Source organism: Cornus florida, unplaced genomic scaffold, assembly GCF_030987335.1.
Source record: "Cornus florida cultivar Cherokee Brave unplaced genomic scaffold, ASM3098733v1 CherokeeBrave_3.0.0_Hap2_Chr03, whole genome shotgun sequence".
NCBI lineage: Eukaryota > Viridiplantae > Streptophyta > Magnoliopsida > Cornales > Cornaceae > Cornus > Cornus florida.
The window spans coordinates 53,389,872-53,517,678 of record NW_026775573.1 but is presented as its reverse complement, the minus strand read 5'-3'; the positions used below and the strand labels follow the sequence as shown (position 1 = coordinate 53,517,678).

At 35.5% G+C, this 127,807-nt stretch overlaps 3 protein-coding genes and 2 long non-coding RNA genes across 12 annotated transcripts; 2 read left to right on the top strand and 3 right to left on the bottom strand.

Moving 5' to 3' along the window:
- Positions 1-4,607: 4,607 nt before the first annotated feature.
- LOC132298799 (uncharacterized) lies at positions 4,608-5,710 on the top strand. Of its 2 annotated transcripts, none has more exons than XR_009479960.1 (2): positions 4,608-4,791; positions 5,456-5,710. It is a non-coding gene; the product is annotated as an uncharacterized LOC132298799 (long non-coding RNA). The 2 variants fall into 2 exon arrangements; XR_009479961.1 differs by having other exon boundaries at positions 5,407-5,710.
- An 11,483-nt stretch (positions 5,711-17,193) lies between these two features.
- Positions 17,194-35,421, bottom strand: LOC132301617 (cuscuta receptor 1-like). Its single transcript, XM_059798856.1, has 7 exons — positions 35,284-35,421; positions 30,680-30,884; positions 30,322-30,477; positions 30,123-30,197; positions 21,381-21,443; positions 21,125-21,271; positions 17,194-20,955 (listed from the first exon to the last, which is right to left on the bottom strand). Exons 1-7 carry the CDS (start codon positions 35,419-35,421, stop codon positions 18,719-18,721), a joined length of 3,021 nt encoding a protein of 1,006 aa, XP_059654839.1. The 3' UTR covers positions 17,194-18,718.
- Positions 21,630-26,856, top strand: LOC132300549 (uncharacterized). The gene is made up of 5 exons (XR_009480489.1): positions 21,630-22,047; positions 22,196-22,458; positions 22,663-22,837; positions 23,991-24,069; positions 26,143-26,856. It is a non-coding gene; the product is annotated as an uncharacterized LOC132300549 (long non-coding RNA).
- A 10,121-nt stretch (positions 35,422-45,542) lies between the features above and the next one.
- On the bottom strand, positions 45,543-48,663 carry LOC132301615 (receptor-like protein 56). The gene is made up of 2 exons (XM_059798855.1): positions 48,477-48,663; positions 45,543-46,126 (listed from the first exon to the last, which is right to left on the bottom strand). The coding sequence occupies exons 1-2, from the start codon at positions 48,661-48,663 to the stop codon at positions 45,543-45,545; spliced, it is 771 nt and encodes a 256-aa protein (XP_059654838.1).
- A 14,699-nt stretch (positions 48,664-63,362) lies between these two features.
- On the bottom strand, positions 63,363-71,260 carry LOC132300548 (putative disease resistance protein RGA1). Of its 7 annotated transcripts, none has more exons than XM_059797676.1 (8): positions 71,125-71,260; positions 65,934-69,935; positions 65,741-65,822; positions 65,513-65,608; positions 64,960-65,391; positions 64,214-64,305; positions 64,048-64,130; positions 63,363-63,769 (listed from the first exon to the last, which is right to left on the bottom strand). In XM_059797676.1, exon 2 carries the CDS (start codon positions 69,893-69,895, stop codon positions 67,694-67,696), a length of 2,202 nt encoding a protein of 733 aa, XP_059653659.1. In that variant the 5' UTR covers positions 69,896-69,935; positions 71,125-71,260; the 3' UTR covers positions 63,363-63,769; positions 64,048-64,130; positions 64,214-64,305; positions 64,960-65,391; positions 65,513-65,608; positions 65,741-65,822; positions 65,934-67,693. The 7 variants fall into 7 exon arrangements, 6 of the variants coding, with proteins under 6 accessions (XP_059653659.1, XP_059653661.1, XP_059653656.1 ...); XM_059797678.1 differs by having other exon boundaries at positions 64,048-64,121; XM_059797673.1 differs by lacking the exon at positions 63,363-63,769 and having other exon boundaries at positions 63,915-64,130; positions 64,960-65,103; positions 65,342-65,391.
- Positions 71,261-127,807: the final 56,547 nt, after the last annotated feature.

Here is a 127,807-nt window from a genome sequence, read left to right as displayed (position 1 = left end):
TTCAGCAACTTATGAAAATTTATAAAGTAACATTCAAACCAATTATTTGGAAATTTAGCCTTCATTAGTAGCTGAGATCATATGAGATGTTTAGAAATATAAATTGTCTGATTCAATTAAATTAATAAATTAGAAATAAGCATGAGATTAAAAATAAAATACCTAACTTTATGTCATACAATCCCTATCCGGCCTTCTTATATTGTAATTAGATGTGAGATTTTTGTATCCTCGTATTTTATGCAATTACCAGGCACAATAAAATGTGAGATTATAAGTTGCATTACCTTGAATAAGTTGCATTACCTTGAATCTGATACGTTGAGAGAGTTTTAAGATTTGAAATCATATACTTTGACAGATATGGGCCTTCGAGATCACTGCTCTTCTCAACCTTTAGGAGAACATCAACTAGAGAAATGGAAACTTATCCAATTTGAATCACCTAGCTTATATAGAAATTGCCTTTGAAATTGAGTAAGGAGACTGATTTTTAAGAAAATCATGTGGTTGATTTAATTGATTTTGACAAATAGAATTTGAACTGAAGAAAATGAAGAAAATGGTGAGAATTTGAACTGAAGAAAATGGAAGGAGACTAATTTTTATCACATTTTTACATTCATTTTTTCTTCTTTTTTGCCCCTTATTGAAGTGTTTTATAGACAGTATCTTTTTTACTTATCATTGACGTATTGAATTATGAGTCAAAACACAATTCAATGTACTAAACTGTTCAATTACTTAATAATAATCAGATGGACATGAACAATGACAATGTTGAGCAATACCCATCAAGAGACATTCATTCTCTTGATGGTGACAATGGTGAGGATGTTGTAGTTGTTGAACAGGCCGATGCCGCTGTTTGGTGTGATGCCCATCAAGAGAAATTCATGCTCTTGATGGAGGAAGAGGTTGGAAAAGGAAATCGTACAGGTACGACTTTTAATCCAAATGGGTGGACACATATTATGGACGCAATGTTATTGGAAACTGGAAAGAAGTACACGAAGGACCAATGTAGACAAAAATTCAATAATATAAGAGCATTGTACAAAGATTGCAAACAAATATTTTCTGAGACTAGTGTAGGGTACAACAGTGAAACTGGAATGATTGAGTTGGAAGCTGAAAGATGGGTTCGATTGTGCAAGGTTAGTATTTTAATACGTGTCTATTTACCATACATATAGTAAGTAATTAGTGATTTAGTATTAAAAGGGTTTAATGAACAATAATTGTAAGCTGATAACGTGTAGGTTCTCAAGCATAGAAAAAAAATAAAAAAACAGGGGTGTAAGAATTATGAGCAGATGGTAAGGATTTTTGGGAATACACATGCTACTGGCAAGCATGTTTATCCTTCTACAAAGCCACCCAGACCTCACCAAGTGCTAACAATGCCTCAAGTGGCAACACATGAAGCTCAAATTCATAACACTGAGGGCAATGTGGGCATGACTGATGTAGAACGACCTAATGTAGAAGGACCTATTGACCTCAGTCTTACTCCCAAACCTGTAGCTAAGAAACAGAAGAAATAAACTTTTTTCCGAAACAATGTCTTTAGTGATGGAATGTTTGACTAATATTGGGAACGCGAAAGCTGATAAAATTGCAAAAGCCATAGCAGAATCATCTTCTAATTGTCAACCATCTCGATTTACCGAAATGTCTAAAGTGACATCTCCTAGTAAAAAAGAAAAATAAATGGATCCCCAGCTTGAAGAGTGCGTTAAGATCGTCAACACATTAGTGAGGATTGATGATACCCATTATGCTAAGATCATAAGGATGTTTGGTGAGGACAAGGTGTGGAGGGACATATTTCTTCGCATTCCTGATGAAAGGAAGGTTGGGTGGGTGATGAATCAGCCTTTATGATTTCTTCGGTATCTTACTTTTATTTGCTTTTGGATGACTGTTTTATAATTGTTTTTACATTACTGTTGGATGACTGTAATGAATTTTTCTTATCTACTGCTTTTACATTATTGTTGGAAGACTGTATTTAATTCCTCTATCTACTGCTTTTAAATTAATGCTGGAAAACTATTTATGTTCTACATTTATTGCTTTTACATTGTTGCTGGATAATTGTATGATTTGGTATGTCTTTTCCATTTTGCTTAATTTTTGTTACAATAACTGCTTCTGTTTATTCTTAAATAGGATAGTAGCTATGGATATAAGGACAATATTAACCATTTATGATGATAATGATGAGGAGGAAATTATTGTATTGATCGCAGCCGTATATGAGTACTATTATAAACATTTTGATAAACAACGTTATAGGGATTCTATGTTACAAGGGGAAGATTACATATTCGAGGTCTTAAATGGACATGAAGATAGGTGTTATGAAAATTTTCGGATGTACCCCAACACCTTTAGGGCATTGTGTCGTGAGTTGAAATTGTTAGGATTGAAAGATTCAAAATTTCTAACGGTAGAAGAACAAGTTGCAATTTTCCTACTTACTGTGTCTCACAATGAAAGGAATCGTGTCGTTGCTGAAATATTCCAACACTCTACATCCACAATTTCGTATCACTTTCATACTGTATTAAAGTTAATTTGTGAGTTAGGGACTAAGATTATTGTTCCCTCGGATTTGAATGAAATTCCTAAAGAAATAAAGAACAATCAAAAGTTTTACCCATACTTTAAGAATTGTGTAGGAGCCATAGATGGTACTCATATCCATGCTGTAGTGCCAGCTGACCAACAAATACCCTTTCATGGTAGAAAGGGTGATACGACCCAAAATGTCATGGCCGTGTGTTCATTTGATATGAAATTCACATACATTCTAGCTGGGTGGGAAGGGTCTGCTAATGATTCGAAGATTTTAAATGAGTGCATTCAGAATGAGGATTTCAATTTTCCATCACCACCCGAAGGCATATTTGTGCATTTAACATTACAAATACGTTAATTTTAATACTTAACATACTTAACATGACAAGTAAGTTTTATTTAGTCGACTCTGGGTACGCCAATCAACCGGGGTTTTTGGGCCCTTACCGAGGTCAACGTTACCATATGCAGGAATATCGTAGACATACTAGAGGACCACGTGGTAGAGAAGAGGTGTACAATTTTAGGCACTCGTCATTGAGGAATATCATAGAGCGATGTTCTGGGTTGGTAAAGATGAGATTTGCTATATTGAAGCAAATGCCCCCTTATCACTTTGACACTCAAGTTCTTATTGTCATTGCCTGTTGTACATTGCATAATTTCATAAGATCCCAAGGTGAATCTGATGAAATTTTTTATTCTGAAACCCCTCAATCTTCACAAAATGAACCTGATGTGGATGACGATGTTCAGGTGGTCAGTACTACTAATACACAGATACGACAGATGGATATTTATCGTGATGGTATTGCCAACCTAATTTGGGAGCACTGTAATCACTAATTATAAAACTGTCTAATAGTGTGTAAAATTAAAATATGGATGACTGTAATAACTAATTATATTACGTAAATTAAACTCGGATGCTCCTTATTTATGGATAACTGTAATAACTAATTATATTAGGATATCAAATATTAAATGCTTTAGTACTTGTAGGCGCACTTATGTATAGGCTTGAAGGTGAGTGACCACAATGTGCATGTGGTAGAGGTCCTGTGCATCTGTATAGGGCTCGAACTCCAAAAAATGATGGTCGACAATTCTATAGGTGTCCAGCTCTGGAGGTATGGTCAATTACTTTTAGGTGCTATTTCTGTTACTGTTTCCTAATTGTATAATTTATATTTCTTGTAGTCACATATGAATGCATTTATGTGGGTGGATGAGTTGCACCAAGGTGCACAAGTTGAAGAACAGGTTCAATCTGACTTGGACAGAGTCATTGCAATGATTCAAAATGAACAATGTAGACAGAAGTACATGCTCTTCCTAGGTTGTGGATGTCTTGCTATCACAATCATGTTTATTGTGATTGTCCTCTTATTGCTCATTATTGTTGTTATTGAAAGATGAAGTTAGATAAACTTCCATCTTTTGTAATATATGACATGTAATACGTATTTAGTTAATTTTCTGTGTTTCATTTGGTATGTAATATATACTTAAATGGTATATTTTGAACTGCGTATTAGTTGCTGTTGTGTTATCTTCTCTGTCATTTTGGGAGTGAGCTTTAGGGTATTTATAAAATTTGCTACTGAGGTCATTTACACTCTATTTGCAACATTAGAGAAAAAAAAAAAAAAGGTTAGATATATCTTGTTTACTACTTCTAATTATTTCATTCCTACCGTGTGTTATTTTGTTTTTCTCTAATGTTGTTCATGTCTTTTGTTTTGCATGAGGTCATTTACACTTTAAATTTACAACTAAGCTTGAAAAAATATTAGATATATCTTATTTACTACTTCTAATTATTTCATTCCTACCGTTTGTTATTTTGTTTTTCTCTAATGTTGTTCATGTCTTTTGTTTTGCATGAGGTCATTTACACTTTAAATTTACAACTAAGCCTGAAAAAATGTTAGATATATCTTATTTACTACTTCTAATTATTTCATTCCTACCGCGTGTTATTTTGTTTTTATCTAATGTTGTTCATGTGTTTTGTTTTGCATTAGGTCATTTACACTCCAAATTTGCAACTTAGCCTGAAAAAAGGTTAGATATATCTTGTTTACTATTTCTAATTATTTCATTCCTACCGTGTGTTATTTTGTTTTTCTCTAATGTTCTTCATGTGTTTTGTTTTGCATGAGGTCATTTACACTCCAAATTTGCAGCTTAGCCTGAAAGAAGGTTAGATATATCTTGCTTGAATTAAATTTGTGGACGGTGTCCCTTATTAATTGAATTTTGTGGGCGGTGTCCCTTGTTGAAATAATTTTGTGGGCGGTGTCCCTTGTAAAATGAATTTTGTGAGCGGTGTCCCTTGTTGAAATAATTTTGTGGGCGGTGTCCCTTGTTAAATGAATTTTGTGGGCGGTGTCCCTTGTTGAAATAATTTTTTGGGCGGTGTCCTTTGTTAAATGAATTTTGTGGGCGGTGTCCCTTGTTGAAATAATTTTGTGGGCGGTGTCCCTTGTTGAAATAATTTTGTGGGCGGTGTCCCTTGTTAAATGAATTTTGTGGGTGGTGTCCCTTGTTGAAATAATTTTGTGGGCGGTGTCCCTTGTTAAATGAATTTTGTGGGTGGTGTCCCTTGTTGAAATAATTTTGTGGGCGGTGTCCCTTGTTAAATGAATTTTGTGGGCGGTGTCCCTTATTGAATTAATTTTGTGGGCAGTGTCCCTTGGGTTTATTGTGTTTTGAAATTTTGGAAATGTCCATTTTTAAGGGGAAGTCATGCCGGATTTTTTTTAAAAAAAATAATAAAAATTGAATTTAACTCTGCTTTATATTTTGCTACTATAGGTAATGTCTTGTTTTACATTCAAATTCATTTTTTGCTACTACATTGAAGGACATGGCAGTAAGTTGTAGGCAGTGGCACCAGTGGGATTGATAGGAAGCATTCTCCAGTTGCTGCAACTCCAGAAAGCTAGTGATCTCTAAGTTAATCAAATGGAGGCCTATGCAAGTATAAAAAAGTGGGTGTACATTTTATGGAATGAATATTAGTGATCTCCAGTTATGTGTACATTTTATGTAAGTGTAATGAAGTGTGTGTGTACACACATACTATTTTAAAGGAATGTCTAGCTCCTTATATATGGAAGTATATACGTGAATGGTGCAACACTCAAGTTCTTAAGATTGTGATGTATAAAGCAAAACTATACAATTATTATATATGTGAATGTTGTTCAGTCTTGTAAGAGGGATCTTCCTTGATTGCTTGCTTTTAATCTTTATTCATATTTATCAATTCTGCTTATGGTTGGATATTGTATGAATTATTCACAAGTCCGTTATCAAAATTAATACTCAACAAAAGGGGAAATGGTCTTATGACTAAACAAAAAAAAAAATATTACCAATTTGAAGGACCTCCACTACAAAATTTCAAACTAATCTAAGTGAAGTAAAACTATTCACAAGCTTCAATATTCACCAAATTTCAACTATGACCAATTCAAGACGATTAACGTTTTGGCTTTGTTTCTTGTTTGTTTCAACTACAAGGATCTCTCTCTCTCTCACATTCATCATGAATATATATATATATATATATATATATATATATATGAAACAAAACAAAGTTAAATGGAACGCAAGCCAAAAGAAAAAGATAAATGGAGTGTAAAGATCTACTCTCATTGAAAGATTATTACAAAGTTAGATTTGTAATTTGGTTGCCATTAATCATGTTTATGCAGATTTATTCATTATTACAAAGTAGTTTGGTTGCCATTATACATGTAAATTTAACAAAAAAAAAAAATTCCCAACTCTAATGCAGAATTTTATTTTATTTTCCACAAATTATCTCAAATCATAAAGAAAAATGAACTATTTTACATATAAACTAATAATTGTATTCATATATATAATTTTTCAAAACAAAACAAAACAGTCTTTACCAAACAGGTATTCTGTTATTGATTCAGAATTTTTAATAACAAAACATTATTCCCAAACGTGTTTTGTTTTCGGATTCCTTAAAACGCATGATAATATCAAACGCGTTAGCATGTTTCTGATATACAATTATCAAAAACAAAACAATCGTTACCAAATATGGATCCGATTTCTACTAAAAACATACCAATACCAAAACGGTTGTTTTCATATCATACCAAACCATAACATATAACGTTATCGCCATCCAAATGGACCCTTACTATCTAAATTTCAAGTATACTCCAATGTTGTCTTTTTGCTTTCCAAAATTTGAAATATTTAAAAAAATTTCATAAATTATTTTTTTTAATATTTTATTCCTGACTGCTATAAGGGGGACAATACTTGCCTACTCACCGATGAGTAGAAAATTTATATTGACTAGGTAGGTGGTACAATAAAATTATGACAAGTGTCCTAAAATTTATAAAATATAAATATAACAAAAAATAGAATTAGAACTGGGTTGATCCATTTTTTATTGGATTAACATTATCTTTTGTCTCATATGTGATATGATACAACACAATTTTTCTGTAGCACATTGTGTACATCCTAGAATCATTAAATGACTCCGGTTTGTGCTTTAAAAAAAGAAAAAAAAAATTTCTTACCTTTCTCTTGTCCAACTTAGGATTGTTGCAGTGAGAATGATGATTAGTTTGGAAGTGGAGGTAAATGGGTATTTTAATAACATGATTTTTGTTTATATATGTGTGTGTGCGTATTTATATTTGTATAACTATGGTGAAACCCAAATTTTATTCTTTTGATTTCGATGAACAAAAATAATATATTGTTTTAGGAATATCTTGTTTTTAGTAAGTATTGTTTTAGGAAACTTGAATCCTAATTTCTCTCTACTTTAAAAGCCAATTTTGTACATATGTATGTACAAGTGTGTGTATAGATATATATGGAGAGAAAGATGCGGTTAAGTCGATTAAAATAGATTAAATGCGTTATGGTTCTATTTTTGTTATATTTTATATTTTATAAATTTTGAAACACTTGTTATAATTTTATTATGCCACCTATTGAGTACATAAAAACTCCCTACTTATCGGTGAGTAGGCAAGTATTATCCCTATAAGAGCTATATCATACAAAAACTATTAAACAATATAATATTTATTATGAATAAAAAAATTTAAAACAATACAATACTATATGATTTTTTTTTTTCTTTTCAAATAAACAATACAGTACCATTATTAAAATGAATTAGAAAAAATAACAATCATATGACACTTTTTTTTTTTTTTTTTTCCTTTTTTAAAATAAAAATCATATGGCACTAGGTTTGTCAATGGATCGGATCATCCATATCCGATTTGTTAAGCAAACGGATTATCAGATTCGGATCACTAACAGGTTCCCGGACTGAATGTCCCAATCCATATTCTATTTAGCTTTGACTCAGATGGAATCGGATTCGAATCCGGATTAAAATCATATTTACTAACATATATAATTATAAAGTTAGATGAAGTGGAGAATTGCTAATATAAAGAATACTACATCTATGTAACCAAATGAATATAATGATAAATAATTAATATATATAAATTTAATAATATATAACTAATATATATAACATTGACGAGAGAACATTACACTATTAGTATTTATATTAAGAGATTTATTAACATGTGGATGAAAATACCATACTATTGTATATATAACAATATGATTTTTTTTTTTTGGATTTTTCAATTACCTATACCATTCTAATAGGAGTATTGATATAAATATGTAAAATTATTGATAAATGATTATATATATATATATATATATATATATATATATATATATATATAATTTTAATTGGATCGGATCAGCATAATCCATATTCGATTTGTTAAGCTAACGGATTATCAGATTTGGATAGTAATAGAGTTATCGAATTTTTTTGTTTAATCCATATCTTACTAATCGGATCGGATTCAGAACAAGATCTGCTCTATTGACAAGTTTATACAGAACAATCATATACAATAATTTTTTTTCTTATTTAAAAAGCATTTATTTTTTCTTTTCTTTTGTTACTTTTTTTTTGTCCAAAAAAAGCGTTTAAGTCATTATTTATGTCAATCAAACAGTTATCCAAAAAAACCCAAAACACAGGTTTTTGAAATATTTTTTCCAACCAAACATGCTCTTAACCCAATTATAGGCTAAGGGCTACAGTGATTTTGGGCTTAAAACAATTTTTAAAAATTTAGGCGGGTTGGGCTTACCCAAGGAGGTCACCTAGGGCCTCAAATTTAGCAAGCCCATGGATGATGGGCCCAAGAAAAGGACAAATTTGTGCAGACGACACTGCTTGTGCTATCCTCGCCTCCATTATCGTTCTCAAGCTTGCTTGGTGCAACTCTGAACTCTCATTATCTCTCTTCAAGAATCAAAACCCATATCAGACCGACTGTAGTAGTAGTAGCAGCAGAAGACGGTATGTGTTATTTGTTTCTCTCTCTAATTGCTATTTCACTTCTGATTTTCTCTCTCTAGCTCCTGCAAAGCATCATTAGAACATTAAGCATGATTGATTATGAATTTATGATCTTGATTGTGATAATAAATGCAAAATACATACTATTTCTTGTTCCATTTTACTTGTCCCTTAAAGAATCTAGGGTCGGCTCTGGTCAGTTTACTTACAATAGTTCCCGAAAACTCATAAACCTATTTTTAGGAGATTAAAAAGGTGGGCTTTTTGAAAAAAGAACCTTTTTTTAATTGAGTTTTCAAAAACCGTGAAGTAACTCAGAAATTAGTTTTCAGAAATCGTCTACTAAGCACATAAAACAAAATTCCGTTTTATAAAAACTGAAACAAATTATATTATATGTGTTGTATACTTTATGTCTTTATGTTTAGCAAATTAGCAGTTAGTATTTGATTTTTGATTTAATATATACTTTTTTTTCCCTCTTTTGTTTGGCAATGCATTTTTTATTCAAATGGTAATTTAAATCATATTCTTTCTTGTTTGGCAATGCATATTTAGGATCTCGTGAGGTTATATGCCTTGAACCCGAATCAAATCATTGCATATTGAGGTATCTATATTTTCTTTTAGTAAAACAATTTATTTATTTATTTTTGAAGTTTAGTTTTATGTTGATTGTGGTTCCTATTATTTAGATTTCATTATATCTACAAGAAAATTTGAATCTGGTCAAAAAAATAAAATAAAAATAAATAAATAAGAGAAAAAGAATTGATTTAATCTCAAAAAGAAGCTATTCATAAGTTTTTTTAGGAGCAATACACAAAACAGATAGTTTAGTTGAAGATTTGGTGAATAAAAAACATAGGAATGAGAATGCAAATGAAGAAAATCTGAATGAACATGGAGATTTAATGAATAAAGATCATAAAAATGAGAATCAAAATGAAGAAAATGTGAATGAACATGAAGATTTGGTAAATGAAGAACATATGAATGAGAATGTTCCTTTGAACATTAATGATCCAGAAAATTGGAAAAAGATTGATAAAAAATTGAGAGATATATTAGTTGAAAGAGGTCCTACAAGAGATGCTAAACTTGAAGATTTTCTTAAGGATTCAAAAAAATAGACATTTATGTTCTACATATTACATTTGACACTTGTCAAACGGTAAAAAACACGATAGGAGATGGCTAATCTATTCAAGTTCTTTGGATAAGTCTTTTGCTTTTATTGTAAGTTGTTTAAATATGGCGAAAAACTCATTTGGCAAATGAACGAGTCAAAGACTGTAAAAATCTTAGTGACAAGCTTAGAAGTCATGAGACTAGCCATGAACACATTGTTTACATCAGCAGTTGGATTAAATTTTTTTTTTTTTGATAAGTAAAAATATATTAGAAAAGCGTTCAAATGGGGAACGCGTCTTTAATACACAAAAGCGAGAGACCTAAGGACCAACAGAGTCCAATAGATCAAATAAATCATCAATCGAGGAGCAAGCGCTGCCTCTTACATAACAGAAGAGAGAACGAAGAATATGAGATTTTAAGTTTGCAAGAGACGTTCATTTCCTTTAAAATTTCTGTTATTTCTCTCTCCAAATGCACCACCAAACACAATGTGGGACAATCCTCCAAAAATCACGAGCATGACCAGTAACAAGGCATCTTCTCCAAGCGTTGATTAATTGAAGAGAGTGCTTAGGCATTACCCACTGAATGCCAAAAATATTGAATATGAGATTCCAACAATCAGACGCCACAGGACAATGCAAAAGAATGTGATCCACGGACTCTCCGTCTGTTTTACATAAACAACACCAATTAACAATGGTATTGCCTCTCTTACGCAGATTGTCCAATGTCAGAATCTTTCCTCAGGTAGCAGTCCAAACAAAGAATGCGACTTTAAGAGGAGCTTTAGAGCGCCAAATAGACTTTCATGGGAAATCTTGACCATCGAAATTAGACAAACACAAGAACATGGATCGTACTCCATATCTACCATAGGTGGAGGGGATCCACAAGATGTCATCGCAACCTCTGCCAACATCCTTCTGCCTATACAACAAATCCAAAAAAGCGCATGCTTCTGCCATCTCCCATTCCTGAAAAGAACGCCTAAAACGCACATCCCACGTAACTCCACCGTTATCAATTTGATAACAGTCAACTACGTAAGCATGCTTATTCTCGGCAGTGCTGAAGCGACGAGGAAAGGAAAGGGACAATAACTGATCACCACACCATAAGTCTTCCCAAAATCAAACATACGTACCATCACGAACCTTGAATCTAGTATGGGTGGAAAACACATCCCATCCCTTCCGAATGAATTTCCTAGGGGTGGCAAAATGGGTCAGGAACCATTAACCCGCCCAAATCCGCTTGCCTTTTAATGGTTATGGGTGAACCATATTTAGCTTGAGGGTCAAGATGGGTTGGGTAATTTTTAACCACTTTTTTTTTTTTTTGGATGGAAAATTTTAACCACTTAATTTGAGGGTCAAGATGGGTTAAATGTGGTTAACCATATTCAACCCATATTTCACCAATTACATAATAAACACACAACACACATCTATTTTATATTGCACCCAATTCATTTCTCTCTCTAAAATTCTTTCTCTCACAATCCTCACTCTCTAAATTTGTCTCTTATCAATCCCTTCTCTCAAAGTTTCTCTCTCTAGAAAATTCTTCTAAAAAAAATAAATAATTAAAAAATAAATTTTAAAAAATAAAAAATAAAAAATAAAAATTTTTAAAACCTTCCGAAAAAATAATTTAAAAATAAAAAATAATTAAATTTTTTTAAAAAATAATAAAATATAAAAAATCATTAAAAAAATAAAAAAATCATTAAATTTTTTTAAAAATAATAAAAAAATAAATTTTTTTTAAAAAAAAAAATAAAAATTACTATTATAGTGTTGGGTGGCCCCATTCCCACCTTCCTCCTACTCCTCTGCCCTTTCACGTTATTCCTTACCCCAACCTTTCTTTTGGTGTCACCAAAAACATAAATAATTGAATATGATACTACAATTTTACACATTTCATAGGTTTTTTAATCTTGTACACTCTACCAAACACATTGGGGAATGTCTGACATTTCAAGAGTTTAGATGGGAGGAAATTAAGTTTTTAATAATAATTTTTATAACTAATTAAATTTTCATTATTTTTTTTTTTTTTTAAAACATAAGATAATTTAGATTTTTTGAATTTTTTTACAATAATAATACTGTCTTCTTTTTTCTTATAAGTTTCGTACATTTCAATCCATGGAATAATAATTTCACCACACGTGCTATTGGTGTGACACCACATGAACTCCAATCCACCAATTTGCTATAAGTCCATCAAATTTCAATTGTCAGTTTTCAAATTGAGAAACTATTTTTATTTGCTCAATTTTAAAAATGGTGGAATTATTATTATTATTATTTTTCTTTCACTTTACCCCTTATGTAATTGGTATACTGCATTACATACAATTTCTTGTACTATATATTAATTACCTAACTACTTGAAGAGCACTGAATTCACAATGTTACGTTTCTAATGGAAGAGGAATGTTCACTCTAGGAGTATAAATGTTGGTACTGACAATTAATTGAACAAAACAAAGGATGAAGACATCAAGTCAACATGATTGGGCTGAAAAAAGAAGAAGGTATAAATGCATATTACCTCCACAGTTAAGTTTTATTTTATTTTTGAAATAATTAAGTTGCATTTTCTTAAGACACACATGATGAATAATCAAACATATAATATATGTTAAATCATGTTAACATTTAATAAAAAAAATTTTAAAAAATAATAATTAATGGGTCCACGGGTTGACCCTGGCCATTTTCAACCCGTTTTGAACGGGTTGAATATGAGTCTTGACCCATGTTGACCCGCTCATTTTCAACCCAACCCAAACCCGGTCCAGCCCGCCCGTTTGCCACCCCTAGAATTTCCAAACGCCAACACCTTCGGTAACAGAGACAGGACGAGAGGATCAACCCCCACTCTCCTCTTTAAAGTGACACGAGATAACTCTCTTCCACTGTCTATGATGCTCTTTACTGAACCGCCATAACCACTTCCCCAATAAGGCCCTATTGAATGGGACTAACTCCCGAATGCCTAATCCGCCAAATTTCAAATGTTTGCAGACTTGCTCCCAATTGACAAGATGATACTTGAACTCCTCCCTTCTTCCACCCCAAAGAAAGTCTCTCTGAAATTTTTCGATCCATTCATCAATAGAGCATGGGATTAGAAACAGAGATAAGAAATAGGTGGGAAGAGACGAAAGGGTGCTCTTAATGAGAGTGATCTTTCCCCCCTTCGAAAGATGCTGTTTCTTCCATCCTACCAATCTTTTTTCATACCTATTAATCACCGGATCCCAACTCCCCACTTTCCTAGAGGAAACTCCCAAAGGTAATCCCAAATAAGGAAGTGGAAAATCACTCACTCCACACCCAAGAACTGCAGCTAAGGAGGAAATATCAGGAACATCCCCCACTGGGACAAGCACACTCTTTCCAACATTGATTTTAAGTCTGGATATTGCTTGGAAGCAAGCAAGAAAACACCTCAAGTATCTGAGTTGGGAAACATAAGCATTACAAAAAACCAAGGTATCATTCGCAAACAACAAATGGGATATCTCAATCTGATGAGCAACATCTCTACCGACTGTGAACCCCTTTATGAAACCCAGATCCTCCTCTCTCTTCATTAATCTGCTCAATCCCTCCATAACAATAAGGAATAAAAAAGACGATAAGGGATCTCCTTGTCTCAAACCACGCGAACTCAGAAAAAAACCAGTAGGAGATCCGTTCACAAGCACAGAGAATATGACTGACGAGATGCAAGATTCAATCCATTTTATCCATCTTTCCCCAAACCCCATCCTACGAAGCAAGTAAAGAAGAAACTTCCAATTAACATGATCATAGGCTTTCTCGATGTCAAGTTTGCATAAGACACCAGGAACTCCACTCTTCAATCTAGAATCAACGCATTCCCCTACCATGAGAACGAAATCCAAGATTTGCCTTCCACCAACAAAAGCATTCTGTGACTCTGAAATAATTCCATCCAAAACAGTTCGCATCTTAAAAACAAGGACCTTGGCAATGAGCTTATACATACATCCCACTAAGCTGATTGGCCGAAAGTCCTTCATGTCAGAGGCGTCGCCCTTCTTAGGTATAAGAGTAATGAAAGATGCATTCAAGGAATTCTCAAATGTGCCATGAGAATGAAAATCCTAAAAAGTGCCCATCACCTTATTGCGCACCACCTCCTAACTCTCCTTAAGAAACTGCATAGTAAATCCGTCCGCCCTGGAGCTTTATCCCCATTATAACTGGATAACGCCTTTAGAACTTCCTCTTCAGAGAAAAGAACTTCAAGCCTATCACTATCCAGTGTAGAAATAGCATCGAATTGCAAACCATTAAGTTTAGGTCTCCATCCCAAAGTCTCGGTATAGAGCTGCTGGTAAAAGGAAACAATTCCACCACGCACCTCATCTTCTCTCCACAGCTTTGAACCATTCACACGGATACGCCCGATGTGATTGTATCTTCTATGAGCGTTAGCAAGCCTGTAAAATTTTTTTGTATTGCGGTCGCCTTCTTTTAGCCACAAAGGCCGAGATTTCTAACGCCATGAAATCTCCTCCATAACAGCTAACTCGGCAAAAATTGTCTGACAAGATGCTCTTCTAGAGCGTAAAGACTCCGTATCCTGCCCCAGCTCATCAAGACGATCAGGTTCAGCAATATCAGCCAAAACTCTATTCTTCTTCCATTCAAGATTCTCAAACACCTCTTTATTCCACTTCTTAAGCTTAGATTTGAGAATCTGAAACTTCTTAGCAAGCACATAGCTAGCAGAGCCTGTAAACGTTGCCTTCCCCCACCAAGACTGGACTTTCCCTTGGAAATCCTCGGATCTCAACCGCATATTTTTGAAGCGAAATTGTGTGCGTCTAGATCTCATACCTCCACAATCAAGAACTAAAGGCACATGATCAGACGTGACCCTAACCAAAGCTGGCTGAGTAACATCTTGGAACTTCTTTTACCAATCCCTATAAATCAGGAATCTATCTAGCCCTGAAAGAGTGACTGGATCTCTGCCACTAGACCAAGTAAAAACTGCCCCTTCCAATGGAAGATCAATAAGGAAGTGACCATCAATGAAGTCAAAGAACTGGGTCATCTCCAAGGACCACCTACCCCCTGTGGATCTCTCGAATGGAGACCTAACAGAATTAAAGTCCCCGCCTAAGCACCAAGGCAACGACCCCAATTCCTTGACGCAATTGAGCTCTTCCCAAAAGATAGGTCTATCACAATCAATAACAGGTCCATAAACTTCAGAAAAGACCCAACTGAAATTATCATCATCCATCTGAAACACACATGACAAGGAAAAAAGCCCTTTCCAGAGGTTCGTTCTAGACAACCATTTACGATCCCACTTAATTAGAATTCCACCCGATGTGCCAGAGGCGTTTAACGCTTCCCATTCCACAAACCTTCCTCCCCAAAGACTTCTAACCACTTCATCAATAATAGAAGCCAACTTAGTTTCTTGCAAACATATAACATGGGCATTCCACTTCTTCAGAGCAGCCTTAACCACCCTTCTTTTGTCCGGATCATTCAAACCATGGACGTTCCAAGTAATAATTTGTATCTTCATTGAGAACCAAAAATGATCAATTCTCCTCCTCCCCGCTTCCCACTTCTGGTCTTTCCCCTTTCTTTATTTACCCCATCCTTCCCCTCGTAGTTGACATAGGAAATAACGTTCTTAACCTCATGTTTTGTTTTCCGATGTGATAAATGTTTTCTATTTTTAACAACTTTTGTACTTTTGTGGGTCTCTGTAATTTCGTTTCCTGCCACAATAGCATGAAGAATGGATTGAGTTCGATTGACATCACCCTCTGAAGAGACACCCAGAGCTTCACTAACCTCGCCAATATTATCAAACACCGAGTCCATACCGAAATCAGAAGCTGTCTCTAAACAGTCAGGGTGCACAGTTGCCAAGGGTTCCATTATGTTCACATCAGATTGATCAATATCCCTGGAAATAAGATCATGAGGACAGACCAGTTGAGAAGAAAACTGATCTTCATACTCCTTCCCCTCACTTTCTAGATCATTCTGGTACATATTTAACTGCATATCCATCTCAGTTCCAGGATCATCCGTAGCATCATGAGGATGATTCGCCTCAGTCTCGGAGGGTAGACCATTTAATCCTTTTAGAGCAACAAAGAGTTTAAGTTCGTTGAGCAAAGTCACAGTTAAGTCATTTGTCAACTTGAAATGAAGGTCCTGTCCTACACATACTGTCACCCCATTAGAGCAACCTACACTTCCGGACATGTTCTTTGAAGACAGTGACCCTTCATTCCGCGAGACAATGGCCCCCGAAAAACTCCTCTGTTGAGCCATGCAATCTTCCACACCACCACCGCCATTTCCTAACACTTCACACGAAGAAGGGGAAGAAATGGATCTCTGAGAATGAGAATCAGAACTCAAACCTGGAAAAGGAGAGCGTGCTACCCACTTCTGTTTATCATTGCGAGTCCATTGAGGACCCTGACGACCAACTGATGCACTCGGCTTTCTCCACTTTGCTTTCTCAGTTAAGGACCAGCGAGGTGTAGCTCGCTGTGACGAGGAAGAGGAGAGAGTTTGGGATTGGGCTTGACCCTGTGTTTGTCCTTTAACTGGTCCCAAAGATGGATCTAGGTCATTAAAAAAAGAAATGGACAAGGAGTTGGGTCCTTTACGAACCTGTCTTTTAGTGTGGACTATCCGAGGCCCATGATTAACCAAAGTCAAAACAGGCTTGGGCTTGTTCTTGAGCCCATTCTTAGACCCATAATGACTTAAAGCTTTAGCCGACCTTCCTTCAACACTCGTTGAGCCTCTGCTTGAGAAGGAAACCTAAAGAGAAGCAGCGAATCGGATAAGGGAGTGACCCCCACTCCACAAGACGTGTTCCATGCTCGTGCCGCCCATTCCTCCACTCGATCACATCCCCCAACTTCTTTATCGAAACGACCGGCCAAGCAAGATGAAAGAACCGTTTTCCTCCTTTCGACGGACTTCCCGTCGATGTACAGTGACGGCCCTCGATGAGGAACTGCCGACTTCACATCCCCACAAAGTGAAATTCTTAGAATCTTTGCAATTTCTAAAAAGGATTTCATCTCAGACTAATGAAATCACGATCACCTTGAGATCGCCCCTAGTGACGTCATAATAAATTGTATTTCTATCTAAGCATTTGGATTAAATTGGAAATCAAATTATGAAAAAATGCAACAATCGATAAAAGTGTGGAAGAACAAATCAACAAAGACAGATAATATTGGAGGCAAGTATTACTAAGAATAATAAATGTTGTGAAAACTCTTACTAACTAAAAATTGTTTAGCATTCTGTGGAGACAATGAGAAGCTTTATGAAGAAAATAATGGAAACTTTTTAAACATAATGAAATAGCACATTCGTCGAATTCAAGATAAAGAAATTCATTATCATTGCCCTAGTGGGCCTAGTCACAAAATTCAAAATGAATTTATTCTTCGGATATCAGATGAAATCAAATGTGTAAATCATTAAAAGGGTTTTAGAAGCAAAATAATTTTCAGTTATTCTTGATTGTACTCCGGATGCAAGTCATGAAGAGAAAATGTCACTTATATTAAGATGTGCAAATGATTTAGCAAGTCCAATAAATGTAGAAGGGTTATTTTTAGGATTTTTAAAGGTGGATGATACATTAGGGTAAGGGTTTTTTGATGAACTCGTAGATGCTTAATTTGAAAGATCTTGAACTTGATATTGGTGATATAAGAGAACAAGGGTATGAATTTTCTATGGGCAGAACAATCATCTGTCCCTTTAAGTGCAGGAATTATCAAGAACTAATAAGAAAAAATTCGGAAGGAAGGAAAATTAATTTTTTTGGAAATTTTTTTAAATTTTTTTTTTTTTTTCTAAGAAGGAAAGAAAAGTTAAGGGTGTATTCTATGGATTGCGAGTGTTTGGTTTGTGATTTATTATATCCGATTTTGGGGTTGTTTGGTTTAGCTTATCCCATTCTTGGACAAAACGGGGTTTATTTTTTTTTTGTCCCAAACAAACAAAATTGTACCCAAATTGGACAGAATGGTCATTTTACATGGCTTGTATTTATACTTATTAATTTATTCTACTATATGAGGGTATTATTGTTATTTTAAGTCTTCAGGGACTATTTGCACCAAATCAATTGTATAAGGGTGTTATACACTAGACAGAACTATTTTGCACTATATCGATAATGGAGGAGTTTTTTTGCACTACACATTTTTAAATATTGGCATTTTTCATTGTTACATATTCCGTGTTATTGGAGCAAAATCATTATTAACCGGTTGATACAAAACTTAACCAATAGAATCAAATGCAGTGTACGTAAAATTAAAGTACTAACAATATAGTCTATGGAAGAACATAGAAATTTTGAATTACTAAATTATTATTCAATCAACCAAATAGGTTTGGTAATAACTACAAGATGTTATTTATTTTGAGCTTGAAAGCAGCACTGAAAAGGAAGGAAAAAAAAAACAGAAAGGGTTTACATATAACCACCATAAGACACATATATCTAATTATTTCCCTGACAAAATACCTTTCCAAAATTGTCCCGAACAAAGTAGAAGCAAGAAGTGACACACACCTCAATTAGATGAATCCATGCCCGCCTCCAGTAGGGATTGATGTAAAAAACAACAACAATCCCTAAGAACATAGTGATGTAGGACACTGTGAAGCACACATAGAAAGATTCCATGTCCATGAAGCCATAATTCACTTCACTGCTATTCATGATGACTCTCGGTGGTTCAATGGCGGTGCAAGTTCTTGAAACTGGTGGTCCACAAAGAAGTGGATTTCCGATGTAGCTACTGTTATCAAATGTATCGAACTGGGGAGAATTTGGACTCCGTGGTATGTTGCCCGATAGGTTATTGTATGACACATTGAACGAGGCTAGAAAGTTTAGCTCAGTAAGCTGTGGAGGGATTTTCCCACTCAAGTTGTTGAAGGAGAGGTCTAAGCTCTCTATGCTATCCAGGTCTGAAAACGTTGTTGGGATGGTTCCGCATAGGCCATTGTGAGACAAGTTAAGCGATTGGATTCCGCCTAGGCTCCCAAATTTATGTGGTATGTGGCCAGTCAATTTGTTGCAGGAGAGATCAATTGCTGAAAAGAGTTGAAGATTGATTCCCTTGTAAAAACGGATCGTTCCTTTTATTGTGAACGTTATGTGTGTATTTGGACCATCATATTTACTTAAATCTTCAAATGGGTTGATTTTTGATGTCATTTTCAGATCGCCCAAGGGTAATGTTGTGAACTGTAAATATGGAAGTACTGTGGCAGTATACCACGGTATAGCATTCCGAGGTGATCCATGAAAACTGATGTCACTCAAACAAGGAGGAATACGACCAGAAAAGTTATTATCAGAAAGATCAATCAAACTCAAATTCGACAAGCGGCATAAATTGATAGGGATCTTGCCCTCAAAGCGATTATTTTTTAAGAGAAGACGGCTCAAACTAGAAAGGGTTCCAATCCAGTTCGGAATGTGACCAGTTAAGTTGTTATAGGAAAGATCTAAGGTCACTAATGAGCTCATGTTGTCAAATGCACATGGCAATGGTCCTTGCAGCCTATTTTTAGATAGAAGAACATGCATCATATCTGATTGGTTGAAGCACGAAGGTACAGTCCCAGTAATATTGTTCTCAGAGAGGTCAAGAATCCAAAGATCACCAATCTGACAAAATTCAGTTGGAATAGGACCTTGGAGATGATTATTGAACATAACAATCCCCAACAGTAGTGACATACTTCCCATCCACCCAGGTAGCTTGCCTGACAAATGATTATGGCTTATGTTGAACACCCACAAATTAGAACTGTTGGACAAGCTATTTGAGATCTCTGTAAAGTTATTGTGGTCCAGGTATAAAAACTCCAACATAGTCAAGTTACTTTTTCTTGGTAATATTGGGCCTTGCAAATTGTTATGTGAAAGTTTCAAGTATATCAAGGAGAAGCAACCCATGGCCAACTGGCCTGGTATTACATCGGAAAGTTGATTATAGGAAAAGTCCAGATACTCCAGAGCGGACAAATCACCTAATGAAGAAGGAATAGGACCTCCAAAGCCATTTTGAGACATATTTAAGAATTCTAAACTTGGAAAAGCCTTAACAATGTCCTTTGAAATATGGCCATGGAAGTAATTGTTGGAGATGTCCAGTGCTAGAAGCTGTGTCTTTGGAAGGAGTGGCAACTGAAAATGTCCAGTGAAAGAATTATCTGGTAAAAGAAGTGTAACCAACCTTGTATTGTTATCAAACAACCAATTTGGAAACTTCCCCTTGAAGTTTATCCGAGAGAGCTCAACTTTTTGGAGGTCGTTTTGGTAGTAGAGGAAGTTGGGAAAGGCTCCAGTAGTATTTTGGACATTGCCAAATTCACGATCAGATAAACGGATGCCAACTAGTTGAAAACTTGGGACTGCCAAGGTCTGATCAAACTCTGTGTCGACCACTAATTCATTGTTCAGGCTGTCAATGACCTTCAGTTTTGAGTGGTTGAAAAATGATCGAAAGGAGATTGGGATTTTGAAGTAATTGTGTGAAAGGGCAAGGTATTCAAGAGAGGTAAGATGAATAAGTGGAGATGATGCAATATTCCCAGTAAAATGATTGAAAGAGAGATCCAACAACCGAAGTGATGTCAAGTTTTCCATGCATCGAGGTAAGTCACCCTCTATTTTATTATCTTGCAGGTCAAGCTCCTGAAGATTCTTCAGTTCACAGAGCCCTAAACAATATTAAAATTAATTGATTGGAATTAACTTGGCTGAACTAACATGTTCATATACATGGCAACATAAAAGAACTTTTGTGTGTGTGTGTGTGTGTGTGTGTGTGTGTGTGTGTTTGAGATAGAGAGAGGAGGGCAGTTGTCTAATGTTTTATTCTATCTTTACCTGGAAAAGGTAAGGTGCCGGTCAGTCCACAACCTCGTAGTGACAGCACTTTAAGAGAAGTCATCACTTGAATGCTTGGTAGGAAGTCATTACTGAGAGTAGCATAATCCAAGTACAAGTTTTCCATATTCCTAAGCTTTTGCAACTCTGTAAACACGGAACATAAGGAGACGCTCCGGAGTGACAGAAATTCAAATCTATAAGATTTTAAAATAAGGAACATGCTGTAATGAGAGAATCGTGACTTTAAATTTACCTTTGCTATGAATTGTTATATTCCTCACTCGTATCATAGACAGTGTCTTCAGTGATGGAAGTCCTAGCAGAAATGACAGATCATTGTTTAACTGATTATAACTCAAATCAAGGATCTCTTTGAACCCTTCATAGGAAACAAAAACAAAATTATCTAGATTACTCAAACGATATATACGACAATAAATTAGGTATTTACCAGCGTTTTTTTTAAGACCGCTGGCAATTATCTACTTTAACCAGCGTTTGGTTAGAAAATGCTGGTAATTGCAAAATTTAGTGAAATTTTTTATTGCGGGAAAATTTGGCGCTCCAATATTATTTCGCTCTAATATTATTTCGCTCTATATTTGCTAACTTTACCATTTGTTTCTAACTTTACCATTTTGCTAACTATTGAAGCCTTCGACCATGAATCTGTTCTGGCCGTCTCTCATCTGCTCTATCTCCATTTCTCAGCTGCAAGAGCCGTTCTCCTTTACTCTGTCTGTTTCAGCCCTAATCGGGCCCCCTTTCTTATATCGAAGCCTTCACAACGTTTTTCTCTCCTCTACTCTCTCTCTTTCTTCCAACAGTCTTCGACCATGAATCTGTTCGTCGAATAAAGAGACAGGGAGAGAAAGGCATATCACAAACTCTCTCTTCGCTGATCTCCATATATCTGCAGGGTTAGTATTTTAATCGTTTTTTTTTTCTTTCTAAATCTATACATATATGTGTGTGTGTTTTTGTGTATTGATCTGTTGTTTAATCGATTCCTGATTTTTTTTTTTCATTTGATGAATACATGACTTATCTATGCGATTTTGATGTTAGAGTTGGGCCAGAGGAGTTCAATTTTTGAAGAGGATGCCTACGAACAGGCTAGGGATTTCAATTTTGTTGATGTATTTATGAAATTAGAGTTGGGGCTTTGATGTGTAGTAAAAAATTGGGGTTAGGGTGGGGTGGCGACGCCGGTGAACCAGGTGTGGCAAGGCATGAGTTTCAGTGAAGCTCTAGTCTTCCGGCAAGGTATGAGTTTCAGACAGAGCAACGGTGGCACCGGAGGAGGAGACTCGAGGATTAAGAAGAGAAATGTAAGATTCTTCTACCTATTTCTATTTTTGTTGGTCTAAGTTACGATTTTTAGATCTTTTTCATTTTCTGTGCGGTTTCAGTCTAGCATATTTTATTTTATTTTAGTATTTATTAATTTATTTTTTTATCGATAACATTTATACAAATTTCGCTAAAATATATATATGTGTATGTATATATGTATCATTTTCTGTGCATATCAGCCTTGCTGATGTCGGAGGAGAAGTCCAGAATTGCCACCGCCATACATCCCAGCCCTACACACCTCAAAAGGCCTAGGGTGCGCGCTCTCTCTCTCAACACAACACTAACATCACCTAACTGTAGGAAAATATCACATGTTCACTGATTGATAAGTGAAACAGAATCGCAAATCAGGTAAGATTTTCTATCTTCTGAATTTTGGGTCTCATTCCAATTAATATTTATATGCAAAAGTGGGTCCAGAATTGGTTTGTTATCAACCCCAGAATTTTCTATTTTGTTATATTATTGCGAAATTCGTCACGGAGAAAATTAACATGCAGAATTTTTTTGTTTGATGGACTTGTTTTTTAAGATTCTTACGGAATTGCAGAGAGAGAGGAAAGAGATTCATTTGGTCTGGGATATTTGTGGGTTGCTGCATTAGAGTCTAGGTTTGTGTATATTGTTTTTTGAGGTACATGGTGGCGCTGGAACATGCAACTACAATTTGATACATCCCTCTTTGATATATATATATATATATATATATATATATATATATATATATTAGGGGTTTTAGGTTTATAATTCTATCAATTAATCCTTTGATTTAATTGGTTCCTTTTTCGGAATTTCTGTCTGCTTATCCATCAATTAATGTGTTTGCTTTTTTGGATATATATATGTGTGTATGTGTGGGTGTGTGTGATTCCCTTTTTCTCAGTTAAGTTGATCTTGCAATGACAAGGTTAATTTCTGGATTAATTTTGATGTGCTCTATCTTGATTTGATATTTAATTACTTTTGCTTTCATTTTGTTGCAACTGTGCTATTGTATATACATACAGACATCCATATTTCATATTTAATTACTTGTGTTTTATTTTTTGATTTTCTTTTCCCATCTGTTAAAAGGGATATATTTATCTTGAATGGATGAATGTTTTTAGTGAGTGATTAAAGCCTTCTTCTCAGTCTAAACTGATCTTGCAATGAAAAGGTCAATTTGTGGTTAAATTTTGATGTGCTCTATATTGATTTCATATTTAATTACTTTTGCTTTTATTTCAGAAATTAAAATTTTAACTGATTAATTGTGTGTGTTGTTGTATATTTCTTCCTTTGTGCCTTTCGACCAAAAAAAAAATATATATATATATATATCTTCCTACGTTCTTTACATATTCAGCCAGTATTTTGCTCAAATCCAACTTGAAGCTAAGTTGGATTTCTGTCAGGGTCCATATGCTTGGAGTTCCATTGCAATTGCTATTAGTAGCTTGTGTATGAACTTTTAGTGGCTTATGTTAATCTGCCTAAAATAGAACTTCTGGTTTAATTTCAGGGAAGAGTTCTGATTTCAATTCTTGATGGAGGAGAAGGCTACTGCAATTCAACAAAGTAACAGGCTTTGTCAGGAACTGGTGAGGGATTCATATATGACTTCATTCTATACTATTTTATATTCTTCTTTATTATTTTTCTTATAATTACATCTTGCATTCATGAGTTTTTAAGCTGGAATACTTCTAATGTCCTTTCAACATGATATCTTTGTCTTCCCTGCCTCATGTCCAACTTATCTTTTTCAGTCTTTGGACAATGGTGAATATAACAATTGTTATCCTAGCCATGTTCAATATCACTTATATTACATAGGTATGGTTCTTGCAAATGCAATTATGTACAAAAAAAATTGTCATAATGTTGTATAAAATTAAACTGTTGATGCAAGATCATTTCAGAGCATAAAAATGCATTGTTCTGTTACAAACATTTTCAAATGGAACATATTTCAAAATGATGCACATGTTCTGTTGGTAAAATCATGGATTTTCAAGGATTACTTCTGACTCAAAACTTCTTAAGGCCACCTAGTGTAGCAAAGATGATAACAAATAAAAGAATCCATTTTAAAGTTTGCAAGATCTAAGAGTGAATTCACTCTGTTCAAATAATGTCTCTTGTGAAGAGTTGGCTGTGTAGTTAGTTTTCTTTATCACCTGTACTAAAAGAACTTGTGCTCACTTATAGTTTTAGGCTTTTGTGCTAAGTGAATACCAGATCTGCTCGGCAATCATATGACATTCATCCAAGTTGATAACTTGATATGATTTGAGGGGGTTGGTGTTACTCTCTTTTTTATTTTTATATATATATATTTTTTTTGAAAGTGATAAAAGTTGACCCAATATCACCTAATTATTTTCATTGTATTTATATCGATTAAGAATAAAGAATGAACAATTGTGTTCCAAGGTTATTCAGTGGAATGTGCTTTCCAAGTTGGGATAGTTTTCTAATACATCTCTCTTTGACATTGAGCACTAGTTATGTTCTTTTGAAATTAGTTCATTTCTTATTAGAAAATGGTCTTAAGATTTGTGGGTATGAGGTTCCAAACTATGTAGATAATTTCGGATGTTTGACCTCTTTCCTTGAATTTCCCTCAATTTCGGATTGGTAATGAATCAAAAAAAAAAGAAGAGGAGGAATACAACAAGGTTTAAGGATAGGATAAAATGTTATTCTTGCTTCAAAGCTTTGCTTCTGGTATATAATTTAATTGTTTGTTATACATTACTGTTTCGTTTGAACCATGATTTGAGGGGGTTGACGTTCTTCTGGATTCCTTCTATATATATATTTTTCTTTAATTTAGTTTTGGTAGTGAAAGAAGTTGACCCGATATCAACTATTTATTTTCATTGTATTAGTAGAGAATAAGAATAAAGAATGAACGTTGTGTACTAAGGTTACTCAGTGGAATGTGCTCTTCAAGTTAGGATAGATTTCTAATAACTCTGACATTGTTTGACCATAGGTTATGTTGTTTATATCTTTAAAATTCACTTTAAGCTACCTCCCCCATAGTGTATGTTTCTTCCTTTTAAATTAGTTCATTTCCTATTAGAAAATGGTCTTAGATTTGTTGGTATTAGTTTACAAACAAGGGGAATTTTATGTGTGTTTCTTTTGAGAGGTTTGTATGACCACACTCCACAAGTTCCAATTTTAGCAGACAAGTATTATGGACTTCTTCTGCTCTTTTAGCTTAAAACACTATGAACAGGTTCAGGAACTTCAGCTTTTGTGTATGTGTGTGTGTGTGTGTTTATATATATATATAGAAAAAGGCAGTGGCCGAATGCCCCGTGTCAACAGTTCAAGGAGATGAATGACTGTCATCGTGTAGGGACTGGGTAAGATAAGCCTTTCACCTCTTCCAGTGGTGGTGTTCAAAGAATTCTACCGTTGTTACCATTGTTGAAGAGAGGTCATACCACATTGGCCTAGTTTATTTTGTGATTGTGAAACAAATCCTTATGAAATGCTTGTACATTACTAGAATTAAATTCTGAGACACTATTAATTTCTTTTTCAAAATATTGTTTAAACCAAGTTTCTGTAATTATTACAAGTTACTGTCTTATTGATTATAATTTATATTATTTTATTATTATTTTTATTTTTATTTTTATTATTAACAAATGCAGGTGTTCACTACAGCATTATCTGTTACTAGCAATTTGGATGGTCTTTCCATATTGGTAGGTTAACTTGTGGTTGCCTAAATGTATTACACATTTGGATGGTAATTGTTTTTATATATAAACATGTTTTATAAATGGGTTTCTTTAGGGGAAAGGAAAAAACTAAAAGGAAAAAAAAAAAAAAAAAAAAAAAATGGGTAATCACCAGCGTTCATTAAATGAGCGGTGGTAAAAACTAAATTCCAGCGCTTATTAAAAGAGTGCTGGTAAAGGGTTAATACGAGCGCTCTTTAAAGAGCGCTGGTAAAGGCTTATCACTAGTGGTCATTGATGAACGCTAGGGAAACGCCTTTTTTTAGACTTTCACCAGCGTTTCTGAGCGCTGATGAAAGGCATAACTGGTGTAGTGATAGTTTGGCTTATCTTCCTCTCTAGTTAGTAACCCTGAGATATTTGTGATATTTGTCTGCTTGAACTGTTCGGGATGTAAACTTCTTTCTACTGAATGTTATTGTTGTTAGAAGCAGTGAAGAGGTTGCTTATTGGGATTCGGAGCATGTTACTTCTCTTTTCTAAAAAGGTCAGCCAACTCTGTTGCTCCTTCTCTAGTCCAAGTTCCTTTTCAGTTGAGGATTTATGGTACTGTAAATCTATAAGTACTCCCATTTTATCCTTAATAAATACAGCTTATTTATCAATATATATATATATATATATATATATATATATATATATATAAATTTTTTTTTAGATTCCTTTATTTATTTATTTATTTTGAGTAAATTACACAGATCTTCTTTATGGTTTGTCATAATTACAGGGACCTCTCTTGTGGTTTGGAAAATTACTTGAATCTCTCTTAAAAATGAAACTAATCTACACACCTCCCTTCCGTGAGGGTCAACGCGGGTCAATGACGATTTTTACTGATATAATGTATTTAATACAGTAAAATTCCTATATTATGGGTGGCAATTCGTGTTCATGGGTCGTGTTCGTTTCATATTGATGTAAGGGTATTATACTAAAGAGATAAATTCAAACCCAACCAATTTAATAATCGTATCAAGAATTTTTAATACAAACCCAATCCATTTATTAAACAGGTAAACGTGTTAACCCGTTTAATGACCTGTTTATTAAAATGAGACATTTAATATTTAATCAAATACTAAATAATAAAAAAATTGTTATAATTAACCCAAATATTCAAAATAAAAAGAAAAATCATCAGGCATAGACAATGTTTATGTTGAAATAACTTAACTATTCATAGTAATTGGGTTTAAACAATCAACATATTATATAGGTCATATTCACGATTGTAACATGTTGAGTTAAATGGGTCATAAATGGATTACACAAGTTGAACCCCTCAACCTTAACTCGACACGGTTAAGTAAATGGGTTAATCATGTCAACCCTTTTATGACCCAAACCCGTTTATGCTAAACTCAAACCCTTTTAACTCGTGTTGTGCTCTTGTCGTATTGTCATATCGCGTCGTAATTTGTCACCCCTTGTTACCCTTGGTTAAAGTATACATACATACATACATACACACACACACACACACACGCATGTATGACTGTATAAAATTAGATTATGTGTGTTGACTAAAATTATGGAAATTATGGGATTTTGGAAAGGATTGACAATGTATGGATACCAATCACCTCTAATTTTTGTACATAAATCAAGCATTTTTGGTAAGAACCTAATTTCCCATCAAGGATTATTCATGGAACAATGTTAGATCATAGTTTCTCTTCGGCGAGAACATATCAAACCAGTGAAAACCATAGCCGCCTCAATTGCGGTATTGAACATCCCAACCAAACCCTAGAACTTCTCTGGTTCGAGTCTTGAATATCTGCCGCGAATTCCCCCATAGTAGTCGCCAAACTCCCTTGGAATGCCTCTTCTACCCGCTATAAATTCTTTTCCTAAGCTCGATAACGGAGTTAAAGACATTTACTTCGAATGCCTCCCTCCCAAGGAATGAAGTCATATACCTTAAGATTTATAGGGAATCTAACACTTTTCTGTCATTCATTGCTATAGGCATCACTAGCGGCCGATTATTTCCCCAAATCCTAATAACTCAACCTTCATCAACGGCGACGGAATTGATATGCTCAACGACCGCCGCCGATCACTAAAACTAGTTGGTTTATACGTCTTCGTATTCTCAATTTGTGGTTTGGCATTTATTATAACGACCTACTCCACTACTTGGTATGATATTGTCCGCTTTGGGCCTGAGCCTGCACGGTTTTGCTCTCGAGCTTTTATCCCAAAAGGCCTCGTACCAATTGGAGTGACACACCTACATATAAGCACTTCACCTTTCCCTTACCCAGGCGATGTGGGATTGTGCACCCGTAACTCGCCAGTGTGGTCGCCTGTCAGTGTCTCGCACCCGCCCACGGCACACTCGCCCACAGGGTTATCACAATCCATCCCCGTTGGAGACCCGACGTCCCCGCCAGCACACTTCCGGCTGGGTCAGGCTTTGATACCATTTGTAATAACTCATTCCATCACATGGTATGATATTGTCCACTTGGGCCTGAGCCTACATGGTATGATATTGTTCGCTTGGGCCTGAGCCTACATGATATGATATTGTCCGCTTAGGCCCGAGCCTACACGGTTTTACTCTTAGGGTTATACCTTAAAATGCCTTGTACTAATTGGAGTGACACACCTACATATAAGCATTTCACCTTTCCCTTACCCGAGCGATGTGGGATTGTGCACTCTTAGCTCGCCAGTGTGGTAGCCTGTTGGTGTCTCGCATCCGCCCATGGCACACCCGCCCACAGGGTTAGCACATCTATGGTTAAAGGGGGTGATGGTGGTGGTTGGCGGGGGTGATCAGTGGTGATTTGGAGAGGAGAGAGAAAGGAGTAAAGAAAGGAATTTTAGGCATCTTCTTATCGGATTTGCACCACTGACGCAAATGAAAAAAAAAAAAAAAACTGACCAACAGAGAGCACTCATCGGAACCAATCAACCCAAACAACTTCTCTGGCGATCTCGACATCATCGCTGAATGATAATTGATCCTCCTGTCGGATTCGCATGCCATCTTACTGTCATCGGCTCGTCACCAACCGCATTCACCGATTACTTTTCTCTAAGCCAGTAATCAAGCACCTTTGACATTACAACAGTCTCAAGAGAGAGTTAAGAAGTCATCATTGAGTGTAAGGTTAGTTATTTGAGGGTATTTTAGTAATTTAGATAGGTCCGTTAGTCTATTTAACGGTTCTTCATTAAGAGGGGAGGTCCGTGTACGATAGTTTTATTTTTAGGGGAGGTCCGAGTAATTTCTCAAACCACAGAAAAAGTCTCTGTAATTATGACAAATCATAGGAGAGGTCCGGGTAATTAAGAGTCTGCTTGGTTTGTAACTACGAAAACAATTTTCTATTCTCAGAAAATTGAAAATAGAAAACAATACAAAAATCTCTGATTTGGTTCAGTTTTCAGAAAACTCAGTTATAAAAATAATTATTTTCAGAGAACTATAAAAAATTATTCTCCGAGAACAATTTTCTATTATCTGAATGATATGCAGAAATAGTATTGTGACTGATCATCATATGAAGTAGCTTTTGTCTTGATATTTCAATTTACAACTACTTTTCATCGAAGACCCTTCATGCAATATATTGATGATAGCAGTTGTGACAAGTACCATATTTTATTTTTTTTTCTCCTTTTTCTTAGTTGGTATTCACACACACATGTCTTCACCGAGACTGAAACCCTTAACCTCCCTTTGAGAAGTAGGAGCCTAGTACAGCTAGGTTGCTGACCTGTTAATCTCTGTTATTATTTTTTGTACCTAAAATAATGTTCTATGATATCAAAGACCCAAAAATTTAATTATGGTGGATAACGGGTTTCTTTATTCAATTGGTTAATTAATGTATAATGGTGACTTGAGTTATCCTTTGTTTTCTTGGTCATACCTTCTTTGGCCACAATACTATCAAAACCATTAAAACTTATGTCCAGCTCCTTCAAGTTTTTCAGACCATCAAAATCTACACAAGGAATGAAAGTCACGGAATTAAAGTGCAGTAATCACAATAAACTGATCACCAAGGAAACGTGAAGTGTAATGTCCCTTTCAATTAAGATTGGAAAGAAATTTTACATCAAATTCACGTTGAATGTAAACTTGCCCAATCAAGTAGTTTCCTCTTAGTTTTAGGGCCTTGAGAGATGAAAGTCCATTTAGAGAAGACAGGATGCTGTTATTGAAGTGATTGAAACTCAAATCAAGGATCTGTAGATTGCTCAACCTTGATAGTTTTTCAAAACCTGCAAGAGAAGAAAAAAACAGAAAAAACAAGTAATTTGGCATATATGCATCTTAACTTAACTTTGTTCTGAAAAATCAATTGACAGAAAAAAGGAAAACAAAAAGAAAATGAAAGAAGTAAAGGAAACAATCCTTAAATGTAATCCTTCAATGGAATATCTTATCTTGTATACTATATATGAAGAGAGAAGTTAGGCAGACCTTCATTCTCAATACAGCCGTGTAAAACATTGTGATTTAAATCCAGGCTTATGAGTGATTCGAAGGGAAGAAACACTGAGGTGTTTAAATACCAAGCTCCTAACTCATAATTCCTTTCAGAATTAAGTGAAAGTTTGATGATGCGATGTGTGGTGGCATTGCATTCAACATCTTCCCATTCACAGCAATCTGTGATTTCTTCACCCTATAAATCATCCCATGATGACAAGGAAGAGCCATTTGGGTGGTTGATGGAAGCTTTGAGCTGCAAAAGAGCGATTCTTTCTTGATCCCAACACCCATAACACCCATTCACCAAAACCAACATCAACAATATTAGTAACCTCAATATTCGCTCCATATACTCCATTACTGAATGATTTGGAACACGATCTACTTCTACTATGCCTCGACTTCTTTCCAATGCTTAGAAATTGAATGGATTTGCGTTCAAGTAAGCGGCTCAATTATTGGGGTCCACCCATAAATGTAAAAGACCAAAAAAAAAAAAGTCTTTCTTAATTTTGTTCACAAAAATATAGCATTATTATTTACAAAATGTAAAGAATATGAAAGAAAATAAATTATTTTAATTAATTCACTATTATAACTTATTATTAAGGTGGAATTCAAATGTTTTATAATTTTTTTAATTAAAATATTAGGGTTATTTTTTATATTATAAAAGTGTCAATTTTTTTTTTTTTTTTTAATAGAATTTCGGACAACTATTTAATAATTAAAGTCAACCAAAAGGAAGGTTTGTTGGAAAAGAAAAGGTAAACTTGTGGTGGGAGAGAGAGCAAGACTAAAGGCAGCCATGGCGGTGGACGTCAAAATCTATCAGGAAGTGTTGACTAGAAAGTTTTCTTTTATTGTATTTATTTATTTTGAGAATGTACTTTCTTAATTTTGTTAAAAGAAAAAGATAGCATTCTTATTTAGAAAATGTAAAGCAAATGAACAAAAAAAAAATATATTTTTTAACTAATTTACTATTATACCGTAATGTTAAGGTGAGATTCAAATAATTTACAATTTTTTTCATTAATATGTTAAGGTTATTTTTGATATTATAAAAGTGTGACTTTTTTTTTTTAACTAGAATTTCATGTCAAGGGTAGTCAACTATAAAATAATTGAAGTCAGTTAAGAGGAAGGTTCGTACGAAAAGAAAAGACAAATGTGTGGAGGGAGAGAGAGCGAAACTAAAGGTAACTATGGGTATTGGATGTCAAAATCTATTACGAATTCTCCACTACGAGGATTTTTTTTCTTTTATTTATTATTATTATTATTTTTTGAAATTACCTGCTTTTCTTAATTTTATTCACAAAAAGATAGCATTCTTATTTAGAAAATGTAAAGAATACAAAAGAAAAGGCAAACCTGTGGAGGGAGAGAGAGAGTGAGACTAAAGGATCAATCATGTGCGGTGGAGGTTGGAGGTCATAATCTCTTACTAGAAGTCTTGACTATGTTCCAATATTTTATAATTTTTTTTATTAAAATATTAAGATTGTTTTTGATATTATAAAAGTGTTACTTAAGTCGTTATTATTTGCTTTCAGATTTTTTCTACCATCATCATCAAACCAAACATATTCATTGTCGAGAAGAAAAATAATAATAATACTATCTCTTCCTTTCTCTCCTATTCATTTCTTTTTTTTTTCAATTCCATCAATCCAACAAAGTGAAACTGTTTTTGATGAATAATACTTTATTTTTTATAAACTGCAGATTTTAATGAAATCTATGCTCATCGCCGATATGCTATATGTCCCACTACTAACAAATTTTTTATCATGAAATAGATATATGAGGGGTAAATTTTTTATCTTTGAAGGCAAAGCAAATGAGTTTTATAAGGAGAAAATAATATACAGAAAACTAGGCCGAAAACAAAAGAACCCGGCTATAACAAAACCCAATCACAAGGCCCAACTCCCAAACCATAACTACCCCATCGAATTAAACCTCTCTCTCTATAGACTTAGTCATTGCACTCGATTTATTCATTTGATTGCAGAAAGTTGTAGGAAAAAAAGGCTGAATTAAGTTCTGTTCTCAGCAAAAAAGACAACCTTTTGTCAAGCTAGAAAGCACATACACTCCGCCTAGGAATGTTGTGGCGGTGTTGGACACTCACGTGTCTGGATATAGCTAGAAGTATTCAAAATTTTTTTTTTTTTTTTCGGACACGGCTGAACATTGACACAGCTATGACAAGTTTTGGACACTTTCAAGATACGGCGGCGGGTGATGATGTGATTTAATTTTTTTACTTCAAGATACGGCGGCGGGTGATGATGTAATTATTATTTTTTTAAAAAAAATAGGATTTAATGCAAATTAAATTATATTATGGGTTAATTAGAAAAACAATATAAAATTTAAGAAAGCAAAGATAATAAATATCTAATTTTAAACTCCAAATTAGTGACTTTATTCATGATTGTATGGATAAAATAACTAAAGATTAATTTTTTTATTATATATAATAATATATTATATTCTTATTTTTTATAAAGATGAGAGGCTCACACTAGCCAAGGTAGACTGTTCATAATGGAAAAAACTTATCAAAGCAGGATGTCCAATTAGACTGTTCAAAACAGCTGATTTACTCGCACCCTGACCAATTTGTGCACAACTAGAGAATATTTACCACGGACAGTAAAATAAGTATACAACTGATGTTTCAAGTAAAGAGAAACCAAAACAAAAATATAAATAAATAAATTGTGTTAAAAAACTTGTCCCCACATTGTCCATGTAAGTTTTTGGATAAATAATTTTGTGCACAATTAGAGATTAATTTTTTGGATTTAGCTTCCTTATACAGTATGTGAAGCATAACAAATTAATGAGCCACGAAGCAAGGGTTTGTATTATAGTATTATCAATATTTACACCATTAATAGCCTCTTAAATCAGTGGTAAAATGCTACGGCAATCAAGCATGAGAATGTAGGTCCGAATCCTAAGAACAACCATTTTGTGTATACCCCTCCAGCACCCTCGATTAACGGGGACTACATTAGGTAATGACCCTATAACCCTAGTAACCATCTTCAAATCTGGCTGCATGCCAAGACAAGTCATTGTTTACATCAACAAGAAGACACGGTGACAAATAAGTAATTTATCCATTTGACCCTCCAACCCTTCAGGGTGTTCTTCCACAAGCTTACACCAAGATTGTTAGAATCGAGATTCTACGTAGGATCGATGAGGGGTTCATAGGATTAAAATCATAGGATTGGATCGAGAATCGTAAGATTCTATTAAACTATTAGAAAAATAACTTAAACTAATTTTCTAAATCAAACATTTTCAATATAAATAGAGAATAAGGCTAAATAACCAATTCAGACCCACCAACAAAATTAATTAACATTAAAAGTATTAAGACACGTGACAAATATTAAATATTAGTTTCTTGATTTCAACAAAAAATCATCATAACAATCATGCAAAAACGTAAAGAAGAAATTAAAGTAAAGCCTAGTATAGAGAGAAAAATACAATTTATTTGCCTAATTTTTTGAGCAATTTAATTGAAAATTTTAGTTTTTGGTTAAAAAAAAGAACAAAATGAGATAGAAAGAACAATGGAAAAAAAATTGAAGTCTTTCTTTATTTTTGTTTCAGAATTGACAAAGAATAGGTGAAAAAATAGAATTCTTTATGTTCATTGTACAGAAAAAGAAAGAAGAAAAGAGAAATTAAGAAGAACAGAAAAAAATAGAGGAAATTTTGGAAATTTTAAACGATACCTTTGAAATTCAGAAGAAAAGAGAAATTAAGAAGAACAAAAAAAATAGAGGAAATTTTGGAAATTTTAAATGATATCTTTGAAATTCAGAGTCTACATTTGATGTTTGTTTCTTTGTTTTTATTTTATTTTTTTAATGTAATTAGGCTAAATAATTGGATTTTATTTTTAAAATTATAAAATCCATTAGAATAATAAAATATGTGCTATCCAGAAAACATGTACTACATTTGACGGAGTACATTTTTTTTTTTTATGTCCAGAAAACAACACAAAAATAAACTGAACTTTGTTTTTAATGGATTTTATATTTATTATTCTAATGGATTTTATATTTAGACATGCTCGCTTTTGGCTAACTTCATTACGTGTCCTATGTCATATGTTATTTTGGTACAAATATATTTGATGGAAGGTTCAATTGTCCGAAATGAATTTCCCAATTTTTCAACATCAAAATTCTAGTTGGCCATTATATATGACAAAAAAAAAAATTAAATTATGAAAACATTTTGACAGGGGCTTAACTATAACTCGAAATGAGACAAATAAAACCTTTGATATCTCGTTTAACTTTATATATCAAATTTGGTGCGATGAACAATAAATATATATATTAAAAAAATTCTTAAATGATATTTTTAAATTCACCATTTTTATATTTTTAAAACTTAAAAAAATTATTTCAAATTCACGATGCAAATACAACTAGATCAAAAGATCCATTCACCAAATCAAGAAATTCAACTACACAAGCATAACAATCAACAAATTCAATCAATTCAAATTTCAAACAAATAGCATTGGTTCATATCAAGCTCACCGTATTGCCGAGAGCAACAATGTTAAGGAACGTGGAAGGTCGCCTCGAAGAATGCTCGTCCATGTCTTCATCGGCAAGCAAAGCAGTTGCTTGTCGCATCGAATCGGAAAGTTTGGCCAATTCTTCGATCGCTTCCATTGATTCGCTTAATCAACGAATCAAACGGAGAGAGAGAATTCTGATCGAAACCAAAAACAGATCGAAGAAGAGAGAAATAGAAGGAGAGCACAAGTTGAACTCCAGATTAAAGAGAGATTTGGAAATGAAATAACTGTTGGGTTTATTTCCTTCTATATGGAGGAAAGCCCAAGTGGGTTTTATTAAAAGCCCAAAGCTCAGCCTTTAGGGAAAAGAAAACCCTAAGGAAGTTAGTATAAAAAGAGAGAGAGGTTAGCCGCAAGTGAAAGAACAAAGAGAAGAAAAACGCAGGTTTTTCCATTCTGCCCAGGTTTGATCAAACGTCCGATCCTGCTTCGTCCGTGGTCCGATCAAGCTGAAATTTAGAGGAGAGGTTCATGACTCAGTGACGCACAATCTGAACGGTGGAGATTAGATTTTGAGCTCGGGAACAGTGATTCGTGCCCGTAAACAGTAACTGGGTTTTGGTAGAAAAACGCAAGTTTTTCTATTATGCCCAGATTTCATCAAACGTTCGATCCTGCTTCGTCCGTGGTCCAATTGAGCTGAAATTTGGAGGAGAGGTTCACGACTCAATGAGTAAAAATCTGAACGGTGAAGATCGGATTTTGAGCTCGAGAACAGTGATTCGTCCCCGTGAATAGTAACCGGGTTTTGGTATTTTTCTCTCCAATTCTCTTTTTTTTTGCCAAGATTGTTGCTATCTTGATGAGATGTTTTGTAGTCTCTAATTGCGATTAGAGAAGACTTTGTGTACCCATTATTTGGTTGATAGTGGAGATTTTAACTGGACTAGGTCCCGTGATTTTTCTTCCTCACACTGGGAAGTTTTCCACGTAAAAAATTGCTTGTATTCTTGTGGCTTGGTGTGATTGATTTGTTCTCTATTATTTTTCAGCACATATAAAAGTAGAGATATACTATATTTGCTTATATATAGGGAGAAGAATTATTCTGCTGAGTTTGTTTATTGTCATCTCTCCCAACAAAGTGGTATCAAAGTTCTAGGTTGACAGATTGCCAGGTTGGCAGTTTGAGTTATGGAAGCAAATACGAGTAGAATGATTAATTTAAATGGTTCAAATTATCACATATGGAAAGGAAAAATGGAGGATCTTTTTTATGTGAAAGATTATTACATACCGGTGTTTAGTGCTGAAAAACCAGAAAACAAATCTGATGTGGAATGGACTTTGTTACATCGACAGGTGTGTGGGTATATCAGGCAGTGGGTAGATGATAATGTTTTGAACCATATTAGTGGAGAGACACATGCACGTTTTCTATGGAGTAAGCTTGAACAACTATATGCTAGACAGACTGGAAATAATAAATTGTTTCTGATTAAGCAGATGATGGCTTTGAGATACCAGGACGGGACTCCTTTATCTGATCACCTGAATACATTCCAAGGAATTATTAATTAGCTGGCTGGAATGGGTATTAAGTTTGATGATGAGATACAAGGGTTATGGTTGCTTGGTTTATTACCGGACTCGTGGGAGACGCTCAGAACTTCATTGTCTAACTCCACTCCAGAAGGTGCAATCACAATGGATATGGCCAAAAGTTGTTTGCTAAATGAAGAGATGAGAAGAAAAACACAGGGATCCTCTTCACAGTCAGAGATCTTGGTTACAAAAAAGAGGGGGAGAAGTAAGAGCAGATGTCCGAAGAACAGAGATAACAACAGAAGCAAGTCCAACAAGTTTGCAAATGTTGAGTGTTATCATTGCGGGAAAAAAGGACACATCAAGAAATATTGCAGGCAATTGAAGAAAGAAAACAAGAATGAGAAAGGGAAGGGAACGAAGAATGGAGATAACAAAAATGGTGATGACAGAGTTGCTACCACCACTCCTGCAGACTTCCTCATTGTTTATGATGATGAGATGATAAATGTTGCATACCATGAGACTAGTTGGGTGATTGACAGTGGTGCCTCCATTCATGCTACATCTCGGAAGGATTTCTTTACATCTTATAAATCTGGTGATTTTGGAATAGTAAAGATGGGCAACGATGGCTTGGTTAAAGTTATTGGAATTGGGGATGTGTACCTGAAGATGAATAATGGCACGAGGTTAGATGTGAAGCATATTCCTGACATTCGCTTGAATTTAATTTCTGCAGGTAAACTTGATGATGAAGGGTATTGCAACACTTTCAGTGATGGCCAGTGGAAGCTCACTAGGGGTGCTATGGTTGTGGCTCGAGGTATGAAGCACTCTGTACTGTACGTTCTGCAAACAAAGATCTCCAACGACATTGTTAATGCGATGGAGGATAATGATACAACAGAATTGTGGCACAAGAGACTGGCTCACATGAGTGAGATAGGATTAGCTCTACTAGGAAAGAAAAGTTTACTATGTGGACTGAAAAGTACACTTCTGAAAAGGTGTACTCATTGTTTGTCAGGGAAGCAGAGCAGAGTCTCCTTCAAGAATTCCTCTCATTCAAGAAAGTCAGAAATACTGGATTTGGTACATTCAGATGTGTGTGGCCTTATGAAGACGAGAACACTTGGTGGGTCTAGATACTTTGTGACCTTCATAGATGACTATTCAAGGAAGTTATGGGTATATACCTTGAATTCAAAAGACCAAGTGTTGGCAGCGTTCAAGCAATTCCAAGCCCTAGTTGAGAGACAGACTGGGAAGAAACTGAGATGTATTCATTCTGATAATGGCGGAGAGTATTCTGGTCCTTTTGATGAGTATTGTAGACAACAGGGTATCCGGCATCAAAAGACAACTCCAAAAACTCCTCAGTTGAATGGCGTAGCAGAAAGGATAAACAGGACACTGGTTGAGAGAGTGAGATGTTTGCTATCACAAGCCCAATTGCCAATTTTTTTTTGGGGGGAGGCATTGAGCACAGTTGTTCATGTGTTGAATCTTACACCCTGTGTTCCTCTACAGTTTGATGTGCCAGACCGAGTTTGGACAGGTAAGGATGTATCCTATAATCATTTGCGGGTTTTTGGGTGCAAAACATTTGTGCATATTCCAAAAGATGAAAGGTCCAAACTTGATGTGAAAACGCGACAGTGTATATTCCTTGGCTATAGCCAAGATGAGTTTGGGTACAAGCTTTATGATCCAGTTAAGAAGAAAATTGTGAGAAGCAGAGATGTCGTGTTTGTAGAAGATCAGACGATTTAGGATATTGAGAAAGCAGGGAAATCTATGTCTCAACAAGGTGATATTTTGACTGATATGGATCCAGCTCCTCTGAAGAATCTGTCATCTCAGGTTGAGAATGATGGTCAGGATGACCACCAGTGTATAGGTGATGTGGATGTTCCCTTATAGGTTCAGGGAGATGTTGAGACTGATGAGCAGTTGACAGCGCCAGAGATTCCACCAGTGATTCCATCCAGGAAGTCTGTCAGAGACCGACGTCCTTCCACTCGGTATTCAGCAGAGCAGTATGTGTTATTGACTGAAGGGGGAGAGCCCCAGTGTTTTACAGAAGCCATAGAAGATGAACAAAAGACAGAGTGGGTTGAGGCCATGCAAAATGAGATGCAATTATTGCATGATAACTACACATTTGAGTTAGTGAAGCTACCTAAAGGAAAAAAAGTTTTGGAAAACAAGTGGATTTACAGGAAGAAGCAAAATGAGTTATCTTCACGGCTACGGTACAAAGCTAGATTGGTTGTCAAAGGGTTCGGTCAGAGAAAAGGTATTAACTTTGATGAGATCTTCTCTCCAGTCGTAAAGATGTCATTGATCCGTATAGCACTCGGCCTAGCAGCTAGTCTTGACTTGGAAGTTGAGCAAATGGATGTGAAAACTGCATTTCTTCATGGTGATTTGGAGGAAGAGATTTATATGAAGCAGCTAGAGGGTTTCAAAGTGACAGGGAAAGAGAATTATGTGTGCAAGCTAAAGAAAAGCCTATATGGTTTGAAACAAGCACCGAGATAGTGGTATAAGAAGTTTGAGTCTGTTATGGGGGAGCAAGGTTACAAGAAGACAACTTCTGATCACTGTGTATTTGTTAAAAAATTCTCTGATGATGATTTTATTATTCTACTGCTTTATGTGGATGACATGTTGATTGTTGGCAGGAATGTTTCAAGGATTGACCAGTTGAAGAAGCAATTGAGTAAGTCATTTGCTATGAAGGATTTGGGGCCAGCAAAGAAAATTCTTGGCATAAGAATCAGTCGTGATAGGAGTGCCAAGAAGTTATATTTGTCACAGGAGGAGTACATTAAAAAAGTGCTTCAGAGGTTCAATATGGACAACACTAAAGTGGTTAGCTCTCCTCTTACTACCCACTTCAGACTGAGTACAAAGCAATGTCCTTCTACAGATAAGGAAAAGGAAGACATGGAAAAAGTTCCTTACGCCTCAGCAGTATGAAGTTTGATGTATGCAATGATTTGCATAAGACCAATATAGTCCATGCAGTTGGTGTAGTTAGCCGATTCTTGTCAAATCCGGGAAGAGAACATTGGAATGCAATGAAGTGGATCATGAGATATCTTCGAGGCACTTCCAGTTTGAGACTTGGTTTGGGAAATGGACAACCATTGTTAGTTGGCTACACAGATGCAGATATGGCAGGGGATGTGGATACTCGTAGGTCTACTTCGGCTTATTTGATCACTTTTGTAGATGGGGCTGTAGGTTGGCAATCGAGACTTCAGAAGTGTATTACTCTTTCTACGACAGAGGCAGAGTTTATTGCAGCAACGGAAGCGACTAAAGAGTTCCTATGGGCAAAGAAGTTCTTGAGAGAACTTGGTTTCAAGTAGCAGAGGTATATGTTGTTTTGTAAAAGCCAGAGTGCTATTCATCTTGCTAAGAATTCCAGTTTCCATGCAAGATCTAAGCACATTGATGTACGATACCATTGGATCAGAGATGCGTTGAACAATAAGTTACTTGAACTTGAGAAGGTTCACACTGATGATAATGGCTCTGATATGTTGACAAAGACATTACCAAGAGAGAAGCTTGAAGTTTGTTGTTCGATCGCCGGGATGGCGATTCCCTCCACATAGTCAGAAAGGGGGAGATTTGTTGGGTTTATTTCCTTTTATATGGAGGAAAGCCCAAGTGGGTTTTATTAAAATCCCAAAGCCCAGCCTTTAGGGAAAAGAAAACCCTAAGGAAGTTAGTATAAAAAGAGAGAGAGGTTAGCTGCAAGTGAAAGAACAAAGAGAAGAAAAACGCAGGTTTTTAAACGTCCGATCCCGCTTCATCCGTGGTCCGATCAAGCTGAAATTTGGAGGAGAGGTTCACGACCCAGTGACGCACAATCTGAACGGTGGAGATCAGATTTTGAGCTCGGAAATAGTGATTCGTGCCCATAAACAGTAACCGGATTTTGGTAGAAAAACGCAGGTTTTTCTATTCTGCCCAGATTTCATCAAACGTCCGATCCTACTTCGTCCGTGGTCCGATCAAGCTGAAATTTGGAGGAGAGGTTCACAACTCAATGATTAAAATCTGAACGGTGAAGATCTGATTTTGAGCTCAGGAACAGTGATTCGTGCCCGTGAACAGTAACCGGGTTTTGGTATTTTTCTCTCCAATTCTCTTTGTTTTTTGCCAAGATTGTTGCTATCTTGATGAGATGTTTTGTAGTCTCTAATTGCGATTAGGGAAGACTTTGTGTACCCATTATTTGGTTGATAGTGGAGATTTTAACTGGACTAGGTCCCGTGATTTTTCTTCCTCACACTGGGAAGTTTTCCACGTAAAAAATTGCTTGTATTCTTGTGGGTTGGTGTGATTGATTTGTTCTCTATTATTTTTCAGTACATATAAAAGTAGAGATATACTATATTTGCTTACATATAGGGAGAAGAATTATTCCGCTGTGTTTGTTTATTGTCATCTTTCCCAATAATAACACTGAGATGTATATAAATGTATAGATAATAAATGCAGATATGAATGTATGTATATTAGGGTTTCGGCGGAAGGAGAATCAAAAGTTAACTTTTGAAATTGAGGATGATGGTGAACAGAAAAACGCAATGCTTTCCACTACCAAGTGGGTAGTACCCAACTCTCTCTCTCTCCTTCGACCGGAAGAAACTCTTTTTCAATTTGAGTCCTGAATTTTGAAAATTTTCCTTTCAACTAAATACTTTATTTTGAGAAATTTATTTGTTTTTTATTATTATTTTTTATTAATGATACAAATTTTGATTTTTTTTTTTTTTTTTTTTTTTTTTTTTTTTTTTTTTTTTGAGTCTAAAATATAGCATATAACAAAAGAGTCCTTTCCAAAGTTGATAATAATTGAGTTTCTCTATTGTTTAGAGTATCTTCAATGGCATCTCTAAAATTTGGATCTCCAAATTTGATGTCATCATTTTTCAATACCTCTATCAATATTTTCAGGAGACATGTATTTTACTCTTTAAATTTTAAGTGTACTCCAATGTTATGTTTTTGCTTTCTAAAATTTGAAATATTTTAAAAATTTTCATAAATTATTTTTTATTTTTATTTTTTTTTCCTGACTGCTATAAGGGCTACATCATACAAAAAATTATTAAGCAATACAATATTTATTATGAATTAAAAATTTAAAACAATACAATACTATATATATATATATATAATTATTTAAATATATAATTTTAATCGGATCGAATCGGATCAACATAATCCATATCCGATTTGTTAAGCTAATGGATTATCGGATTCGGATCGTAATCGAGTTATCGGATTTTTTGTTCAATCCATATCCGACAATCGGATCGGATCCGGATCTGGATTTGCTCCATTGGCAAGTCTATATAGCACAATCATATACAATAATTTTTTTCTTATTTAAAAAGCACTTATCTTTTTCTTTTCCTTTTTTACTTTATTTTTTGCCCAAAAATACGTTTAAGTCATTATTTATGTCAGTCAAACAGTTGTCCAAAAAAACCCAAAAAACAGGCTTTTGGAATATTTTTTCCAACTAAACATGCTCTTAACCCAATTCTAGGCTAAGGGCTACAGTGATTTTGGGCTTAAAACAATTTTAAAAAATTTTGGAGGCTTGGGCTTACGCTTACCCAAGGCCGGCCCTGGCCCAAGGAGGTCACCTAGGGCCTCAAATTTTGCAGGCCCATGGATGATGGGCCAAAAAATAAAAAGGACAAATTCGTGCAGACGACACTCCTTGTGCTATCCTCGCCTCCATTCTCGTTCTTAAGCTTGGTGCAACACTGCAACACTGAACTCTCATTCTCTCACTTCAAGATTCAAAACCCATATAAGACCGACGATTGTAGTAGCAGCAGCAGCAGAAGACGGTATGTGTTATTTGTTTCTCTCTCTAAATGCTATTTCACTTCTGATTTTCTCTCTCGAGCTCCTGCAAAGCATCATTTGAACATTAAGCATGATTGATTATGATCATGATTGTGACAATAACAGCAAAATACATACTATTTCTTGTTTCATTTTACTTGTCCCTTAAAGAATCTAGGGTCGGCTCTGGTTCAGTTTACTTACAATAGTTCCCGAAAACTCATAAAACTATTTTTAGGAGATTAAAAAAGTGAACCTTTTTTTTAATTGAGTTTTCAACAACCGTCAACTAACTCAGAAATTAGTTTTCAAAGAAATAGTCAACTAAACACATAAAACAAAATTCCGTTTTATAAAAACTGAAACAAAAAAAAACCGTACCTTCTTATCCCCCTCTTGAAAATCCAGAGTAATATTATTATCTATTGGAAAATTTTCAATACTTACGAATATTTTTTAAATGATGCAATTTGTAACTTTGTGAACTTTAGGACAACGAAAAATTAAGGGGGACAAGTATTTTTAGAGGGGAGTACGTAAGATATATATACATAGAGACACACAAAGTTTGATTATTATTATTATTGTTACTATTATTATTATTATTATTATTTATCCAGCACAATGTTTGATCCTAGCAGCTTAATAAAAGCACGAATAAAGTGAGATTAGGATTCAGGATCCAAGACTAATATTAATGACATGAGCCCACTTTAGGAGGAGCTACTGAGCCATATGTATATGATCATGAATGCCTTGTATTCTGAGGTGGTTTGACCTTTGATGTCTTTTTTGATATTCTCTTATTTTTTTTTTTCAACATATTTTAATATATTATATGTGCTTTATACTTTATGTCTTTATGTTTAGCAAATTAACAGTTAGTATTTGATTTTTGATTTAATATATATCTTTTCTTTTTCCTTTTTTTTTTTTTTTTTTTTTTGGCCGGGCAAACACGAGAAACTGCATATTATTACTTATAACCAAAAGGACAAGCAGGTAGAGCAAAAAATAAACACTCCATATTACAAGAAACCCATAACTGAACGCATGATGACCTAATAAAATACTGAAAAGCCCACAGGAGCATGAACATGGATTGGACTTCAGGCCAGCCAAACAAACCCATGTAAGAGGAGGCCCACCCACAAGAACCAGAAGCTTCGCTCGGACCCACCTCTGCACACCCAACGTGAACCAAACGCCAATAGAACGATGTCAGCACAATGCAATAATCGTGTTTGGCAATGCATTTTTTATTCAAATTAGCAGTTAGTAATTTAAATCAAATTCTTTCTTGTTTGGCAATACATAATTAAGATCTCTTCAGGTTATTTCCCTTGAACCTGAATCAAATCATTGCATATTGAGGTATTTATATTTTCTTTTAGCAAAACAATTTTTTTATTTTTATTTTTATTTTTTTAAAGTTTAGTTTTATATTGATTGTGGTTGTTATTTAGATTTCATTATACTTACAAGAAAAATTGAATTTGGGCATAAATTTTTTTTTTAAAAAAATAAAAAATAAATAAAAAGAGAAAAAGAATTGATTGAGTCTCAAAAAGAAGCTATTTATAAGTTTATTTAGGAGCAATACACAAAACAAATAGTTTAGTTGAAGATTTGGTGAATAAAGAACATACGAATGAGAATTCAAATGAAAAAAATCTAAATGAACATGGAGATTTAATGAATAAAGATCATAAAAATGAGAATCAAAATGAAGAAAATGTGAATGAACATAAAGATTTGGTAAATGAAGAACATATGAATGAGAATGATAATGTTCCTTTGAACATTAATGATTCAGGAAATTGGAAAAAGATTTATAAAAAATTGAGAGATATAATAGTTAAAAGAGGCCTTACAAGATATGCTAAACTTGAAGATTTTCTCAAGGATTCAAAAAAATAGACATTTATGTTCTATATATTACATTCGACGCTTGTCAAACGGTAAAAAATATGATAGGAGATGACTAATCTATTCAAGTTCTTTCGATAAGTCTTTTGCTTTTATTGTAAGTTGTTTAAATATGGCGAAAAATTCATTTGGCAAATAAAGGAGTCAAAGACTATAAAAATCTTAGTGACAAGCTTAAAAGTCATGAGACTAGCCATGAACACATTGTTAACACGAGTAGTTGGATTAATTGGAAATTAGATTATGAAAAAATGCAACATTCGATAAAAGTGTGGAAGAACAAATCAACAAAGACAGATAATATTGGAGGCAAGTATTACTAAGAATAATAAATGTTGTGAAAACTCTTACTAAAAATAGTTTTGCATTCCGTGGGGACAATGAGAAACTTTATGAAGAAAATAATCGAAACTTTTTAAACATAATGAAAGAGCACATTCGTCGAATTCAAGATAAAGAAATTCATTATCATTATCACAAAATTCAAAATGAATTTATTCTTCGGATATTAGATGAAATCAAATGTGTAATCATTAAAAGGGTTTTAGAAGCAAAATAATTATCAGTTATTCTTGATTGTACTCCGGATGCAAGTCATTAAGAGAAAATGTTACTTATATTAAGATGTGTAAATGTTTTAGCAAGTCCAATAAATGTAGAAGAGTTATTTTTAGGATTTTTAAAGGTGGATGATACATCACGGTAAGGGTTTTTTGATGAACTTGTAGATGCTTAATTTGAAAGATCTTGAACTTGATATCGGTGATGTTAGAGAACAAGGGTATAAATTTTCTATGGCCAGAACAACCATCTGTCCCTTTAAACGCAAGAATTATCAAGAACTAATAAGAAAAAATTTGGAAGGAAGGAAAATTAATTTTTTTGGAAAGTTTTTTTTTTAGACACATATATCTAATTATCTTCCCGACAAAATACCTCTCCAAAATTGTTCCGAACAAAGTAGAAGCAAGAAGTGACACACACCTCAATTAGATGAATCCATGCCCGCCTCCAGTAGGGATTGATGTAAAAAACAACAACAATCCCTAAGAAAATAGTGATGTAGGACACTGTGAAGCGCACATAGAAAGATTCCATGTCCATGAAGCCATAATCCACTTCACTGCTATTCATGATGACTCCCGGTGGTTTAATGGCGGTGCAAGTTCTTGAAACTGGTGGTCCACAAAGAAGTGGATTTCCGATGTAGCTACTGTTATCAGGAGAATTTGTACTCCGTGGTATGCTGCCCGATAGGTTATTGTATGACACATTGAACAAAGCTAGAAAGTGTAGGTCAGTAAGCTGTGAAGGGATTTTCCCACTCAGGTTGTTGAAGGAGAGGTCTAAGCTCTCTATGCTATCCAGGTCTGAAAACGATGTTGGGATGGTTCCACATAGGCCATTGTGAGACAAGTTAAGCGATTGGATTGGGCCTAGGTTCCCAAGTTTATGTGGTATGTGGCCAGTCAATTTGTTGCAGGAAAGATCAATTGCTGCAAAAGAGTTGAAGATTGATTCCCTCGTAAAAACGGATCGTTCCTTTTATTGTGAACCTTATGTGTGTATTTGGACTACGAAATTTAGTTGAATCTTCCAATCGGTTTTGACTGATTTTTGATATCATTTTCGGATCACCCGAGAGTAACATTGTGAACTGTAAATGTGGAATTACTCTGGGATTAAACCACGGTATAGCTTTCCGAGGTGATCCAAGAAAACTGATGTCACTCAAACAAGGAGGAATACGACCAGAAAAGTTATTATCAGAAAGATCAATCAAACTCAAATTAGACAAGCGGCATAAATTGATAGGGAATAATACTTTATTTTTTATAAACTACAGCTTTTAATGAAATCTATGCTCATCGTCAATATGATATATGTCCCAATTGTTTACCTTAGAAGGCAAAGCAAATGAGTTTTACAAAGAGAGAAGAATATACAGAAAACTGGGTCCAGTGAAAGTTAGGTCCAAAACAAAAGATCCATCCTGGAAGAACCCGGCTATAACAAAACCCAAGCACAAGGCCCAACTCCAAAACCATAACTACGTCATCTAATTAAACCTCCAGATGCATAGGATATCTATTCTTCTTAGATAGACTTCCGTCATTGCACTCGATTTATTCATTTGAGTGCAGAAAGTTTTGGGAAAAAAAAAGGCTGAATTAAGTTCTGTTCTCAGCAAAAAAGACAACCTTATGCCAAGCTAGAAAGCAACGAAACTTCACCTAAGAATGTCACGGTGGCGTTGGACACTCGAACACATTTATGGACACGGCTAGAAGTATCCTGAAATTTAAATATTTTATTTTTTTTCTTGGACACGATTGAAAAACGACATCGACACGGCAATAACATGTTTTTAACACTTTCAAGACACGGCGGAGTGATTGTGTAATTGATCTTTTTTTTAAACAAAAAAACGAACGGGATTTAATACAAATTAAAATATATTATGAGTTAATTAGAAAAATAATATAAAATTTATGAAATAATAAATATCTAATTTTAAACTCCAAATTAGTGACTTTTATTCATGTATGGATAAAATGACTAAAAATAAAGTTTTTATTATATATAAGCATGGACCCATGCTTCATAAATGCCAAGTAATAATAATGGATAACTTAACCAAAGGATTAGTGACCCAGTGGTACTGGATCCTTACTTTTCAAACGGAAATCAAGAGTTCAAGCGTCCATGAAAGTAAGAATGCGTGAATACCAACTGAAAAAAAAAAGAGTAACTTATGCCTGATCGTCACCGGAATTTTTATAAAAATTATTATTTTTATCTTTTGAAACCCTCATTTGTTGATAGTTTTTTAACAGTAAAAAAAATATTGAATGCGACAAGGTCCGGTTCACACATGCACTTTCTACCATTGCTACATCTAATGGCTGTTGGATTAGTTAAAATATAATAACAATAATAATACTCTTTCATAAATTTACAACTTCTCTCTAGAACCCAGCAAAAAAGAGTACAAATGATGAAGAGTTTAACCGCGCCAATAGGCCCACTTCATTCAAATGATCTTCTATTTCTTAAAGTCATAAACACCATCAAACGCATAAAGACCTGACCCCCCAAAAATCACAAACTTGGGCCACCACCATACAATCACTCCAAGCCTCAAGTAAGCCTTTGGAAGACTTGCGCATAACTCACTTAACCCCAAACAAGCCCAAAAACAAAACCCAACAATCACGAGCCATTGGACAATGCAAAAGAATTTGATCAACTTTTTGCTTGCACATGCAACAACAACAATTGACTGCCACCTGTCTCCTCCGTTTTAAGTTATCTTGGGTAATATCTTCCCTAGCAAAAAAGTCCAAATAAAGAAAGCCACTTGAGAGGAGCCTTAAAGCGGCAAATAATCCGCTGGAGCATTCATAGGACACCTATAAAAAGACCGAACCTCGAAACAACGGGAAGAAGGAACCCACACCCCAAGAATCAGAACCTTCCCCAGCAACAATCACAAAAAAGTTGGCTTGCACATTGAAAAAATAGGTACGAGAGATTGACCAACTCATGCACCCTTCCCCCTCTCCCTTTTCCTCCTCTCCTTTCGTCCTCATTAATATCCTTTCTGCCACTCATTCCTTTCTTTACCAGAAAAACAACCCAGCCACCATGATCATCCCCCATTCCTCTCACCCATGTAATATCTTGGGTAATATCTTCCCTAGCAAAAAGGTCCAAATAAAGAAAGCCACCTTGAGAGGAGCCTTAAAGCGCCAAATAATCTGCTGGAGCATCCGTAAGACACCTATAAAAAGATCGAACCTCAAAACAACTAGAAGAAGGAACCCACACCCCAAGAATCAGAACCTTCCCCAGCAACAATCACAAAAATGTTGGCTTGCACATTGAAAAATAGGTACGAGAGATTGACCAACTCATGCACCCTTCCCTCTCTCCCTTTTCCTCCTCTCCTCTCGTCCTCATTAATATCCTTTCTGCCACTCATTCCTTTCTTTACCAGAAAAACAACCCAGCCACCATGATCATCCCCCATTCCTCTCACCCATGTCACCCAACCTTACAAGAAGCAAAGGAAGTACCAATCACACCACAGAAAAACTTCAAACTTTTCTTAAAAATACAAACAAATATCCACAACCAAAGATGCTGCTCAGTACGTATAACGTAAAAGAACTATCATCTTCATCTAGAAGAGTACATATTGCCAATAAATGGCAGCAAAAAATTATAGACTTCGAGTTAAGTTGGAAGAATAAAAGAATGTTACTAAACATGACGATTTCCCCAAGTCAAATGGCTAATGGACTTGGCAAGGCTAGCCAATCTCAAGATCAATTACAAAATATCATTTCCAGCCATAAACCCCAGCTAGCCTCTCTCCATAGTAGCTCAACCCTTCCTCCACCCATTAACAGTAACCCTACAAATTCAAATTTGAATTGACCAGTCATATCAGACAACAAACACAACTTTTCCAACTTTAGAGATATCCTTACTGCGGCAACAGCCAAAAGTAGAGCTTTGAAAATAACCTAAATCAATCATATCCACCTCACCAATCGAAGCCACCTCACTTCCCATCACTTACAACCACCAACTAGCATTGCCTCTAACCCATGAAACTGAACAAGCACCAAGGGAGTGGTCAGAAATAGCCAGTAGCAGCTCTCAAAAATGGACCTTTAAGAATTCAAACTAGTTGCTCAAGAACTCCCTTGTTAACTTGGAAGGGATATAATTGAAAAAGGAATACAGTACTAGCAAATTTATCTAGTGAGTTATTTTGTCATCAAAAAGTTAAAAGGATGCCAACCCAACACTGCATTGGTTTAGGTCAAGTTCCATAACATTCTACTCTGATTTTGGACTGTAATAGGATTAAGTTACTTAGAAAGTGCAGTTCAAAAACCACTGAATGTTGTGCAAGTTACAAAAAACATATAAAAGATTAAGTTTGCTAGAACAAGTGTGGAACTTGATATGAAACAAAAATTGGCGTACAACATCAAAGTCAAAACAATGGAAGCAAGTTTAAGCATTAGAGTAAAATATCAAAGACTTACCAAATTTTGCTCCACTTGCAAGTGCATAAGTCACTCAAATGCCTCATGCCCTGTCCAAGGTTAGGATAAGAAGGGGAAATGCCTCATGTAACCAACCCCAACAACAAACACCTAGTCCAAATAATGAACAATAATAATAAGAAAAAAAATCTAACAAGCACAACCATTCCTTAGAACATTCACCAAACAACCCAAACTCCAATCATTGCCCATTAAGCTATTACTCCCCATACCACCACCATCAACCGAGTAATTTCACCTCCAAATCAAATTAACCATCACTCTTTGTTGCAAATCTCCTTAACAATTGATCATCCTATAACAACAATCTCACCGCAAGAACATAACCAAATTACCCCCTCAATCAGAGCTTCCATTAACCTTGAAAACCAACAACTTTTGGTTGACCTCTCCCCTTTCCACATTAAAAAATCCAAACAAACTAAGCCAAACCTAGCCACTTCTTTCACAACCCACAAGATCCAACCCAAGTCCCTAAGAGCCCCACAAAGTTTACCTATGTTACAGTCCATAATATGTTCCAAGTCCTTTAATTTGATATCGATAATGAACAATTGGGGGAAGAGAGAACTAATGAAGCTGACCTCGTAGAAAAGGATCCACAAAAAAGAAAGAATTGGAAGGAAATTTCCAAAGTATAAGTAAAACTCTTCTCCTACGATGTAATTAGCTACATAGAACATTAGAAGCCTTAATGGCCTCTCCAAACAATCATAAATGAGAAATTAAGAGCTGAAAATTGACTAGACATTTTAGCAATCCTTGAAACTAACTCTTGGGATATAGGTACGATGGAATCCAAATAAAATTAGGTTGATTGTGATTGTTATTTATGAAGGGAAGAAAATTATCCATTACCTTGTATCAATACTATCTAAAAATATTAACTTCATTGCATCCTTCGTCTATGGCTGTAACTTAGCCTTTGAAAGGAAATCCTTTGGACATATATTTTATAGGACTCAAACCTATTTTCCACAAGTCCTTCGAAATTACTTGGAGATTTTAGTGTCATAGTTGAATACCACTACCAAGTACTCTTTTATAAAAGGAGGGGATGGTCAACTCAAAAGGTACGACAAAAATTACATAAGAAAGTCTTCCTTTTAATACAACGACCGAGTGTAAACTTAATCGTCAGAGCGTACTCTACCGGCATCACACCAGTGCTCATTTCATTTACCAACTCTTTTTTCTTGTAGGGAAACCTTTTATTCCTGGTCGCATTAGAACATTGCATCAACAGAACTCTACATTTCAATTTTCTTGCACAAGGAGTCTCATACCACAACCCTATCCTAGTGAAATTGGGGACTCTGAAACCAAAATTTTTAATTTCAATCAGTTTTATTGTTTCCAATTTGTGTTTTTGTTTTCATCTGAAACAGGAACACAACATTTTTGTTGTGAAGTGGGTTCATGGTGATTAATTTGCAACATTTTTGGAAGCAAAAACATGAAAATAAGTTTGGTAAAAAAGAGTTGCAAGTTTGAAAAATTAACTGGCTAGTTAAAAAGGTCATTTAGAAATTTTTCTTTATTCTTTTTTTAAGTCCTGTCATCACTAGTTCACTACAGTGTTGTTGCTAGCGGACATTAGGAAACACCAATTTTGTGTGTCTAGTTTTGACCTCTTTTTTGGAAACAAACACGATACTATTCCAATCACAACAAAAGTAACCAAACGTGTTTTCATGTTTTGCTTACACCATCTGTAACAAAAACACACGAAATAAAACCAATTGCTAAATAGGCCCTAAGCTATTCAGAAGCTTAAACTCCTGGGGTAGCCTCTTATAGATGCATGTAAGGTGGAAATCTTAGTGCTTTCCTACAAAGTCCAAGCAACTAAGCTAGATCTAAATCAAAGGAAGCAATAAAAACCTTATTCGGTCATACACAAGGCAACAAAAGATTACCTTTTGAAAAAGAAAGAATAAAAAGGCTAGGAGAAGATGAAATACTTGTGCTCAAATAGTAGTCAAGGATAAACTGGCTCCAAGCAGGGAATTCAAACTCTTCCTTCTTCAAATCATTCTGTTGCAGAGTGAACCCAAAAAAAAAATTCAAGCATGAAGTTAGCCACTAAAGGACAAATAGAAGGTGACCAAAATGTGAAAAAATGAGGTTCTATCACACTTCATAACCTATTGGGAAACCTCCATTAAATGTATTAAGCCCTCTCAATACCGAATCAATCCCTCCCCAGTTTCTCCTCTCCCTTTTTTCCATACTCAAATATGAAAAAATTCAAGCTTGCATGTTTTCACTAAGCAATGCCAAGTCCCTAGGTCCTGATGAGTTCAGTGCCTATTAGAAATTCTCTAAGGCTGTGTTTGGTTGCATGAAATTAAAGCCTTGTGTTTGGCTCACGAAAATTGTGGTCCTTTCCAAGTGAATGGAAAGGGTTGCGGGCGTGCCAGGAACTACTGTCGTTCCGAAGGGGAGCTCGAAACAATATTCCAATGGAAAGTTATCGGGATCATGGCAATTGAAAGGAAGCTTGGAATGACCATTTCCAGCAGTTTTTTTTTGCCTTGAAAAAGGACTTCAGGATTGTTTTAGTGCTAGTTGAAAGAAAGACAGAATTGAAAGTGTAGGACTTGCAATTAAAAGTGCTTTAAACACTTGCTGGAAAGTAGGAAAAGAAAGTACTGGACTTGAATTAAACATAACTGAAATACATTACTGGAATGTAAAGAAACATGAAATGAAATTGATAAGCAAAGATGTTGTATTGTTGTTTGTGTTGAACAGGAGTGCTCTAGTTATAGAGCCTTCTTACAGCAGTTGGAAATGTGGCAGTTTCAGTAACTTTCACTTGGCTTGTCCTTGGGCTGCCAAGTGTCCCATGTTCTTGGCAGTTATCTTTTATTTTGCACCCACCTTCTTCCACCTTCTTGCTCCTCTTGAGTTCTTCTGAGCATAACTTCAATAATGTCCCTTGAAAATCTCCACGATTCTGAGTAGTGGGCAGTTTTGGTTCTAGTTAAGGTTGAACATTCCACCTGGCCTCTCCATAAGAAACCATGTGTCCCATATTTTGCTTATTCTTCCTCTACGTGCATGGACTCTTCTTCCTTCATTTCAGACACATGATTCCATAGTTTCAGCCATGTTATTCATTATCTCAACCACTTCTTTCAGTTCATAGCAGTAGTGGCATGAAAAGCTACCAACCTCCATCTAATGTGTTAGTATTCGGCCAAGTGTCCCATGTTTCTGATGATTCATTCTTTGCACAAAGTCCTCCTCCCCATATAATTTTGGGTTATATATGTATTATACATATATATATCCTTGTTCACGCATGTCTTCCTTTATTTTAGTAACACGATTTCATGACATCACATACTCCATGATTGAACAACTTCCTTCCTGTATAAATTTGGTGTGTATATATATATATATATATAATTATATACTCCCATTTTTCCCGGATGATCATCCACATTCTATCTTTAAAAGTTGTTTTGATTTGGCATGAAACTGTACATAATAGTTGAATACCTGTTGGAACTTCCCTACAAAGTAGGAAACATTATAGCACCACGTTCCCACATTTCTTTCTTTACTCAGTCAACTTCACCTTGCAAAATCTTAGGGGTTGCCATAAGTTGGAAGTTTCCATTTGCCTAAGGATTTTGATAACACATAGTGTTATCCCAATGGTTTCCTTCTGATGAGAGCTGAAAAGTACACATTTAAACCCCTTAAGCTTGAGTATTCTAGGACCTTTATCTATCTTATTTATCCGTTTTAGTACTTATTTGTGTTTTTATTTATTTCAGGTTAATAATGTTAAAATGGGCTAAAAATGAGTTCTTAAGGTCTTTTTGGAGTCAAACTAAGTCTTAGCGATGATCCGGAGCAAAAAGAGGCTGATTTGGAGCAAAAAGAGGCTGATATTGAAAAGCTAAAAAGTTGGATGGATCGTAGAAAAAGTTGGATCGATCGAAAATAAGTTGGATCGATCGAATTGGACATGTTGGCAGCAAGCTGTCACTTTTTCCGTGCGCGCCCAAAAGTTCACCTACAAAAAAGTTGCGGGATTAGATATTTTTGGGCATATATTTTAGACTTAGTGACTAAGAAAAAGGACCTTCTTTATAAAGGGAAGCAACCCATTTGTAAAAGTGGATTTTTAGCTTTTATCATTTTATTTTCTTGATTGTAATTTTTATTTTCTCTCTCTAGAAAAGTTAGAAATTAGGGTTAGAAGAAAAGAGAGAAGTGGAGGCACATCTCAAGAACACATCTCTAAATCTACTATCTCTCCATCTCTAGAGCTTAAAAGAAGAAGAAGAAGAAGAGGAAGAAGAAGATGGAGCCATGTTTGGAGCTTGATTCCATGACTACATCCACCTCCTCCATGATTGACTAGATCTACACTTAGGGCTTGGATGAGCCCTAAGTCTTGTGTAATCTAAACCCTTATATTTCTATTTTTGGGGATTTATATATATATTGTTGTGATTAGTGTTCTAGCCTTGTGAATTTCATGAATCTTGGTATATTTCTATGATTTCCATGGTCTAATTCTTCCTATTAATTCTCTAGTTTATTTACATGTCTATGTGTGATTAAATTAGGAATTATGTCTCACATGATTCATATGTGTTAATTCTTCCATTGATTCTCTATTTTAATTACATGTTGTCTTATGTGTGATTATTTAGGGAATTGATCTCTACACTAGTTTTTCTATATTAATTGCATGTCTATGTGTGGTTAATTGAGAATCTAGTGATGGCTAGACATTAGTGCTTAATGGAATGCTCTTGTTATGTCTCTTAATGGTTCATACTTATTCCTTGATGGATTGTGCATCTCCTTTAGTTTATTTTCATGCTAGTAATGTAGTTGTAGTGTAGTGTTAGATGAGGAGACAATTCATGCTTGTTCTTTGATGTTCCATGTTTTTGAATGCAAGAAGCATATGCTCTAATATTGTGGTGTAATGGAATTTTGAGCTTAATGAAGGATTAATGACTAGTTATGATATGTTGTATCTTTCACATGTGTTTAGACAATTTATTCCTCTCCCAATAGATATATTGTGGCCTCTCACATGATGTTTAGACAATACATGTTTAACTAAGTCATCCTTGTGAATTATTTGGACTATGAGCTTAATGAAATGTTTAATGACTTGATTTGATATTTTGTTCTCTTCACATGTTGTCTAGACAATATATTCCTCTTCCAATAGATATATTGTGGCCTTTCACATGTTCTTTAGACATTATACACTTGTTGAGTCACCTTTGCTAGTCGAACCAATTTTGTTCACAACAATGTATTCCCCATTAATGGAAAGCAAGTGGTTAATTACATGAGCTTAGTGGTGATTCCAACATCCTAAGTCCTCTCTTCTCATCTCTTAAATCCCTATCTCTACTTAGTTTTATTTTTATTGCATTTTAATTAATTCTTTTCTAGAAGTAATCAACCAACCCAACTCTCTTTTGCAATCATTTGGTACGCTAGAGTCGAAGTTGAAATTCCAACACGTATAATCCCTTGGGACGATCCCTACTCACTCTTGCTACGTTAGTAGTAGTGTTGGTAGTGATTTTTATAAATTTAAATTTGACATAAAAGGCTTTTCTTGAACCACACATTCACTACATTTAGTTTGGCGTTTATAAGCGACCTCGTCAGATTTTGGCGCCGTTGCTGGGGATTAACGGTTTTGTTGGAATTAAACTAGACAATAGTGTTCATTAGATTGCTTCTATTTTTATTTTATTTTTCATTGTATATTCTTTTCTTTTGATTCTCATTATTATTTGTTCAATTAGGTACTTGACTACAAGGAAGGCGAACTTTGGAACTTAAAGCAATCATTGGAGCTTAAAAGCTAAATTTGGAGTTGAAGTGCTAAAGGACCGTTGTGAGCAATTCTTGGCACTCTTGTATTTTAATTGTTTCACTTCTTTGTATGCTTGTGATAGCCCTTATTGAGGCTCATTTTATTGCTAAATTTTTGTCCAAGCATAGGCCCTTGTTGAGGCCAATTTTTTTCTTGCATTTGGGTTTTAATTTCGAATGAAGGAATTGTTTGATCCAAGTTTGGGGGGGAATTACATCCCTTCACCTTATGCTCCTCCATCACATTTTAATCCTTATGAGATTGAGTCCAATTCATTTCATGCATCATCTTATTATGGACTTGATCACTCATTTAATCCTTCTTATGACTATTGCCCTCCACCACCATTTTATGATGAATCAATTCCACCACCTTCTAAATACTCACCCGGATTTGAAGAAAAAGTGTTAGCTTTACTTGATGTGCATATTTCACACACTTCACTTATTAATTCTCATTCTCAAACTTTAGCCAACTTAGAAGCTCAAGTTGAACAAATTGCAAATACTCTTTCTCATCAAGAGGAGGAGGAAGAGGCAAATGAAAAAATGGCAAGAACTTCAATGTATATAGATGACGATGATGAGAGTGAGGAGAATGAAACAACTGAGCTAATGCCTAGCACTCTATCTTGTATAGAGGAGGAAGTGGCAAGTGAGTTAGTGGCTAATCCAATAGAACATAACATGATTAATGAGGACTTTCCTTATTTTGATTATGATTTTATCTGGGAGATGGCTACTCTAGAGAGTGAGGAGATGTTGACCACACTTGAGGTAGGAGAGAAGGAGGAGGAACTTGTTGAAGAGGGCCTTCCTTCTATTATCTCTAATGACCCTCTTGAGGAGTGTCTTTTGGAAATGTATAAAAATTGTGGTTTTGATTTTAAAAGCTCTAAAAATGAAATAAACTCTCTAATGGACTCCTTAGCTTACTTAGAAGGTGAGGAAATGGTAATTTTTGAGGAGAAGAGGGATGAAGAGAGGGTGTTTCTTATTAATCCAAATGAGTCTTTGAAAGATAATGCCTCACCAATTATCAATGTGGATGATCATTTGAATGTGTTTCAAGAACACAACAAAGAGGCAAGCCTAACTATGATTGATTTTGTTTTCAAGACCGTGGATGAAAGGAAAAATATCATCTCTTTTATTTCTTTTCAAGTCATTCTTTTGGAGGATGATTTTATTGTTATAAGTGGGACATTAAATGAGAAAAGTGAAAAGAGGGTCAATAAGGATATTTCATATCCAGTTTTTGATTCATTTGATTAGTGAGTTGACCTAACGTCTTGCTAGAGACGTTAAACACTAGTATTCGTAAAGTTTCATAACAATATTCCTCCCTCATTTCTTTTTATTTTTCATTCTTGTATACATTTTTCCATCTATTTTTCAAATTTTCATTCTTGTTACCATCATTGGGGCTTAGCATAGGATTTTCTGCACTTTCAGTTCAAAATTAGGCATTTGGTGCCAGTTCGATCGATCACAAGAGCACCTTCGATCGATCGAATTGTTCTTCGATCGATCCGACTATGGATTCGATCGATCGAACTCCACTTGAGTCCCAACACTTAGAAAAATTTTGGACCTGCATCCAAATTCCAAAATGCATGCTCTCGGGATCTCCAAATTTTCAAAAGTTCGATCGATCGTAAACCATTTCGATCGATCGAACTACCTTTCGATCTATCCAACATGTGGTTCGATCGATCATGAGTCCCAACACTTAGAAAATTTTTGGATATGTTTCAATTCTGAAAATGCATGCTCTCGGGATCTCCAAAATTTTACATGTTTGATCGATCGAATTTCATCTCGGATCGATCACAATTATGTTCGATTGATCGAACTTCATCTTCGATAGATCACAACTTTGCCCCTTTGACCCTTTCACTTTTTGACTTTTTCCTATTTCTATTTTTATTTTATTTTATTTTATTTCATTTAGTTACCTCTCTCTCTTGACTAAAAAAAAAAAAAAAAAAAAAAAGAAATTTTTGGAAATTTGTTAAAAACACAAAAATATTTTTGTTAATTTTATTTTATTTTCAAAAATTTCAAAAAGATTTTTATTTTATTTTCATTTTTACTTTTATTTCCAAGCTTTATTTTTATTTTTATTTCAAATATTTAAAATAAAAAAAAAATCAAATCCCAAAACATTTTTCTTTTATTTTATTTTATTTCCTTTTATCTTATTTCCAAAAATATTTTGTTTAACTTTAATTTTTAATTCTTCTAACTTATTTAATTTTCTTTTTATATTTTGATCATGCATTTTATTATTTGTTTTTCTTGCATTTTGTATATACTTGCTTTCATTAAATGAAAAATATAAAAAGATTCATCATTGTGCCCTTATGTGTAGTCATGCATACTTTATGCTTTAGTTAGACTTGATCTTATATCTCTCTTGCATCATGTGTTACATTGCCTTAGAATACTTGATTTGATTATTCTTATCCCATTCGATATTTGATGTGAGTTTGCTAGCGTGGTTATTCAAGTAGGTTGTTGATTCCAAGTTTGGGGGAGACGTCTTTCGAATTGGATCATGACCGGGCTTTATTTCTACACCACCACGGTATACTCTTTCCACTTTTTTTCCATTGTTCTCATTGTACATTGAGGACAATGTGCGGTTTAAGTTTGGGGGTAAGGTGTCTTGTTGCATTCTACTTAAGATTTGAGCTTTAAATGCATGATTGAGATTTGAGATTGATGTTAGCTATAATTTTGATCTTTTGAGGACTATATTGTTTAAAATTTAAAAATTGCTTGACTTGAGAGTCCAATACTCCTTGTATGCCTTGAGGATATGCCATTTAGGAGTAAATTTTTCAAAAGATTGATATTTTGCTTGCATTTGTGGTCCACATCATCCTGAATTTGTGATTGTTTTGAGATTCATTCTAGAATTCTACACTAGCACCGGCGCACGCTAGCATTCAATTGTGGGGTACATGCTTTGTTGATTATTGAATTGGTTATATCCCAATTGGGCTAGTAGTGCATTGAAAGCTTTCATTCTTGATAAAGGTGGATAACAACCCATTTTCATTGAGTAGCCGGGATTCTTGCCTCATTAAGCAGTGAACTTCTCGCGCCGAAAGGTGGAGGGCCCAAACTCTAGGTTAATAATTGAATTGAAAAAAAAAAAAAAAAAAAAGTTGCAAAAGTAATAAAAGTGAGGACTTCTCCTAAAAGGTGAGAAGTAGGAAATGATTAGATGGTTGTTGTCTTGGTTTGTAATCTAGTTGATTTGAGTTTGTAAGTCCGTTGGGGTGTCTTAACACCTAATACCCTAAAGCCGTCTGGTTTGGGAGTCATTGACCTAACGCTCGCTACATGAATCTTCTAGAAAGCTTAAGAGATCAACACATTGCACCATACTTCCATCTTTGATCCTAAAAAAAAAAAATAAAAAAAAAAAAAAAAAATTTGAGTGAAAAGAATAAACGCACCTAAAACAATAAAGCTTTAATAAAAGGTCCACTTTTTGTCTTGATGATTGGGACTAGATTTGTATGCTAGTTTGAGGGTAAGGATGTGATTAATTCCTTAGTTGGCTAAGATAGCAACACACTTGATGCCAGACTACTCAAAAAAGGATTCTAGACTTGTTTCGATTTTCATGATCATTTTCTTGATGTGTGGAGGACCATACTTGCTTGTTTGATGTTGAGATTTTGGGAGATTGCTTGGAAATGGTTGAAAAATTGCATACTTGAGGTAGTTTTCTCCCAATGCTTGTTTGCAATATTGGTGCCTCTTTTGAAAGAATGAGCTTAATATTTGTGGGTACCATTTCTGGAAACCCTCACGAGACTTCACTCGTCCACTAGGGGTAACCTAGGGGTTTAAAATGCTTGTTGCATATGCTAAATGCAATCGTGTTCCCTACGAAAGTAGCGCTATCATTTTATTGCTTTCTAGTTCATAGTTGTTTAGTTGTTCATTTCTTTTCTTTACTTTGTAGTTCATTGCTAGGGACTAGCAATATTTAAGTTTGGGGGTTCGATGAGAGCTGAAAAGTACACATTTAAACCCTTTAAGCTTGAGTATTCTAGGACCTTTATCTATCTTATTTATCCGTTTTAGTACTTATTTGTGTTTTTATCTATTTCAGGTCAATAATGTTAAAATGGGCTAAAAATGAGTTCTTAAGGCCTTTTTGGAGTCAAACTAAGTCTTAGCGATGATCCGGAGCAAAAAGAGGCTGATTTGGAGCAAAAAGAGGCTGATACTGAAAAGCTAAAAAGTTGGATGGATCGTAGAAAAAGTTGGATCGATCGAAAATAAGTTGGATCGATTAGAAAAGTTGGATCGATCGAAAAATAAGTTGGATCGATCGAAAAAGTTGGATCGATCGAAAATAAGTTGGATCGATCGAACTGGACATGCTGGCAGTAAGCTGTCACTTTTTCTGTGCGCGCCCAAAAGTTCACCTACCAAAAAGTTGCGGGATTAGATATTTTTGGGCATATATCCTAGACTTAGTGACTAAGAAAATGACCTTCTTTATAAAGGGAAGCAACCCATTTGTAAAAGAGGATTTTTAGCTTTTATCATTTTATTTTCTATATTGTAATTTTTATTTTCTCTCTCTAGAAAAGTTAGAGATTAGGGTTAGAAGAAAAGAGAGAAGTGGAGGCATATCTCAAGAACACTTCTCTAAATCTACTATCTCTCCATCTCTAGAGCTTAAAAGAAGAAGAAGAAGAAGAGGAAGAAGAAGATGGAGCCATGTTTGGAGCTTGATTCCATAACTACATCCACCTCCTCCATGATTGACTAGATCTACACTTAGGGCTTGGATGAGCCCTAAGTCTTGTGTAATCTAAACCCTTGTATTTCTATTTTTGGGGATTTATATATATATTGTTGTGATTAGTGTTCTAGCCTTGTGAATTTCATGAATCTTGGTATATTTCTATGATTTCCATAGTCTAATTCTTCCTATTAATTCTCTAGTTTATTTACATGTCTATGTGTGATTAAATTAGGAATTATGTCTCACATGATTCATATGGGTTAATTCTTCCATTGATTCTCTATTTTAATTACATGTTGTCTTATGTGTGATTATTTGGGGAATTGATCTCTACACTAGTTTTTCTATATTAATTGCATGTCTATGTGTGGTTAATTGAGAATCTAGTGATGGCTAGACATTAGTGCTTAATGGAATGCTCTTGTTATGTCTCTTAATGGTTCATACTTATTCCTTAATGGATTATGCCTCTCCTTTAGTTTATTTTCATGCTGGTAGTGTAATTGTAGTGTAGTGTTAGATAGGGAGACAATTCATGCTTGTTCTTTGATGTTCCATATTTTTGAATGCAAGAAGCATATGCTCTAATATTATGGTGTAATGGAATTTTAAGCTTAATGAAGGATTAATGACTAGTTATGATATGTTGTATCTTTCACATGTGTTTAGACAATTTATTCCTCTCCCAATAGATATATTGTGGCCTCTCACATGATGTTTAGACAATACATGTTTAACTAAGTCATCCTTGTGAATTATTTGGACTATGAGCTTAATGAAATGTTTAATGACTTGATTTGATATTTTGTTCTCTTCACATGTTGTCTAGACAATATATTCCTCTTCCAATAGCTATATTGTGGCCTTTCACATGTTGTTTAGATATTATACACTTATTGAGTCACCTTTGCTAGTCGAACCAATTTTGTTCACAACAATGTATTCCCCATTAATGGAAAACAAGTGGTTAATTACATGAACTTAGTGGTGATTCGAACACCCTAAGTCCTCTCTTCTCATCTCTTAAATCCCTATCTCTACTTAGTTTTATTTTTATTGCATTTTAATTAATTCTTTTCTAGAAGTAATCAACCAACCCAACTCTCTTTTGCAATCATTTGGTACGCTAGAGTCGAAGTTGAAATTCCAACACGTATAATCCCTTGGGACGATCCCTACTCACTCTTGCTACGTTAGTAGTAGTGTTGGTAGTGGTTTTTATAAATTTAAATTTGACATAAAAGGCTTTTCTTGAACCACACATTCACTACATTTAGTTTGGCGTTTACAAGCGACCTCGTCACCTTCTATATCCCTAATTCTTAAAAGAATTGATATATCATGGTTAGTTCCATGGAACTTGCCATATGTCACTCTCTTATTGGTTTACAAACACCATTATCTCATAGACTCCATGCGGCAATAGGTGAGTAGTTACGTGAGTATTACTTTGAATAATTGAGTAAGGTTGCATTTATAGTAATATTTCCATTCAATCTTTATTTTCCAAATCATTAGGAAATTGTGGGACATTGATCCAGTGTGGCAAGTCTTACAAGACTCACCATATTCTTAACTTAAAGGACTCCATGTGGCGGAATATGATTGGCCTAATGGTCTTTGCCTTGGATTACTACGTGAAGTCATATATGTGCTTCAATATGACCTTCCTTTCCAAACTTGCCGAAATTGTGATTTAGTGTGGCAAGTTCCATTGGAATAATGGAACTCGCCACATGCATCCTCCTTATTACTAGAAAATTTCTCTCTTGATTTTCACCTCATGCGTGAGTCTATATGGCAGTATGATACAAAGTCAACTTTAATGTCTCCTAGTACCATAATATAATTTCCTTTTCAAATAATTAGGCAATAATCCGGTGTGGCAAGCCACATGTCGTCTTTCCATTTGTCCAAAAATAATGGGATAAACACCTTGGAATTAGAAATTATAGAATTGGAGAAAAACAATTCAGAAAATTAAACCAAAATTTTCGCCAATTCTAATTCCAATTCCAATTCGAAAGCTTCAATTCCATGCAACCATACACAGCCCAAACTATTAAAAAATTATTCTTTAAAGGTAAGTTACTTAAAGAAGTCAATTCCACTTGTATAGCCATGGTCCCAAAATGTCAAATCCGCACTCTTATGCACATCAAAGCTCATAGCCAACCAATTTCATCTCATACTGCCCTTCATCATTGAAGTCTCCTAAACTACATCCAGTATGAAAATCAATGATAATATACTCTTATCTTAGGGGTTATAATAAACAATCATCCTCACCTAGAAGATTGTGCACTAAAATTTGACATGAGGAACACCTTTGACTTTAGTGGGTTGGAACTCTTTGATAAATATCCTCTTTCCTTGGATTGGCTAATAATTTTATTACTTCAGGTAAATAGTGTATCACCTATCCTTCCTTTTCAATATCACTCAATGAGGAATTACAGGAATACTTTAGAGAGGCAAGGGCTTAAGGTAAGGCGAGAGAGTCACCATTAGTTGACTGATTTTCTCTACAACTAAACAATTAGTGATGTTATGGCCAAAATTTTGTTTCGCCCCAGGTCGCAAGACTAAAAGGTAGATGTTCTTAGATGACCAAACATGTTAATATCAGGTTGCACTTCATTAGAGATGTGATTGCACAGGACGCTATTGCAGTGAGAAAGATTGGAACAGAGAATCTAAGCTCATATAATGACTAAGGTCACTCTCGATTGTCAAGTTCAAACACTATCAAGGGGCTACTTTGGTGTTTGTGTTGCTGAAGCCCTCAGGGGCATGTAAGGTAGAGATTTATGATGTTGTGGTCCAAATCTTATTTCGGCCCAGGTTGCTTGCGACCCACCCGATTTCAACCCAAAAAATGGAAGGTTTTTGTATTGACTCTCTGATACCATGTTAAAAGAAAAATAAAACTTGAAGAGAGAAATAGAAAATGAAGAACAAAAAGATATACGTGGTTGAACCACTACAGCTTACATCCACAATACACAAAGCCCAAAGGGCTACATCTCTTTCATTACATTCTCCCTTGATTTTGTTTACAATAACCACATCTATTTACAGGTGAATTGGGGAAGACTTGTAGTTAAAGAATAGAAATTTCTTGCTTTACAAGTATTTTATACTAAAGGAATTACATAGAAAGTCAAATACAAATATGGCAACAGCTTGTCGCCCAAGTATAGCAATGTTAACATTCTGTCAAAGAGTGATTTAAGGGCTTAAATAACTCTTATAATTATTCTCCAACATTTTTGTTATATATTTACAAGATGAGAGGAGATTAAAAATTTCCCAGACAGTCTTCTCTATTACCTTCTCTTTCAACACTAACTTCAACGCATGTTTTCACTTCTCAAAAAGGATATGGGTGGAGGATAAGACTGCCAAAAGAAAAGAAGAATAGAATTGGCATAGACACCAAAGGTGTGTGACTACGATGTCTTTCTTCACTCAAGACAACTATATAATGTCAGTTGTTGCACAGATAACTACTTTTAGCAATTTATAGAAGCAATATCTCCCATACGATTTTTGAAACAGATCTTAATTGGAAAGAAGTATTAAGGAACTTAATTAGGGTAAATTCTACACAATATTGCAGCAAGTATTGCCCATTTGGGGGGTCCAATACATGAAACATCGCCAATATCACAATTACCTTTTAGCATCTTTCGAATACTTGGGGCGCCCTCGAACAATGTGGAGAAGCTTTCGGGAGTAAAGAGGGAGACACTGGACTTGCTAAAGGCAAAATGAAATCAGTAATTCAAAATAGAACAAGCAAAATTCAAAGGACTAAGATCTAAGAAATTAATGCAACTTACATGCCCAACAACTCAAATTTTCCATCAACAGAAGGAACAATGAAACACTCAAATTGCCCATACTCAGTTGAGTCATGCTTCAGTCCAAGTCACTAGAAAGAAGAATAACAATTATGACCATAAGAATATCAGCATGATCAAATGTTGATGGTCATGAAAGAAAAACTTTTGAGGTTACACATTACGTGAGATGAATGTGCATGGATCCTACTTCATGAATACTAGCTGTTTGCAAAAGAAAGGTAGTCATTTTCCTTCTGTTTTTTGAGGGCCATACAATTATTTCTCTCAACGGAATATCAAATTGCTCATGCTCCAAAGATGAATAATAGAGTTTCTTGAACCATTTAGTATCAGCTCTTCAGACTGGGCTTCTCCAAATCTTAGTGAATTCATGCTCCTTTCTGATTTACCATGTCAAGATCTAAATTATTATTCAGTTCATACATTATACAAGTCCAGACTCAGTTCTCTAGCCCTTCCAGCGCAGGGGAAACACTCAGACTATTTGGAACAGGAGTTCTTACTACAACTAGGATTTATATAACAAGTAACGTGTAGGTTCCCTTCCCACAACTCCTCCTAGTAAACATGTCTAATCAATCACCACTGGTCCCAAGTAATTAGGATGTACTACCACACAAACTTGAGTTATTCAACAAATATTAAAGAAATACTGGCTAATTTTATCTGAATTTTATTGAAAATGAAAGAAACAATTCTTATTGCAAAATTGAGTGTGTTACCCTGGCACTTCCCCAAAACTGGAGCTTCGAAAAGATAACCTTCCAGCTTAAGTAAACTTGATGAAGTACCCATCTGGCCATGGGTCTATATCTTGCATTCTAATAACTTAGCAGCTTATATTGGGGAACAATAGAGCTCTTTCCCTGTTCATAAGAATTATATACAAATATAGACTATTAACAGAAGATGATGATGAAGTATTGATGATGATGATTATTATGATGACACTCAAATGATATTCATTTAAGGATAGCATAAGTTTGTTAATGCTGTTTTCAAGTCTAAAGAAACACAACTAGGAAAATGGATCAGCTGGCCTTTCATCATTTAGTTACGACAAAATAAATAAATGAAAGGAAGGGGTGAGAAGAAACATCTTACAACTATACCCCAATGATGTGCTTGCGCACAAACTGAAAATCCAACATATCCTGTGAAGAGAGAGAGAGAGAGAGAGAGAAATTGAATAAAAAGGACAATTTAAATAATTTTTGGTTCGAAAGAAACAATATCAATCAAAAGAAATTTAAAATGACAAGAAAGAATTTGTACCTGGAATAACTCACTATAATATCTATTTTTACAGGATATAGACCCAACGATCAAGAAAGCGGACCTATAGCTCCTCTTCTTGGTGAATCAGCATTTCTGGAAAGTGCCCATGCGATTTACACACACAAACACATTAAAAAGACAATAATGATTTACTCATTCCTATCAGATATGTCAAATAGATTTAAATAACAAAAAATAAAAAATTACAGAAGAGAGGATATTTACTAGCTTAATGTTGCTGCTTGTAAAATGTATTGTGTAACCGTCTTTGAATTTAGCAATGCGTGCTCCATCTAGTTCTGTGTACCTACCACGTACGAAAATCAACTAAACTTCAACAATGTAAAAATCTAGAAAAAGAAAGAAGATCAAGATTGAGCTTTTATTGACTTCAAAGAATTCAGATTATTAGGCATACCATTGTTGTAAGCATAATCAACACACAGAAACATTTGGGATGTTCGCAATCTTAGGCCAATCTTCCCCTGTTTCCTTATGGCATCTTTTATATAAACTGGGGTGACAATTGTGAAGACTCAGAACTTTTAATGCAGTGAGGCCATGCATCCCCTCAGGCAATGATGCCAATTTGGGACAGCCGTAAATGGAAAGCCGTTTTAGTGATTTGAGATTGCCAATCCAGTAAGGTAAAGCTGTCAAATTTTCACAAATATGTATCTCCAGAGACTGCAGAGAGCTATCATACTGAAAACCCACAGGAAGAGACACCAACATTGGATTTCTTTTTATCGTCAGAGAACTTAGGTTCCGAAGGCCTTGAAATTGAAAGCCATCAGACAAATCAAGCTCTTGGCAGCCATCAATCTCCAGTGACATGAGGGACGTGAGATGTCGTATTCCGTCTGGCAGCGATGTCAATTTGTGGCAATCAAAAATCACAAGTCGTTGAAGTGATTCGAGTTTGCCAATCGAATTTTTTAAAGTAATCAACTCTACACACCTTTCAATGTAAAGAGATTTGAGAGTGGTAACACGTTGAAGGCCCACAGGGAGATGCACCAATTTTGGTATTCTTTTAATCTTCAAAGAAGTTAGGTTCCTAAGGCCTTTGAAATGCATGCCATTATCATCTTCCAGCAAATCAAGCATCGGGCAGTCGTTGATCTCCATCTTCTCAAGCGCTGTGAGATGCCACATCACTTCTGAGAGAGAAGTTAATCTAGGACACCAAGAGATCTCAAGAAACCGGAGAAAAGTGAGGCTTTCAATAGCCCTTTCTGGCAGAATAACTAGATCATCAATGTACTGAATACATAGAGACTTCAATTTGGAAAGAGGAACTTGTGAAGAGAGTGAAGAGGGCAACATTGGGTCCGTTGTTGGAATTGTTGCCGTTGCCATCATTGTGAACTGTTGTTGTACTAGCTTCTCACTGACCCGCATCAATTCTAGTTCTTCAACACATGGATGCAGAGGCATTGATGCCAGCTTGGGACAGTTTTGGATGGCTGATACCGAAAGAGAAGGAAATGCCATTGGTTCTTCTGCTTCACACCTCCACCATCCCTTCAAATTAGTCAAGCCATTGAGTAGAAGTTTTTTCAGGGATGGGAAGAATGTTGCCGTTAGTTCTCGTCCTCCTGTTGATGAAGAGGGTGAAAAAGAAAGTGACTCATCACCACCACCATTAGTACGGCTGCTGTTGTCTATGTATTCTAGGGAAGCCAGCTGAGAAAGTTCAAGAACTTGGAGAAAATGAAGTTGCCCGAACTGTGGAAGTTGTTCGCATCTGGAACAGTCCGCGATAGTAATTTTGACTAAATTTGGGAGGGATAAACCACTACTCATCATCCAACTTGGGAAACTCAAACTCCCATACCCTGTTACTGAAAGCCTCTTCAAATTCGGGTGTGGTTGGAGGCCTTCAAATATTAAAACTAACTCATCATTGGCGTCATCGTCATCATCACCATCACCACCATCACCACCATCATCATCATTGGTCCATTTTAATTGCAGTGACTGAAGGTGTTGTTTCTCCTTCAGAAAGTTTGCTTCCTCGATTTGGGCTTCTTCTGTTGTGCTTGCTGAGCACGGTCGTCCCAATCGTTCAATCGTTAACTATCCCCTTAGACTGGTTAGTCCTTTCAGTTCACTCAAACCACCACTGAGCTTAGAGGCAATGTTGTCTGTGTCCAATACGAAAAGTGTTAATGTTCAAAGAGAAGTCAACTGGCCTAACCCATATGGCATACGAGTCAAACCAATACATCCATCAAGCTCAAGATGCCTAAGGCTAACCAGTTTCCTAGTCTCTTTTGGCAATTCTTCCAGATGACAACAACCAGAGAGTTTTAACGTTTGCAAATTTTGCAACAAAGTAATGGAACTTGGTAGACTCTTTATAGCACAATTTTCAGAAAGATCAAGATACCTCAAATATTGCAGCTTGCTTATGCAACTTGGCACTGTTTTGATCCCCAAGCAATGGAGATCCAACACACGCAACCTTGTTAGCTCTAGTATTTCAGAAACTAAACTGTTTGGCTCACCAAAACCTATACGTTGACCATGCAAAAGAAATGTTCGTATCTTGTTAGCTCTGCGCAAGTTGGCCAGAATATCAATTGATATACCTTCACAGGAAGCAAATGACACATGACGAATTGTTGAAGGAACATCTTTTGCATCTGAATTCAGAACGAAATTCTCTTTTCCTGCAGCAAATCTTGCAAGGTCACTGATAACATCATGCATTTTACAACTTACTATATCACCCCATTCGTCTCTTTCAACATATTGAAAAAAGGACCTCCTTAACAAGTCCTGAAAATACAAATCTCCAACATCTTCCAGATCTGGATTTTTATCCACTGGCTGAATAAGTCCATGAGCAACCCACAACCTTATCAAGTCTTTCTTATAAATTACACGCTCTTTTGGATATAAGGAACAGAATTCGAAGCATCGCTTAAGATACGAGGGAAGATGGTCGTAATTCAACCTCAATATAGGTAAAACAAAAAACCTCTCTTCATTTATTTTTTGCTCAAGGGTTTTGGAAGCCAACAACAACTCATCATCTGCATCTTGAGCGTGTAGTAGGCCTCCTAAAGCCCTTATGGCAAGAGGAAGACCTTGACACATATTTAGAATTTGCTCTTCGATTTCAACTACATGTGGCACAGTATTTTGCTCTTCCCCATGTTGAAATGTGATTTTAAAAAGGGACCATGATGCCTGAAACGGCAAGGGTTCTAAAAGTAATGGTGAAATTGTGGGATACATTGCCACTTTGTATTCACTACAAGTAGTTAGCAATATCTTACTTCCCCTCTCGCCACCCATCAAGAGATCTGATAGCTGTAGCCATAAATCACCTTCTTCATTCCACACATTGTCCAATACAAGCAGGAACCTTTTCCTATCAATTTCTTTCCTAAGGCGATCTTGAATTACTCCATCCATATGATGATGAATTAGTTTTTCAGGTACTTTCCTGCCTGTTGCAGATTCTATCATTTCTTTTGCAATCATTTTCATATCAAAGACATCAGAAAAGCACACCCACATCTTCAGTTCAAAATGATTAGTGACCCGCTCATCACTGTATACTAATTTAGCTAGTGCGGTCTTGCCTACTCCCGCGGTTCCAACTATTGGGATGACCGACACGTCAAATTCACAGTCCACTAGCTTATTTACAATATCCAATTTTTCTTCCTCCCTCCCAATAACTACTTCCTCTTCTTGATCTGCTGCTGCTGCTGGTTGCACAAAAAAAGAAAGTGTTTCCTTTCTATTGTAGTACTCCATCATGTAGTTATTCTCATCACCAACTTGTGTGGATAGAGAAGAGCGTCTTTCATCATGATCTATTTTAGTTAATCGGCTAATATAGATCCTGTTTTCTGCAATGGCACGTAGTACCTTCCTAATGGCCTTAAATTTACGACCCGTCTTAAATCGAAAAACAAGCTGGTTGGAGCTCGAAAAGAAAATGCGTACCTTCTTTGTTCCCCAGTACTTATCCTCCTGAATCATTACTTTGCGCTGCAGAGCTTCAGTGGAGAAGTCATCAACCAAGTCATCGGCATCATAAACTGCAAGAATGAACTTTTCGAGCCACTCACCGATCTCCTCGTTTTCCATTCTCTTCCTGGCTGCATCAGTAAGCACCGGTGTGGTTGTCGAAACTATGCTTCCGAGTTTCTCAAGTGCATCCTTGACGCCCCACTCCACTCCAAGCTCCCTGAGAATCTGAGAAGACAATTTCCCCAGGATTTCAGTGACAATGCTATGAGGAACGGCTTCTAGACGCTGAAAAGCTCCATCAATTTCTTCTTGGTTAGGAACAGGAAGCTGCAGACCTTTCTCACCTAAAGAAAAAGGAAGCAGTGGATGTTCCTTAATCTCCATTTCTGCTTGCTTGCTGGGAGAAATTAAGGATGCTGGTTGCCTTTGAAAAAAACAAGAAATTAAAGATGCTGATCAAAATAGATGCTCTTGAGCTCCTAAAATTAGGTAAGAACCAATACTAGTAGTAAATAGTTTATTTCTTTGTGAAGCTGCACAAAAAGAAGCAGGCATTATTGATGATGATAGAATCAAGTCGAGTCAAGGGAGGTGGGCTTCTAATGTTTGTTTATTTATTTATATTTGTCATGGGTATCTAATGTTTACAAATTTAAAAGACTTTAACAGTGGCAATGATTTGTAAACGATTGAACAACATTTTTCTAAAAAGTGTATATGCTTTTTACTCTCATTTTCTTCTTAAAAATAATATATAAATACCAGCATGCGCATGAAAAAAAGATTATACAATTAAAAACTTGTATTAAAATTCATTTGTTTGCTGCAGATCACAATGGTCGGCCAAATTTTTACATTTCTTCTTTAATTTACTTAATTTTATCAAATTAAACATATATTTTTAACTGATTTGTTTAATGATATTTTCAAAATATTGTTTTTCAATAATACCAATTTAATATGAACAACACGGTGACATAAGTTGTACAACCCAAATTCCCAATTTAATATGAACAGATATAGAAGTTGTATGTATTTTTTGTGCTAAAATATGTACTAATTTAAAAGAGTTCATTACGACAATCATGTGGTCATTTTCGATGTTAATCTTCATCCAACAAAGAACTTTTTTTCAACAGTCTAACAAACGTTGCAGAACTAGAACACAATAAAATAATAATAGAAAAATAAACTACACACCATAGAAGATCTAAAAATTTAAGCGATTCGGGTATAGCCTACATACATTTACTATGCAAAGAAAACAGGAGATTACAAGTTCTCAACCCCCTAACATTTTTCCTTCCTCACTCTATAAAGCAACTTTTAGTATTCTCTCATCCCACACCATAAATCCTAACACCATTATGTATTACATTCGAGAGAGCCTAATATCTGAGTTCACAACCCCACAAATCCTAACACTATTATATATTACATTCAAGAGACTCTAATATCTGAGTTCACAACCAGCAAGACAAAACTGGTTGAAAATATTATTTTCTTAACCGAGTCCCAACCCGAAACAAAATCCAAGCCATCATTTCACATAAATAATATGATCATTTGTTCAGTACGCAATGATACAGTACACAAGAGGGAGTGGAGATTACCTTACAAGAAGTGTTACTTCCTTGTGTTGTAGGAGTATTTCAATGAGTCTCTGACCTCTAAAAATGCAATAACAGACTGCGAAAAAGTTTATGAGAATATGAGGTAAGGACTTCGTCTCCAGTCAACATCTGTGAGAATGTGACACCTGATAAGGTTTTGAAAAAATGAGTAACTTTAAGATCGGTAGTTGCAAACAGCTAGCTTCCAACTTACAAACAATAATTACGAACCCAAACAATAAGGACAAAATTTGACATGACTCATCATCACTTTCAGTATACCTATGAATGAAATCAAAACATACCCCAGTACAAAATCAAGTAATAATCACAAAATTTGACAAGGAATATTAAATTTAATGATTTTAAACTTACAAAAAGATGGATAGCTTTTTAAGCTTTGGCCCAGAAGAACATTTCATAATTCAACATTATCAGAAAAATTATAGTGATAAATCATCAAATATTTAGTTAAGGGTGATTTTGAGCAAACAAAATTATTCAGTTAAAATGGCCATAACACCAAAATGAGACCCACATGAAAGAACCAATAAAGAATAAAGAATAAAAAATTAAAAATTAAAAATTAAAAATTAAAAAGACCAAAGCTCACCCTCTAGTCTTCTTCGGCCCTCTCCACCATGAGCGACCTACTCATCCAGTCGGAGTATCCAGAAAGCTTCGGGGGTGACCCGGTTTGAGAGAGGAAGGTCCCGTCCTCGGCTCGTCATGTCTGCTCGGAAATGGCCTCTCCGTTCTCATCACCGGCGCCGCTGGGTTTGTCGGCATGCATGTCTCTGTCGCACTGAAGCGGCGTGGCGACAGCATTCTTGGCCTCGACGACAATACTCTCCTCCGGCAGGTGGCTTTTGCGGCGTAGGTTAGAGTAAGGTAGGCCGTGGTGGTGGGAGAGTGAATCCTGGATTGAAAAAAAAAAAAATTAGATAATTAGATTACGATCTAAATTCAATAATTCAATTCCTTAACAAATCAGATAGATTTATGTCAATAGGATTGGAATAAATATATATATATATATAAAAGAGTTAAGTGCAAAAAAACAAAAACAAAAAAAAAAAAAAAATCTCTCATTATGTATGCAAAATGTCCAATTACCTCTCTATTGTTTGAAAAAACCCTCTTACTTTTTTCAATTTGTGCATTTATGCCAGATAATGAAAAATCTTAAATTTAATAATAAAATTACTAAATTAATCTTACTTTATCATTAACAAAAAAAAATACAAAATGTCAAAATTATCCATAAAGTCATATATACTTTTTTGGTTTCATGCTTGCCCTGTTTATGTACACTATTCACCACAACACTTCTTAACTAAGTAAGCAATGGTACGTTGTATTCGTGCACAAGTTAAAATTCAAAAAGGAATATGTACGTGTAAGAATTTGTAAATAAAAAATAAACAAGCCCACACAAATAAAAATACTCATAGAATTGATCCAAACTTTTTAATATTGCTTTGACGTGGCCTTCTCTGAATATCATAAGTAATTATCTATCTAATTTTCTCTCTATTTTTCATATATCCATTTTTTATGATTTCTATCTATTTATTTTGAAAATTTTTAACCGGTTTTTAATTTTTTTCTTGATCTTCTTAAACAAGTTGGAATTGGATTGCTGATTTTTTTGAATGGGTCAAACAACGTCTTCCCGGTTGTGCTCTTTACTGGTACTACGAAATTTCTTAAAGCGATTTTGGGTGCTCCGTTTTAGAGATAAAGAAAAAAATGAGAGATACTATCAACACAGAGAAATTTTAGAGAGAAAAAAAAATTAACAGAGAGAGAGATTTTATTTTCTTATAGAAGGAGAGTTTTAGGAATGGAAGTAAAATATATAGAAGTAATAAAATTAGAAAAGAATATTTGTAGGAAAGATTATGTTTCTATATATATATTAAAATAAGTAATATTTAAAAAAATAAAAATGATATACAGGTGGTGGAATCTCACTTCACAAACCAAATGAAATATGGTATCATAATATATATATATATATATATATATATGATGTCTTCTTGGTAACATATTGTTAAACAACAACATAGATACTTTGGAAAGAGGAAAAAGATATTAGGAGTAGAGAGAAGGATTTCCTCAGATAAATCTTCAAGTACATCCAAACAAAATTGGTAGGGGCATTCTTGTTACACAAAAAGGGTATTTTTGGATTTTCAGAAGAAAAAAAAAATGACATCATCAACGGCTACATTTCAACACATTTTTTCAATAGGGCGGCAAATTGCTCAAAATATGGATAATACAGGGAGTTATATGCACTTTTTTTTTTTTTTTTTTTTTTTTTTTCTTCCTACTAGGGGTGTTTTTTGCACATTTTTTATATAGCAAGGGGGTTTATTGCACTTAACCCTATATATAATAATATTTTATATTATATATATATATATATATATATTTATATTAGATGTTAAAAAAAAAAAAAAAAAAACATAATGTATATGTACAATAGTGTGGTGTTTTCACCCACATATTAATAAATCTCCTAATATACATATTAATAATATCATAATATTTATTCACTAACAAAGAGTAAATGATCTTCTTTTTTTTTTTTTTTTTTTTTGTTTTCTATCATTTTTTTCTAATCATTGTTTTTTATTTTCTTTTGACATTAATTTTTTTTTTAATAAAAAAAAAAAAATTCACTTTTATCGGATCGGATCGGATCGAGTAAAATGCTTATCGGGTTTGAATCGGATCAAGCCAAATCCGATCAAAATCCGACCCGTTGACAAGTCTACAAAAGGGTATCAATGAAATGTTATTTGTATGTATTTGGCAAGAAATACACTCACATCCTATTACACTCACACACAATATTTCATTAGGATTAATCCCATTAAAACTATTATATTAAATTTTGGTAACTAAAATCTAATGGAAAATGATACTTGCATCGAATACTCAGGCTCAAAACTCAAGCCGATGGTGATGTGTCACTATAGCCGTACTACACTTAGAAAGATAAAATTTTAAAGGCAAAACTATCCTTACAGAATCCCAATTAGCAAAGAATCTCAATTACTGATAATATCTCTCATCATCCATCTCTATCTCATAGTCAAACTATTCTTTATTTCTTTCTCTCACCCTTTTCTTCATTGCCATCATTGATTCCCGATCATAACCAGGATACACAAATATATCACTTTGCAGTACTTGGTGAGGAGGATTTTCTTCCCCGTTATCTCTGGCGTCACCACAGTTGTCGTCGCCATCAAGTCGCCCAAAAAGACCACTCATTCCTCTTCCATGGTGGCATTCTCTCTCCCCTCTTCAAGTTGATGTAGTTGATGAAGGACCCTCACAAGTGTAGTTAAGGTTGACAAGAATGTAATTTTTGTAAAACTTTTGTATTTTTTGTATTAAAGGGGTAATCATGTAAACTTTGAACCAAACTTGTTATTCTTTTGTAAATGTCTAGACGGCAACGTAAACTATTCTTTTGGAGTATGTAAATATTAACCCTATGCATTATTTTTGTAACAATATGCAATGGATGAATGTTTGGGAATGGTGTGATAGTTAAGGGGTTTTTACGTCATTTTACGTTGGAGAATGTATTCGTAGGATGTGTCCAATCTTCTTTTTATGTTCATGCATATTTTTATATCATTTGGGATAGGTTTCAAACTTGTTTGAGGTCACCTTTGATGCCACAGGTGTATCCGATGCCTTAAGTAACCAGAAAAAGGCCAATTTTCACCTCCCAGGAAGCGTCAGCCGGCTGGTGATATAAGCCAATCGGCTGATGAGCGCTGAAAAGTGAGTATTTAAACCCCTTAAGCTTAGGCATTCTAGTACCTTTATCTATTTTACTTTACCGTTTTAGATTGATTTCGTATTATTTTCATTTTCAGGCACTTATCCCGAACATAAGCTAACTCAGCCAAATAAGAGCTTAATTGAAGCAATTCTGGGATTAAACAAAGAAAGGAGCAAAGTGGAGAAAGAAGGAAGCAAATGACGCCAAAGGTGGGAAGTAGCAAAGTTCGATTGATCCAACTTCAAGGTTCGATCGATCGAACACTGATCGATCTCAGTACTTCAAGATAAATCCAAGCCTTGACCCAAAACAAAAAGTCCAAAGTTCGATCGATCCAACACCACCCTTCGATCGATTGAGCACTTTTGTCCTTATTCAAATGATTGATCTTATTCACAACTGTACCACTCACTCACCACTTTTGTCCTTTTCCCAAAAATATCTTCCAAAATATCTCGGATTTTTCTTTTCCCAAAAAGCTCAACCAGTTGGATCGATCCAGCCTAAGTTTGATGGATCTCAACCAGTTCGATCGATCCAACTCCAAGGTTCGATCAATCGAACTTCCTCCAGTGCGAAAAAGTTAAATTTCCAGCTTGTGCAATCCGTCGTCTATCCAATCATTAGAGAATATTCTTTGCACGACCCAGCTTATTTTTGTGTGTCATTTGACCTACCTATAAAAGGATTATGATGCACTTTTTGAGACATTTACAATTCTAGGGTTTATTCTCTTGAAACAAGCTTAGAGGAGGAGGAGGCTAGAGACATCATTGGAGTTCTTCATCAACAAGGAGCAGATTTTTTCCATGGAGTTAGCTCTTGAGGGTTGGAGCAACATCACCATGAGTGGCTAAACATCCTACTGGGGCTAGAGTTAGCCCCAAGCATACTTTCTATATCTTAATCTTGTGTATTATTGAGGGATTAGTGTTGTACTTAATGTTTTGACACTTTGATATATATAGATCTTGTTTATTCAATGATTTATGTGGTTTAATGCTTCCGATTGATCATTTCATTCTATCCATATGTCTATGTATGCTAGACTAGATGTTCATGTGTTTGCCTCTATTTCTTGTGTTATTGATACATGTCTATGTGTATTGATGCTATAAATTTAGAGATTATCAAAACATAGTGCTTAAAGGAATGCTCTTGTGATTTTCTTGATGGTTCATACTTATTCCTTGATGGATTGTGCCTCTCCCCTAGTTTATTTTCATGCTACTAGGGTAGATGTAGTGTAGATATAGTATAGTTGTAGTGTAGTGTTAAATAGGAGGACAATCCATGCTTGTTGTTTGATGATCTAAGCTTTTGAATACAAGTAGCATATGTCTCTAACCTTGTGTTATATTTGGATTGTGAGCTTAATGAAAGAATTAATGACTTGTTTTGATCTATTGTGCCTTTCACATGTTGTTTAGACAATATATGCTTCATTCCTTAGATATATTGTGCCTTTCACATGATGTTTAGACAATACATGCTTAACTAGTCATCCTTGCTTGTTGAATCAACCAAACACACACACACACCAATATTGCAACACACCATTTGCCCTCATTAGTCACTCGTCAATGGTATAGAAATGCATTGTTTGGTGGTGATCTTTAAACCCCAAGATCTCTCTCTCTCTTATTTACTCTTATTTGCATTCTTTTGTCATCACTTAGTTTAATTTAGTTGCTCCCTAGTCTAAACAACTGACTAACCAATTGTTTGATCATTCTACCTACTAGCCCTAATTGCGATTCCACAACCTTGTTCGATCCTCACAATCCCTTGGGACGATCCCTACTCGCCCTAGCTATATTTATAGTGAAAGGTAGTAGTGGCTTTTATAAATGTAAAATACTTGGCCCTCGCCTTAAAATGCACACACTCTCCAAGCTTGATGGTAGTGCGGCCCTCGGCAGACCCATCAGTTTTTGGCGTCGTTGCCGAGGATTGATTGATTTGATTAGACAACGTCGGATTTGTGGAATCAATTAGGATTAGTACTCTTTTGGTCGTGTCTTTACTTTATTTTTATTTTTCTTTTTGGTTACTTATTGTGTTGTTCTTACTTTACTAGGTGCATTGTTGGAGAGGAAGCAAACAAATGAGCATTCAAGCTAAGCAAACAAGGAAAAAAGCTAAAAATTCTAAAAATTTGCTAAGCTAAGCTTTAAATTTGGAGTTGAAGTGCTAAAGGACCTTTGTGAGACTTTCTTTACTCAATCCCTTAGTTAAATCGTCGGCCCACGTGGAGGCTTGTTTTTATTTGTTCTTGCATCATTGTTGTTAAAGCATGGGAGTATGAATTAACTGTTTGTGGAAGAAGTCTAATTGCATTGTTGTGAAGGCATAGTGTTTGTTAGTTTTTGTGCTTGTTGTGTTTTGCATTGTGCATACATGGACGTCGTTCATTGAGACCAACTCTTGTCCCTTTAGATTTGCATCTTGAATCCATCGTTAGAAATCCTAGGGGAAGAGGAAGTTCAAATAGAACCAATCTATCAATGGATGACCATAATGATGATCATGTTGAGGACCTTGGTCACATAGACCAACAAGGTATCCTTCATCCTAATGTGCACAATGAGAACATACAAGTACCATTAGGCATGCCTAGGCCATTCATTCACCAACCACCACAACAATAAGGCCAAGTTCCATATGGAATGCCAAGGCCAATGTATGCTCCATAACCTCCCATCATCAATTAAGGAATTTAAAACCAAGGTATTCATGTTGCACCTCAAGTAGCTAATCCACCTCTTACTTTAAGAGACCATTATGTGCCTAATGAATATAATGCATCTACATGCATCCAATTGCCTCCGTTTAGAGCACATCATTATGAAATTAAGCCACAAACCATTCAAATGCTTCATAACTATCATGGACTTCCAAGTGAAGAACCTTACAAGAATTTAGATGAGTTTCTTGAAGTATGTTCCACCGTAAAATATACGGACATGCTGGAAGAGGTTTTAAGACTCAAACTTTTTTCATTCACCTTAAAAGACAAGGCAAAGTATTGGTTTAACAATCTTAGGCCTTTTTTAATCACTTTTTGGGCAGAAATGTAACAAGAGTTCTTGAAGAAGTACTATCTGGTTTCTAAGACTAATGCCATGAGAACCTCAATTCGAGAATTTTTACATGGGGATGGAGAAACGTTTCATGAGGCATGGGAATGCTTCAATGAGTTGCTTAGGAAGTGTCTACATCATGACATGCCCAAATGGCAATTAGTTCAATATTTCTTTAAGAGCTTATCGGACAACTATAAGGGTATGGTTGATGCTTCCATGGGTGGCTCATACATCGATAGGCATGAGGATGACGTGTAGCGTCTCTATGAGAGCATGAGTAAAAATTCTTTGCATCGAACATTATCATCCAAGAATGGTAGAAATTCACAAGGTAGGAAGAGTGTTGGCTTACACCAAGTCGACCATTCAAATGAAATAGCCGCCGAAATGAAGTCTTTATCTCAAAGGTTTGATCAATTTTTGATTAACCAAAACTCGGCGAATCAAGTATCTTCCTTCCCTAACCATTCTCATCATGCATCAAATGAAACATGTATGACTTGTTCTAGTGTTCTTCATTCTACTTCTCATTGTCCTCACGGACAAGTGCAAAATGAACCTAATGAACAAGTCAATACAGCTTTTGTGAACCAAGGGAACAATCCTCAGGGTACTCACTATAATCCAAGTTGAAGGAATCATCTGAATTTCTCTTGGAAAAACCAAGGAGAGGGCTCAAACCCTTCCCAAGGCGGTTTTTAAGGGAAGTACATTCCACCTCCACTTCAAAACCAAGGATCCCAAGGTTATAGACCTTATCAATCACAAGGGAATCAATTTGCTAATTCTCATTTTCCCAACCAATCTTATTCCCAAGGAAATACTAGAAGTCCTGCCTTTGAAGAAAAAGTTTTAAATGCTTTGGGCATTTTAGAGGCTAACACACAATTGTTTCATTCTCACTCTCAATCTATTGCGAAGCTAGAAACCCAAGTAGGGAAAATAGCAAGCACTCTCAATGCAAAAGAGAAGGGAAAGATGCCTATTAATGCCCCACGTAAGCAACAATGTGTTGTGTTCCTCATCGGAAGGCCACACTATTGAACATGTTAATGCGGTGACTACCTTGCGGAGTGGTAGGGTTGTTGTCAATCAAGTAAAAATGTCCAATGAAAAGAGTGAACCGATGCAACCTCAAGTTGTCACCCGTCCCGTTTCACATCCCATTCCTCCTTCATTGCATATACATGATCTTGTGAATGAGAAAGTCTTGAAAAATGTATTTGAAAAAGAAGTTTTGAAAAATGATGTTGAAAAAGTTTTATTGAAAAATGATTTGAAACAAAATGATTTAAAAACTTCTTGTGTTGAAGAGAGTTTAAAAGAAAATTCTGAAAAAGTGTTTGAACCAAAAGTTCCATTTCCGGATGCCTTAAAAGGATCCATTTCAAAAGACAAGCAAAAGGCAAAAACCAATGAAATCATGAAAATGTTTAGGCAAGTGAAAGTTAATCTTCCACTATTGGATGCAATCAAGCAAATTCCGGCTTATGCTAAATTCTTGAAAGACTTGTGCACCCAAAAGCGGAAGAACAAGAGCCAAGCACCAAGAAAAGTGGTTTTGACCGAGCAAGTAAGCTCAATTTTGCAACATAATACTCTTCCAAAGTTTAAGGACCCCGGTTCACCCACTATGTGATACCCCTCGGATCCGAGACACGGGTTGATCAGCCCCAGGCCCAAACCCAAGGGAATATCAAACAATTAATATTTTATAATGAACACGGAATACAAAATAAATTAAGAAATGAAATTAAAGCTGGAAGGAACTAAAAATAGAATCCGCAAAATATTATAATTATTAAAATCCATCAAACCCAAACTCCAAAACTCCATCAGTTTACAACTTGGGAATCCATCTCTAGTAGACCCCTATTAAACATCCAAACGGAAGATAGAACAACTGTAATAAACGTCCAGAAATAAAACTATAGAGAGAGCCCTACATCGTCAGAAGAGTGAATAGAGACCTCTGCTCAGCACGAACACGTCTAAGCCTGGAACTGTCGTGTACCTGAAAAATAGAAGTGGGTCAGGCCCACGCGCAAGTTCTATACTACTACAATCCAAACAGAGGCCCGATATGCATGTACATCCTAAACAATTCAACAATAGCTAATAGTCCGTAAATATATATATATATAGTCACACTAAAGGACTCTCACTGGACTACAGGCCAGTCTCAACCTGAATAGAGGTAACATGCTAAAACGCACACGAAGTGGGCATATGTACCTATACCTAAACAGGGTACACCTCCAACCATCGTAGCCAGCTACACATCCCGATGCATATACGTTCCCTAGCCATCGGTCCTGAGGCTCAAGCTCATACCGAGGCACCATAACAGTACATATATAAAATCCATCCAAAATCCCTAGTATTGCCGCTCAACAAGTAGTTGCCATGACAATACAAATCCACGGGACTTAACTTTTAGTTAATCCCATCCTTATTCCAAGTAGGTGGGTAATGGTATTGTTTTAAAAACCAAACCCATCCTTAGTATGCCACCGTCCCATACCGGTGCCTACTTTCCAATCCTCCAGTAGTCAATAATACCAATAAATCAAGTATATATTAACTAAATTCCAACATCCAACATTCAATGTTAGCAGTGATAAAATAAGCATTGATAAACAGGGTCACAACAACAACATATACATGCCCAATTTAAGTTATTCCCTTTAGTCTGATATAAAGACAGAATTAATTAAAACTTCCATTTAACACCTTACAAATGACATACAGATATGTAGGGTATGTATCACAAAATCCTAACCTCCACAGTTGATACTAACTGTGATAATGTAAGCATCAAAACGATATTCACAGTATGTATGTAGACATGCTCAAATTATAGTGTTCCACAAAACCGATCTAGTGTTAAACTCAAATCCTCATAGTATTTAAGTTCCAACAGTTGCTATTACAGCAGTTAAGATAGCTATCATCTAGACCCATCCTTCCAATAATTTATAGTAGCAGTGGTAAGGAAAAACGTGAACCACAGAACCACAATGCATCCACAAACATGCTTAGTCTAGGTTGAACAAGCATACAACACTACTGTAACTACCAGTTTCATAGCAAAACAGATATCATTTTAGTTTGGTTTAATCTTCATTAATCCTGAAATCATTTAAGAGTGCAAAGAGTATGAAGCCTAAGGGAAAGAGTAAGGATAGAATCTTGCCTCAGAAACTTTTGTTCAAAGTTTCAACGTCGTCTTCTTAAAAAATCCCGGCGAGTTCCAAAACCCGGTTACTGTTCACGGGTACGAAACACTATTCCTGAACTCAAAATATGATCTCTACCGTTCAGATTGTGCGACACTGAGTCATGAACCTATCCTCCAAATTTCAGCTCAATCGGATCATGGACGAAGCGGGATCGGATGTTTGATGAAATCTGGGCAGAATGGAAAAAACCTGTGCGACCCAGTTACTGTTCACGAGTACGAATCACTGTTCCCGAGGTCAAACTCTGATCTCCATCGTTCAGATTGTGCGTCACTGAGTCGTGAACCTCTCCTCCAAAATTCAGCTCGATCGGACCACGGACGAAGCGGGATTGGATGTTTGATGAAATCTGGGTAGAATGGAAAAACTGCGTTTTTCCTTCTCCACTTCCACAAAACGTGTGCTTTGTTTAAAAAAACCCTACACAGACGTCTACCTTATACTTATAGAGTTTTCCTAAACCCTAGGTTCATTTAAGTCCAACTCACAATCCTAACCGGCCCATCCAATTAACGTAGAAACCTACGACGGCTATAATATAAAACCCTAATTTATACTGTAATTAAAACCCTAGTTAGATGTATTTACCTAATTACCCTATTCACCATTAAATACTTAACAAATAATCTAATTGAACAAAATAATAATTAGTAAACCCAATTAAACCAAATAAGACACACATAAAATAAGACACACATAGAATAATTAAACCAATTACACTTAAACCATTAATGCCAATTAAATAATTAAAACACTAACAAGTAATTCCAATCAAATAACTAAAAATAAATATCATTTAAATAAATTAAATTACCACAAAAGAAAACAATTAAGCACCTAATAAAAAAAAATAATGACACATAATCAAATAAAATACACTTAAATAATAAATTAAATACCAGGAATATCCTTTTTAAAATTAGGGGTATTACACACTACATCATGCATTATTGGTGATCATATCATTAATCGGGCGCTTCTTGACTTAGGAGGAAGTGTTAACCTTCTTCCATACTCGGTTTAAGTCAAATTGGGCCTAGGTGAATTGAAACCGACATCGGTAGTTTTGTAACTTGCCGACCGATAAATTAAGAAGCCTAGGGGTATAATTGAGGATGTTTTGATTAAAATTGATAAATTCTTCTTCCCCGTTGATTTCGTTGTCATAGATACGGAACTTGTCCCCAATCCTAAGAGCCAAATTCCCGTTATCCTTGGCCGTCCTTTCTTGGCAACCGCTAATGCCAACATCAATTGTAGGACGGGGATAATGAAGATCTCATTTGGCCAAATGAAGGTGAAGTTGAATATCTTTAATCCCACATCCAATTCATTTGACAAATATGAAGGAGATGTTAATGTTGTAGGTAAATGTCATGATCTTCAATGTCAAGGAAGTGAGCTTTTGTGTAAGACCAAAACTTCCAAAGAATCATCTTCAACTTTGCATTCTAAAAGTCTTGTTTCAAATTCTTGCTTTGAAAAGGCATAGAAGCCCAAAGGTTATGATTGCATAGACAAAGGATCAAAAGTTTCTTTTGAGCTTAATCCAACAAGTTCTTCAAAGAACCATTTGTTGGGTGGAGTTCAAAGCATCTATCACCCCAACAAGGTGGGGATGTATTATAAGATCTTTGATCCAGGCTAAAAGAGCCCAATGTCTTGCTAGAGACGTTAAAGACTAGCAACGACATTTCGTAGGGTGTCAAAACCCTATTCCTCCCTCATTTCTATCTTTCATTTCATTTCTTGCGAAGTTTAGATACTTGTTTTTGGTTCATATGCATTGAAAGGAACTTTGGCGAGGATTGTATGAGCTTTCATGTCATTATTGAGCATTCTGCATAGTTTGATCGATCTCAAACCTGAATTCGATCGATCAAACTCCATTCTGCATCCAATACTTAGAAAATTTTTCGACCGGCAAAAACCTGCATCCAAATCACCTATCTGTCCCATCGTTCAAACTAATTCTTAGATCGATCAGGAAATCTTCGATAGATCCAACTTCAAAGTTCGATCGATCTCATGATTCAACACTTAGAAAATTTTTGAGCCTGCATAAACCTGCATATTTCAGCTCTCTGTCTCATTGATCGAAACATTCCAAGATCGATCTGAACTTTTTCGATCGATCCAATTTCCAAGTTCGATCGATCTTCAAGTTCCAACACTTAGCCAATTTTTTGAGCCAAAAACCTACATATTTTTGCTCTCTGTCCGATCGATCTAACTCTTGTTCCGATTGATCTCAGTTCTTCATTTCATTATTTTGACTTTGTTTTGACTTTTCAAATTTTCAAAAATCCAAAAATATTTTCACTTTTATTTTATTTTATTTTCATTTCATTTTCATTTTATTTTATTTCTCAAAAATATTTCAAAAATACAAAAAGATTTTGTTTTAATTATTATTGATTATTCAATTAAAAAAATATTTTATTCTATTTTATTTTATTTTATTTTATAAATTTTAATTTTAATTCTAATTTTTAATTTTAGTTTTGCATTTTTCAAAAATTTCAAAAATCCAAAAATACTTTGAAGAGAGTTCATCAAAGTTCGATTGATCTGAAGTCTCAGTTCGATCGATCGAACTCTATCAGGAATGTTTTTAAAATAGACCTGGAGGGTCTCAAGATCGATCATTTAGATTGATCCAACCTTCCAAACCCCAACCCCTCTTCGTCGCAACTGTACAAGCTCATCTCTCTCATCTCCGACGAGATCCAAGCTACTCTCTCTCCCTCATCTCGGATTCCTCATCCAATCTTAGCATCCACTTCTTTCCCTTCGATTTGAGGTAAAATCCGAGATCTCACCTATGATTTAAGCTTCGATATGATGATTGTATGCTTTATATGTTGCGTACTTGCTTTATACATGATTGAATCTCCATTTTTGAAGCTTCGAAGCACTGAGTTTCTATGTATATATATATGTGTATATGTTTCGTATGTATATGTATGTGTTTGATCTATTTTGGGAGGATGGGCCATGATTGGGTAATGATATTTGTGGATTTGTTGTGTTGATGGGCCCACGAACACGTTCGTGTGGGCCTCATGCTTCCAAAGTCACAAATCTGTGACTGTTTACATTCGTCACACAGTTCGATCGATCGAACTTGTATCTCGGATCGATCTTGAGAGATCGATCGAACTCATGTCTCAGATTGATTGAAGTTGTGAGATCGATCGAACTTATTTTCGATCGATCCAACTTTTGTGATCGATCTCACTTTTTTTTTTTTTTTTTTTTTTTTTTTCTGATCGATCAAACTTCACAGATCTCACACACACACTTCATTCATCATGCCTTATGTTCATGCTGTCTTATATATGCCCAATGCCTGTGACATTCCATATTGGATGCATTTCATACTTACATTATTTAGCATGCTTCACATCCTGTCACTTGCATAGATTCATATCATATCTATTTTGTCTATTTTACTTGACATACATGTTTCTATATTGTGCTTAAAATTTCTTATTTTGGCATTAACTCTCATTGCAAGTTTTTCTTTTTCTTTTTGCAGGCCATGGTTAAGAGGAAGATCGTTGCCAACAGGCAACACGGGCCCCACCGACATATTAGACCACGGACAGAGGAGCCAGCAGAGCCCTCTTATGCACAGGAGGAGCCAGCACAGGCTACCCTACCTCAGTCACCATCTCACGAGGCTGAGGTAGAGGCTGATCATATTCCATCCACCTCTGCAGCTCATCCTGCATTTACTCCATCACCATCTCCACCACATGCTGGAGTTGAGCATTCACCCGTACCATCTCCACTACGTCAGCCAGCTCAGCCAGCTCAGGAGCTTGATAGGCTCGTACCTAGATATGCGCATATGGCGGTCGACTATGAGTCAGTGTTCGACACGACCTTTTTCTCCAGATCGGTGTTGACCCGATCAGCTTACCACGATATCATTCAGAGGGGCCTAGCAGCTATTCTTGCCCCAGTCACAGAGCCAGTCTACCCGCTGCTGGTACGGTTGTTCTACCAGAACCTCCGACCATCCCCGCGTACCACAGCAGAGCTGGTCACTTCTGTAGATGGCCATCAGATCACCATCACAGTGGACTCACTAGCCCGCTCTTGCCACTGCCCACACCGCTGTCCTCCAGAGCTTCAGGAGACATATCCGAGGCTATACAGGCCTTCATATGCTGACATGGCGGTCTTTCTTACAGGTCACCATGCCGCTGGCGAGACCTTCGCCACCCGAACATTCCTTCCAGATGACCTGTGGTTTATTGATTTCGTGCTCTTCAGGAACATCTACATGGCCGGGCACAAGATTCAGAGGAGGGGGGATTATTTGACAGCCCTCTACGCCTTCTGCACCGGGCACTGGGTGTCTATTCCCGCGCTCATCTGGAGCGTGATAAGGAAGCTATATGATTAGTACATTAGCAAGGAAACGCCCGGACGGGCTAAGTCTCTTCCATTCAGCCACCTCATCACTCAGATTTTGATCGACCAGCGCTACCCTATTCATCCTCGGGAGCACCCTGAGAGAGGTTCCTGTCACTTTCTGAAGAAGGACTGGACCAAAAGCTACAACGCCATTATTACTAGACTGCAGGACCATGCAGTAGTGGCTGCAGAGGAGCTAGAGGCTGAGGAGGAGGCCGAGGCAGCAACTCAGGCAGCAGCAGCAACTCAGGCAGCAGCAGCAGCAGATCCCGTAGCAAACGACGCACCAGTCGATCCAGCTACTGATCATATATGTAATACGCCTAATTTTAAAAGGATATTTCTGGTATTTTATTTTTGATTTAATTGTCTTTTTATTTGATTAATTGTTTCCTTCTTTGTTGTGTTGCTTAAATTGCATCTATTTTGTTTAATTTTTAATTATTTGCTTAATTGTAAATTGTTTTAATTAAATAGGGTTATTTTGTTTAAAATTGATTTAATTGATATTTGATTAAATGTGTAATTGTTATTTGTTTATTTGGCATTTAATTTTATACTTGTTTTATTTAATTATGATTATTTTAATTGAGTTATTTGTAATTGATTTAATTAGTTAAATGCGTGAGTTAGGATTAGGGTTTTAGGTTTCATGGTAGCCGACTTGGTATATGTAGGTTTCCTTCTTGTATTGCAACTAGAATTAGGGTTGTGTATTACAAACACCTATAAATACATGTACGAGTTCTACCTAGGGTTTTAAAAATAAAACCCATACACGTAGAGAACATACAGAGAGAAACAGTTGTGGTTTTGGGAGAAGCAGAGAGGAGAACTTGAGAGAGTTACAGAGAGGAAGGAAGCTAGGGTTGTGAGTTTCAACGAAGACTAAACCTAGAGTGACAAAGGTGGAACAACAGTCGGAAACCTCATCGGAAAATTCAGGAGACGACAGTTTAGAGTTTCAAATCTGAAACTCAAAGGCAAGTCACTATTCTTCTCTTTCCCTTTAATTCGTGATTTGTGCATGTTTAGGATAACTCCAGGGGTTGAACCAACGTTAAAATGGATTAAATAAATATCATAATTCATCTTGTAATTATGTTTGTATCAATTTTAAATCGTTGCATAATTCTGTCGTTGGTTGGAAGTAGTTCTCACTTGAAAGTCTGTTTGCGTTAATATTTAAACCTGAAAATATTTCATGTATATGGGATGTGACCATGCTTATAATTAACTCTGGAACATCAATTGAACTCTAGAATAAGTTATAAAAATTGTACAGAGCCTCTGAACTTCACCGGAGGTGAAGAAGATGATCAGATTACGAGCAACGGCTCACAGTGGAGTAGAGCCGGCTCACCCCAAGGGTGGAGCCACCTCCATAAGAGGTAGAGCCGACTCCACATGCAGTGGAGGCGGCTCCAACCTTTGTTCTTGGTTTCTACGTGGTTTTGGGTCCAGTTTGGCCTGTAGGAAGGTTTTTAGGTTGGTTCAGGGGATATGGATGGTCTGTATAATTGTTCTAGAGATATAAAAAGGATTGGGAAGCATGTTAGTATTAATATTGAAGCATTGGATAACCTATAATAATACACCGTATGTGGAAGGTTGAATTATACTTTGACAATTGCTTATTGTTTCCATAAAGCAATTTGGTTTCTAGCATGATTCTAAACTGTTATTCATGTTTCAACTATTTTATAGGCATGTATTATTTATTCTGAAAAAAAATAAGTACGCTTGAATGGAAATTAATTGATGTTTAATTATACGGTATATTTCATCAGTTACTGTACTATTTTGGAGGAGTTATATGCGTAGTCTTTCTTTCTAAATTCGAAGGACTGGAATAGGATTTCTATATCTTATATTAAATGTATAATTGAATCATACACAGATTAGATTGGTTGTATGTTGATTCTAGAGAATAGTTAATAGATGTATATGGTGCTATTTTTGTTAACTATGTTGAATAGAGGATTGTATGCACCGGTATGGGACGGTGGCGTACTGGGTATGGACTGTTTCAAACACTGTGTTCTACCTAATCTGGATTTAATGATGGATTAACCAAAAATGTTAAGTTCATCTCATATTTGTGTCATATCAATAAAACGCTTGAATGACATGTGGTGGTTTCATGATGGATTGGTGATACATATATCAAACCACAATACAGATGGTTGATATTTTGTATTAGGAGTACAAGGATTTTATATATATGTTATATGATGCCATGGTATGAGTTTGGATCTCAGGACTATGGTTAGGGCGCGTATATCGCCTAGGATGGATAACTAGACATAGGTGTTGTTCCCTGGTAGATCTAGGTACACATGATCATATTATTGTGCGATTTGCATGGTATCTCTACTTAGGCTGAGACAGACCTACTGGACTAATGAACGTCTTATAGTGTGTACTATATATTTACATATGGACTACTTTAGATATTGTTGAGTCTTCGTAGGATGTATCTGCGTATCGGATTACTGTTTGGATCGTAGTAGAATATGACTTGCATGTGGGCCTGACCCATTCTTTTATTTTTCAGGTGTTCGTCAGTTCCAGGGTTAGGGCTTGGACGTGCAGAGCAGATACAAATATTCATTCCTCCGACTACGTAGGAATCTTTGCTATGTTTACCATTAGTTTCTTTTTCAGATGTTTAGTTTCTTTTGGTTTTTAATAAGGGGTCCACTGGATGGATTCCCAAGTTGTAACTTATGGAGTTTGGAGTTTGGATTTATCGGATTTTTATAGTTATATTTTGAGGATTTTAATTAGCATTCTTCTAGCTTATTATTATTTTATTTTATTTCATCTTGTATTCTGTGTTCGGTTACATATTAATTCTTTGATATCCCTCGGGTTTGGGCCTGGGCCTGATCAACCCGTGTCTCGAATCCGAGGGGTATCACAATATAGATATTGATTTAGAGCGCCCTGCAGACGCCACCGAGCAGTACTCTCCGGTTGGGTCGCCCATTCACGAGCAGGAGCAGACTCAGGAGCTTTTTTCTGACTTTTCTATACCTGAGGCTCCAGATCTGACCCCCGGCTTTGGAGTACGTCTGCAGACTCTTGAGGATGCTGTTGTTGCTATACAAGCTGATCTTATAGCCCACAGAGCTGATTTTGTTGCCTTCCGCACGGATGTCGCGACTATGTTCCGAGATCTATCCAGAGATATCCGCGGAGCTCAACCTGCCCGTCCTACCTCATCCTCCTGAGTTCCCAGTTCCTTCTATTTCATGATCCCTCTCTCCTATTGATACTTTACTTTTGTCACTGTACAATATTATTTTTGTAGCCGGTCTGTCGGCTTAGATCTTTTGATGTACCAGTACTTTATATATATATATATATATATATATATATATATATTTTTACTGTGGATGTCATATATTATATTCTCATATCTGTATGGTTGACTCCATCAGGTGCATCACAGTGACTTCAGTGAGAGAGTGCTACCCGATTTTCAGGACCACCCTTATACCTCTATCATTTCTTTATCTGTTTATCCCATTTACACTTGCATGTCCACTGTGCACTGATTATCCCATTTTGTTATCTGATGAGTTTATGCAAGTGCCAATTTTCAGGACCATAGTTCATCCCAAGTTTGGGGGGGCCATGCCACCCACTTCGGATACTTCAGTCCCAATCATTCTTGCTTAGTTGCACTGGTATACTCTTTCCCTTGTTCTCTTGCACATTGAGGACATTGTGCTATTTAAGTTTGGGGGGAATGGTGCTTTGCAGTTTGAGTTTTAAATTCAAAATTTTGAGCATGACTTGTGTATTTGAGGGATATTTCTATGATTGGTCCACATCTAGCTATGATTTTGATCTTTTGAGGACTATATTGCTTAAAATTTAAAAATTGCTTGACTTGAGAGTCCAATACTCCTTGTATGCCTTGTGGATGCCATTTAGGAGTAAATTTTTCGAAAGATTGATATCTTGCTTGCACTTGTGGTCCACATCATTTTGATTTTGTGATTATTTTGAGATTCATTCTAGGATTTTACACTAGCACCGGTGCACACTAGCATTCATTTGCGGGGTACATGCTTTGTTGATTATTGAATTGGTTATATCCCAATTGAGCTAGTAGTGCATTGAAAGCTTTCATTCTTGATAAAGGTGGATAACAACCCCTTTTCACTAAGTAACCGGGATTCTAGCCTCATCAAGCACTGAATTTCTCGCGCCGAAAGGTGGAGGGCCCAAACTCTAGGTTAATAATTGAATTCAAAAAAAAAAAAAAAGTTGCAGAAGCAATAAAAAGTGAGGACTTCTCCCAAATGGTGAGAAGTGGGAAATGATTAGATGGAGGTTGTCTTGATTTGTAACCTAGTTGATTTGAGCTTGTAAGTCCGTAGGGGTAGTTGAATGCCTAATGCCCTAAAGCCGTCTGGTTTGGGAGTCATTGACCTAACGCTCAACCTCATGAATCGCTAGAAAGCTTAATAGATCAACACATTGCACCATGCTTCCATCTTTGATCCTAAAAAAAAAAAAATCGAGTGAAAAGAATAAGCGCACCTAGAACAATAAAGCTTTAATAAAAGGTCCACTTTTTGTCTTGATGATCGGTACTAGATTTGTGTGCTAGTTTGAGGGTAAGGATGTGATTAATTCTTTAGTTGGCTTAGATAGCAACACATTTGATGCCATCCACTCAAAAAGGATTCTAGAGTTGTTTTAATTTTCATGATCATTTTCTTGATGTGTGGAGGACCATACTTGTTTGCTTGATGTTGAAATTTTGGGAGATTACTTGGAAATGTTTGAAAAATTGCATACTTGAGGTAGTTTTTTCCTAATAATTGTTTGCAATATTGGTGCCTTTTTTTGAAAAAATGAGCTTAATGTTTGTGGGTACTATTTCTAGAAACCCTTACGAGACTTCACTCGTCCACTAGGGGTGACCTAGGGGTTTAAAAGGCTTGTTGCATATGCTAAGTGCAATCGTGTTCCCTACGAAAGTGGCGTTATCCATTTATTGTTTTCTAGTTCATAGTTGTATAGTTGTTCATTTCATTCCTTTACTTTCTAGTTCATTGCTAGGGACTAGCAATATTTAAGTTTGGGGGTGTGATGAGTGCTGAAAAGTGCGTATTTAAACCCCTTAAGCTTAGGCATTATAGTACCTTTATCTATCTTACTTTACCGTTTTAGATTGATTTCATATTATTTCTATTTTCAGGCACTTATCCCAAAAATAAGCTAACTCAGCCAAATAAGAGCTTAATTGAAGCAATTCTGGGATTAAACAAAGAAAGGAGCAAAGTGGAGAAAGAAGGAAGTAAATGAAGCCATAGGTGGGAAGCAACAAAGTTCAATCGATCCAACTTCAAGGTTCGATCGATTGAACACTTATCGATCTTAGCACTTCAAGATAGATCCAAGCCTTGACCCAAAGCAAAAATTCTAAAGTTCGATCGATCGAACACCATCCTTCGATCGATCGAACACTTTTGTCTTTATTCAAATAATTGATCTTATCCACAACTGTACCACCCACTAACCACTTTTGTTCTTTTCCCAAAAATATCTTCCAAAATATCTCGGATTTGTCTTTTCCCAAAAAGCTCAACCAGTTGGATCGATCCAGCATAAGTTCGATGGATCTCAGCCAGTTCGATCGATCCAACTCCAAGGTTCGATCGATCGAACTTCCTCCAGTGTGAAAAAGTTAAATTTCCAGCTTGTGCAATCCGTCGTCTATCCAATCATTAGAGAATATTCTTTGCACGACCCAGCTCATTTTTGTGTGTCATTTGACCTACCTATAAAAGGAATATGACGCACTTTTTGAGACATATACAATTCTAGGGTTTATTCTCTTGGAGCAAGCTTAGAGGAGGAGGAGGCTAGAGACACCATTAGAGTTCTTCATCAACAAGGAGCAGATTTCCTCTATGGAGTTAGCCCTTGAGGGTTGGAGCAACATCACCATGAGTGGCTAGACATCCTCTTGGGGCTAGAGTTATCCCCAAGCATGCTTTCTATATCTTAATCTTGTGTATTATTGAGGGATTAGTGTTGTAATTAATGTTTTGACACTTTGATATATATAGATCTTGTTTATTCAATGATTTATGTGATTTAATGCTTCCAATTGATCATTTCATTCTATCCATATGTCTATGTATGCTAGACTAGATGTTCATGTATTTGCCTCTATTTCTTGTGTTATTGATACATGTCTATGTGTATTGATGCTATAGATTTAAAGATTGTCAAAACATAGTGCTTAAAGGAATGCTTTTGTGATTTTCTTGATGGTTCATACTTATTTCTTGATGGATTGTGCCTCTCCCCTAGTTTATTTTCATGCTAGTAGCGTAGATGTAGTGTAGATGTAATGTAGTTGTAGTGTAGTGTTAAAAGGGAGGACAATCCATGCTTGTTGTTTGATGATCCAAGCTTTTGAATACAAGTAGCATATGTCTCTAACCTTGTGTTATATTTGGATTGTGAGCTTAATGAAAGGATTAATGACTTGTTTTGATCTATTGTGCCTTTCACATGTTGTTTAGACAATATATGCTGCATTGCTTAGATATATTGTGCCTTTCACATGATGTTTAAACAATACATGCTTAACTAGTCATCCTTGCTTGTTGAATCAACCAAACACACACACACACCAATATTGCAACACACTATTTGCCCTCATTAGTCACTGGTCAATAGTATAGAAATGCATTGTTTGGTGGTGATCTCTAAACCCCAAGATCTCTCTCTCTCTTATTTACTCTTATTTGCATTATATTGTCATCACTTAGTTTAATTTAGTTGCTCTCTAGTCTAATCAACCGACCAACTAATTGTTTGATCATTCGACCTACTAGCCCTAATTGCGATTCCACAACCTTGTTTGATCCTCACAATCCCTTGGGACGATCCCTACTCGCCCTAGCTATATTTATAGTGAAAGGTAGTAGTGGCTTTTATAAATGTAAATCTCTTGGCCCTCGCCTTAAAATGCACACACTCTCCAAGCTTGATGGTAGTGCGGCCCTCGGCAGACCCGTCATCGGCCGACAGTTCAATTTGGCCAAAACAGAGAGTTGGCATCGCTGAAACCTTGTTCATCCGGCTGACTATCTCTGTCAGCCGGCTGACCCTCTTGTTTTCGGCCGACTGACGCATGGTTTTAACCAGCTGACGCTTGCAGGACACCAGATTTTTAAGCCAACTTCAAACAGTTATAACTCCCTCATTTCTTAACCAAATTGGGTCAAATTTGGGTCTAAGTTCAATGATTTTGAGTCTTCTTTCCAGTTATACCAATTTCATTCCAAAATGACAACAGTAAAGGAAGTTATGGTCAATTTAGTGTGGATTGCTCTAAAAATCTTCCAAACTGTAAAGGCCTAATTTAGTGAGATCGTTGTCTTTGTATCTAGAACTAGGGGTGGCAAAGTTCGACACGACCCCCCAACACGACACGTACACGACATGAGTTAAATGGGTAATGGGTTTACCATAAACGGGTTCGTGTCGTAAACGGGTTGACACGAATAACCCGTTTAGTTAAACGTGTCATTTTCGGGTTTATGTTGCTCAACCCGTTTAACCCATTTAATTAAATGTGTCACCCGTGAACCCGTCTAAGCCATTACCTATTTTGACCTGATTATTAGGGACATTTTGGTCATTTTATTGTTACACAAGAAACCCTATTAAGGCTATTATACAAAATAGATCAACAGATTTAACACCAGTCTCCAGACAACTCTTCAGTCTTACCTTACGCGGCGCCTTCACTCTTCCGTCTCTCTCTCGGACCTCTCGGTCTCTCCTCTTTCCTCTCTCTCTCTCTGAAAGATTCAACACCAGACAACTCATTCTCTCTCTCAAATCCACACCACACCAGCACACCTCGAGTGACCAAGAAGTTCAAGAACACTACAGTCTACACTTCGAGCGAACCAGCGAAGAACACAAACCTTGAACAATTGAAGTAAGTTTTCCACTTTTCTTTAATTTTTTTGTCTTCTCTCTTTCAGATCTACTCTGAAACAACAAGAGATCGATTTTTTTTTTTTTTTTGTTTTTCCTCTTTCAAATCTACTTGAAAACAAGTTTTCTTTAATTTTTTTTCTTTCAGATCTACTTTTAAACATGTAATTATTTGTTATTGTTTATAGTAATGATTCTATTCTATTTATAGTTTTATGCTCTGTTATTGATTTTTACTCTTCTATATCGGAAGATTAATAATTTCACTTAAATGTTTCGGTAATTGCCTAGTTACAGCATCAAGGTTGGAACTCATTGTTTATTATGAAGATTCAATTAAAGTTTAGTAGTAGACATCATAGCAAATTTCTACAGAAACTTCTTCTTCTCATCCCATTTTTTAAAAAGTTCTCATTTTGTTGCTGACCAAGTACCAGTACCACCCAATTTAGGAGACTTTAACCAAGGTTATTCCAGAGTTCCTTTTTCCTTTTTTCGGTTTGGAAATGGCTGCTTGAGACCTTCAGTGAGAATAAAAGTTAGTAGAACCATTTGAGTAGTTCAAGACCCTAATTTTAATTGCAATTCAGAACCAATAGATAACAATCATAGCATCATAGCATGCCATGGACAATAAGGAGTCATTCTTACTCAACATTGCCTCCAAACACACCCCAGTAGTAGACAGATATCAACAATGTCAGTTTTAAGGAAAATTATTTATCTGGATATTGAAATATCAGTTTGTGATGTCAACTAGAGGAGATTTACTTAGCAAATATGCCTGGATAATTAAAAAGCCAAGAATAGCTATCAATTTTTATAGCTTTCTGACATGTACAGCTTTCTTTAGTACTCTTTTTTTCTTTTGATTTAGCTGAGCGTTTGTTGGATTTTAAAAGTTAATGATACCACTTTCTTCCTCTTCTTCTTGTGGTTTTATTTTCATTTTAATACATTTGTACTATGTTTGTTGGTCCATATTTGTTTTATTCAATTGTATTTTTAGAAAGGCTGAAACTTATACGACATATGGGATATGTGAAAGGAAAAAAATAAAATAAAATAAAGAAGAGGATAATATCATAATAGTATGCCAATATGATATGATCTAGTATTTTACGGTATATATCACGAATTTTTTTTTTTTAAATTTTTTTTTTTTATTATTGTTTTGAATCCAACTGGTTGTGTTGATCAATTAGAAATGCAAGTGTAGGAGTATTTATTGTTTGCAACTGCAACAACACAATGAATACTGTACTGCTACCATTTAATGGATCCTTTTTAGAAATCTAAGAATAAACATTTCTACTTGCTGACAAAAATCTCTTTAATCTTTTTTATTAAATTCTTTTATGGGCATTAATTTGTGAGGAATGAAATTCCCTCTATACAGATGGACTCTGAATTGAAATAATATGATTTCGCCATAAAAATGTTATCAACAATGCAATAATACTAGTTTCTTTCCCCTTGCATATATGTGAAAAATCAGCATTCCCATACTATTTTACTATTACACTCTCTACGTACTATAACAAATCATTATTATATATGTCCTCTTTATTAATTATTATATATGTTTGATTTATTTATTTATTTATTTTTTGGTAATATTTAGATGGATTCTGCTATGAGACTTGACGAAAGTGGATCAGAAGATGATCTTGATTTAATTGACCTTGAAGTGGATCAGAATGAAAATGCAGATGTGCAAGTGCAACCGAAAAAGAAATAGGACACGAAGCACAAAAGAAAACTCACACCAAAAGTTTGGTTGATTGCGGAGGGCAGGTATGGCACTGGTAATTTAAAGAGGCATATAGATTCGTGTGTTAGGAGGGATACACGGGACATAGGTCAGTTGCTTTTATCTCAGTCATCTGGATCCATATCTATGCGTGCTTCTAAGTTTGATTTTAATAAATTTCGTGAGTTAGTGAGTGCTGCTATCATTATGCATGATCTGCCATTTCAATTTGTTGAATATGAGGGCATTAGAAACATGTGTTGTTATTTAAATGAGGAGGCTCAGCCCGTAAGTAGGAACACAGCCAAGGCTGACATATTAAGGATGCATAAAATGAAAAGGGTAGGCTTCGACATATGTTGGAATCAACAAATGGTAGGATTTCTCTAACATCTGATTTGTGGTCTTTTCTAACTACTGATGGGTACTTATCTCTTACTACACATTTTATTGATGTGGATTGGCGCTTACAAAAAAGAGTTTTGAACTTCTCTTACATGCCATCACTGTACAATGGTGTTGCTTTGACAGAAAAGATTTATACATTGCTAACTGAATGGGGGATTGAAAAGAAACTATTTTCAATTACTCTAGACAATGCTTCTTCAAACTGTTCATTTGTTGAATTGTTGAAGTTTCAACTCAATTTGAATGATGCTTTATTAAGTGGTGGGGAGTTTTTTCACATTCATTGTTGTGCACATATCTTAAATTTGATAGTGCAAGAGGGGTTAAAAGAGATTGATGAATCTATCATAAAGATTCGTGAGAGTGTTAAATATGTCAAAGGTTCTCAAATGAGGAAACAAAAATTCTTGGAGTGTGTCTCTCATGTTTCCTTATAATGTAAAAGAGGGTTAAGGCAAGATGTTCCGATAAGATGGAATGCGACATATCTTATGCTTGAGTCTGCCATTTATTATCGTCGGGCTTTTTGTCATTTGCAGTTTAGTGATTCAAATTACAAGTTCTGCCCATCTCAAGAGGAGTGGAGTAGGATAGAAAAGATTTACAAGTTCTTGACTGTTTTTTATGATGTTACAAATATCTTTTCTGGATCCAAGTATCCCACAGCAAACTTGTATTTTCCATCTGTGTTTTCGGTTCAATTGACATTGCGAGAGGAAATGGACAGTAAGGATCAGTTTATGAGCAAGATTGCAACTCAAATGTATTCAAAGTTTGCAAAGTATGGGTCTGATTATAGCATGATCCTTGCTATTGCTGTGATTTTAGATCCTAGATACAAGCTTGGGTTTGTTATTTTTAGCTATAATAAGCTTAATGGTGATAACAACATTGAGAGCACACTAGTTCATGATGCATTGTTTAACATTTTTGATCAATATTTGTTGAATTCTCCTATGGCTTGTACCACCAAATCCACATCTTCACCAAATGATGAAAGTAGGAACCGGCAAGTTGATGAGGGACAGTTAACTAAAAAGTTCATTGATGTTATGGAGGTGAATAATACTTTTGTGAGATATTAAATTCATTTAATGCCTATTTTATTCATTACATCTATTTATTTTTCTACTTTTACCATTGATTGATCTATTTGTTTTTCTTAATTACTGTAATGTAGGAATTTGACTCATTTGAGAATGATAAATTGCTTGGAAATGCCTAAAAATCAGAGTTGGAACTCTATTTAGATGAACCAAAAATCAATAGGAATGCGAACCTTGACGTGCTTGCCTATTGGAAAGCCAATCAGTTTACGTATCCAATGCTTGCTCCAATGGCTCGTGATATATTGAATATTTCAATCACTACAGTTGCTTCTGAGTCTGCATTTAGTGTTGGTGGTCGGGTTCTTGATCAATATCGTAGTGCACTTAACCCAGAAAATGTGGAGGCTTTGGTATGCACGAGGGATTGGCTTTTTGGTTTGAAAGGTAATAACTTATAATAAATTTCAAATTATATTTTTATTATTGCAGAAAATAGTAAAGTAATAAATTTTTTATGTGTGTTTTACTATAGATACAATGAAGCTTCAAGTGGATGACTTGATTGATAATGTGATGAAACTTAATATCAACAATGATGACCCTGCTGAAGGCCAATGTTCCACCAGGGTTAGTGTGACCGAACATTAAAATCTAGCTACGTAAAAAAGCCCTCTACATTTGTTTTATTTTTCACATAATTTGTTACATGCATTCTTTTATATTTCAATCTGTTTTTTTTTTTTTTTTTTATTATTATTATTATCTAAACTTATTTTACACTTACCTATTTTGTAGGAATTTCTACTTTTGGGTGTTTCAGAAAAGAGTGCATACAAATTCCAGAAGGAAGTTTTTGAGTTGTGGATCTTTGGCTTTTAAGAAGATTGCATGTTACTTGACATTTCTATTAAATATTTTTATTTCGGTCTGTAATAACTTATGACTTATCTTTATTTCGGTGGTCTATAACTTATGACTTGTGACTAATCTTTATCTTTGGCTTTTAATCTCTCTTTTGGATGTTTGCTAGTATTTTAATCTTTAGCCACTTTAAACAGGTTAAACGGTAAAGAGGTTAAACAAGTTAAACGAGTTAAACAGGTTAAACGGGTTAAACGAGTTAAACAGGTTAAACGATAAACAGGTCGTTAAACAGGCCGTGTTTGGTGTGTCTAACACGACACGTTTACTAAACGGGTTACACGTGTCGTGTCGTGTCGTGTTACCCGTTTAATGAACGTGTCGTGTTCGGGTTTAGGATATGTGACACGATTATTAATCGTGTCGTGCTCGGGTTGACCTGTTTAGTGTTATACCCCTACTTCGACACGACACGATTATGACACGCGAACCCGAATTGCCACCCCTATCTAAAACTATACCAAATGAGTTTAAATGGCTGTGAAGACTTAAATGGAATCCCTTTGACTGATTTAGATTCAAGTCATTTCTTTTCTTTACCTTGCAATGACCTTATTACCCTTGGGCGGCGTCGGGTCGGGTTAGAACCTAGATAGTGTTTCGGACCCTCCGATTTGGGTCGTTATAGTACTATCTTTAATCGGTCATATATTCAATAAATAAGGGAATGGACCATCCACTTGCTTATATTTTGCATAAATAACTAATCAAAAGCATTCAGTTAGGCAATTCATTGTAACTCTTCGATGTGAGTATCACTACTTTTAGTTGTATCTCCTCAAGCCTTCACGAAGAATATTGAATTCAAAATTTATAATTTAGATGAAATATACCAAATTCTCTTCTAAAGTTTGACCTAACACGTGGATGAGAAGAATGACCAACATTACACTATACAACTCACGTGTACTCAATGACTCCCATCCAATAATACCTATTAAATCCATCAAAGAAATTTCATAATAATGTCCGAATTGTCCATCTTTTGTGTGAAAAGAGGTTAAAAATAATTGAATGTCAAATTACAAAATAATATTTATATGTGGATCCATAAAATGTATTAGGTATATCGGGAGTGCCGACCGATAATGTAATACTCAGGCTAACAATGAATAATTATTTTTTATTGCCAAGAAAAATAGTGAGGAAAGTAAAGTTGGTAGCACCCAATATTTTTTTTCCAACATGAATTATGAATTAAAATATTGGTTAAACATAAAAGACACAAAAATCTAGAAAGCCTTTTTAGAAAATTTCATGATAAGCCCATAAAAAATGAGAGATCTTTTATTGGTATTTTTTCCCCACATTATGAAGTTATTCCATTAGAAGCTAAAAAACCTCAAACATTACAAAGTATCAACATCATGCACTAAGTCTGAAACATGAACAAGGCAAATTGTTGCAAGCCAGCCCCCTAATTTCAGACCCGCCCCCTACACATGTAGATATTGTACATTTTGCACCATTTTGTACTCGTTGTTTTCAAAATGCGTCTATCAAGTTAATGCCAACAACCTCCCTCCCTTTCCGTGGGTGTCATTAATTATATTGATAATATATTATACGCAAGTTCTTTCCACTTTTACGTTTCTTCACGGTATGGACATTAAAATTACTTTTTATGTTTTGGATTTTGAGATCCCAATCCTTTTCTACTAAGAGAGGGCACTTTGCCAATAAGTACTTGTGACTTCACTTGAATAGGCACAGAGGGCTCGATAGTCTTCTCTTACAAAACCTTTAGGATATCGTGCAAGGTCAGCTTAACATAATTTAAGGCCTTTAAAAAGTATATGATTACGTGAATTGAATTGTATTATGAATTTTTGTGTACTTTTTATCATTCTCAATAATCAAAATAATAATATAAAAGTTCATATTGAAAAACAAGTTGTCAGCATGTGACACATATATACTTAGAATAAATTATATGGACTAAACATGAAGGTTTATCAAACTACACACCCCGTACTCTTAACATAATAGCATGTAAAGAGTAATTTTCCATGAGAAGAGACAAACTCAATTGGCTTTCCATGAGAAGAGAGATTCAATTGAAACTAAAGAACAAGAATTGAAAAATAAATAGAAAACTCAATGCATATTTTTCGTAACATTAATATTATGAGAGAAGAGTATGAACAAAATTACTTGAAATTACTTTAAAGTTAGCAGGAGCAATAAGGTTTTGTGAGAGATGGTCTTAGTTTTGGATCTAATGATGGTCACATCTTTTATTTGATTACAGTAGAATTTTCTGGCGATAGTTAATTTTTTGTTACCACCCATGAAATTTTTTATTTTTTATTTCACTGCCAATACATCCTCTTCTTTGCAGCTTAGTTTCTTCTCAAGTTTTACATTCTATATTAATATAATCCTAACTTTGTCATTATGAACTAAAGAAATACAAGAATTTAGGTTGTTCAAGTCAATTGAATTAATAATTGAGAAGAATTGCAAAAAAAGAGAAAAAAACACGACATAGGCATAGTAAAAGAAATGAAATTTTTTGTATATAATTTAAATTCCATCACATTGTTCCATATATTTTAACTTTGCATTTTTTTATTTATCATAAACCCATTCAAAAAAAAATGAAAAAAGTTATATAAAGTGATAAACATATAAATGAACCGGTCGTTCTCAATTGGGAGCCTTACGCGATCCACATTAAAATAAATGGGACGTGGGAAGTTTTACACTGAATTTATCCACTACATCATGAAAGTGCATATTGAATGATCAATTGACATATAGTGTGAGGACCTATTCCTTTTTCATTTTTCTGTTTTTTTTTTTTTCGTTCATTTTTCGGGTTCGGGTCTTTTCGGACCCGATCGAGTCAAGTACTCAAGAATAGTTCCCAACACTTCCTTCATTTCATCTTTGCGTATTTTACCCTCATGTCATTATAGATTTGTATTGCATTTGTATACATTTTACCTTTTGTTACTTGGGGGGTATTTGTGTGATTTTATTTTGTTGCCATTTCCATATTGGGGGTATTAATGCGATTGTCTTTTGGATATATTTTCATTTGGGGTAATAGTGCGATTATCTTATTAGATATTTTCTTGGAGAGACTTTGGTGCAATTTGTGAAAGTTAGTGCCATGTGTTGTGTTTTGATTGGGACAAGTGTAGGGGTTTGATTGGGACAAGTGTTGGGATTTAATTATTGACAAGTGGAGGGTGGTGATGTGTGTGTGTGAGAGAGGTAGTGCTAGTATAGGTGTGTTTGTTTTATATCGTCTTCCTTTGGTCACTTTTTTTCTCCTAATCTTCTTATTCTTTTTCCTTTCACCTTGCTTCCACCATTTTTGCCCAAGCCTTGAGCGTGTTTTTCTTTGCCTTTCATTCACCCTTTTGATTTGCCATAAGAGGGAGAAAGGTTGGGGACACTAAGGGCTTTAAAACCCTTGTCCCCATTTTCATTTTCGAATAGTTATGAAGTTAAGGTGAGTTAGGGATAGTATTCTTGACTATCCATAGGAGGGTTTTACATCGGGGAAACCTTTTGTTTTCGGTTCTGTACACTTTGGGTTTTGGGGGCTGAGTTCGGGTTTGGTTTTGGAGGCCGATGTTGGAGGTTTCGCCATTCCTCTTGTCTTCTTTCTCATCCTTTCAAAGTTGCGTCACATTTGAAGCATTTCAGTTTCGGTGTCATTTGAGATTTTCACCTCAAAGTGAGGTAGGGGTGTCTTATGCTAGTAACTTACATTTTTTTTTTTTTTAGGTCTTATGGATGTGGGGAGGTATAAAGCATGATAAATTATTAATTTGATATATGAACCATGTCCTTGGTTAGTATATATGTGATATACGCAATGTATTGTGACGGCCCAAGTTTTACAAACCCGGTGCGTCAATGATGACCAGAAAGTTGACCCGATAACGGATCCAAAATGCGGAAGTGACTAAAAGAAACAAGGTCTCTAGAGATGTACATCATCCTTAAAACGCCAAAGTGACTTCCCATGAAGCCACGAAACCTTAAGGGAAACAACACGCGGAAGTTGGGGTTAAAAACGATTAAGTACAACCCTAGGGGTAAAATGGTCTTTTCAAAATAGAAGTGGGTGCCACCATGCACATCATTGGAAAGACAACGAAAAATTAATAAAGTTAAACTCAAGAATCACCTGATTCGGAATCCGGATGAAGTAGACATGGAACCTTTAAGTTTTGAAATAAAAACAGAAAAAAAAGTGCTCACAGGGCACTGACGATTGATCGTGGATCGCCGAATCCACGAAGGATTGCCTGGAGCAAAAACTCAAATGTAAGTTACTGGAATGTGCCCAGTCGATTGATCGCTACCTCGGCGATCAATCGCCAAAGTCTGCGAAGGATCACCAAAGCCTGCGAAGGATCGCAAAGGCCCACGATGGATGAAAAAGTGGCTCTGTGATGGATCGCCAGATTCGGCGATCAATCGCAGTCACCGAATCTGCGATTGATCGTGGATCGCCAAATCCACGAAGGATTGCCTAGAGCAAAAACTCAAATGTAAGCTACTGTAATGTGCCCAGTCGATCTATCGTTACCTCGGTGATCAATCGCCAAAGTTTGCGAAGGATCGCCAGAGCCTGCGAAGGATCGCAAAGGCCCACGATGGATGAAAAAGTGGCTCTGTGATGGATTGCCAGATTCGGCGATCAATCGCAGTCACCGAATCTGTGATTGATCGCAGACTAGAAGGCTATACCAGAAATCAAGGAAAATGCTCGTTTTTCGAAGCAAAGACGGATTTTTCTAACAAAAAAGTTGTGAAGCAACCCCCTCCCCCCCCCCCCCCCCCCCTCAACCCAAAAAAAAATATATGGTTTTCTAAACAACCAGGATCAAGCCAATTCTGATTTTCAACGCGAAGTACCCAAAATGCTTTATGCACATACTTTGCAAAAATGTTAAAATACTTGAAACAGAAAACATCTATTGCATAAATAAAAGGTGTTTGGCCCTTGGCCTCGTCGCATACACATCAAATGAGTCTCAAATAGTGCATTTAAGTACACATTACATATTCCAAATGAAAATAACAAGATTTTGCCTTTAAACACCAAAAGAAGCTAAACATGCTAACATTTGCATGTGAACAAAAATACACAAAAGTACTCCAATGCTACCAAGCCAACCTAGGGATGTTGTGCATCCCAAAATAAGGTCTCTTTACCTGAAAATATCCCAAACAATTAGGGTGAGCAACCAAAGTTACTCTTAGGAAGAAGCATATACGTACACCCTAAAGTTTCAAAGAATCTTTGCAACGTAATATAAATCAATACATGTGGTTCATGCCTCCTAACGTCTATGTTTAATGGGCGAGCTAAAGAATCATCCTAAGCTATATTTGAAACAAATTTTAAGCAAACCACAATAGATAAATAATCTATTACAATGGTCAAATGAGTGTCTTGTCATCATCCCATCGTCTCGTATAATAATTAAAATGACCAACTTTTCACTCACAAATGTGGTTCTGGAAGTGCGCGGGCGTGCTAGAGTCTCGGAAGACTCAAAAGAGATTGAATAAAAAATTATCCTTTTTGTTTGATCAGGCGATTGTGGAAAAGAATGAATAAGAAACTCCTCGCGGGGTTCTTTATGCCTTTGATGAAAATACTTACAAGACTATAATGCTAAGTTAAGGAATTGAAATGCAATACTAGAAAGTAAGTGCATGTAAAGTAAAGGAATTGAAAAGACTTATATTGAAATTGCATGAATTGAAATACAAGGAAAGATAAATGACAATGTATTGAATTGTTTGATGTCGTTGAGGGGACTTTCAAATATAGTCCTAAGTAGGCTATTTATAGACTTTACAAGCCTTACAAGAAGGACTCATGTTCTATGATAAACAAACTTCTAAACCCATGGTCTACACGCCTTCTTCCAGCTTTGGTATGGTGATACCATGTGTCCTAATTCTTTAATCCATGTTCTGCTTGCATGATTTTTATTTCCAGCTTTGATCCATGATATGCCATTTCTCAGCCCACTTCCCTATATTATAAGAACTAACTATTCACCTAGCAGTTCCGCCATCTGCCACATGTCTATCACATCTTGATCCATTATTAACCATTTCTCAGCCTACGTACTCCCACTATTTTAGGGCTTGATATGTGTCCTTTTTGTATGTTGGACAAGTGTCCCATTAATCCATTTAATGGACCATTAAATTTACCATTAACTAACCCATCTGCCAGTTCTGCTATCAGTCATATGTCCACTATTTGTAACTTTCCCTAACTTCTTGTCTTTGACTGCTAAGTGTACCACCATTTTCTACTTTGTAGCAACAAAATAACCCACCTCCTTTTTTATAATAACATGGCTATTCACATATGTAAGGATATTGTTTGTGCCTACTCACTTCCTTAAGTGTATGAACTAATTCAATCCATTACGTTAACTTGAATTTAGGACTTTTTTGGCCCACTTTATAACTGATTATACATATTTTTGTGGCTGAATTATATAGCCAGTTGGTACTATACAATTTTGGGGCATGTGAACTTCTACATTCTTCCAAGTGTTAGCTAAAATATTGCACATTTGTCATCTGCTGCACCACACAAGTATTGGGCTTTCGGTTACCTTCAACAAATGCCATGTGTCACTGTATTATTAAACTATAATTTGGTCCACTTGTCTCTCTTTCATTTCTCCACATGGATGCCAAAGTGGCTGCCATTTTTATGTGTCAACACCAACAATATCTTATATTAGGATTAATCAAAGAATTGTGTTATTGAAAAAATATATAAAAACACAATTGTATTGAAATTAAATTTGAGTTTCATGTGGCAATATGTAAATAAGTAATCAAACGTTACACTATAGAGCAATGCTACCATGGGCTCTAACCATGACCACTCACTCATAACCGTTGGATTATGAGAATTTAGTAAATTTGTGTATTAATTAATTAGCTACATTGCCCGCACTTAAAACATGAACTATTATAATGTCTTTCTTTCATTACATTCTTTTTTCTTTTTTTTTTTTTTAATTTTTTTAATTTGTGTTTATGATTAAGGTAAAGTGAAAAAAAATCTTAAACTATTGTTTTTTTACAAATATCCCTTAACTCCAACTAATGATTTTTTTGTAATTAAGGACAAACTCTTCACACTGAACTCCAAACTGTCCCCCTAAACTAATGATTTGTTGCAATTAAGGACAAATTTATCACAAAAAACTATTTTACACTTTCTCATTAAAATTTTCAAATATTAGTAAATTATTTTTATTATATTTTCTCTTATTTAAATATTAATATACCATTTACCTTAATTTATTATTAGTATCAATTTATCAGAAAAAATGAAAAAAATAACAAAATTGTAACTACCATTTTCTAAAATGATTGACTTATTATTAAAACTTTACTATTTATAATAAAACTTATTATACTCGGTTTAAAATTTTTTAAAGCAAAAAAATAACTTATTTTTTGGTAAAATATATTCATGAAAAATTAATACACTACTTATATAAAAAATACCTTCTTTTGGATGCAATATATTCATGAAAAGTTAAGAAATGACGTAAATTATTTTAAAATTTTTTACTTAATATTTTTATTTCAATAATTAATTTCAAGAATTAAAGAAAAAAATATTCAAATTTAATGGAGAATATGTTATCAAATTAATATGTATTTTTTTTTATAATTTATTTTAATAAGAAAAATGAATTAAATATAATTCAATAAGAAATAGCATTACAACAAAATTTGATAGTTATGGGATTATTTGTAAATTTGAACATAATTTAGAAGAATCATTTGCATTTACCCCTAAAATTAATGACCATTCATACTTGGTAAGTTAGAAGACTTGTCCCATAAACCACTCACATCAGTTTAGAAGACTTGACAAATTGTCAAGTCCTTAAGTTATAAATGATCAGCTTTAATTGCAAGTCTGTTCGCGCGGTTTTTTTTGTCTTACGCCGGTCGATGGACTCTCGCGGGCGTGCCAGAGTATTTGTATAAAACATTCAAAATATTGATTCGAACACCAGCCTATCCCTTTTTCCAATGGTTGACTCTCAGGTGATTGTGTGGGAGAAAGAATAGTAAGAACTCCCTGCAAAATTCTTTTTAGGGCAAATTACAATGACCTCCCTGAGGTTTGGCCTAATTACAAGTAAACCTGAGGTTTGCCTTTTTTTTTGCAATATGTTCCCCTGAGGTTTGATCCATTTTACAAAGACCTCCCCTTCCTACAAAAATTAGTACTTTTTGTCAAAAAAATTGTTGAAGAGACCAAATACCCATAAATTGAGTGTAAAGACTCTATTACCCTTATAGTTTCATAAAAATAAAAAATAAAAAAACCATTGTTTTAATGGACAAAAATACCCTTCTCTCCTACCCTTTTTCTCTCTCCACCCACCCAAAGCTACAGTAATTACACTGAAACGGGCAAGCTCTGAGCAACAGCTTCCATTGAAGCCGGCACCGAAGCAGTTTAAACCAAACTGAAACTCCAGTGAAGATCATATCCAATCCGAGACCGAGATAATGATTTAATCGAAGCTTCTTGCTGCTCCAACCGAGACCCAATAGGAAAGCCTCGTAGCTATCTGATATATTTCTATATATATATATATATATATATTTACACACTCATACAAATACAATGGGTTATATACACAGCTATATATATATACACATATACAGTGAGCCAAATACAGCGAGCAATATATATATACTCACTCGACGGCAAAAAGGGGGTTCGATTCATATTCCTTCCTTTGTAACGGGTTCCAAACCCCGATTTGATCACATTACAGCTTGCTTGGGTGAGAGATTGAGGAACGAGTTAAAAAGCTAACCCAGATCGCTATTCTAAATCCCACCGATGAGATTTTAGTTGCCTCCTTAAGCAGTTGTATATATACATGACAGAGAATTAACCCTAAAAATCCAGAGAACCTTAGAAGATGGCTGGGCAACGACGGCGGTGAGGTTTGGGGTTAACGTCGAGATTGATCTCGCTGTGGCGGCGACAATGCGATGATACTGGTCTGGTGGCGACAGCGTGATGATTTTGGTTTGGGGTTAATGTCGAGATTGATCTGGACGATGGCGACGAGATTTGGCAAATTGTGCTTGCTGATCACAGAGTTGGGATTGGATTCGCGTTGTGCATTAGAGGGACGATTAGGGCTTTGATTTGGTCCTTTTCGGTGTACACAGGGCAGCTCTTTTATATCAAGCTTTTGCTCAGTCTTCTATGGTTAATTTGGATCGTTTAAGCTCTGTACTCAACTTCGGTTGGGTCGCTGAAGCACTCTGATCATCAATAGAGCTCTCTCTCTGTCGGTATGTATGTGTATATATATATATACTCAGGCCATGGACACCAATCTTCAAGCTCACCGGAGCTCTTGGGTCTTCAATATATAGCGTGGCTTCAGTTGGGTCTTCAATGATGTGCATTAGTTTGACACTTTGACCTTTAATGGAGCTCACTGTTGGTTTGTCTCTGAAGCACACTGGTTTTGGGTCTTCCATGGAGTTTTTCAGTTTTGGGTCTTCAATGGAGCTGCTCGAAACACGATGAATTCAATGGGCGTTGCCGCTAAGAGCTCGCCAGTTTTAATGGACGCTCCTGTTTTGTTTCTGACGGTGACATTCTGGCCTCGTCGGTGACCAGAATTTTGCTAGCCCGTGGTTCAGTTTGAGATGGGCAATGTAGTGGTAGTGGTAGGAGGATGAGTGGTGGTGGCGATTTTTGGGGTGGTTTGGTGGAAGTAATGGTAGGAGGAGAGGTCGTGGTTGGGGCAGTAAGTGGAGGAAGAGAGGGAACGGATAGAGGAAGGAGAAAATAGGGTTGAAGGAAGAGAAAAAAAAAAAAAAAACAAAGGTGTCATAGGTAAAATGGTCATTTGTTATTTTCAAATATTTTAAATCTTTTTAACAATATAATAATAAGGGTAGTTGAGTAAATTCATCTAAAAAAAACCCTCAAATCTGTCGAAAGGGAGGTCTTTGCAAAAAAAAGGCAAACCATTGGTTTACTTGCAATTAGTTAAAACCTCAGGGGAGGTCATTGTAGTTTGCTCTTCTTTTTATGTCTTGGTGCAAGGACTTTTTATAAAGGTGTTAAAAGAAATAAAAATGCAAATACTAAAGAAAATTTGAATGAAAGGGCTGAACTTAAATTGACGGTAAAGAAAGATGACTGAATTAAAATAGCATGAAAAATAAATGGCTGTATTGAAATGACAATAAAGGAAATGGCTAAATAGAAATTATATGGAAAATAACGATATTTTGGAATGAAATACTGGCCGAATTAAAGTGACATTAATCTGATCAATGATTTGTCATTTGAATTCATTTGCATAAAACAAAGAATAATTGTAAATAACATAATTAAGCATTGCAAAAAGAATGATAAGTTATTGGAACTCATATTCTTCAAATGAAATTTGCCATTTGGACAAAAGAATTGAAGATAAATTGATGGCGTAGAGTCATTTGAATGAATTTTAATTCATGTTTTGTGGTTGGTGCTGGACAAATTGGAATAGGATTACAACTTTCCTATTTATAGAATTCTTTCTCAACTTATTTTCCTAACTTCTTGCTAGAAAATCTCTCCTTCCTTGATTTTCTCTCTCTTCAAAATCAAACTGGGTTTGATGTTGACTAGGTTTCTTTTACAAATAAACTTCCCATCTCCAGCTATAATATACAAATTCTTTTTCATCATGGCCGGCTTTCCTTTGAGTTAGTCAAAACCCATATTCCTTATTTGTCTCAAACTAAGTCAAAATTGAAGCTTCCATATAATTACTCAACATTCCTTCTTTGTATGTAGGGCTTTAGTTGTTGACTCACTGCCAATTTCCAATATTTCCTTTTAAGTCAACAAATATATGCTATGAAGTAGTCAACTATTTGTTGCTAAAATTTAGCAACCTTTCATTTAGTTTAACAGCCAAACAATATGTCAAATATAATTCCACGGGTTACCTCATTGTTCTCCAATAATTTCTATATGGCCAATCCTCATGGTGCCATGTTGAAAATATTTGTCACCCTGTCATTGGTCCACGTTATCGCTGAGATGGCTGCCAAGTTTTGGTGCTAACAAATGCCCCCCAAATTTCAAATGTCTTATAGGCCACTCAGGCCAATAAGATTTTTGGAATTTTTATAACATGAAAGAAACTGGCAGCTAGCGAGCTTCTAGACTTTATTTCTTCCGGACCACTTCTAAGTTGGTCTTTATTTTGCGTTAGTCAGGATTGGCCGATCCTGGTTCTTCTATTATTCCCACATAGCTGGCTGATACTTCTCAAAATATTGGCCATTTAGAAACCCATGATAGACCTCACTATTGAAGTTTCCCAACTCTACTAGTAAGGTATGATCGTAATCGGCTAAGATCAAGTTGTTATGTAATGTCATTTGGGATGATCTAACTGGCTTTTCTATTGGAAGAACAACATTATGCCAGTATGGAGCTTTTCTGATGGCTGATCCTTTTGATTTTTTAAACTCCTATGGAGCTTCTGAAAGTACGCCATCCCAAGTTTTTGGATAGTCATCTTCTTTAATGACTTCAGCTATATCAACCGAAAATACCAAGAATAATATTTCTTTTATGGTCAATTTTTTCTCGACCAAGTAATCTTTTAGAATGTCAGCGGCCATGATGGCCTGACTCCTCCTTGATTCTTTATTTGGCACCTCAACAGCTGGCCGATGAAGTATTATCCTCGGCCAAAATACCTTTCTAATTAACCCATCAGTCAGACTTCTTTTCATTGTGGCCGATACTGGTCGCCCCATTTTATTTGTTCTTTTGAACAGAATAAGATTCTCTTCATGTAGCACTGCATCGACTAGGTAAAATTTTCTATTAAATGGCCGATTTATTTTCTTCCACAGATTTCTCTTTAACTTAACCTTTTTTAATTTCCATCCCCACTTTCTTTTCTTGAAATTTGGTTGAGGTCAAAAAGCTAAAAGAATTCTCTCAGCCAATGATGGTTCTGGCTAAGGATTAGATACCACTCTTGGCCAAGCATTTTGGTAATCTGGCCGATCTGATCCTGAAATTCTTTTACCTTGATAAGAAGTGAATCTCTCTTGAACTCTTCTATTAGAAAACTTAGTTTGGACTTTTATTTTATGAGAAAAACTTAATTTTACCTCGGTTAATAACCTTCCACTGAGGGCAGCAACCATGTTGAATGAGAGCAGATTGTGTTTCCTTCAATTTTCTTCTAATTCTTCTACCGCTTTGGCACTTGGAGTGGTTGACGGTTTGCTCTCAGCAACCTTAGGCTGATTCCCTTCATCAACCTTCTCTTTGGGAGCCTGGTCGATCACATTACTACCTGCTATGAAAAGATCATTGTTGACCCCCATGACTTCATCGTTAGTTCTTTTTTTGGCCGATACTGTAGATGTTCGAGTGTCGGATATGGCTGATTTTGGCTTTTTGTACATTAGTCGGCCTATTCTCCTAAGGCCATTACCATATTCTTGCTTAATAATATCATCCACCTGAACATTATTGACTGTCGTTGGTTGATTAGGATGATGAACGACCACTAGCGGCTTTTTTATTATTTGTGGCTTATTAGCCATCGACTGCCCCCCGAGTACCAAAGGTTTTGGCTGATATACCACTGGCGGCTGATTTTTCACTAGTGGCTGATTATAATTCGGCCAGCCTTATGGCTGATTAGTCATCGGCTACCCCCCGAATATCGAAGGTTGTGATATAGAAGCAACAGGCTGATATTCTGGCCATTCTTGTTGCGATTGATTTACCATTGGCGGCTAATTTTCCACTGGTGGCTGAAAATAATTCGGCCAGCCTTCTGGCTGATTAGTCATCGGCTGCCCCTCAGTCCTGGTTTTGGTGGTTCCTGGGCATAAAGTGGATTTGGAGCTCTCCACCCTACCTGATTGCCCCCCAGGTTGAAAGGTTTTGGTTGATGTACCACTTCCGGATGATTTACCACAAGTGGCTGATTGTAAATTGACCAACCTTGCTGTGATTGATTTACCACTGGCGGCTGATTTTTCGCTGGTGGCTGATTATAAATAGACCAATCTTCTGGTTGATTAGCCATTAGCTGCCCCTCGAGTCCTGGCTGATATACCATTGGCGGCTGATTATAATCCGGCCAGCCTTCTAGCTAATTATCCATCGGCTGCCCCCTGAATCTTGGCTAATATTCCATTGGCGACTGATAATAATTCGGCCAGCCTTCTGGCTGATTATCCATCGGCTGCCCCTCGAATCTCGGCTGATATACCATTGGTGGCTGATTATAATTCGGCTAGCCTTTTGGCTGATTATCCATCGGCTGCCCCCCTAATCCCGGCTGATATACCATTGGCGGCTGATAATAATTCAGCCAGCCTTCTGGCTGATTAGCCATCATATTTGGTTGAAGCAGAACCATCAGTGGCCACGACTGTGATGGCTGAGCATTCACTACTGGCTGAACAACCTGTGATGAAATTGGTCGAGTGGCCGATTCCTGATAGCTGGAGCTCTCATCCTGAGCCAGCCTATTCATAATGGCGGTTGAAAGCTGAGATATTATTTCGTGCAGGTCGCTTTGACTTACACTCATTCTTCTCATCGCCTCTAACAATGAACACAACTTTGTTTAAACCATTGATACTTTTAATGGTATAACTAGTTCATCCACAGGGCCCAAAGTAGAGCTACTAACCTGAGCTGGCTGATGCTCTTCTTTCAGATCTTCTTTAGTGGCTACGGCATTTGAATTTTTCGTAAGCCGTGGCATTTTTACTTCTTCTAACAGCCATTAATGGTCCCACCGGGCATGCCAAAATATGCTCGCATGGTTTTTTTTGTCTTACGCCAGTCGATGGACTTTCGCGGGCGTGCCAGAGTATTTGTATAAAACACTCAAAATATTGATTCGAACACCAGCCTATCCCTTTTTTCGATGGCTAACTCTCAGGCGATTGTGTGGGAGAGAGACTAGTAAGAACTCCCAGTAAGGTTCTTTTTATGCCTTGGTGTAAGGACTTTTTATAAAGGTGTTAAAAGAAATAAAAATGCAAATACTAAAGAAAATTTTAATGAAAGGGCTGAACTTAAATTGACGGTAAAGAAAGATGACTGAATTAAAATAGCATGGAAAATAAATGGCTGAATTGAAATGACAATAAAGGAAATGGCTGAATAGAAATTACATGAAAAATAACGACATTTTGGAATGAAATACTTGCCGAATTAAAGTGACATTAATCTGATCAAAGATTTGTCATTTGAATTCGTTTGCATAAAATAAAGAATAAATTGTAAATAGCATAATTAAGCATTGTAAATGGAATGATAAGTTATTGGAACTCAAATTCTTCGAATGAAATTTGCCATTTGGACAAAAGAATTGAAGATAAATTGATGGCGTAGAGTCATTTGAATGAATTTTGATTCATGTTTTGTGGTTGGTGCTGGGCAAATTGGAATAGGATTACAACTTTCCTATTTATAGAATTTTTTCTCAACTTATTTTCCTAACTTCTTGCTAGAAAATCTCTCTTTCCTTGATTTTCTCTCTCTTTAAAATCAAACTGGGTTTGATGTTGACTAGGCTTCTTCTTCAAATAAACTTCCCATCTCCAGCTATAATATACAATTTTTTTTTCATTATGGCCGGCTTCCCTTTGAATTAATCAAAACCCATATTCCTTATTTGTCTTAAACTAAGTCAAAATTGGAGCTTTCATATAATAACTCAACTTTCCTTCTTTGTTTGTAGGGCTTTAGTTGTTGACCCACTGCCAAATTCCAATATTTCCGTCTAAGTCAACAAATATATGCTATTAAGTAGTCAACTATTTGTTGCTAAAATTTAGCAACCTTTCATTTAGCTTGGCAGCCAAACAATATATCAAATATAATTCCACGGGTCACCTCATTTTTCTCCAATAATTTCCATATGGCCAATCCTCATGGTGCCATGTTGAAAATATTTGTCACCCTGTCATTGGTCCACGTCATCGCTGAGATGGCTGCCAAGTTTTGGTGCCAACAAAGTCTCAGCCGTCTCTTTCATTGTCCAAGTAAGGTCAATCAAGTTTTTTTTTTTCCTTGGAAAACTAAGAGGGGGATACTCGAACACGGGCATATTGTTCTGGAAGCTAGGCGCTCGGCCACCGGTAATGCCCAATGCATCAACTTGTCACATGTATACGATTTGGGTACTTACTAGTGCTTCCATAAAATTTTATGTGAATCAATAATTTTGCTTCAAGGATATGATGTGTTGGGATCAGATGTCTTGTTTTTAGCATTATCAAAGTTCTGGAAAAAAAAAAAAAAAATTCCTGAATTTTGGCCCAATACTCATGAAGGCAGATTATGTTCCTCCCAAACTCATTAAAGTTTCAGTATAAATTGCTAAGTACACATAATTTTTATGAAACTGAGGAAGTAATCATATGAGCAGAGTGGGAGAATGTAAGATTATTCAACTTTTTATATTAAAATTTTGGTTTCAACACATCTCCCGCGGGATGTGGTGGAACTTGATATACTTGTTAGAATAGGACAAAGATTAGTTAAGTTCTAATGTCTGTATTTGCAGAATGCTAGTAATGCATAGAGAAATATATTCCTTGCATAACCTGATTTTCGACACTTCTGGGGAAGTCCACCGGGCATTCCAATTTGTTTGGCTACTTTTTTCCTTTTTTAGGGGCGTGCCAAAATCTTTCGACTCAAATTTGGGATAGCCATACTATCCTTGATTGTGACCGAATAAGAAATTGGCCTCTTAAACGGATCAGACTATTGTTGGAAGGTATTGATCAGCCCTTCCTTTGGGTTCTTCGATGTCTCAATAAAGAGAACTTTCAATAACAAAAGAGGAATGGATGAAGGGATCAAAACCTATTGCACAAGCATTCATCAATTCTAGAATAATTTATAAAATAAACTTTGGAGGAGAATTCTTATACAAGAGAAAAGTACAAGAATATGAATTTTATTCTAAGTCTAACACTAAATTAATCATATGAAAAGAAGTACAAAGAAATATAGTAAATAAGCAAAGAATACATTGTAAGAAAATGCAGATTGTTATTTGGTCGGAACCTTTTAGTACAAACTCGTTCTTTGAAATTTATACTTGTGCATAGCAATCTGTTCTACTATCACTTTTCAAATTCAAACACAGACGGTTTCTTCATATTTAAACTTCTATATACTTCTTTAACCACGCAACCCCCATGTACTGATCTTCAACGGCTGTCCATAACTTATACTCTTATATTAATCATCTTTTTGATTGTTTTGTTGTACATATACAACCTCTAAGATCATACCACATCATTATATGAAGATAATTATGTGTACAAATAGATAAATGCCCTTGCAATCACTTATAATTTGCAAAACTACCACTTTATGTTCCCATTGTATCATTATCATTTCACAAGCACGTGCTTCCATATTTTTTCATTAATACAATGAACTTTTTTTTTTTTTTTTTTAAATTTGACAATTGTATTTGTCTTTGTGTGGAAATATAAGAGTAATAAACTTTAACTTTTATTTTCTTTTTGAACAAAAAAATAATTTCTTTTCTTTAATCAACTCATGTTATGTGGCTGATCTAATTTTTTTATTCCATGGTGCAAACAATGCCCCCCACCCTCCACACAGCTCTTTAAAAATGAGATCGGATCGAATTTTTGAAAAGCTAAAATTGATGGATCACAATTTAAATTGGGCATTAATAATCTACTGCACTAAATTAATTAGACTAAAAATTGACCGCTTTAGGCACCACACCAACATTAAGACATATTTATCCTAATTCAATAGCTATGCCAAGTGACCAAACCTCTATCCAAGTCTTTTCAGTCTTCAACATTTTTCATAGCTTCTTTCGGCCACTCCAGATTTACTTTCGACCACTTTAGAACCGCTTTCGACTGATGCTGAATTTAGTGACAAATTTGGCCTTTTGCATTATAAAGTGGCCTCTCATACTCTGGTGGTCCTTAGGCCAATTTTCTATCAGCACCTTGTTGCCATTAGGATTGAATGAAAATTCTTTCAACCTCTTTAGCCTTCTTGAGGCCAAATGGGTTGCCCCCCATGGCCAAGTTAGTCTATCTTCCATAGGGTGTTAATTTTGTTGTTTTTTTCTTGTCGGAGAAAGAAGCTTAGTGATGCAATCACTTTTTAATATAGGGGTCGATCTTGTGTCTCCTTTATCTTTTTCTTCTTCCATTACTTTCATGGCTTGCTATTGTTTGGCCACTATAACTAGCCATTTCTCTTATGACCTCTCAACCTTATTCTCTTTGAGGTAAATTTTCTTTAGTGGTTGGCTGTTATTTACAACCACCGTAGGAAATGGGTTATTACCCATCGCTTCTCGTTTCTTCCTCGGGAACTTCAACAACTTTTCCTCAATCATATTATAAGGATTTAGTTTACACATTGGGTTGAAAGATCTCCAATAAATTTATCGGTTCCCCACTTCAACCTATTGCTGATTAACATTCTGGCCAATCAACGCCTGAGCGGGCTAAGGTACCTACTTCTTTTGAGGAACCATTCGAGATTGAATTTGAGTCTAAATATGACGTTGAAACTAAATTAACCCTTTTTATGGCCATTGGCAAATCTGCTACTGAAGCGGTTGATGTATTTGTTAGTGCAGCTAATAATTATAATTTTGGGGCTGAAATACCTGCGGGGTTGTGTTGATAAACTGGATTGAGGGGTTGCCAATTGATGTTCTGATAAACCCCTCTGATCGGTTGGCGCTCCGTTGGTAGTTGCTATTGCGTCTGATTAGCCTAGGATTGATTAGCCTGGGGTAGCTAGAAACTGATCATACAACTGCCACTGAAGGGGTTGAAACCCTTGTTGTCGCTGTTGGTGATGGTAATAATTCAATTGATACTCGACAGGCGCTGGAACCTATTGTTGTGCATTCAATAATGGTTCACTTGCATTTGGTTGTGCCATAACATGATTAAATCTTGTTGACAAAATGGCCAGTGAATCATTCACATTTGCCAATGTATTTTGTATTAGCTTGATTTTGTTAAGGAAATTATGATTAGTAATCTCCACACGTTACGCCAAATTTGTGACGCTTTCAGCCAATACTTTATCACTTAGTTACTGATTCACTCCGAGTTCAACCTTCTTTTCTTGATGAAAAGGGTGTTGATAAGGAAAATTTTGATATTGAGAACAAGTAATCGCTATGAATTTTGAATTTCAACGCTTATGATTTCCGGTGCTTCTAATTTTTATGATTTCCAGTGCCTCTATTTTTTTTTTATTTTTAGCACTAACTTCTTATTTTTGACACTTCTAGGGAAGTCCCATCAGGCAAGCCAATTTTTTTAGGGGCGCGCCAGAGTCTTTTGACTCAAATTTGGGATAGCCAAACTATCCTTGATTGTGACCGAATGAAAAAAAATTAGCCTTTTAAATGGATCAGGTAATGGATAAAGAGGACTTTCAATAACAAAAGAGGAATAGACGAAGGGAAAAAAATGTACTGAATAAGCGTTTATCAATTCTAGAATAATTTATAAAATAAACGTTAGAGGAGACACTGAAGTCCTGGCGTCCAGATTTATTTTATAAATAAGAATTCTTATATAAGAGAAAACTATAAGAATATAAATTATATTCTAAGTCTAACACTAAACTACTCCTGTGGAAAGGAGTACAAAAACTGTCATGACCGGGTCATTTTCCTCCCTTTCCTTTTTCCCATTTTTACGGATTTTCTTTTTCGAGTTCGGGTTTGATTTCATTCGGTTCGTGTTGAGTGCTCAGAAATAGTTTTCGACACTACCCCTTCTTGGTGTTGTAGTGTCCTTGTGAGGACCGTGTCATCTTCTCTCCTTTCCGATGGTTTTCTTTTTTGCGTAACCTAAGGGTTTTAGAGACCCAAGATAAGGTTTTGAGCTCGGTTTCGTGTTCGGATTTGATTTCTAACTTCATGTGCTTTCATTCCATTCATTGTCCTTGAAATACGTAGCTTTACTTTTGTAGGAAAGCTTGCTGGTTGTTTACTTTTCCCGTAGAGGCGTGGATACAAATTTTCTTTGGAAACATTTTCTTTTTCTGGGGTGTTTTTCATAAATATCTTTTGAAGATATTTTGTTTTGGGGGGTTTTTAAGAGTATCTTTTGAAAAATATTTTCATTTGTGTCACTTGCGCAGTTATCCTTTTGTATAGGGGTCTTTGTGCAATTAACAAAAGTTAATTGCAAAGTGTCTATTTTGGGCTTGGATTCTCGTACGGGATTCATTTTCACATTTCGTCAAGTCGCGTACTCTTAGAAATGCTTTTCGGACTTTTCCCTCCGTATTAGGGTTTTTGATCCTAGTTGTCGTCGAACTTGCTTAAGGCATATCTTTTTGCACGGGACTTGGTTTTAGATGCCGTTTCTTCTGACTTTCATTTTTTCTCATGTCGGTACTTTTTTGTTCACGGTGTTTTTTCGTTTAAGCTCGTTTGGGCAGTTTTCACTTTTCGAGGTCACGTGGGGCCCGTTCGAGGGACTTTTAGGGTTTTCCTCCCATGGCTGCCTCCCCTCCTTTTTCTCCTTCCTTCTCCATTCTTTTCTCCTTTTGGCCTCCTTAACCTTTGATTCTTCCTTAGCCAAAAAAGGCTTTGTTGTCGGCCTTGGCGAGGCCTTCATTTCTATCCATTTAGAATTTAGTTTTGGCCATTCTTGAGTTTCAAGATTGAGCTCGGGTTTGGATTTGGGTGTTGCCGTAAAAGGACTTAACGTTCTCCTCATTGTCCTCGTCGTAACCCTAAAGTTTTGTCGCATTCGGAGAGTTTCCGTTTTGGTGTCATTTGAAATTTCATCTCAAATCGAGGTAGGGTGTTGTATGTTTATACTTTAAGTTTTTAGTGTTTTTAAGGTTTAATATATATTGATTACATTCTTAATGAATTATTGTATGGTATATTAGTGTAGATTCTATATACTTGTCTTAGAGTTTTCATGATTCAAAGCATGTATAAATTATATATATTGTGTAGAGATATCATTGTAGTTGGTGGCTTGTTAAATCATAGCTTGTATATATTGTATAGCTTGTTTAATGATTTAAAGGCATGTTTAGTATATATATGTGTGTGTGTACGTGTATCTTGTTGTAGGTAAATTGTTTCATTTATTAGATTACTAAATTTTAGAGATTTTTGTTGTGAAAATGAACTCTTGTAGAATATTACATTTATTCACCTTGCAAGCTTATTACTACATTGGGGTAGATTTAGTACTTGCGGCTTACTATGAAGGTGAATTGATTTAGCATGATATATGATATCATTGTCTTGCGTAGCTTGTATATTTTTACCTTGTATGAGCGTATTATCTATTTACAATATTACTAATGTTTACCTTGGAAGTATATTACTAGATTGTTGCATATTTAGTAATTGTAGCTTAGAATGGTAACTTGATTTAGTTATTATATTGTACTCTTATTTTGAGTAACAAATCGCGTATTGAAGACTTGACATTTCGCATGCCATTTTAGAATTGAAATTCTAGGACATGATTTGTGTAGCTTCAACCTTATTTGTGCATAGAAGGTGGTTTTGTGCATTATTATTTGAATATGAGTTATGAACTCGTTGATTTTGGAAAGCTTGTGGGGACATGAAATATGTGATGGCTAGGGTTTGACTCTAGTACGGGAGAAAAGAGTTCTCCCTTTGTCATTAGTGCGCACTAGGTAGTATTTGTGGGTCTTGAGACCACATGTCCTAGTTTTTCCACCTATTTGATTTCGCATTCAATTCCAAGTTATTAATCGTTGATTACTTGTAACTTGTGATTTGGTGCATGAGATTTCATTTTGGTATAGTATATCTAAGCTTGTATACTTATATGCCATGTATTTCGCTTCAATTGTTTAGTATGCTTGTGTTTGTATACTTGTTTAAATTGCGTATTTAGTTTTAATATTGCTTAGTATACTTGTGAATGTATACTTGTTTATATTGAGTATTTAGTTTCAATATTTCTTAGTATACTTGTGTATGTATATTTGTTTATATTGAGTATTTAGTTTTAATATTACTTAGTATACTTGTGGATGTATGCTTGTATATTGTGTATTTCATTTCAATATTATCTAGTATACTCGTGGATGTATAATTGTTTATATTGTGTATTTCATTTTAACATTGTTTAGTATACTCGAGCATGTATACTTGTATATCGTGGTTTTCATTTCAATTGTTTAGGTAGCTTGAGATGATCCCTAAGTTCACCTTGAAACATAGACGTTAGGTGGAATGATCCCTTGTGTTGATCTATATTGAACTTGCATGACACTTGAAACTTTATGGTATATGCATACACTTCTTCCTACGAGTAACTTTGTTTACTCACCCTAGTTATTTGGGATATTTTTAGGTAAGGAAGTTCTTTTCATGGACGGACATCGTACTTAGTGTTTTTTGTGGACTTACGTTGTGGACATGCATATTTTGGATGCGTGGAATATGTTTAGCATGCTTACTTTTGGTGTAATATGTATTTTTGGACTCAATGTGTATTTATTGAGGTTTGGGATATGATTTTTAGCATTTTACATGTGATGAGGCCGTAGGCCATCGTAACGCATTTCTATATGTAAGATATGTTTGCGGACATGCTTAAAACGAGGCCTTGGAGCCATTTCCTCATTTTGACTTCATTTGAGGCAAATTGCACACTATGGCATGTTTCACACACTTGCATTGTATTTCTACATTGTGAAAGGTTGTTTGACACTTTGGAATGTTTTAAAATCTGTTTTGGGACATTTATGATACATGTATAGGACTAAGTTAGGATTGAGCCAAGTTTTCCATACTCTGCAGCAGCTCATTTTGCTGCTAACTGGTGCATCAGTCGGCTGACAAGAGCTGTCGGCCGGCTGATAGCCTTTCGTAGTCAATTCCAGTGAGTTTGTAACTTTGACAGGGCATTTCGGCCGGCTGATCCTTGCCGTCGGCCAACTGATGACGCAGTTTCGGCCGGCTGATCCTTACTGTCAGCCTGCTGATCCTCCATTTATCTCAGTACCTTTTTAGTGTTTAGGATAGCTTTGTTGCGCTGACTTTGAACAACCATATCTTACTCGTTTTTAATCCAAATTAGGTCATTCTAGAGTCTAAATTCAAGAGATTGAAGTTAAATTTTCAATGGTACTAACCACACATAAAAATTCAGTTGTAGTGAGAGTTATGATAGTTTTAGTGAGATAGGGTCGTGGTATCTCTTAATCGGAGGACGCCACTTTGTTCTGTCTTCATATATTTGTCATCCAGACTCCGAATCAGGCGATTCTTGAGTCTAACCTTATTCATTTTTTGTTGTATTTCCAATAGTATGCTTGGTAGCATCCATTTATGTTTTAAATGACCAATTTACCCTTGGTCCATTTCTTGTCGGGTTTGAAATCCTAACTTCCGTACTTGACTCATTTGAGTTCCGTGGCTTCATGGGTAGTCATTTTGGTATCATAGAGATGACGAACATCTCTAAAGGTCTTGTTATTTCTTTTGCTTTAACATTTTGGATCTATTATTGGGTCATCTTCCGGGTCATCAATGGACACACCGGGTTTGTAAAACCAGGGCCGTCAAAAAAAAAATACAGTAAGTAAGTAAATACTACATTGTAAGAAAATACAGATTGTTATTTGGTCGAGGACCTTTATTATAGACTCATTCTCTGATATTTATACTTGTGCATAGCAATCCATTCTACTATCATTTTTCAAAATCAAGCACAGACGGTTTATTCATAGTTAAACTTATATATTACCCTTTTGTCACGTAACCCCCATGTACTGATCTTTAACTGTCGTTCACAACTGATGCTCTTATATTGATCATCCTTTTGATTGTTTTGTTGTTCATGTACAACCTCTAAGATCATGCCACATCATTAAATATTGTAAAGCTTTCTAGGTGTCATTGTAAGCTCCATCTTGTTACGAAGGACTCTTTGTGAGTGGCTAATTTCATGTGCTGGTCGCTATGGTGTGCTAGTAATATATATTGGTCTCTCTAGGAAACAAATGGACACCTTCTCACGTGGTGGTTAAGGATTTGGAGCATTGGAATGCGTTGTCTACAGGAGATAGCATTAGTGCAACTGTTGATGTGTGGTTTGGTGCTATTTGCGTTAGGGTATGGTCGCCTCCTGAGTTTCTCCGATTTATTTTTGTTGCAGTAATTGATCCGAACTAGCGAGAGTTGGGAGCTTTGGTGTGATACCCCTAAATGTTCACATGTAGGTTGGTCAAACCCATACCCAAAAACCCGGAGATATAAAAGACAATTGATAATAAATGAACACAGAATACAAGAAGAATATAATAAAATAAATAATAACGCTGAAAGGTAAACTAAAATAATAATGGGGAAAGTCTGAAAAACACCCTATAGTTTTCATTTTGTGCGAATTACACCCCTATAGTTTAATTTGTTTTTATAAATCTATATTATATATTAAAATGTGCAACTAATCACCGCCGATCAGAATTCCGGTAGAAAATGGACATCAGTTCGTTATGTGCATGGCACATGACCATTTTAAACACATTATTCCCAAAATTGCCCTTCTTATATTCCTTTACTACCCCTCACCATATATATATATTTGTCTAATCTCTCTCTCCCTGATTATTGTGCTTTGATTCCACAAATTGCAGAAAATGACATAAGCTATTTATTAATCACTGATCAATCATACACAACAATCTTGGTTCAGTTTCAATAATTAAGGCACATGGCAATTCATAATCATTGATAATTATACTGACCTCTAAAATCTCATGGGTTCTTCTCATGTTCATTGCAGGAGGCCCTTCAAATTTCAATTTCACCACCTCATCCACCTTCCACTTCTCATGTATAAAGTCCCAACAATTCCTACGTAATACCCGCATCACCGACTTTTATTCTCTTTACCATTCTCAAAGCAACATTTTTAAACCCCAACAAGTGCAACCTTCTCCTCCTCCTGTAACCTAATTGGGTTTGAATTAATTTGAACTCTTTCTTTACATTCGCCATTATAATTAGCTCCTTTTTCTAAATTCCTAGATTCCTGACCTACAGTATGATAATTATTTTTGGAATTTCTGCCAAATTCATTAATAATTTCACTATTTTCCTAAACATCTTGTGGATTTCTAGTTTCAAAATCAAGCTGGGTTTTTTTGGGATTGCTTCCATGAACCCAAGGAGGTGAAATTATGCGAATTGAGGTACCGAAACTCACTGGGTCACTAACGAGAGATTTCTTCTCAGTTTCCAACAAGACACAGAAAACTGCAGGCTCTGTTCTTGCACTTATCTATTCCAGTTCTCTGTTCCTGTTCTTGCCATGGAAGTTTCTTTCTCAAAGAAGTGGGTTTGACAAACCACTTATCGATAATTTCTTCAAAGAAGCTTGGTTTGGGCTTTCTCTTCTTCTTTGTAGGGTTGAATTGTCGTGTATCAAGTTGGGCGTTGTGATGAGAACAAGAAGGTTTGAATTTGAGAGCTATAAAACTGATCAAAGATTTGGTTTGTATACATCCAAATCACCAACATGTGATTTCGATATATACCATTGTGCTTTGATTCCACAAATCGCGACGCAGAAAACCAAGTCAAGAAGGATCTACAAATCGTCATTTTCAACACAAATATGTTGCTTGTACAAGTCGTCACTTTCAGCACAAATAGTGATCTGCTGTAGAGAGAGAAACATTGGTGGGTCAACTGAGAGAAAGTGTATGGGTAAAGTGAGGCGACAGAGGAGATCGATTAAGTGTCAATATGCCTTAACTTGAAATGACGTCGTATTGACAAAGGGTTTCTTTGTCTTTTCTCATTTTATGTTATTTTATTATTATTTTTAAATCATGGCTATTTGAGTCTTTTTGTAGCTTCGGTACCGATCAATAGAGGTCAACGGCCAAAAGGAACTAATTCGTACAATTTTTAATGTATAGGGGAGGTGAATAAACAACCGGGGGGGGGGGGGGGGGGGTTATACGCACTATATCGATACCAGAGGGGTGTAATCCGCACGCGACCTAATAATAATTAATCATTATTCAAATAATAATATTTTCATAAGTTACATCACCTCTATAAAACTAATCTCCAAAGTATATGACTCGGGAATCTATAAATCAAAGACCCCTAAACAAAAACCCATAACCAAAACATAAATATATCAAGCCCACTAAACAAACCAAATAAAGATAATATCCTACATCAATGATTCCGGAAGAGTGAAGATGAATGCTCTCTGATCAACACGAATAGCCTTTAAGACTAGAACCAATATGCACGTGAACAATATAACAAATGTGGATCAAAACTCACAAACAAGTTCTTTCTACAACGACTCAATAAGAGAATCGATAAGCGCTACATCCCTAGCCAACTCATGCAATATCTACATAGTCGATATATATATATATATATATATATATATATATATATATATATGACCACCTCGTGTGTAATTTTTTGATAAGATACCCACTATCTAGTTGAGACTGCCATATTGTTTAGTGAGAGTCTTAGTTTGTATATATATAGCAGTCTCAACTAGATAGTGGGTATCTTATCAAAAAATCGCACACGAGGTGGTCCAGAGTCCCTTTCTACCAGGGTACACACATCTCCTACATCCAGTTACCCATCTAAACCGGCAATATACGCCTCAGTCCTAACCACTAATCCCGAGACCTCAAGCTCGTATCATGGCTCACACACACACACACACACACCACACACACACATATATATAATACGTCATCAATAAAGCCATATATAACAATGGCATATTAATGTAGTGTGTCTAAACTTATTAGTCAACCCACCTACTCATCGATCCAACAAAACTATATCTAACAATGGTGTAAAATATCAAGGAGCCTAATTTAATAGCTATCTCAATGATCTCATCACATACAGGGATAAATCTCATCATAGCCATATCTAACAATGGCACAACAACCACAAACAATCATAAATCGAATCTAGGATCACATACATGCGGAAAAAGAATGATTAAAATCGTAATACAAATCACTCATATTTAACAATGGTAAAACAGATAACTAAAACCATGAATCATGCTTGTAAATCACAAGTATATCAACAACAATGATTATAATCATGAATAAGATTAATACAATGAATTACATAATTTAAATGCCATAAAGATTAATTTATAACCTAATAGTTAATTAAATCTTTCCCAACATATAACAAATCACAAGAGTCAAATACAATTTATGTATTTTAAACCTATGTCACTGTTCCCAACACTTATAAACATGTTCAGGATCATTTATATTCAAACTGGGGTCATTTAAAATACTTTTGAAGCAAACAGATTCCCAAAGCTTGAGCACAAACCCTATGTGCTTAAGCACTCGAGCATAACCCTTAGTGCTCAAGCACTGGGTGTCAGAACAATGTTATGGTCGAGCATAAAGTCGCGGCAATAGATCGTCGAGTCTGTAATAGGTCTGAAAATTCATCCTTTTGGTACTAAATCATGCATCTACGTCCCAAATCATTTTCCATCATTTATACAAAGCATTTATACATGATTAGAACAATTAAATCCAAGTTTTCATGCATCAATTTACAAGACCCATCTTTATATCAACAAACATATATAAACACATAAATAGTTCAATTTTAATCTAATTTAAATTATAGAAATAGATTTAATTCTTCTATTTAAAGCCCCTAAAACCGTACTAACGATGCATAGAATAAGGGATCAAATGGGAAGAGTAGAATATAGAACTTGCCTTATGATTTTCGGATTGAAAATCAAGCTCCAAGTTCTCTACAACCGCTCTGATCTTCTTCTCCAATTCCAGTAACCCTTTGCCACCTTCGATCTCCTTCTCCAGTCACCTTCTTCTTCCTTTTCTCTTTCTCTCTCTCTCTCTCTCTCTCTCTCTCTCTATATATATATATATATATATATATATATATATATATATACTAATAACCCTAGTCCTAATATTAATTGGACTAACAAATAATAAATATAATTATATAATACACATAAAACAAATATATATATATATATTACGTAAATAATAATGAAACACATAATATATATATATATGCACCCATGGCCTTAAGCTTATTTAGTTTATCTAGGCCTTCTCCTCCATAGTCCAAGACCAAACCTTTAGCCCACTACTTAGTCATTTGATCCAACCCAATGCAATTAAAATAAGGGATAATTCATTAAAAATGGGGTTTTGGGGGTGAAAAGACAAAAGAATGAAGTTAAAATCAAGTTTTCCAAATTAATGGAATTTGATGAAAGTTTGACATGGACATAAAAAATTACTGTACATCATTTTTTTTATTCCTAAAATATCCTTCTATTGTTGTTATGAAATTATATGCTACTAACGCTCTGATATCTAGAGAGAAAAACCCATCTATGGCAACCTTTCTTTCCAAACAAACAACTAGGGGTGGCAATTCGTGTTCGCGGGTCGTAATTGTGTCGTGTCAACTTAAGGGTATTATACTAAACAGCTCAAACCGAACACGATCCGTTTAATAATCGTGTCAGGGACTCTCAATACTAACACGACCTGTTTATTAAATGGGTTACACGTGTAACCCATTTAATGACCTATTTACAAAAAATATATATATATTTATTTAAATTATTAATAATACTCAATAAAATAATAAATACTAAAAAAAATATAAGTTTTAATCAACCAAATTACTAAATAGTTTATAGTTTACAAAAGATTAAATTATAAGACACAAGTTTATATAGTAATTTAGAACTTAAATAAAAATTTATTTACGACATATATAGTTAAACGTGTATAAACGGGTTACACGGGTTGAACCTCTCAATCTAAACACGACACGATTAACTAAACGGGTTAATCGTTTCAACCCGTTTATGACCCGAACCCCGTTTAAGGTCAACGTAAACCCATTTAACTCTTGTCGTGTTCGAGTTGTGTTGGCGGGTCGTGTCAACTTTTGCCACCCCTACAAACAATCAACAATCCCATTTGCCATCTCTCTCTTTCACCCATCTAACCAGCAAAACCCATTTAAAAAAAAAAAAAAGACGACAAATCTTTGTTCTCCCCTCTCACGTCCCCTCCGAAACATCTTTTCCTCCAAACCCGATTTAAACCAAAAATCCATATCAGACAAAAGAAAATCAAGATGCAAGTTGAGATTCAAAAACCCAACACGAAACATCCTGAAAAAACCAACACAATCCTGTGTAATAGCCAATCCACGGCTCGGCAATACAAAAGGTTGATGCAAATGCTTGTGGATCCATAAGAAATCTTCAAGTGGGTCTATGAAATCCAAATCACACCATAAAAATTGGAATATTCACAAATGAGAACTGGGCCTCTTTCCATTTTTCTTGAAGGTTTACAGTATCAAAGTAGCAAATATTTACCTTTCAAAAAAAAAAGTTGCAAATATCTCTTAATTTTTAGGGTTTTGTTGGACTTGGCGACGTCGGCGAGGGCTTGGGCGTAGCTTCCAGCAGTGCTGTTGGCCATCGTGGCTCCGCCGCGTCGTTTTTCGGTGATTTTGACGGTGTGTTTCAGGAGTTTGAGGAAAGAGGAGTTGTCGGAGAAGGAGAGTTCGAGAGGATTGGCATAGATGTGGTTCTATTCTCTCTTTAGATATGGAAGGGGTAGTAGCATAGTTTTATAATAACAATAGAAGGGTATTTTGGAAAAAAAAAATGATGTACAATAATTTTTCAAGTCCACGTCAGACTTTCATAAAATTCCATTAATTTTAAATACTTTATTTTGACTTCATTGTTTTGTCCTTTGACTCTCAAAACTCCATTTTTATGGAATTATCCCTTAAAATAAAATAATAAAATAAGCCTAATAATTAATTAATAAACAATTTAATCATAAACAAACATAGCAATGACACACAAGCAATTACATTAAATAAACAATTAAAACATTTACTAAATAATTAAACCAACATACCAATTAAATTAAATAAATAATTAAATAATCCTACAATTAAATAAAATAAAATCCAAATAATTTAATTAAATCAATTAAATTAAATAAATGAAATCTCTTAAAATTAAGGGTATTACATTTGGTGCTAAGGAATGCCATGAAAGACAAAGCTTGGCTCTTGGATGCTATTAGAAGCTTTAGGCCCCATAGTTACTCTATTGCATGTGCATAGATGGTCTATAATGGTCAGGCTCTTAAAATTGCCCAGGTAGCATTGATTAGGAAATTAAGCATAGAGACTGCCAGGGACGGACCCAGCAGGGGACTAGGGGGGGCAGATGCCCCCCCTGAATTTTTAATATTTTCATTTTATACCCTAATGTTTTTAAAATTTATGAAAATGCCCCCTCTAAAATTACAATTCGCCCCCACTGGATTCTTTTTTTTTTAGCATTTTATACTTCAAATTTTGATAATTTATGAAGATGCCCCACTATAATTATAATTTGCCCCACTGATTTTTTTTTTCATCATTTTATACTTAAATTTTTTTAAAATTTATGAAAAAAAACCCTACTAAAATTACAAAAATAAACCCATCATATAATTTTGTACCCACAAATTAAAAATTCGCCCCCCCTCACCAAATTTTCTGGGTCCGTCACTGGAGACTGCCATGTACTTTTTGTTCAGCTGTTTATGAATCGGTTTCTTTGCCCAGGAAAAAAAATCGTCACACGTGCTCTCATATTTTTTGTCGTGGAAAACCATAAGAAGAGAAAGAAAAACTCTAATGGGAGAAATTGCTCATGAATCTTATCGAGGGTCTAGATCCCTATTTATAAAGTTTTTACAAGTTCGAACTTGATTAGGGCTTGTCCACCAAGTTCCTTAATGTTTACGTAGTTGGATTAACACACAATATTTTGGTATCCTTCCC

What these genes read in the sequence shown, in the direction of transcription:
- LOC132301617 (XM_059798856.1), bottom strand. Translation starts at nt 35,421, where the DNA reads ATGGAAGCGATCGAAGAATTGGCCAAACTTTCCGATTCGATGCGACAA. An exon ending in TATAACAATTCATAGCAAAG is followed by an intron (nt 21,272 to 21,380) that starts GTAAATTTAAAG and finishes CCGTGTTTACAG; the next exon opens with AGTTGCAAAAGCTTAGGAAT. An exon ending in CGGCACCTTACCTTTTCCAG is followed by an intron (nt 20,956 to 21,124) that starts GTAAAGATAGAA and finishes AATATTGTTTAG; the next exon opens with GGCTCTGTGAACTGAAGAAT.
- LOC132300548 (XM_059797676.1), bottom strand. Translation starts at nt 69,895, where the DNA reads ATGGAGATTAAGGAACATCCACTGCTTCCTTTTTCTTTAGGTGAGAAA.
- LOC132301615 (XM_059798855.1), bottom strand. Translation starts at nt 48,663, where the DNA reads ATGGGGGATGATCATGGTGGCTGGGTTGTTTTTCTGGTAAAGAAAGGA. An exon ending in TGTGATTGTTGCTGGGGAAG is followed by an intron (nt 46,127 to 48,476) that starts GTTCTGATTCTT and finishes ACTCTTTTGCAG; the next exon opens with CAATTGATCTTTCCTGCAAC.